Genomic DNA, 144,179 nt, shown 5'->3' with positions numbered 1-144,179 from the left:
GAAGTAGCCCTAAGCAGTGACTGGCGAGAAACACTTTCATTGAAAGGGGTTGCCAAGCTTCCAAAAATTACGAATCTCCAGAAATCTCAGCAAATACTTTTTCACCCAAACTGGATGATACTTTCAGGTAATGATCAGTACACTAAGGCGACTTGGTTCCCCAAATTTCGTTCTTCTATGTTGAAGCATTCGTTTCCAGTAACAGTTTGAATTTTTAGGTTTCACTCTGTTTTCTCCTATATTGATAGATGTATTTGGAACTCTAAGTCGAACACGGTTTGTGCTAGCTTCAAGAAACTTGACACAATAAATTAGTTTCACGTTCTATCTCTATGTTTTGTTTCCTCTTGATGTAGCCCTAAGCAGTGACTGGCGAGAAACACTTTCATGGAAAGGGGTTGCCAAGCTTCCAAAATTTACGAATCTCCAGAATTCTCAGCAAATACTTTTTCACCCAAACTGGATGATACTTTCAGGTAATCATCAGTACACTAAGGCGACTTGGTTCCCCAAATTTCGTTCTTCTACGTTGAATCGTTCGTTTCCAGTAACAGTTTGAATTTTTAGGTTTCACTCTGTTTACTCCTATTTTGATAGATGTATTTGGAACTCTAAATCCAACACGGTTTGTGCTAGCTTCTTGAAACTTGACACAATAATGTAGTTTCACGTTCTATCTCTATGTTTTGTTTCCTCTTCATGTAGCCCTAAGCAGTGACTGGCGAGAAACACTTTCATGGAAAGGGGTTGCCAAGCTTCCAAAAATTACGAATCTCCAGAAACCTCAGCAAATACTTTTTCACCCAAACTGGATACTTTCAGGTAATGATCAGTACACTAAGCTCACTTGATTCACCAAATTTCGTTCTTCTACGTTGAAGCGTTCGTTTCCAGTAACAGTTTGAATTTTTAGGTTTCACTCTGTTTACTCCTATATTGATAGATGTATTTGGAACTCTATCCAACACGGTTTGTGCTAGCTTCTTGAAACTTGACACAATAAAGTAGTTTCACGTTCTATCTCTATGTTTTGTTTCCTCTTGATGTAGCCCTAAGCAGTGACTGGCGAGAAACACTTTCATGGAAAGGGGTTGCCAAGCTTCCAAAAATTACGAATCTCCAGAAATCTCAGCAAATACTTTTTCACCCAAACTGGATGATAATTTCAGGTAATGATCAGTACACTAAGGCGACTTGGTTCCCCAAAGTTAGTTCTTCTATGTTGAACCATTCGTTTCCAGTAACAGTTTGCATTTTTAGGTTTCACTCTGCTTTCTCCTATACTGATAGATGTATTTGGAACTCTAAATCCAACACGGTTTGTGCTAGCTTCTTGAAACTTGACACAATAAAGTAGTTTTACGTTCTATCTCTATGTTTTGTTTCCTCTTGATGTAGCCCTAAACAGTGACTGGCAAGAAACACTTTCATGGAAAGGGGTTGCCAAGCTTCTAAAAATTACGAATCTCCAGAAATCTCAGCAAATATTTTTTCACCCAAACTGGATGATACTTTCAGGTAATGATCAGTACACTAAGGCGACTTGGTTCCCAAAATTTCGTTCTTCTATGTTGAAGCATTCGTTTCCAGTAACAGTTTGAATTTTTAGGTTTCACTCCATTTTCTCCTATATTGATAGATGTATTTGGAACTCTAATTCCAACACGGTTTGTGCTAGCTTCTTGAAACTTGACACAATAAAGTAGTTTTACGTTCTATCTCTATGTTTTGTTTCCTCTTGATGTAGCCCTAAGCAGTGACTGGCGAGAAACACTTTCATGGAAAGGGGTTGCCAAGCTTCTAAAAATTACGAATCTCCAGAAATCTCAGCAAATATTTTTTCACCCAAACTTGATGATACTTTCAGGTAATGTTCAGTACACTAAGGCGACTTGGTTCCCCAAATTTCGTTCTTCTATGTTGAAGCGTTCGTTTCCAGTAACAGTTTGAATTTTTAGGTTTCACTCCGTTTACTCCTATATTGATAGATGTATTTGGAACTCTAAATCCAACACGGTTTGTGCTAGCTTCTTGAAACATGACAGAATAAAGTAGTTTCACGTTCTATCTCTATGTTTTGTTTCCTCTTGATGTAGCCCTAAGCAGTGACTAGCGAGAAACACTATTTCATGGAAAGGGGTTGCCAAGCTTCCAAAAATTACGAATCTCCAGAAATCTCAGCAAATACTTTTTCACCCAAACTGGTTGATACTTTCAGGTAATGATGAGGACACTAAGGCGACTTGGTTCCCCAAATTTAGTTCTTCTATGTTGAAGCATTCGTTTCCAGTAACAGTTTGAATTTTTAGGTTTCACTCTGTTTTCTCCTATATTGATAGATGTATTTGGAACTCTAATTCCAACACGGTTTCTGCTAGCTTCTTGAAACTTGACACAATAAAGTAGTTTCACGTTCTCTCTCTATGTTTTGTTTCCTCTTGATGTAGCCCTATGCAGTGACTGGCGAGAAACACTTTGATGGAAAGGGGTTGCCAAGCTTCCAAAAATTACGTATCTCCAGAAATCACAGCAAATATTTTTTCACCCAAACTGGATGATACTTTCCGGTAATGATCAGTACACTAAGGCGACTTGGTTCCCCAATGTTAGTTCTTCTATGTTGAACCATTCGTTTCCAGTAACAGTTTGCATTTTTAGGTTTCACTCTGCTTTCTCCTATACTGATAGATGTATTTGGAACTCTAAATCCAACACGGTTTGTGCTAGCTTCTTGAAACTTGACACAATAAAGTAGTTTTACGTTCTATCTCTATGTTTTGTTTCCTCTTGATGTAGCCCTAAACAGTGACTGGCAAGAAACACTTTCATGGAAAGGGGTTGCCAAGCTTCTAAAAATTACGAATCTCCAGAAATCTCAGCAAATATTTTTTCACCCAAACTGGATGATACTTTCAGGTAATGATCAGTACACTAAGGCGACTTGGTTCCCAAAATTTCGTTCTTCTATGTTGAAGCATTCGTTTCCAGTAACAGTTTGAATTTTTAGGTTTCACTCCATTTTCTCCTATATTGATAGATGTATTTGGAACTCTAATTCCAACACGGTTTGTGCTAGCTTCTTGAAACTTGACACAATAAAGTAGTTTTACGTTCTATCTCTATGTTTTGTTTCCTCTTGATGTAGCCCTAAGCAGTGACTGGCGAGAAACACTTTCATGGAAAGGGGTTGCCAAGCTTCTAAAAATTACGAATCTCCAGAAATCTCAGCAAATATTTTTTCACCCAAACTTGATGATACTTTCAGGTAATGTTCAGTACACTAAGGCGACTTGGTTCCCCAAATTTCGTTCTTCTATGTTGAAGCGTTCGTTTCCAGTAACAGTTTGAATTTTTAGGTTTCACTCCGTTTACTCCTATATTGATAGATGTATTTGGAACTCTAAATCCAACACGGTTTGTGCTAGCTTCTTGAAACATGACAGAATAAAGTAGTTTCACGTTCTATCTCTATGTTTTGTTTCCTCTTGATGTAGCCCTAAGCAGTGACTAGCGAGAAACACTATTTCATGGAAAGGGGTTGCCAAGCTTCCAAAAATTACGAATCTCCAGAAATCTCAGCAAATACTTTTTCACCCAAACTGGTTGATACTTTCAGGTAATGATGAGGACACTAAGGCGACTTGGTTCCCCAAATTTAGTTCTTCTATGTTGAAGCATTCGTTTCCAGTAACAGTTTGAATTTTTAGGTTTCACTCTGTTTTCTCCTATATTGATAGATGTATTTGGAACTCTAATTCCAACACGGTTTCTGCTAGCTTCTTGAAACTTGACACAATAAAGTAGTTTCACGTTCTCTCTCTATGTTTTGTTTCCTCTTGATGTAGCCCTATGCAGTGACTGGCGAGAAACACTTTGATGGAAAGGGGTTGCCAAGCTTCCAAAAATTACGTATCTCCAGAAATCACAGCAAATATTTTTTCACCCAAACTGGATGATACTTTCCGGTAATGATCAGTACACTAAGGCGACTTGGTTCCCCAAAGTTAGTTCTTCTATGTTGAACCATTCGTTTCCAGTAACAGTTTGCATTTTTAGGTTTCACTCTGCTTTCTCCTATACTGATAGATGTATTTGGAACTCTAAATCCAACACGGTTTGTGCTAGCTTCTTGAAACTTGACACAATAAAGTAGTTTTACGTTCTATCTCTATGTTTTGTTTCCTCTTGATGTAGCCCTAAACAGTGACTGGCAAGAAACACTTTCATGGAAAGGGGTTGCCAAGCTTCTAAAAATTACGAATCTCCAGAAATCTCAGCAAATATTTTTTCACCCAAACTGGATGATACTTTCAGGTAATGATCAGTACACTAAGGCGACTTGGTTCCCAAAATTTCGTTCTTCTATGTTGAAGCATTCGTTTCCAGTAACAGTTTGAATTTTTAGGTTTCACTCCGTTTTCTCCTATATTGATAGATGTATTTGGAACTCTAATTCCAACACGGTTTGTGCTAGCTTCTTGAAACTTGACACAATAAAGTAGTTTTACGTTCTATCTCTATGTTTTGTTTCCTCTTGATGTAGCCCTAAGCAGTGACTGGCGAGAAACACTTTCATGGAAAGGGGTTGCCAAGCTTCTAAAAATTACGAATCTCCAGAAATCTCAGCAAATATTTTTTCACCCAAACTGGATGATACTTTCAGTTAACGATCAGTACACTAAGGCGACTTGGTTCCCCAAATTTCGTTCTTCTATGTTGAAGCGTTCGTTTCCAGTAACAGTTTGAATTTTTAGGTTTCACTCCGTTTACTCCTATATTGATAGATGTATTTGGAACTCTAAATCCAACACGGTTTGTGCTAGCTTCTTGAAACATGACACAATAAATTAGTTTCACGTTCTATCTCTATGTTTTGTTTCCTCTTGATGTAGCCCTAAGCAGTGACTAGCGAGAAACACTTTCATGGAAAGGGGTTGCCAAGCTTCCAAAAATTACGAATCTCCAGAAATCTCAGCAAATACTTTTTCACCCAAACTGGTTGATACTTTCAGGTAATGATCAGGACACTAAGGTGACTTGGTTCCCCAAATTTAGTTCTTCTATGTTGAAGCATTCGTTTCCAGTAACAGTTTGAATTTTTAGGTTTCACTCTGTTTTCTCCTATATTGATAGATGTATTTGGAACTCTAATTCCAACACGGTTTCTGCTAGCTTCTTGAAACTTGACACAATAAAGTAGTTTTACATTCTATCTCTATATTTTGTTTCCTCTTGATGTAGCCCTAAACAGTGACTGGCGAGAAACACTTTCATGGAAAGGGGTTGCCAAGCTTCTAAAAATTACGAATCTCCAGAAATCACAGCAAATATTTTTTCACCCAAACTGGATGATACTTTCAGGTAATGATCAGTACACTAAGGCGACTTGGTTCCCCAAATTTCGTTCTTCTATGTTGAAGCGTTCGTTTCCAGTAACAGTTTGAATTTTTAGGTTTCACTCTGTTTACTCCTATTTTGATAGATGTATTTGGAACTCTAAATCCAACACGGTTTGTCCTAGCTTCTTGATACTTGACACAATAAATTAGTTTCACGTTCAATCTCTATGTTTTGTTTCCTCTTGATGTAGCCCTAAGCAGTGACTGGCGAGAAACACTTTCATGGAAAGGGGTTGCCAAGCTTCCAAAAATTACGAATCTCCAGAAATCTCAGCAAATACTTTTTCACCCAAACTGCATGATACTTTCAGGTAATGATCAGTACACTAAGCCTTCAGGATCCCCACATTTCGTTCTTCTACGTTGAAGCGTTCGTTTCCAGTAACAGTTTGAATTTTTAGGTTTCACTCTGTTTTCTCCTATATTGATAGATGTATTTGGAACTCTAAATCCAACACGGTTTGTGCTAGCTTCTTGAAACTTGACACAATAAAGTAGTTTCACGTTCTATCTCTATGTTTTCTTTCCTCTTGATGTAGCCCTAAGCAGTGACTGGCGAGAAACACTTTCATGGAAAGGGGTTGCCAAGCTTCCAAAAATTACGAATCTCCAGAAATCTCAGTAAAATATTTTTTCACCCAAACTGGATGATACTTTCAGGTAATGATCAGTACACTAAGGCGACTTGGTTTCCCAAATTTTGTTCTTCTACGTTGAAGCGTTCGTTTCCAGTAACAGTTTGAATTTTTAGGTTTCACTCTGTTTTCTCCTATATTGATAGAAGTATTTGGAACTCTAAATCCAACACGGTTTGTGCTAGCTTCTTGAAACTTGACACAATAAAGTAGTTTCACGTTCTATCTCTATGTTTTCTTTCCTCTTGAAGTAGCCCTAAGCAGTGACTGGCGAGAAACACTTTCATTGAAAGGGGTTGCCAAGCTTCCAAAAATTACGAATCTCCAGAAATCTCAGCAAATACTTTTTCACCCAAACTGGATGATACTTTCAGGTAATGATCAGTACACTAAGGCGACTTGGTTCCCCAAATTTCGTTCTTCTATGTTGAAGCATTCGTTTCCAGTAACAGTTTGAATTTTTAGGTTTCACTCTGTTTTCTCCTATATTGATAGATGTATTTGGAACTCTAAGTCGAACACGGTTTGTGCTAGCTTCAAGAAACTTGACACAATAAATTAGTTTCACGTTCTATCTCTATGTTTTGTTTCCTCTTGATGTAGCCCTAAGCAGTGACTGGCGAGAAACACTTTCATGGAAAGGGGTTGCCATGCTTCCAAAATTTACGAATCTCCAGAATTCTCAGCAAATACTTTTTCACCCAAACTGGATGATACTTTCAGGTAATCATCAGTACACTAAGGCGACTTGGTTCCCCAAATTTCGTTCTTCTACGTTGAATCGTTCGTTTCCAGTAACAGTTTGAATTTTTAGGTTTCACTCTGTTTACTCCTATTTTGATAGATGTATTTGGAACTCTAAATCCAACACGGTTTGTGCTAGCTTCTTGAAACTTGACACAATAAAGTAGTTTCACGTTCTATCTCTATGTTTTGTTTCCTCTTCATGTAGCCCTAAGCAGTGACTGGCGAGAAACACTTTCATGGAAAGGGGTTGCCAAGCTTCCAAAAATTACGAATCTCCAGAAACCTCAGCAAATACTTTTTCACCCAAACTGGATACTTTCAGGTAATGATCAGTACACTAAGCTCACTTGATTCACCAAATTTCGTTCTTCTACGTTGAAGCGTTCGTTTCCAGTAACAGTTTGAATTTTTAGGTTTCACTGTGTTTACTCCTATATTGATAGATGTATTTGGAACTCTATCCAACACGGTTTGTGCTAGCTTCTTGAAACTTGACACAATAAGGTAGTTTCACATTCTATCTCTATGTTTTGTTTCCTCTTGATGTAGCCCTAAGCAGTGACTGGCGAGAAACACTTTCATGGAAAGGGGTTGCCAAGCTTCCAAAAATTACGAATCTCCAGAAATCTCAGCAAATACTTTTTCACCCAAACTGGATGATACTTTCAGGTAATGATCAGTACACTAAGGCGACTTGGTTCCCCAAATTTCGTTCTTCTATGTTGAAGCTTTCGTTTCCAGTAACAGTTTGAATTTTTAGGTTTCACTCTGTTTACTCCTATATTGATAGATGTATTTGGAACTCTAAATCCAACACGGTTTGTGCTAGCTTCTTGAAACTTGACACAGTACAGTAGTTTCACGTTCTATCTCTATGTTTTGTTTCCTCTTGCTGTAGCCCTAAGCAGTGACTGGCGAGAAACACTTTCATGGAAAGGGGTTGCCAAGCTTCCAAAAATTACGAATCTCCAGAAATCTCAGCAAATACTTTTTCACCCAATCTGGATGATACTTTCAGGTAATGATCAGTACACTAAGGCGACTTGGTTCCCCAAATTTCGTTCTTCTACGTTGAATCGTTCGTTTCCAGTAACAGTTTGAATTTTTAGGTTTCACTCTGTTTTCTCCTATTTTGATAGATGTATTTGGAACTCTAAATCCAACACGGTTTGTGCTAGCTTCTTGAAACTTGACACAATAAATTTGTTTCACGTTCTATCTCTATGTTTTGTTTCCTCTTGATGTAGCCCTAAGCAGTGACTGGCGAGAAACACTTTCGTGGAAAGGGGTTGCCAAGCTTCCAAAAATTACGAATCTCCAGAAATCTCAGCAAATACTTTTTCACCCAAACTGGATACATTCAGGTAATGATCAGTACACTAAGCTCACTTGATTCACCAAATTTCGTTCTTCTACGTTGAAGCGTTCGTTTCCAGTAACAGTTTGAATTTTTAGGTTTCACTCTGTTTACTCCTATATTGATAGATGTATTTGGAACTCTATCCAACACGGTTTGTGCTAGCTTCTTGAAACTTGACACAATAAAGTAGTTTCACGTTCTATCTCTATGTTTTGTTTCCTCTTGATCTAGCCCTAAGAAGTGACTGGCGAGAAACACTTTCATGGAAAGGGGTTGCCAAGCTTCCAAAAATTACGAATCTCCAGAAATCTCAGCAAATACTTTTTCACCCAAACTGGATGATACTTTCAGGTAATGATCAGTACCCTAAGGCAACTTGGTTCCCCAAATTTCGATCTTCTATGTTGAAGCGTTCGTTTCCAGTAACAGTTTGAATTTTTAGGTTTCACTCTGTTTACTCCTATATTGATAGAGGTATTTGGAACTCTAAATCCAACACGGTTTGTGCTAGCTTCTTGAAACTTGACACAATAAATTAGTTTCACGTTCTATCTCTATGTTTTGTTTCCTCTTGATGTAGCCCTAAGCAGTGACTGGCGAGAAACACTTTCATGGAAAGGGGTTGCCAAGCTTCCAAAAATTATGAATCTCCAGAAATCTCAGCAAATATTTTTTCACCCGAACTGGATGATAATTTCAGGTAATGATCAGTACACTAAGGCGACTTGGTTCCCCAAATTTTGTTCTTCTATGTTGAAGCATTTGTTTCCAGTAACAGTTTGAATTTTTAGGTTTCACTCTGTTTTCTCCTATATTGATAGATGTGTTTGGAACTCTAAATCCAACACGGTTTGTGCTAGCTCCTTGAAACTTGACACAATAAAGTAGTTTCACGTTCTATCTCTATGTTTTGTTTCCTCTTGATGTAGCCCTAAGCAGTGACTGGCGAGAAACACTTTCATGGAAAGGGGTTGCCAAGCTTCCAAAAATTACGAATCTCCAGAAATCTCAGCATATACTTTTTCACCCAAACTGGATGATACTTTCAGGTAATGATCAGTACACTAAGGCAACTTGGTTCCCCAAATTTCGTTCTTCTATGTTGAAGCGTTCGTTTCCAGTAACAGTTTGAATTTTTAGGTTTCACTCTGTTTACTCCTATATTGATAGATGTATTTGGAACTCTAAATCCAACACGGTTTGTGCTAGCTTCTTGAAACTTGACACAATAAATTAGTTTCACGTTCTATCTCTATGTTTTGTTTCCTCTTGATGTAGCCCTAAGCAGTGACTGGCGAGAAACACTTTCATGGAAAGGGGTTGCCAAGCTTCCAAAAATTACGAATCTCCAGAAATCTCAGCAAATACTTTTTCACCCAAACTGGATGATACTTTCAGGTAATGATCAGTACACTAAGGAGACTTGGTTCCCCAAATTTCGTTCTTCTACGTTGAATCGTTCGTTTCCAGTAACAGTTTGAATTTTTAGGTTTCACTCTGTTTACTCCTATTTTGATAGAGGTATTTGGAACTCTAAATCCAACATGGTTTGTGCTAGCTTCTTGAAACTTGACACAATAAAGTAGTTTCACGTTCTATCTCTATGTTTTGTTTCCTCTTCATGTAGCCCTAAGCAGTGACTGGCGAGAAACACTTTCATGGAAAGGGGTTGCCAAGCTTCCAAAAATTAAGAATCTCCAGAAATCTCAGCAAATACTTTTTCACCCAAACTGGTACTTTCAGGTAATGTTCAGTACACTAAGCTCACTTGATTCACCAAATTTCGTTCTTCTACGTTGAAGCGTTCGTTTCCAGTAACAGTTTGAATTTTTAGGTTTCTCTCTGTTTACTCCTATATTGATAGATGTATTTGGAACTCTATCCAACACGGTTTGTGCTAGCTTCTTGAAACTTGACACAATAAAGTAGTTTCACGTTCTATCTCTATGTTTTGTTTCCTCTTGAAGTAGCCCTAATCAGTGACTGGCGAGAAACACTTTCATGGAAAGGGGTTGCCAAGCTTCCAAAAATTACGAATCTCCAGAAATCTCAGCAAATACTTTTTCACCCAAACTGGATGATACTTTCAGGTAATGATCAGTACACTAAGGCGACTTGGTTCCCCAAATTTCGTTCTTCTAAGTTGAAGCATTCGTTTCCAGTAACAGTTTGAATTTTTAGGTTTCACTCTGTTTTCTCCTATATTGATAGAAGTATTTGGAACTCTAAGTCGAACACGGTTTGTGCTAGCTTCTAGAAACTTGACACAATAAAATAGTTTCACGTTCTATCTCTATGTTTTGTTTCCTCTTGATGTAGCCCTAAGCAGTCACTGGCGAGAAACACTTTCATGGAAAGGGGTTGCCAAGCTTCCAAAAATTACGAATCTCCAGAAATCTCAGCAAATACTTTTTCACCCAAACTGGATGATACTTTCAGGTAATGATCAGTACCCTAAGGCAACTTGGTTCCCCAAATTTCGTTCTTCTATGTTGAAGCGTTCGTTTCCAGTAACAGTTTGAATTTTTAGGTTTCACTCTGTTTACTCCTATATTGATAGAGGTATTTGGAACTCTAAATCCAACACGGTTTGTGCTAGCTTCTTGAAACTTGACACAATAAATTAGTTTCACGTTCTATCTCTATGTTTTGTTTCCTCTTGATGTAGCCCTAAGCAGTGACTGGCGAGAAACACTTTCATGGAAAGGGGTTGCCAAGCTTCCAAAAATTACGAATCTCCAGAAATCTCAGCAAATATTTTTTCACCCAAACTGGATGATAATTTCAGGTAATGATCAGTACACTAAGGCGACTTGGTTCCCCAAATTTTGTTCTTCTATGTTGAAGCATTCGTTTCCAGTAACAGTTTGAATTTTTAGGTTTCACTTTGTTTTCTCCTATATTGATAGATGTATTTGGAACTCTAAATCCAACACGGTTTGTGCTAGCTCCTTGAAACTTGACACAATAAAGAAGTTTCACGTTCTATCTCTATGTTTTGTTTCCTCTTGATGTAGCCCTAAGCAGTGACTGGCGAGAAACACTTTCATGGAAAGGGGTTGCCAAGCTTCCAAAAATTACGAATCTCCAGAAATCTCAGCAAATACTTTTTCACCCAAACTGGATGATACTTTCAGGTAATGATCAGTACACTAAGGCAACTTGGTTCCCCAAATTTCGTTCTTCTATGTTGAAGCGTTCGTTTCCAGTAACAGTTTGAATTTTTAGGATTCACTCTGTTTACTCCTATATTGACAGATGTATTTGGAACTCTAAATCCAACACGGTTTGTGCTAGCTTCTTGAAACTTGACACAATAAATTAGTTTCATGTTCTATCTCTATGTTTTGTTTCCTCTTGATGTAGCCCTAAGCAGTGACTGGCGAGAAACACTTTCATGGAAAGGGGTTGCCAAGCTTCCAAAAATTACGAATCTCCAGAAATCTCAGCAAATACTTTTTCACCCAAACTGGATGATACTTTCAGGTAATGATCAGTACACTAAGGCGACTTGGTTCCCCAAATTTCGTTCTTCTACGTTGAATCGTTCGTTTCCAGTAACAGTTTGAATTTTTAGGTTTCAAGCTGTTTACTCCTATATTGATAGATGTATTTGGAACTCTAAATCCAACACGGTTTGTGCTAGCTTCTTGAAACTTGACACAATAAATTAGTTTCACGTTCTATCTCTATGTTTTGTTTCCTCTTGATGTAGCCCTAAGCAGTGACTGGCGAGAAACACTTTCATGGAAAGGGGTTGCCAAGCTTCCAAAAATTACGAATCTCCAGAAATCTCAGCAAATACTTTTTCACCCAAACTGGATGATACTTTCAGGTAATGATCAGTACACTAAGGCGACTTGGTTCCCCAAATTTCGTTCTTCTATGTTGAAGCGTTCGTTTCCAGTAACAGTTTGAATTTTTAGGTTTCACTCTGTTTACTCCTATATTGATAGATGTATTTGGAACTCTAAATCCAACACGGTTTGTGCTAGCTTCTTGAAACTTGACACAATAAATTAGTTTCACGTTCTATCTCTATGTTTTGTTTCCTCTTGATGTAGCCCTAAGCAGTGACTGGCGAGAAACACTTTCATGGAAAGGGGTTGCCAAGCTTCCAAAAATTACGAATCTCCAGAAATCTCAGCAAATACTTTTTCACCGAAACTGGATGATACTTTCAGGTAATGATCAGTACACTAAGGCGACTTGGTTTCCCACATTTCGTTCTTCTATGTTGAAGCGTTCGTTTCCAGTAACAGTTTGAATTTTTAGGTTTCACTCTGTTTACTCGTATATTGATAGATGTATTTGGAACTCTAAATCCAACACGGTTTGTGCTAGCTTCTTGAAACTTGACACAGTACAGTAGTTTCACGTTCTATTTCTTTGTTTTGTTTCCTCTTGATGTAGCCCTAAGCAGTGACTGGCGAGAAACACTTTCATGGAAAGGCGTTGCCAAGCTTCCAAAAATTACGAATCTCCAGAAATCTCAGCAAATACTTTTTCACCCAAACTGGATGATACTTTCAGGTAATGATCTGTACACTAAGCCCACTTGCTTCACCAAATTTCGTTCTTCTACGTTGAAGCGTTCGTTTCCAGTAACAGTTTGAATTTTTAGGTTTCACTCTGTTTTCTTCTATACTGATAGATGTATTTGGAACTCTAAATCCAACACGGTTTGTGCTAGCTTCTTGAAACTTGACACTATAAAGTAGTTTCACATTCTATCTCTATGCTTTGTTTCCTCTTGATGTAGCCCTAAGCAGTGACTGGCGAGAAACACTTTCATGGAAAGGGGTTGCCAAGCTTCCAAAAATTACGAATCTCCAGAAATCTCAGCAAATACTTTTTCACCCAAACTGGATGATACTTTCAGGTAATGATCAGTACACTAAGGCGACTTGGTTCCCCACATTTCGTTCTGCTACGTTGAAGCGTTCGTTTCCAGTAACAGTTTGAATTTTTAGGTTTCACTCTGTTTACTCCTATATTGATAGATGTATTTGGAACTCTAAATCCAACACGGTTTATGCTAGCTTCTTGAAACTTGACACAATAAAGTAGTTTCACGTTCTTTCTCTATGTTTTGTTTCCTCTTGATGTAGCCCTAAGCAGTGACTGGCGAGAAACACTTTCATGGAAAGGGGTTGCCAAGCTTCCAAAAATTACGAATCTCCAGAAATCTCAGCAAATACTTTTTCACCCAAACTGGATGATACTTTCAGGTAATGATCAGTACACTAAGGCGACTTGGTTCCCCAAATTTCGTTCTTCTATGTTGAAGCGTTCGTTTCCAGTAACAGTTTGAATTTTTAGGTTTCACTCTGTTTACTCCTATATTGATAGATGTATTTGGAACTCTAAATCCAACACGGTTTGTGCTAGCTTCTTGAAACTTGACACAATAAATTAGTTTCACGTTCTATCTCTATGTTTTGTTTCCTCTTGATGTAGCCCTAAGCAGTGACTGGCGAGAAACACTTTCATGGAAAGGGGTTGCCAAGCTTCCAAAAATTACGAATCTCCAGAAATCTCAGCAAATACTTTTTCACCGAAACTGGATGATACTTTCAGGTAATGATCAGTACACTAAGGCGACTTGGTTTCCCACATTTCGTTCTTCTATGTTGAAGCGTTCGTTTCCAGTAACAGTTTGAATTTTTAGGTTTCACTCTGTTTACTCGTATATTGATAGATGTATTTGGAACTCTAAATCCAACACGGTTTGTGCTAGCTTCTTGAAACTTGACACAGTACAGTAGTTTCACGTTCTATTTCTTTGTTTTGTTTCCTCTTGATGTAGCCCTAAGCAGTGACTGGCGAGAAACACTTTCATGGAAAGGCGTTGCCAAGCTTCCAAAAATTACGAATCTCCAGAAATCTCAGCAAATACTTTTTCACCCAAACTGGATGATACTTTCAGGTAATGATCTGTACACTAAGCCCACTTGCTTCACCAAATTTCGTTCTTCTACGTTGAAGCGTTCGTTTCCAGTAACAGTTTGAATTTTTAGGTTTCACTCTGTTTTCTTCTATACTGATAGATGTATTTGGAACTCTAAATCCAACACGGTTTGTGCTAGCTTCTTGAAACTTGACACTATAAAGTAGTTTCACATTCTATCTCTATGCTTTGTTTCCTCTTGATGTAGCCCTAAGCAGTGACTGGCGAGAAACACTTTCATGGAAAGGGGTTGCCAAGCTTCCAAAAATTACGAATCTCCAGAAATCTCAGCAAATACTTTTTCACCCAAACTGGATGATACTTTCAGGTAATGATCAGTACACTAAGGCGACTTGGTTCCCCACATTTCGTTCTGCTACGTTGAAGCGTTCGTTTCCAGTAACAGTTTGAATTTTTAGGTTTCACTCTGTTTACTCCTATATTGATAGATGTATTTGGAACTCTAAATCCAACACGGTTTATGCTAGCTTCTTGAAACTTGACACAATAAAGTAGTTTCACGTTCTTTCTCTATGTTTTGTTTCCTCTTGATGTAGCCCTAAGCAGTGACTGGCGAGAAACACTTTCATGGAAAGGGGTTGCCAAGCTTCCAAAAATTACGAATCTCCAGAAATCTCAGCAAATACTTTTTCACCCAAACTGGATGATACTTTCAGGTAATGATCAGTACCCTAAGGCAACTTGGTTCCCCAAATTTCGTTCTTCTATGTTGAAGCGTTCGTTTCCAGTAACAGTTTGAATTTTTAGGTTTCACTCTGTTTACTCCTATATTGATAGATGTATTTGGAACTCTAAATCCAACACGGTTTATGCTAGCTTCTTGAAACTTGACACAATAAAGTAGTTTCACGTTCTTTCTCTATGTTTTGTTTCCTCTTGATGTAGCCCTAAGCAGTGACTGGCGAGAAACACTTTCATGGAAAGGGGTTGCCAAGCTTCCAAAAATTACGAATCTCCAGAAATCTCAGCAAATACTTTTTCACCCAAACTGGATGATACTTTCAGGTAATGATCAGTACACTAAGGCAACTTGGTTCCCCACATTTCGTTCTGCTACGTTGAAGCGTTCGTTTCCAGTAACAGTTTGAATTTTTAGGTTTCACTCTGTTTACTCCTATTTTGATAGATGTATTTGGAACTCTAAATTCAACACGGTTTGTGCTAGCTTCTTGAAACTTGACACAATAAATTAGTTTCACGTTCTATCTCTATGTTTTGTTTCCTCTTGATGTAGCCCTAAGCAGTGACTGGCGAGAAACACTTTCATGGAAAGGGGTTGCCAAGCTTCCAAAAATTACGAATCTCCAGAAATCTCAGCAAACACTTTTTCACCCAAACTGGATGATACTTTCAGGTAATGATCAGTACACTAAGGCGACTTGGTTTCCCACATTTCGTTCTTCTATGTTGAAGCGTTCGTTTCCAGTAACAGTTTGAATTTTTAGGTTTCACTCTGTTTACTCGTATATTGATAGATGTATTTGGAACTCTAAATCCAACACGGTTTGTGCTAGCTTCTTGAAACTTGACACAGTACAGTAGTTTCACGTTCTATTTCTATGTTTGGTTTCCTCTTGATGTAGCCCTAAGCAGTGACTGGCGAGAAACACTTTCATGGAAAGGCGTTGCCAAGCTTCCAAAAATTACGAATCTCCAGAAATCTCAGAAAATACTTTTTCACCCAAACTGGATGATACTTTCAGGTAATGATCTGTACACTAAGCCCACTTGCTTTACCAAATTTCGTTCTTCTACGTTGAAGCGTTCGTTTCCAGTAACAGTTTGAATTTTTAGGTTTCACTCTGTTTACTCCTATATTGATAGATGTATTTGGAACTCTAAATCCAACACGGTTTATGCTAGCTTCTTGAAACTTGACACAATAAAGTAGTTTCACGTTCTTTCTCTATGTTTTGTTTCCTCTTGATGTAGCCCTAAGCAGTGACTGGCGAGAAACACTTTCATGGAAAGGGGTTGCCAAGCTTCCAAAAATTACGAATCTCCAGAAATCTCAGCAAATACTTTTTCACCCAAACTGGATGACACTTTCAGGTAAGGATCAGTACACTAAGGCGACTTGGTTCCCAACATTTCATTCTTCTACGTTGAAGCGTTCGTTTCCAGTAACAGTTTGAATTTTTAGGTTTCACTCTGTTTTCTCCTATATTGATAGATGTATTTGGAACTCTAAATCCAACACGGTTTGTGCTAGCTTCTTGAAACTTGACACAATAAAGTAGTTTCACGTTCTATCTCTATGTTTTGTTTCCTCTTGATGTAGCCCTAAGCAGTGACTGGCGAGAAACACTTTCATGGAAAGGGGTTGCCAAGCTTCCAAAAATTACGAATCTCCAGAAATCTCAGCAAATACTTTTTCACCCAAACTGGATGATACTTTCAGGTAATGATCAGTACACTAAGGCGACTTGGTTTCCCAAATTTCGTTCTTCTATGTTGAAGCGTTCGTTTCCAGTAACAGTTTGAATTTTTAGGTTTCACTCTGTTTACTCGTATATTGATAGATGTATTTGGAACTCTAAATCCAACACGGTTTGTGCTAGCTTCTTGAAACTTGACACAGTACAGTAGTTTCACGTTCTATCTCTATGTTTTGTTTCCTCTTGATGTAGCCCTAAGCAGTGACTGGCGAGAAACACTTTCATGGAAAGGGGTTGCCAAGCTTCCAAAAATTACGAATCTCCAGAAATCTCAGCGAATACTTTTTCACCCAAACTGGATGACACTTTCAGGTAAGGATCAGTACACTAAGGCGACTTGGTTCCCCACATTTCATTCTTCTACGTTGAAGCGTTCGTTTCCAGTAACAGTTTGAATTTTTAGGTTTCACTCTGTTTTCTCCTATATTGATAGATGTATTTGGATCTCTAAATCCAACACGGTTTGTGCTAGCTTCTTGAAACTTGACACAATAAAGTAGTTTCACGTTCTATCTCTATGTATTGTTTCCTCTTGATGTAGCCCTAAGCAGTGACTGGCGAGAAACACTTTCATGGAAAGGGGTTGCCAAGCTTCCAAAAATTACGAATCTCCAGAAATCTCAGCAAATACTTTTTCACCCAAACTGGATGATACTTTGAGGTAATGATCAGTACACTAAGCCCACTTGCTTCACCAAATTTCGTTCTTCTACGTTGAAGCGTTCGTTTCCAGTAACAGTTTGAATTTTTAGGTTTCACTCTGTTTTCTCCTATATTGATAGATGTATTTGGAACTCTAAATCCAACACGGTTTGTGCTAGCTTCTTGAAACTTGACACAATAAAGTAGTTTCACGTTCTATCTCTATGCATTGTTTCCTCTTGATGTAGCCCTAAGCAGTGACTGGCGAGAAAAACTTTCATGGAAAGGGGTTGCCAAGCTTCCAAAAATTACGAATCTCCAGAAATCTCAGCAAATACTTTTTCACCCAAACTGGATGATACTTTCAGGTAATGATCAGTACACTAAGGCGACTTGGTTTACCACATTTCGTTCTTCTACGTTGAAGCGTTCGTTTCCAGTAACAGTTTGAATTTTTAGGTTTCACTCTGTTTACTCCTATATTGATAGATGTATTTGGAACTCTAAATCCAACACGGTTTATGCTAGCTTCTTGAAACTTGACACAGTACAGTAGTTTCACGTTCTATCTCTATGTATTGTTTCCTCTTGATGTAGCCCTAAGCAGTGACACGCGAGAAACACTTTCATGAAAAGGGGTTGCCAAGCTTCCAAAAATTACGAATCTCCAGAAATCTCAGCAAATACTTTTTCACCCAAACTGGATGATACTTTCAGGTAATGATCAGTACACTAAGGCGACTTGGTTCCCCACATTTCGTTCTGCTACGTTGAAGCGTTCGTTTCCAGTAACAGTTTGAATTTTTAGGTTTCACTCTGTTTTCTCCTATATTGATAGATGTATTTGGAACTCTAAATCCAACACGGTTTGTGCTAGCTTCGTGAAACTTGACACAATAAAGTAGTTTCACGTTCTATCTCTATGTTTTGTTTCCTCTTGATGTAGCCCTAAGCAGTGACTGGCGAGAAACACTTTCATGGAAAGGGGTTGCCAAGCTTCCAAAAATTACGAATCTCCAGAAATCTCAGCAAATACTTTTTCACCCAAACTGGATGATACTTTCAGGTAATGATCAGTACACTAAGGCGACTTGGTTTCCCAAATTTCGTCCTTCTATGTTGAAGCGTTCGTTTCCAGTAACAGTTTGAATTTTTAGGTTTCACTCTGTTTACTCCTATATTGATAGATGTATTTGGAACTCTAAATCCAACACGGTTTGTGCTAGCTTCTTGAAACTTGACACAGTACAGTAGTTTCACGTTCTATCTCTATGTATTGTTTCCTCTTGATGTAGCCCTAAGCAATGACTGGCGAGAAACACTTTCATGGAAAGGGGTTGCCAAGCTTCCAAAAATTACGAATCTCCAGAAATCTCAGCAAATACTTTTTCACCCAAACTGGATGATACTTTCAGGTAATGATCAGTACACTAAGGCGACTTGGTTTCCCAAATTTCGTTCTTCTATGTTGAAGCGTTCGTTTCCAGTAACAGTTTGAATTTTTAGGTTTCACTCTGTTTACTCCTATATTGATAGATGTATTTGGAACTCTAAATCCAACACGGTTTATGCTAGCTTCTTGAAACTTGACACAGTACAGTAGTTTCACGTTCTATCTCTATGCATTGTTTCCTCTTGATGTAGCCCTAAGCAGTGACTGGCGAGAAACACTTTCATGGAAAGGGGTTGCCAAGCTTCCGAAAATTACGAATCTCCAGAAATCTCAGCAAATACTTTTTCACCCAAACTGGATGATACTTTCAGGTAATGATCAGTACACTAAGGCGACTTGGTTTCCCAAATTTCGTTCTTCTATTTTGAAGCGTTCGTTTCCAGTAACAGTTTGAATTTTTAGGTTTCACTCTGTTTACTCCTATATTGATAGATGTATTTGGAACTCTAAATCCAACACGGTTTATGCTAGCTTCTTGAAACTTGACACAGTACAGTAGTTTCAAGTTCTATCTCTATGTATTGTTTCCTCTTGATGTAGCCCTAAGCAGTGACTGGCGAGAAACACTTTCATGGAAAGGGGTTGCCAAGCTTCCAAAAATTACGAATCTCCAGAAATCTCAGCAAATACTTTTTCACCCAAACTGGATGATACATTCAGGTAATGATCAGTACACTAAGGCTACTTGGTTCCCCACATTTCGTTCTTCTACGTTGAAGCGTTCGTTTCCAGTAACAGTTTGAATTTTTAGGTTTCACTCTGTTTTCTCCTATATTGATAGTTGTATTTGGAACTCTAAATCCAACACGGTTTGTGCTAGCTTCTTGAAACTTGACACAATAAAGTAGTTTCACGTTCTATCTCTATGTTTTGTTTCCTCTTGATGTAGCCCTAAGCAGTGACACGCGAGAAACACTTTCATGAAAAGGGGTTGCCAAGCTTCCAAAAATTACGAATCTCCAGAAATCTCAGCAAATACTTTTTCACCCAAACTGGATGATACTTTCAGGTAATGATCAGTACACTAAGGCGACTTGGTTTCCCAAATTTCGTTCTTCTATGTTGAAGCGTTCGTTTCCAGTAACAGTTTGAATTTTTAGGTTTCACTCTGTTTACTCCTATATTGATAGATGTATTTGGAACTCTAAATCCAACACGGTTTGTGCTAGCTTCTTGAAACTTGACACAATAAATTAGTTTCACGTTCTATCTCTATGTTTTGTTTCCTCTTGATGTAGCCCTAAGCAGTGACTGGCGAGAAACACTTTCATGGAAAGGGCTTGCCAAGCTTCCAAAAATTACGAATCTCCAGAAATCTCAGCAAATACTTTTTCACCCAAACTGGATGATACTTTCAGATAATGATCAGTACACTAAGGCGACTTGGTTCCCCAAATTTCGTTCTTCTATGTTGAAGCGTTCGTTTCCAGTAACAGTTTGAATTTTTAGGTTTCACTCTGTTTTCTCCTATATTGATACATGGATTTGGAACTCTAATTCCAACACGGTTTATGCTAGCTTCTTGAAACTTGACACAATAAAGTAGTTTCACGTTCTATCTCTATGTTTTCTTTCCTCTTGATGTAGCCCTAAGCAGTGACTGGCGAGAAACACTTTCATGGAAAGGGGTTGCCAAGCTTCCAAATATTACGAATCTCCAGAAATCTCAGCAAATACTTTTTCACCCAAACTGGATGATACATTCAGGTAATGATCAGTGCACTAAGGCGACTTGGTTCCCCACATTTCGTTCTTCTACGTTGAAGCGTTCGTTTCCAGTAACAGTTTGAATTTTTAGGTTTCACTCTGTTTACTCCTATATTGATAGATGTATTTGGAACTCTAAATCCAACACGGTTTGTGCTAGCTTCGTGAAACTTGACACAATAAAGTAGTTTCACGTTCTATCTCTATGTATTGTTTCCTCTTGATGTAGCCCTAAGCAGTGACTGGCGAGAAACACTTTCATGGAAAGGGGTTGCCAAGCTTCCAAAAATTACGAATCTCCAGAAATCTCAGCAAATACTTTTTCACCCAAACTGGATGATACTTTCAGGTAATGATCAGTACACTAAGGCGACTTGGTTCCCCACATTTCGTTCTTCTACGTTGAAGCGTTCGTTTCCAGTAACAGTTTGAATTTTTAGGTTTCACTCTGTTTTCTCCTATATTGATAGATGTATTTGGAACTCTAAATCCAACACGGTTTGTGCTAGCTTCTTGAAACTGGACACAATAAAGTAGTTTCACGTTCTATCTCTATGTTTTGTTTCCTCTTGATGTAGCCCTAAGCAGTGACACGCGAGAAACACTTTCATGGAAAGGGGTTGCCAAGCTTCCAAAAATTACGAATCTCCAGAAATCTCAGCAAATACTTTTTCACCCAAACTGGATGATACTTTCAGGTAATGATCAGTACACTAAGGCGACTTGGTTTCCCAAATTTCGTTCTTCTATGTTGAAGCGTTCGTTTCCAGTAACAGTTTGAATTTTTAGGTTTCACTCTGTTTACTCCTATATTGATAGATGTATTTGGAACTCTAAATCCAACACGGTTTGTGCTAGCTTCTTGAAACTTGACACAATAAATTAGTTTCACGTTCTATCTCTATGTTTTGTTTCCTCTTAATGTAGCCCTAAGCAGTGACTGGCGAGAAACACTTTCATGGAAAGGGGTTGCCAAGCTTCCAAAAATTACGAATCTCCAGAAATCTCAGCAAATACTTTTTCACCCAAACTGGATGATACTTTCAGGTAATGATCAGTACACCAAGGCGACTTGGTTTCCCAAATTTCGTTCTTCCATGTTGAAGCGTTCGTTTCCAGTAACAGTTTGAATTTTTAGGTTTCACTCTGTTTACTCCTATATTGATAGATGTATTTGGAACTCTAAATCCAACACGGTTTGTGCTAGCTTCGTGAAACTTGACAAAATAAAGTAGTCTCACGTTCTATCTCTATTTTTGTTTCCTCTTGATGTAGCCCTAAGCAGTGACTGGCGAGAAACACTTTCATGGAAAGGGGTTGCCAAGCTTCCGAAAATTACGAATCTCCAGAAATCTCAGCAAATACTTTTTCACCCAAACTGGATGATACTTTCAGGTAATGATCAGTACACTAAGGCGACTTGGTTCTCCAAATTTCGTTCTTCTACGTTGAAGCGTTCGTTTCCAGTAACAGTTTGAATTTTTAGGTTTCACTCTGTTTACTCCTATATTGAAAGATGTATTTGGAACTCTAAATCCAACACGGTTTATGCTAGCTTCTTGAAACTTGACACAGTACAGTAGTTTCACGTTCTATCTCTATGTATTGTTTCCTCTTGATGTAGCCCTAAGCAGTGACTGGCGAGAAACACTTTCATGGAAAGGGGTTGCCAAGCTTCCAAAAATTACGAATCTCCAGAAATCTCAGCAAATACTTTTTCACCCAAACTGGATGATACTTTCAGGTAATGATCAGTACACTAAGGCGACTTGGTTCCCCACATTTCGTTCTGCTACGTTGAAGCGTTCGTTTCCAGTAACAGTTTGAATTTTTAGGTTTCACTCTGTTTACTCCTATATTGATAGATGTATTTGGAACTCTAAATCCAACACGGTTTGTGCTAGCTTCGTGAAACTTGACACAATAAAGTAGTCTCACGTTCTATCTCTATTTTTTGTTTCCTCTTGATGTAGCCCTAAGCAGTGACTGGCGAGAAACACTTTCATGGAAAGGGGTTGCCAAGCTTCCAAAAATTACGAATCTCCAGAAATCTCAGCAAATACTTTTTCACCCAAACTGGATGATACTTTCAGGTAATGATCAGTACACTAAGGCGACTTGGTTTCCCACATTTCGTTCTTGTATATTGAAGCGTTCGTTTCCAGTAACAGTTTGAATTTTTAGGTTTCACTCTGTTTACTCCTATATTGATAGATGTATTTGGAACTCTAAATCCAACACGGTTTGTGCTAGCTTCTTGAAACTTGACACAATAAAGTAGTTTCACGTTCTATCTCTATGTTTTGTTTCCTCTTGATGTAGCCCTAAGCAGTGACACGCGAGAAACACTTTCATGGAAAGGGGTTGCCAAGCTTCCAAAAATTACGAATCTCCAGAAATCTCAGCAAATACTTTTTCACCCAAACTGGATGATACTTTCAGGTAATGATCAGTACACTAAGGCGACTTGGTTTCCCAAATTTCGTTCTTCTATGTTGAAGCGTTCGTTTCCACTAACAGTTTGAATTTTTAGGTTTCACTCTGTTTACTCCTATATTGATAGATGTATTTGGAACTCTAAATCCAACACGGTTTGTGCTAGCTTCTTGAAACTTGACACAATAAATTAGTTTCACGTTCTATCTCTATGTTTTGTTTCCTCTTAATGTAGCCCTAAGCAGTGACTGGCGAGAAACACTTTCATGGAAAGGGGTTGCCAAGCTTCCAAAAATTACGAATCTCCAGAAATCTCAGCAAATACTTTTTCACCCAAACTGGATGATACTTTCAGGTAATGATCAGTACACCAAGGCGACTTGGTTTCCCACATTTCGTTCTTCTATTTTGAAGCGTTCGTTTCCAGTAACAGTTTGAATTTTTAGGTTTCACTCTGTTTACTCCTATATTGATAGATGTATTTGGAACTCTAAATCCAACACGGTTTGTGCTAGCTTCGTGAAACTTGACAAAATAAAGTAGTCTCACGTTCTATCTCTATTTTTTTTTCCTCTTGATGTAGCCCTAAGCAGTGACTGGCGAGAAACACTTTCATGGAAAGGGGTTGCCAAGCTTCCAAAAATTACGAATCTCCAGAAATCTCAGCAAATACTTTTTCACCCAAACTGGATGATACTTTCAGGTAATGATCAGTACACTAAGGCGACTTGGTTTCCCAAATTTCGTTCTTCTATGTTGAAGCGTTCGTTTCCAGTAACAGTTTGAATTTTTAGGTTTCACGCTGTTTACTCCTATATTGATAGATGTATTTGGAACTCTAAATCCAACACGGCTTATGCTAGCTTCTTGAAACTTGACACAGTACAGTAGTTTCACGTTCTATCTCTATGTATTGTTTCCTCTTGATGTAGCCCTAAGCAGTGACTGGCGAGAAACACTTTCATGGAAAGGGGTTGCCAAGCTTCCAAAAATTACGAATCTCCAGAAATCTCAGCAAATACTTTTTCACCCAAACTGGATGATACATTCAGGTAATGATCAGTACACTAAGGCGACTTGGTTCCCCACATTTCGTTCTTCTACGTTGAAGCGTTCGTTTCCAGTAACAGTTTGAATTTTTAGGTTTCACTCTGTTTTCTCCTATATTGATAGATGTATTTGGAACTCTAAATCCAACACGGTTTGTGCTAGCTTCTTGAAACTTGACACAATAAAGTAGTTTCACGTTCTATCTCTATGTTTTGTTTCCTCTTGATGTAGCCCTAAGCAGTGACACGCGAGAAACACTTTCATGGAAAGGGGTTGCCAAGCTTCCAAAAATTACGAATCTCCAGAAATCTCAGCAAATACTTTTTCACCCAAACTGGATGATACTTTCAGGTAATGATCAGTACACTAAGGCGACTTGGTTCCCCAAATTTCGTTCTTCTATTTTGAAGCGTTCGTTTCCAGTAACAGTTTGAATTTTTAGGTTTCACTCTGTTTTCTCCTATATTGATAGATGTATTTGGAACTCTAAATCCAACACGGTTTGTGCTAGCTTCTTGAAACTTGACACAATAAAGTAGTTTCACGTTCTATCTCTATGTTTTGTTTCCTCTTGATGTAGCCCTAAGCAGTGACTGGCGAGAAACACTTTCATGGAAAGGGGTTGCCAAGCTTCCAAAAATTACGAATCTCCAGAAATCTCAGAAAATACTTTTTCACCCAAACTGGATGATACTTTCAGGTAATGATCAGTACACTAAGGCGACTTGGTTCTCCAAATTTCGTTCTTCTACGTTGAAGCGTTCGTTTCCAGTAACAGTTTGAATTTTTAGGTTTCACTCTGTTTACTCCTATATTGATAGATGTATTTGGAACTCTAAATCCAACACGGTTTATGCTAGCTTCTTGAAACTTGACACAGTACAGTAGTTTCACGTTCTATCTCTATGTATTGTTTCCTCTTGATGTAGCCCTAAGCAGTGACTGGCGAGAAACACTTTCATGGAAAGGGATTGCCAAGCTTCCAAAAATTAGGAATCTCCAGAAATCTCAGCAAATACTTTTTCACCCAAACTGGATGATACTTTCAGGTAATGATCAGTACACTAAGGCGACTTGGTTACCCAAATTTCGTTCTTGTATATTGAAGCGTTCGTTTCCAGTAACAGTTTGAATTTTTAGGTTTCACTCTGTTTACTCCTATATTGATAGATGTATTTGGAACTCTAAATCCAACACGGTTTGTGCTAGCTTCTTGAAACTTGACACAATAAAGTAGTTTCACGTTCTATCTCTATGTTTTGTTTCCTCTTGATGTAGCCCTAAGCAGTGACACGCGAGAAACACTTTCATGGAAAGGGGTTGCCAAGCTTCCAAAAATTACGAATCTCCAGAAATCTCAGCAAATACTTTTTCACCCTAACTGGATGATACTTTCAGGTAATGATCAGTACACTAAGGCGACTTGGTTTCCCAAATTTCGTTCTTCTATGTTGAAGCGTTCGTTTCCAGTAACAGTTTGAATTTTTAGGTTTCACTCTGTTTACTCCTATATTGATAGATGTATTTGGAACTCTAAATCCAACACGGTTTGTGCTAGCTTCTTGAAACTTGACACAATAAATTAGTTTCACGTTCTATCTCTATGTTTTGTTTCCTCTTAATGTAGCCCTAAGCAGTGACTGGCGAGAAACACTTTCATGGAAAGGGGTTGCCAAGCTTCCAAAAATTACGAATCTCCAGAAATCTCAGCAAATACTTTTTCACCCAAACTGGATGATACTTTCAGGTAATGATCAGTACACTAAGGCGACTTGGTTTCCCAAATTTCGTTCTTCTATTTTGAAGCGTTCGTTTCCAGGAACAGTTTGAATTTTTAGGTTTCACTCTCTTTACTCCTATATTGATAGATGTATTTGGAACTCTAAATCCAACACGGTTTATGCTAGCTTCTTGAAACTTGACACAGTACAGTAGTTTCACGTTCTATCTCTATGTATTGTTTCCTCTTGATGTAGCCCTAAGCAGTGACTGGCGAGAAACACTTTCATGGAAAGGGGTTGCCAAGCTTCCAAAAATTACGAATCTCCAGAAATCTCAGCAAATACTTTTTCACCCAAACTGGATGATACTTTCAGGTAATGATCAGTACACTAAGGTGACTTGGTTTCCCAAATTTCGTTCTTGTATGTTGAAGCGTTCGTTTCCAGTAACAGTTTGAATTTTTAGGTTTCACTCTGTTTACTCCTATATTGATAGATGTATTTGGAACTCTAAATCCAACACGGTTTGTGCTAGCTTCTTGAAACTTGACACAATAAAATAGTTTCACATTCTATCTCTATGTTTTGTTTCCTCTTGATGTAGCCCTAAGCAGTGACTGGCGAGAAACACTTTCATGGAAAGGGGTTGCCAAGCTTCCAAAAATTACGAATCTCCAGAAATCTCAGCAAATACTTTTTCACCCAAACTGGATGATACTTTCAGGTAATGATCAGTACACTAAGGCGACTTGGTTTCCCAAATTTCGTTCTTCTATGTTGAAGCGTTCGTTTCCAGTAACAGTTTGAATTTTTAGGTTTCACGCTGTTTACTCCTATATTGATAGATGTATTTGGAACTCTAAATCCAACACGGTTTATGCTAGCTTCTTGAAACTTGACACAGTACAGTAGTTTCACGTTCTATCTCTATATATTGTTTCCTCTTGATGTAGCCCTAAGCAGTGACTGGCGAGAAACACTTTCATGGAAAGGGGTTGCCAAGCTTCCGAAAATTACGAATCTCCAGAAATCTCAGCAAATACTTTTTCACCCAAACTGGATGATACATTCAGGTAATGATCAGTACACTAAGGCGACTTGGTTCCCCACATTTCGTTCTTCTACTTTGAAGCGTTCGTTTCCAGTAACAGTTTGAATTTTTAGGTTTCACTCTGTTTACTCCTATATTGATAGATGTATTTGGAACTCTAAATCAAACACGGTTTGTGCTAGCTTCGTGAAACTTGACACAATAAAGTAGTCTCACGTTCTATCTCTATTTTTTGTTTCCTCTTGATGTAGCCCTAAGCAGTGACTGGCGAGAAACACTTTCATGGAAAGGGGTTGCCAAGCTTCCAAAAATTACGAATCTCCAGAAATCTCAGCAAATACTTTTTCACCCAAACTGGATGATACTTTCAGGTAATGATCAGTACACTAAGGCGACTTGGTTTCCCACATTTCGTTCTTGTATATTGAAGCGTTCGTTTCCAGTAACAGTTTGAATTTTTAGGTTTCACTCTGTTTACTCCTATATTGATAGATGTATTTGGAACTCTAAATCCAACACGGTTTGTGCTAGCTTCTTGAAACTTGACACAATAAAGTAGTTTCACGTTCTATCTCTATGTTTTGTTTCCTCTTGATGTAGCCCTAAGCAGTGACACACGAGAAACACTTTCATGGAAAGGGGTTGCCAAGCTTCCAAAAATTACGAATCTCCAGAAATCTCAGCAAATACTTTTTCACCCAAACTGGATGATACTTTCAGGTAATGATCAGTACACTAAGGCGACTTGGTTTCCCAAATTTCGTTCTTCTATGTTGAAGCGTTCGTTTCCACTAACAGTTTGAATTTTTAGGTTTCACTCTGTTTACTCCTATATTGATAGATGTATTTGGAACTCTAAATCCAACACGGTTTGTGCTAGCTTCTTGAAACTTGACACAATAAATTAGTTTCACGTTCTATCTCTATGTTTTGTTTCCTCTTAATGTAGCCCTAAGCAGTGACTGGCGAGAAACACTTTCATGGAAAGGGGTTGCCAAGCTTCCAAAAATTACGAATCTCCAGAAATCTCAGCAAATACTTTTTCACCCAAACTGGATGATACTTTCAGGTAATGATCAGTACACTAAGGCGACTTGGTTTCCCAAATTTCGTTCTTCTATGTTGAAGCGTTCGTTTCCAGTAACAGTTTGAATTTTTAGGTTTCACGCTGTTTACTCCTATATTGATAGATGTATTTGGAACTCTAAATCCAACACGGTTTATGCTAGCTTCTTGAAACTTGACACAGTACAGTAGTTTCACGTTCTATCTCTATGTATTGTTTCCTCTTGATATAGCCCTAAGCAGTGACTGGCGAGAAACACTTTCATGGAAAGGGGTTGCCAAGCTTCCAAAAATTACGAATCTCCAGAAATCTCAGCAAATACTTTTTCACCCAAACTGGATGATACATTCAGGTAATGATCAGTACACTAAGGCGACTTGGTTCCCCACATTTCGTTCTTCTACGTTGAAGCGTTCGTTTCCAGTAACAGTTTGAATTTTTAGGTTTCACTCTGTTTTCTCCTATGTTGATAGATGTATTTGGAACTCTAAATCCTACACGGTTTGTGCTAGCTTCGTGAAACTTGACACAATAAAGTAGTTTCACGTTCTATCTCTATGTTTTGTTTCCTCTTGATGTAGCCCTAAGCAGTGACTGGCGAGAAACACTTTCATGGAAAGGGGTTGCCAAGCTTCCAAAAATTACGAATCTCCAGAAATCTCAGCAAATACTTTTTCACCCAAACTGGATGATACTTTCAGGTAATGATCAGTACACTAAGGCGACTTGGTTCCCCACATTTCGTTCTTCTACGTTGAAGCATTCGTTTCCAGTAACAGTTTGAATTTTTAGGTTTCACTCTGTTTTCTCCTATATTGATAGATGTATTTGGAACTCTAAATCCAACACGGTTTGTGCTAGCTTCTTGAAACTTGACACAATAAAGTAGTTTCACGTTCTATCTCTATGTTTTGTTTCCTCTTGATGTAGCCCTAAGCAGTGACTGGCGAGAAACACTTTCATGGAAAGGGGTTGCCAAGCTTCCAAAAATTACGAATCTCCAGAAATCTCAGCAAATACTTTTTCACCCAAACTGGATGATACTTTCAGGTAATGATCAGTACACTAAGGCGACTTGGTTTCCCAAATTTCGTTCTTCTATGTTGAAGCGTTCGTTTCCAGTAACAGTTTGAATTTTTAGGTTTCACGCTGTTTACTCCTATATTGATAGATGTATTTGGAACTCTAAATCCAACACATTTTATGCTAGCTTCTTGAAACTTGACACAGTACAGTAGTTTCACGTTCTATCTCTATGTATTGTTTCCTCTTGATGTAGCCCTAAGCAGTGACGGGCGAGAAACACTTTCATGGAAAGGGGTTGCCAAGCTTCTAAAAATTACGAATCTCCAGAAATCTCAGCAAATACTTTTTCACCCAAACTGGATGATACTTTCAGGTAATGATCAGTACACTAAGGCGATTTGGTTCCCCACATTTCGTTCTTCTACGTTGAAGTGTTTGTTTCCAGTAACAGTTTGAATTTTTAGGTTTCACTCTGTTTTCTCCTATATTGATAGATGTATTTGGAACTCTAAATCCAACACGGTTTGTGCTAGCTTCGTGAAACTTGACAAAATAAAGTAGTTTCACGTTCTATCTCTATGTATTGTTTCCTCTTGATGTAGCCCTAAGCAGTGACTGGCGAGAAACACTTTCATGGAAAGGGGTTGCCAAGCTTCCAAAAATTACGAATCTCCAGAAATCTCAGCAAATACTTTTTCACCCAAACTGGATGATACTTTCAGGTAATGATTAGTACACTAAGGCGACTTGGTTTCCCAAATTTCGTTCTTCTATGTTGAAGCGTTCGTTTCCAGTAACAGTTTGAATTTTTAGGTTTCACGCTGTTTACTCCTATATTGATAGATGTATTTGGAACTCTAAATCCAACACGGTTTGTGCTAGCTTCTTGAAACTTGACACAATAAAGTAGTTTCACGTTCTATCTCTATGTTTTGTTTCCTCTTGATGTAGCCCTAAGCAGTGACACGCGAGAAACACTTTCATGGAAAGGGGTTGCCAAGCTTCCAAAAATTACGAATCTCCAGAAATCTCAGCAAATACTTTTTCACCCAAACTGGATGATACTTTCAGGTAATGATCAGTACACTAAGGCGACTTGGTTTCCCAAATTTCGTTCTTCTATGTTGAAGCGTTCGTTTCCAGTAACAGTTTGAATTTTTAGGTTTCACTCTGTTTTCTCCTATATTGATAGATGTACTTGGAACTCTAAATCCAACACGGTTTGTGCTAGCTTCTTGAAACTTGACACAATAAATTAGTTTCACATTCTATCTCTATGTTTTGTTTCCTCTTGATGTAGCCCTAAGCAGTGACTGGCGAGAAACACTTTCATGGAAAGGGGTTGCCAAGCTTCCAAAAATTACGAATCTCCAGAAATCTCAGCAAATACTTTTTCACCCAAACTGGATGATACTTTCAGGTAATGATCAGTACACTAAGGCGACTTGGTTTCCCAAATTTCGTTCCTCTATGTTGAAGCGTTCGTTTCCAGTAACAGTTTGAATTTTTAGGTTTCACGCTGTTTACTCCTATATTGATAGATGTATTTGGAACTCTAAATCCAACACGGTTTGTGCTAGCTTCTTGAAACTTGACACAGTACAGTAGTTTCACGTTCTGTCTCTATGTATTGTTTCCTCTTGATGTAGCCCTAAGCAGTGACTGGCGAGAAACACTTTCATGGAAAGGGGTTGCCAAGCTTCCAAAAATTACGAATCTCCAGAAATCTCAGCAAATACTTTTTCACCCAAACTGGATGATACTTTCAGGTAATGGTCAGTACACTAAGGCGACTTGGTTCCCCACATTTCGTTCTTCTACGTTGAAGCGTTCGTTTCCAGTAACAGTTTGAATTTTTAGGTTTCACTCTGTTTTCTCCTATATTGATAGATGTATTTGGAACTCTAAATCCAACACGGTTTGTGCTAGCTTCGTGAAACTTGACACAATAAAGTAGTTTCACGTTCTATCTCAATGTTTTGTTTCCTCTTGATGTAGCCCTAAGCAGTGACTGGCGAGAAACACTTTCATGGAAAGGGGTTGCCAAGCTTCCAAAAATTATGAATCTCCAGAAATCTCAGCAAATACTTTTTCACCCAAACTGGATGATACTTTCAGGTAATGATCAGTACACTAAGGCGACTTGGTTTCCCAAATTTCGTCCTTCTATGTTGAAGCGTTCGTTTCCAGTAACAGTTTGAATTTTTAGGTTTCACTCTGTTTACTCCTATATTGATAGATGTATTTGGAACTCTAAATCCAACACGGTTTGTGCTAGCTTCTTGAAACTTGACACAGTACAGTAGTTTCACGTTCTATCTCTATGTATTGTTTCCTCTTGATGTAGCCCTAAGCAGTGACTGGCGAGAAACACTTTCATGGAAAGGGGTTGCCAAGCTTCCAAAAACTACGAATCTCCAGAAATCTCAGCAAATACTTTTTCACCCAAACTGCATGATACTTTCAGGTAATGATCAGTACACTAAGGGACTTGGTTTCCCAAATTTCGTTCTTCTATGTTGAAGCGTTCGTTTCCAGTAACAGTTTGAATTTTTAGGTTTCACGCTGTTTACTCCTATATTGATAGATGTATTTGGAACTCTAAATCCAACACGGTTTATGCTAGCTTCTTGAAACTTGACACAGTACAGTAGTTTCATGTTCTATCTCTATGTATTGTTTCCTCTTGATGTAGCCCTAAGCAGTGACTGGCGAGAAACACTTTCATGGAAAGGGGTTGCCAAGCTTCCAAAAATTACGAATCTCCAGAAATCTCAGCAAATACTTTTTCACCCAAACTGGATGACACTTTCAGGTAATGATCAGTACACTAAGGCGACTTGGTTCCCCACATTTCGTTCTTCTACGTTGAAGCGTTCGTTTCCAGTAACAGTTTGAATTTTTAGGTTTCACGCTGTTTACTCCTATATTGATAGATGTATTTGGAACTCTAAATCCAACACATTTTATGCTAGCTTCTTGAAAATTGACACAGTACAGTAGTTTCACGTTCTATCTCTATGTTTTGTTTCCTCTTAATGTAGCCCTAAGCAGTGACTGGCGAGAAACACTTTCATGGAAAGGGGTTGCCAAGCTTCCAAAAATTACGAATCTCCAGAAATCTCAGCAAATACTTTTTCACCCAAACTGGATGATACTTTCAGGTAATGATCAGTACACTAAGGCGACTTGGTTTCCCAAATTTCGTTCTTCTATGTTGAAGCGTTCGTTTCCAGTAACAGTTTGAATTTTTAGGTTTCACGCTGTTTACTCCTATATTGATAGATGTATTTGGAACTCTAAATCCAACACGGTTTGTGCTAGCTTCTTGAAACTTGACACAATAAAGTAGTTTCACGTTCTATCTCTATGTTTTGTTTCCTCTTGATGTAGCCCTAAGCAGTGACACGCGAGAAACACTTTCATGGAAAGGGGTTGCCAAGCTTCCAAAAATTACGAATCTCCAGAAATCTCAGCAAATACTTTTTCACCCAAACTGGATGATACTTTCAGGTAATGATCAGTACACTAAGGCGACTTGGTTTCCCAAATTTCGTTCTTCTATGTTGAAGCATTCGTTTCCAGTAACAGTTTGAATTTTTAGGTTTCACTCTGTTTACTCCTATATTGATAGATGTATTTTGAACTCTAAATCCAACACGGTTTGTGCTAGCTTCTTGAAACTTGACACAATAAATTAGTTTCACGTTCTATCTCTATGTTTTGTTTCCTCTTGATGTAGCCCTAAGCAGTGACTGGCGAGAAACACTTTCATGGAAAGGGGTTGCCAAGCTTCCAAAAATTACGAATCTCCAGAAATCTCAGCAAATACTTTTTCACCCAAACTGGATGATACTTTCAGGTAATGATCAGTACACTAAGGCGACTTGGTTTCCCAAATTTCGTTCTTCTATGTTGAAGCGTTCGTTTCCAGTAACAGTTTGAATTTTTAGGTTTCACTCTGTTTACTCCTATATTGATAGATGTATTTTGAACTCTAAATCCAACACGGTTTGTGCTAGCTTCTTGAAACTTGACACAATAAATTAGTTTCACGTTCTATCTCTATGTTTTGTTTCCTCTTGATGTAGCCCTAAGCAGTGACTGGCGAGAAACACTTTCATGGAAAGGGGTTGCCAAGCTTCCAAAAATTACGAATCTCCAGAAATCTCAGCAAATACTTTTTCACCCAAACTGGATGATACTTTCAGGTAATGATCAGTACACTAAGGCGACTTGGTTTCCCAAATTTCGTTCTTCTATTTTGAAGCGTTCGTTTCCAGTAACAGTTTGAATTTTTAGGTTTCACTCTGTTTACTCCTATATTGATAGATGTATTTGGAACTCTAAATCCAACACGGTTTATGCTAGCTTCTTGAAACTTGACACAGTACAGTAGTTTCACGTTCTATCTCTATGTATTGTTTCCTCTTGATGTAGCCCTAAGCAGTGACTGGCGAGAAACACTTTCATGGAAAGGGGTTGCCAAGCTTCCAAAAATTACGAATCTCCAGAAATCTCAGCAAATACTTTTTCACCCAAACTGGATGATACTTTCAGGTAATGATCAGTACACTAAGGCGACTTGGTTCCCCACATTTCGTTCTGCTACGTTGAAGCGTTCGTTTCCAGTAACAGTTTGAATTTTTAGGTTTCACTCTGTTTTCTCCTATATTGATAGATGTATTTGGAACTCTAAATCCAACACGGTTTGTGCTAGCTTCGTGAAACTTGACACAATAAAGTAGTTTCACGTTCTATCTCTATGTTTTGTTTCCTCTTGATGTAGCCCTAAGCAGTGACTGGCGAGAAACACTTTCATGGAAAGGGGTTGCCAAGCTTCCAAAAATTACGAATCTCCAGAAATCTCAGCAAATACTTTTTCACCCAAACTGGATGATACTTTCAGGTAATGATCAGTACACTAAGGCGACTTGGTTTCCCAAATTTCGTCCTTCTATGTTGAAGCGTTCGTTTCCAGTAACAGTTTGAATTTTTAGGTTTCACTCTGTTTACTCCTATATTGATAGATGTATTTGGAACTCTAAATCCAACACGGTTTGTGCTAGCTTCTTGAAACTTGACACAGTACAGTAGTTTCACGTTCTATCTCTATGTATTGTTTCCTCTTGATGTAGCCCTAAGCAGTGACTGGCGAGAAACACTTTCATGGAAAGGGGTTGCCAAGCTTCCAAAAATTACGAATCTCCAGAAATCTAAGCAAATATTTTTTCACCCAAACTGGATGATACTTTCAGGTAATGATCAGTACACTAAGGCGACTTGGTTTCCCAAATTTCGTTCTTCTATGTTGAAGCGTTCGTTTCCAGTAACAGTTTGAATTTTTAGGTTTCACTCTGTTTACTCCTATATTGATAGATGTATTTGGAACTCTAAATCCAACACGGTTTATGCTAGCTTCTTGAAACTTGACACAGTACAGTAGTTTCACGTTCTATCTCTATGTATTGTTTCCTCTTGATGTAGCCCTAAGCAGTGACTGGCGAGAAACACTTTCATGGAAAGGGGTTGCCAAGCTTACAAAAATTACGAATCTCCAGAAATCTCAGCAAATACTTTTTCACCCAAACTGGATGATACGTTCAGGTAATGATCAGTATACTAAGGCGACTTGGTTCCCCAAATTTCGTTCTTCTATGTTGAAGCATTCGTTTCCAGTAACAGTTTGAATTTTTAGGTTTCACTCTGTTTTCTCCTATATTGATACATGGATTTGGAACTCTAATTACAACACGGTTTCTGCTAGCTTCTTGAAACTTGACACAATAAAGTAGTTTTACATTCTATCTCTATGTTTTGTTTCCTCTTGATGTAGCCCTTAGCAGTGACTGGGGAGAAACACTTTCATGGAAAGGGGTTGCCAAGCCTCCAAAAATTACGAATCTCCAGAAATCTCAGCAAATATTTTTTCACCCAAACTGGATGATACTTTCAGGTAATGATCAGTACACTAAGGCGACTTGGTTTCCCAAATTTCGTTCTTCTATGTTGAAGCGTTCGTTTCCTGTAACAGTTTGAATTTTTAGGTTTCACTCTGTTTACTCCTATATTGATAGATGTATTTGGAACTCTAAATCCAACACGGTTTGTGCTAGCTTCTTGAAACTTGACACAGTACAGTAGTTTCACGTTCTATCTCTATGTTTTGTTTCCTCTTGATGTAGCCCTAAGCAGTGACTGGCGAGAAACACTTTCATGGAAAGGGGTTGCCAAGCTTCCAAAAATTATGAATCTCCAGAAATCTCAGCAAATACTTTTTCACCCAAACTGGATGATACTTTCAGGTAATGATCAGTACACTAAGGGACTTGGTTTCCCAAATTTCGTTCTTCTATGTTGAAGCGTTCGTTTCCAGTAACAGTTTGAATTTTTAGGTTTCACGCTGTTTACTCCTATATTGATAGATGTATTTGGAACTCTAAATCCAACACGGTTTGTGCTAGCTTCTTGAAACTTGACACAATAAAGTAGTTTCACGTTCTATCTCTATGTTTTGTTTCCTCTTGATGTAGCCCTAAGCAGTGACTGGCGAGAAACACTTTCATGGAAAGGGGTTGCCAAGCTTCCAAAAATTACGAATCTCCAGAAATCTCAGCAAATACTTTTTCACCCAAACTGGATGATACTTTCAGTAATGATCAGTACACTAAGGCGACTTGGTTTCCCAAATTTCGTTCTTCTATGTTGAAGCGATCATTTCCAGTAACAGTTTGAATTTTTAGGTTTCACTCTGTTTTCTCCTATATTGATAGATGTATTTGGAACTCTAAATCCAACACGGTTTGTGCTAGCTTCTTGAATCTTGACACAATAAATTAGTTTCACGTTCTATCTCTATGTTTTGTTTCCTCTTGATGTAGCACTAAGCAGTGACTGGCGAGATACACTTTCATGGAAAGGGGTTGCCAAGCTTCCAAAAATTACGAATCTCCAGAAATCTCAGCAAATACTTTTTCACCCAAACTGGATGATACTTTCAGGTAATGATCAGTACACTAAGGCGACTTGGTTTCCCAAATTTCGTTCTTCTATGTTGAAGCGTTTGTTTCCAGTAACAGTTTGAATTTTTAGGTTTCACTCTGTTTAATCCTATATTGATAGATGTATTTGGAACTCTAAATCCAACACGGTTTATGCTAGCTTCTTGAAACTTGACACAGTACAGTAGTTTCACGTTCTATCTCTATGTATTGTTTCCTCTTGATGTAGCCCTAAGCAGTGACTGGCGAGAAACACTTTCATGGAAAGGGGTTGCCAAGCTTCCAAAAATTACGAATCTCCAGAAATCTCAGCAAATACTTTTTCACCCAAACTGGATGATACTTTCAGGTAATGATCAGTACACTAAGGCGACTTGGTTCCCCACATATCGTTCTGCTACGTTGAAGCGTTCGTTTCCAGTAACAGTTTGAATTTTTAGGTTTCACTCTGTTTTCTCCTATATTGATAGATGTATTTGGAACTCTAAATCCAACACGGTTTGTGCTAGCTTCTTGAAACTTGACACAATAAAGTAGTTTCACGTTCTATCTCTATGTTTTGTTTCCTCTTGCTGTAGCCCTAAGCAGTGACTGGCGAGAAACACTTTCATGGAAAGGGGTTGCCAAGCTTCCAAAAATTACGAATCTCCAGAAATCTCAGCATATATTTTTTCACCCAAACTGGATGATACTTTCAGGTAATGATCAGTACACCAAGGCGACTTGGTTTCCCAAATTTCGTTCTTCTATGTTGAAGCGTTCGTTCCCAGTAACAGTTTGAATTTTTAGGTTTCATGCTGTTTACTCCTATATTGATAGATGTATTTGGAACTCTAAATCCAACACGGTTTATGCTAGCTTCTTGAAACTTGACACAGTACAGTAGTTTCACGTTCTATCTCTATGTATTGTTTCCTCTTGATGTAGCCCTAAGCAGTGACTGGCGAGAAACACTTTCATGGAAAGGGGTTGCCAAGCTTCCAAAAATTACGAATCTCCAGAAATCTCAGCAAATACTTTTTCACCCAAACTGGATGAAACTTTCAGGTAATGATCAGTACACTAAGGCGACTTGGTTCCCCACATTTCGTTCTTCTACGTTGAAGCGTTCGTTTCCAGTAACAGTTTGAATTTTTAGGTTTCACTCTGTTTTCTCCTATATTGATAGATGTATTTGGAACTCTAAATCCAACACGGTTTGTGCTAGCTTCTTGAAACTTGACACAATAAAGTAGTTTCACGTTCTATCTCTATGTTTTGTTTCCTCTTGATGTAGCCCTAAGCAGTGACTGGCGAGAAACACTTTCATGGAAAGGGGTTGCCAAGCTTCCAAAAATTACGAATCTCCAGAAATCTCAGCAAATACTTTTTCACCCAAACTGGATGATACTTTCAGGTAATGATCAGTACACTAAGGCGACTTGGTTCCCCACATTTCGTTCTGCTACGTTGAAGCGTTCGTTTCCAGTAACAGTTTGAATTTTTAGGTTTCACTCTGTTTTCTCCTATATTGATAGATGTATTTGGAACTCTAAATCCAACACGGTTTGTGCTAGCTTCTTGAAACTTGACACAATAAAGTAGTTTCACGTTCTATCTCTATGTTTTGTTTCCTCTTGATGTAGCCCTAAGCAGTGACTGGCGAGAATCACTTTCATGGAAAGGGGTTGCCAAGCTTCCAAAAATTACGAATCTCCAGAAATCTCAGGAAATACTTTTTCACCCAAACTGGGTGATACTTTCAGGTAATGATCAGTACACTAAGGCGACTTGGTTTCCCAAATTTTGTTCTTCTATGTTGAAGCGTTCGTTTCCAGTAACAGTTTGAATTTTTAGGTTTCACTCTGTTTAATCCTATATTGATAGATGTATTTGGAACTCTAAATCCAACACGGTTTATGCTAGCTTCTTGAAACTTGACACAGTACAGTAGTTTCACGTTCTATCACTATGTATTGTTTCCTCTTGATGTAGCCCTAAGCAGTGACTGGCGAGAAACACTTTCATGGAAAGGGGTTGCCAAGCTTCCAAAAATTACGAATCTCCAGAAATCTCAGCAAATACTTTTTCACCCAAACTGGATGATACTTTCAGGTAATGATCAGTACACTAAGGCGACTTGGTTCCCCACATTTCGTTCTGCTACGTTGAAGCGTTCGTTTCCAGTAACAGTTTGAATTTTTAGGTTTCACTCTGTTTTCTCCTATATTGATAGATGTATTTGGAACTCTAAATCCAACACGGTTTGTGCTAGCTTCGTGAAACTTGACACAATAAAGTAGTTTCACGTTCTATCTCTATGTTTTGTTTCCTCTTGATGTAGCCCTAAGCAGTGACTGGCGAGAAACACTTTCATGGAAAGGGGTTGCCAAGCTTCCAAAAATTACGAATCTCCAGAAATCTCAGCAAATACTTTTTCACCCAAACTGGATGATACTTTCAGGTAATGATCAGTACAATAAGGCGACTTGGTTTCCCAAATTTCGTTCTTCTATGTTGAAGCGTTCGTTTCCAGTAACAGTTTGAATTTTTAGGTTTCACTCTGTTTACTCCTATATTGAGAGATGTATTTGGAACTCTAAATCCAACACGGTTTATGCTAGCTTCTTGAAACTTGACACAGTACAGTAGTTTCACGTTCTATCTCTATGTATTGTTTCCTCTTGATGTAGCCCTAAGCAGTGACTGGCGAGAAACACTTTCATGGAAAGGGGTTGCCAAGCTTCCAAAAATTACGAATCTCCAGAAATCTCAGCAAATACTTTTTCACCCAAACTGGATGATACTTTCAGGTAATGATCAGTATACTAAGGCGACTTGGTTCCCCAAATTTCGTTCTTCTATGTTGAAGCATTCGTTTCCAGTAACAGTTTGAATTTTTAGGTTTCACTCTGTTTTCTCCTATATTGATACATGGATTTGGAACTCTAATTCCAACACGGTTTGGGCTAGCTTCTTGAAACTTGACACAATAAAGTAGTTTTACGTTCTATCTCTATGTTTTCTTTCCTCTTGATGTAGCCCTAAGCAGTGACTGGCGAGAAACACTTTCATGGAAAGGGGTTGCCAAGCCTCCAAAAATTACGAATCTCCAGAAATCTCAGCAAATATTTTTTCACCCAAACTGGATGATACTTTCAGGTAATGATCAGTACACTAAGGCGACTTGGTTTCCCAAATTTCGTTCTTCTATGTTGAAGCGTTCGTTTCCAGTAACAGTTTGAATTTTTAGGTTTCACTCTGTTTACTCCTATATTGATAGATGTATTTGGAACTCTAAATCCAACACGGTTTGTGCTAGCTTCTTGAAACTTGACACAGTACAGTAGTTTCACGTTCTATCTCTATGTTTTGTTTCCTCTTGATGTAGCCCTAAGCAGTGACTGGCGAGAAACACTTTCATGGAAAGGGGTTGCCAAGCTTCCAAAAATTATGAATCTCCAGAAATCTCAGCAAATACTTTTTCACCCAAACTGGATGATACTTTCAGGTAATGATCAGTACACTAAGGGACTTGGTTTCCCAAATTTCGTTCTTCTATGTTGAAGCGTTCGTTTCCAGTAACAGTTTGAATTTTTAGGTTTCACGCTGTTTACTCCTATATTGATAGATGTATTTGGAACTCTAAATCCAACACGGTTTATGCTAGCTTCTTGAAACTTGACACAGTACAGTAGTTTCATGTTCTATCTCTATGTATTGTTTCCTCTTGATGTAGCCCTAAGCAGTGACTGGCGAGAAACACTTTCATGGAAAGGGGTTGCCAAGCTTCCAAAAATTACGAATCTCCAGAAATCTCAGCAAATACTTTTTCACCCAAACTGGATGATACTTTCAGGTAATGATCAGTACACTAAGGCGACTTGGTTCCCCACATTTCGTTCTTCTACGTTGAAGCGTTCGTTTCCAGTAACAGTTTGAATTTTTAGGTTTCACTCTGTTTTCTCCTATATTGATAGATGTATTTGGAACTCTAAATCCAACACGGTTTGTGCTAGCTTCTTGAAACTTGACACAATAAAGTAGTTTCTCGTTCTATCTCTATGTTTTGTTTCCTCTTGATGTAGCCATAAGCAGTGACTGGCGAGAAACACTTTCATGGAAAGGGGTTGCCAAGCTTCCAAAAATTACGAATCTCCAGAAATCTCAGCAAATACTTTTTCACCCAAACTGGATGATACTTTCAGGTAATGATCAGTACACTAAGGCGACTTGGTTTCCCAAATTTCGTTCTTCTATGTTGAAGCGTTCGTTTCCAGTAACAGTTTGAATTTTTAGGTTTCACGCTGTTTACTCCTATATTGATAGATGTATTTGGAACTCTAAATCCAACACATTTTATGCTAGCTTCTTGAAACTTGACACAGTACAGTAGTTTCACGTTCTATCTCTATGTATTGTTTCCTCTTGATGTAGCCCTAAGCAGTGACTGGCGAGAAACACTTTCATGGAAAGGGGTTGCCAAGCTTCTAAAAATTACGAATCTCCAGAAATCTCAGCAAATACTTTTTCACCCAAACTGGATGATACTTTCAGGTAATGATCAGTACACTAAGGCGACTTGGTTCCCCACATTTCGTTCTTCTACGTTGAAGTGTTTGTTTCCAGTAACAGTTTGAATTTTTAGGTTTCACTCTGTTTTCTCCTATATTGATAGAAGTATTTGGAACTCTAAATCCAACACGGTTTGTGCTAGCTTCGTGAAACTTGACAAAATAAAGTAGTTTCACGTTCTATCTCTATGTATTGTTTCCTCTTGATGTAGCCCTAAGCAGTGACTGGCGAGAAACACTTTCATGGAAAGGGGTTGCCAAGCTTCCAAAAATTACGAATCTCCAGAAATCTCAGCAAATACTTTTTCACCCAAACTGGATGATACTTTCAGGTAATGATCAGTACACTAAGGCGACTTGGTTCCCCACATTTCGTTCTGCTACGTTGAAGCGTTCGTTTCCAGTAACAGTTTGAATTTTTAGGTTTCACTCTGTTTTCTCCTATATTGATAGATGTATTTGGAACTCTAAATCCAACACGGTTTGTGCTAGCTTCGTGAAACTTGACACAATAAAGTAGTTTCACGTTCTATCTCTATGTTTTGTTTCCTCTTGATGTAGCCCTAAGCAGTGACTGGCGAGAAACACTTTCATGGAAAGGGGTTGCCAAGCTTCCAAAAATTACGAATCTCCAGAAATCTCAGCAAATACTTTTTCACCCAAACTGGATGATACTTTCAGGTAATGATCAGTACAATAAGGCGACTTGGTTTCCCAAATTTCGTTCTTCTATGTTGAAGCGTTCGTTTCCAGTAACAGTTTGAATTTTTAGGTTTCACTCTGTTTACTCCTATATTGAGAGATGTATTTGGAACTCTAAATCCAACACGGTTTATGCTAGCTTCTTGAAACTTGACACAGTACAGTAGTTTCACGTTCTATCTCTATGTATTGTTTCCTCTTGATGTAGCCCTAAGCAGTGACTGGCGAGAAACACTTTCATGGAAAGGGGTTGCCAAGCTTCCAAAAATTACGAATCTCCAGAAATCTCAGCAAATACTTTTTCACCCAAACTGGATGATACTTTCAGGTAATGATCAGTATACTAAGGCGACTTGGTTCCCCAAATTTCGTTCTTCTATGTTGAAGCATTCGTTTCCAGTAACAGTTTGAATTTTTAGGTTTCACTCTGTTTTCTCCTATATTGATACATGGATTTGGAACTCTAATTCCAACACGGTTTGGGCTAGCTTCTTGAAACTTGACACAATAAAGTAGTTTTACGTTCTATCTCTATGTTTTCTTTCCTCTTGATGTAGCCCTAAGCAGTGACTGGCGAGAAACACTTTCATGGAAAGGGGTTGCCAAGCCTCCAAAAATTACGAATCTCCAGAAATCTCAGCAAATATTTTTTCACCCAAACTGGATGATACTTTCAGGTAATGATCAGTACACTAAGGCGACTTGGTTTCCCAAATTTCGTTCTTCTATGTTGAAGCGTTCGTTTCCAGTAACAGTTTGAATTTTTAGGTTTCACTCTGTTTACTCCTATATTGATAGATGTATTTGGAACTCTAAATCCAACACGGTTTGTGCTAGCTTCTTGAAACTTGACACAGTACAGTAGTTTCACGTTCTATCTCTATGTTTTGTTTCCTCTTGATGTAGCCCTAAGCAGTGACTGGCGAGAAACACTTTCATGGAAAGGGGTTGCCAAGCTTCCAAAAATTATGAATCTCCAGAAATCTCAGCAAATACTTTTTCACCCAAACTGGATGATACTTTCAGGTAATGATCAGTACACTAAGGGACTTGGTTTCCCAAATTTCGTTCTTCTATGTTGAAGCGTTCGTTTCCAGTAACAGTTTGAATTTTTAGGTTTCACGCTGTTTACTCCTATATTGATAGATGTATTTGGAACTCTAAATCCAACACGGTTTATGCTAGCTTCTTGAAACTTGACACAGTACAGTAGTTTCATGTTCTATCTCTATGTATTGTTTCCTCTTGATGTAGCCCTAAGCAGTGACTGGCGAGAAACACTTTCATGGAAAGGGGTTGCCAAGCTTCCAAAAATTACGAATCTCCAGAAATCTCAGCAAATACTTTTTCACCCAAACTGGATGATACTTTCAGGTAATGATCAGTACACTAAGGCGACTTGGTTCCCCACATTTCGTTCTTCTACGTTGAAGCGTTCGTTTCCAGTAACAGTTTGAATTTTTAGGTTTCACTCTGTTTTCTCCTATATTGATAGATGTATTTGGAACTCTAAATCCAACACGGTTTGTGCTAGCTTCTTGAAACTTGACACAATAAAGTAGTTTCTCGTTCTATCTCTATGTTTTGTTTCCTCTTGATGTAGCCATAAGCAGTGACTGGCGAGAAACACTTTCATGGAAAGGGGTTGCCAAGCTTCCAAAAATTACGAATCTCCAGAAATCTCAGCAAATACTTTTTCACCCAAACTGGATGATACTTTCAGGTAATGATCAGTACACTAAGGCGACTTGGTTTCCCAAATTTCGTTCTTCTATGTTGAAGCGTTCGTTTCCAGTAACAGTTTGAATTTTTAGGTTTCACGCTGTTTACTCCTATATTGATAGATGTATTTGGAACTCTAAATCCAACACATTTTATGCTAGCTTCTTGAAACTTGACACAGTACAGTAGTTTCACGTTCTATCTCTATGTATTGTTTCCTCTTGATGTAGCCCTAAGCAGTGACTGGCGAGAAACACTTTCATGGAAAGGGGTTGCCAAGCTTCTAAAAATTACGAATCTCCAGAAATCTCAGCAAATACTTTTTCACCCAAACTGGATGATACTTTCAGGTAATGATCAGTACACTAAGGCGACTTGGTTCCCCACATTTCGTTCTTCTACGTTGAAGTGTTTGTTTCCAGTAACAGTTTGAATTTTTAGGTTTCACTCTGTTTTCTCCTATATTGATAGAAGTATTTGGAACTCTAAATCCAACACGGTTTGTGCTAGCTTCGTGAAACTTGACAAAATAAAGTAGTTTCACGTTCTATCTCTATGTATTGTTTCCTCTTGATGTAGCCCTAAGCAGTGACTGGCGAGAAACACTTTCATGGAAAGGGGTTGCCAAGCTTCCAAAAATTACGAATCTCCAGAAATCTCAGCAAATACTTTTCCACCCAAACTGGATGATACTTTCAGGTAATGATCAGTACACTAAGGGGACTTGGTTTCCCAAATTTCGTTCTTCTATGTTGAAGCGTTCGTTTCCAGTAACAGTTTGAATTTTTAGGTTTCACGCTGTTTACTCCTATATTGATAGATGTATTTGGAACTCTAAATCCAATACGGTTTGTGCTAGCTTCTTGAAACTTCACACAATAAAGTAGTTTCACGTTCTATCTCTATGTTTTTTTTTCCTCTTGATGTAGCCCTAAGCAGTGACACGCGAGAAACACTTTCATGGAAAGGGGTTGCCAAGCTTCCAAAAATTACGAATCTCCAGAAATCTCAGCAAATACTTTTTCACCCAAACTGGATGATACTTTCAGGTAATGATCAGTACACTAAGGCGACTTGGTTTCCCAAATTTCGTTCTTCTATGTTGAAGCGTTCGTTTCCAGTAACAGTTTGAATTATTAGGTTTCACTCTGTTTACTCCTATATTGATAGATGTATTTTGAACTCTAAATCCAACACGGTTTGTGCTAGCTTCTTGAAACTTGACACAATAAATTAGTTTCACTTTCTATCTCTATGTTTTGTTTCCTCTTGATGTAGCCCTAAGCAGTGACTGGCGAGAAACACTTTCATGGAAAGGGGTTGCCAAGCTTCCAAAAATTACGAATCTCCAGAAATCTCAGCAAATAGTTTTTCACCCAAACTGGATGATACTTTCAGGTAATGATCAGTACACTAAGGCGACTTGGTTTCCCAAATTTCGTTCTTCTATTTTGAAGCGTTCGTTTCCAGTAACAGTTTGAATTTTTAGGTTTCACTCTGTTTTCTCCTATATTGATAGATGTATTTGGAACTCTAAATCCAACACGGTTTGTGCTAGCTTCTTGAAACTTGACACAATAAAGTAGTTTCACGTTCTATCTCTATGTTTTGTTTCCTCTTGATGTAGCCCTAAGCAGTGACTGGCGAGAAACACTTTCATGGAAAGTGGTTGCCAAGCTTCCAAAAATTACGAATCTCCAGAAATCTCAGCAAATACTTTTTCACCCAAACTGGATGATACTTTCAGGTAATGATCAGTACACTAAGGCGACTTGGTTTCCCAAATTTCGTTCTTCTATGTTGAAGCGATCATTTCCAGTAACAGTTTGAATTTTTAGGTTTCACTCTGTTTTCTCCTATATTGATAGATGTATTTGGAACTCTAAATCCAACACGGTTTGTGCTAGCTTCTTGAATCTTGACACAATAAATTAGTTTCACGTTCTATCTCTATGTTTTGTTTCCTCTTGATGTTGCACTAAGCAGTGACTGGCGAGATACACTTTCATGGAAAGGGGTTGCCAAGCTTCCAAAAATTACGAATCTCCAGAAATCTCAGCAAATACTTTTTCACCCAAACTGGATGATACTTTCAGGTAATGATCAGTACACTAAGGCGACTTGGTTTCCCAAATTTCGTTCTTCTATGTTGAAGCGTTTGTTTCCAGTAACAGTTTGAATTTTTAGGTTTCACTCTGTTTAATCCTATATTGATAGATGTATTTGGAACTCTAAATCCAACACGGTTTATGCTAGCTTCTTGAAACTTGACACAGTACAGTAGTTTCACGTTCTATCTCTATGTATTGTTTCCTCTTGATGTAGCCCTAAGCAGTGACTGGCGAGAAACACTTTCATGGAAAGGGGTTGCCAAGCTTCCAAAAATTACGAATCTCCAGAAATCTCAGCAAATACTTTTTCACCCAAACTGGATGATACTTTCAGGTAATGATCAGTACACTAAGGCGACTTGGTTCCCCACATATCGTTCTGCTACGTTGAAGCGTTCGTTTCCAGTAACAGTTTGAATTTTTAGGTTTCACTCTGTTTTCTCCTATATTGATAGATGTATTTGGAACTCTAAATCCAACACGGTTTGTGCTAGCTTCTTGAAACTTGACACAATAAAGTAGTTTCACGTTCTATCTCTATGTTTTGTTTCCTCTTGCTGTAGCCCTAAGCAGTGACTGGCGAGAAACACTTTCATGGAAAGGGGTTGCCAAGCTTCCAAAAATTACGAATCTCCAGAAATCTCAGCATATATTTTTTCACCCAAACTGGATGATACTTTCAGGTAATGATCAGTACACCAAGTCGACTTGGTTTCCCAAATTTCGTTCTTCTATGTTGAAGCGTTCGTTCCCAGTAACAGTTTGAATTTTTAGGTTTCACGCTGTTTACTCCTATATTGATAGATGTATTTGGAACTCTAAATCCAACACGGTTTATGCTAGCTTCTTGAAACTTGACACAGTAGAGTAGTTTCACGTTCTATCTCTATGTATTGTTTCCTCTTGATGTAGCCCTAAGCAGTGACTGGCGAGAAACACTTTCATGGAAAGGGGTTGCCAAGCTTCCAAAAATTACGAATCTCCAGAAATCTCAGCAAATACTTTTTCACCCAAACTGGATGATACTTTCAGGTAATGATCAGTACACTAAGGCGACTTGGTTCCCCACATTTCGTTCTGCTACGTTGAAGCGTTCGTTTCCAGTAACAGTTTGAATTTTTAGGTTTCACTCTGTTTTCTCCTATATTGATAGATGTATTTGGAACTCTAAATCCAACACGGTTTGTGCTAGCTTCTTGAAACTTGACACAATAAAGTAGTTTCACGTTCTATCTCTATGTTTTGTTTCCTCTTGATGTAGCCCTAAGCAGTGACTGGCGAGAAACACTTTCATGGAAAGGGGTTGCCAAGCTTCCAAAAATTACGAATCTCCAGAAATCTCAGGAAATACTTTTTCACCCAAACTGGGTGATACTTTCAGGTAATGATCAGTACACTAAGGCGACTTGGTTTCCCAAATTTTGTTCTTCTATGTTGAAGCGTTCGTTTCCAGTAACAGTTTGAATTTTTAGGTTTCACTCTGTTTAATCCTATATTGATAGATGTATTTGGAACTCTAAATCCAACACGGTTTATGCTAGCTTCTTGAAACTTGACACAGTACAGTAGTTTCACGTTCTATCTCTATGTATTGTTTCCTCTTGATGTAGCCCTAAGCAGTGACTGGCGAGAAACACTTTCATGGAAAGGGGTTGCCAAGCTTCCAAAAATTACGAATCTCCAGAAATCTCAGCAAATACTTTTTCACCCAAACTGGATGAAACTTTCAGGTAATGATCAGTACACTAAGGCGACTTGGTTCCCCACATTTCGTTCTTCTACGTTGAAGCGTTCGTTTCCAGTAACAGTTTGAATTTTTAGGTTTCACTCTGTTTTCTCCTATATTGATAGATGTATTTGGAACTCTAAATCCAACACGGTTTGTGCTAGCTTCTTGAAACTTGACACAATAAAGTAGTTTCACGTTCTATCTCTATGTTTTGTTTCCTCTTGATGTAGCCCTAAGCAGTGACTGGCGAGAAACACTTTCATGGAAAGGGGTTGCCAAGCTTCCAAAAATTACGAATCTCCAGAAATCTCAGCAAATACTTTTTCACCCAAACTGGATGATACTTTCAGGTAATGATCAGTACACTAAGGCGACTTGGTTCCCCACATTTCGTTCTGCTACGTTGAAGCGTTCGTTTCCAGTAACAGTTTGAATTTTTAGGTTTCACTCTGTTTTCTCCTATATTGATAGATGTATTTGGAACTCTAAATCCAACACGGTTTGTGCTAGCTTCTTGAAACTTGACACAATAAAGTAGTTTCACGTTCTATCTCTATGTTTTGTTTCCTCTTGATGTAGCCCTAAGCAGTGACTGGCGAGAATCACTTTCATGGAAAGGGGTTGCCAAGCTTCCAAAAATTACGAATCTCCAGAAATCTCAGGAAATACTTTTTCACCCAAACTGGGTGATACTTTCAGGTAATGATCAGTACACTAACGCGACTTGGTTTCCCAAATTTTGTTCTTCTATGTTGAAGCGTTCGTTTCCAGTAACAGTTTGAATTTTTAGGTTTCACTCTGTTTAATCCTATATTGATAGATGTATTTGGAACTCTAAATCCAACACGGTTTATGCTAGCTTCTTGAAACTTGACACAGTACAGTAGTTTCACGTTCTATCACTATGTATTGTTTCCTCTTGATGTAGCCCTAAGCAGTGACTGGCGAGAAACACTTTCATGGAAAGGGGTTGCCAAGCTTCCAAAAATTACGAATCTCCAGAAATCTCAGCAAATACTTTTTCACCCAAACTGGATGATACTTTCAGGTAATGATCAGTACACTAAGGCGACTTGGTTCCCCACATTTCGTTCTGCTACGTTGAAGCGTTCGTTTCCAGTAACAGTTTGAATTTTTAGGTTTCACTCTGTTTTCTCCTATATTGATAGATGTATTTGGAACTCTAAATCCAACACGGTTTGTGCTAGCTTCGTGAAACTTGACACAATAAAGTAGTTTCACGTTCTATCTCTATGTTTTGTTTCCTCTTGATGTAGCCCTAAGCAGTGACTGGCGAGAAACACTTTCATGGAAAGGGGTTGCCAAGCTTCCAAAAATTACGAATCTCCAGAAATCTCAGCAAATACTTTTTCACCCAAACTGGATGATACTTTCAGGTAATGATCAGTACAATAAGGCGACTTGGTTTCCCAAATTTCGTTCTTCTATGTTGAAGCGTTCGTTTCCAGTAACAGTTTGAATTTTTAGGTTTCACTCTGTTTACTCCTATATTGAGAGATGTATTTGGAACTCTAAATCCAACACGGTTTATGCTAGCTTCTTGAAACTTGACACAGTACAGTAGTTTCACGTTCTATCTCTATGTATTGTTTCCTCTTGATGTAGCCCTAAGCAGTGACTGGCGAGAAACACTTTCATGGAAAGGGGTTGCCAAGCTTCCAAAAATTACGAATCTCCAGAAATCTCAGCAAATACTTTTTCACCCAAACTGGATGATACTTTCAGGTAATGATCAGTATACTAAGGCGACTTGGTTCCCCAAATTTCGTTCTTCTATGTTGAAGCATTCGTTTCCAGTAACAGTTTGAATTTTTAGGTTTCACTCTGTTTTCTCCTATATTGATACATGGATTTGGAACTCTAATTCCAACACGGTTTGGGCTAGCTTCTTGAAACTTGACACAATAAAGTAGTTTTACGTTCTATCTCTATGTTTTCTTTCCTCTTGATGTAGCCCTAAGCAGTGACTGGCGAGAAACACTTTCATGGAAAGGGGTTGCCAAGCCTCCAAAAATTACGAATCTCCAGAAATCTCAGCAAATATTTTTTCACCCAAACTGGATGATACTTTCAGGTAATGATCAGTACACTAAGGCGACTTGGTTTCCCAAATTTCGTTCTTCTATGTTGAAGCGTTCGTTTCCAGTAACAGTTTGAATTTTTAGGTTTCACTCTGTTTACTCCTATATTGATAGATGTATTTGGAACTCTAAATCCAACACGGTTTGTGCTAGCTTCTTGAAACTTGACACAGTACAGTAGTTTCACGTTCTATCTCTATGTTTTGTTTCCTCTTGATGTAGCCCTAAGCAGTGACTGGCGAGAAACACTTTCATGGAAAGGGGTTGCCAAGCTTCCAAAAATTACGAATCTCCAGAAATCTCAGCAAATACTTTTTCACCCAAACTGGATGATACTTTCAGGTAATGATCAGTACACTAAGGCGACTTGGTTCCCCACATTTCGTTCTTCTACGTTGAAGCGTTCGTTTCCAGTAACAGTTTGAATTTTTAGGTTTCACTCTGTTTTCTCCTATATTGATAGATGTATTTGGAACTCTAAATCCAACACGGTTTGTGCTAGCTTCTTGAAACTTGACACAATAAAGTAGTTTCTCGTTCTATCTCTATGTTTTGTTTCCTCTTGATGTAGCCATAAGCAGTGACTGGCGAGAAACACTTTCATGGAAAGGGGTTGCCAAGCTTCCAAAAATTACGAATCTCCAGAAATCTCAGCAAATACTTTTTCACCCAAACTGGATGATACTTTCAGGTAATGATCAGTACACTAAGGCGACTTGGTTTCCCAAATTTCGTTCTTCTATGTTGAAGCGTTCGTTTCCAGTAACAGTTTGAATTTTTAGGTTTCACGCTGTTTACTCCTATATTGATAGATGTATTTGGAACTCTAAATCCAACACATTTTATGCTAGCTTCTTGAAACTTGACACAGTACAGTAGTTTCACGTTCTATCTCTATGTATTGTTTCCTCTTGATGTAGCCCTAAGCAGTGACTGGCGAGAAACACTTTCATGGAAAGGGGTTGCCAAGCTTCTAAAAATTACGAATCTCCAGAAATCTCAGCAAATACTTTTTCACCCAAACTGGATGATACTTTCAGGTAATGATCAGTACACTAAGGCGACTTGGTTCCCCACATTTCGTTCTTCTACGTTGAAGTGTTTGTTTCCAGTAACAGTTTGAATTTTTAGGTTTCACTCTGTTTTCTCCTATATTGATAGAAGTATTTGGAACTCTAAATCCAACACGGTTTGTGCTAGCTTCGTGAAACTTGACAAAATAAAGTAGTTTCACGTTCTATCTCTATGTATTGTTTCCTCTTGATGTAGCCCTAAGCAGTGACTGGCGAGAAACACTTTCATGGAAAGGGGTTGCCAAGCTTCCAAAAATTACGAATCTCCAGAAATCTCAGCAAATACTTTTTCACCCAAACTGGATGATACTTTCAGGTAATGATCAGTACACTAAGGGGACTTGGTTTCCCAAATTTCGTTCTTCTATGTTGAAGCGTTCGTTTCCAGTAACAGTTTGAATTTTTAGGTTTCACGCTGTTTACTCCTATATTGATAGATGTATTTGGAACTCTAAATCCAATACGGTTTGTGCTAGCTTCTTGAAACTTCACACAATAAAGTAGTTTCACGTTCTATCTCTATGTTTTGTTTCCTCTTGATGTAGCCCTAAGCAGTGACACGCGAGAAACACTTTCATGGAAAGGGGTTGCCAAGCTTCCAAAAATTACGAATCTCCAGAAATCTCAGCAAATACTTTTTCACCCAAACTGGATGATACTTTCAGGTAATGATCAGTACACTAAGGCGACTTGGTTTCCCAAATTTCGTTCTTCTATGTTGAAGCGTTCGTTTCCAGTAACAGTTTGAATTTTTAGGTTTCACTCTGTTTACTCCTATATTGATAGATGTATTTTGAACTCTAAATCCAACACGGTTTGTGCTAGCTTCTTGAAACTTGACACAATAAATTAGTTTCACTTTCTATCTCTATGTTTTGTTTCCTCTTGATGTAGCCCTAAGCAGTGACTGGCGAGAAACACTTTCATGGAAAGGGGTTGCCAAGCTTCCAAAAATTACGAATCTCCAGAAATCTCAGCAAATACTTTTTCACCCAAACTGGATGATACTTTCAGGTAATGATCAGTACACTAAGGCGACTTGGTTTCCCAAATTTCGTTCTTCTATTTTGAAGCGTTCGTTTCCAGTAACAGTTTGAATTTTTAGGTTTCACTCTGTTTACTCCTATATTGATAGATGTATTTGGAACTCTAAATCCAACACGGATTATGCTAGCTTCTTGAAACTTGACACAGTACAGTAGTTTCACGTTCTATCTCTATGTATTGTTTCCTCTTGATGTAGCCCTATGCAGTGACTGGCGAGAAACACTTTCATGGAAAGGGGTTGCCAAGCTTCCAAAAATTACGAATCTCCAGAAATCTCAGCAAATACTTTTTCACCCAAACTGGATGATACTTTCAGGTAATGATCAGTACACTAAGGCGACTTGGTTCCCCACATTTCGTTCTTCTACGTTGAAGCGTTCGTTTCCAGTAACAGTTTGAATTTTTAGGTTTCACTCTGTTTTCTCCTATATTGATAGATGTATTTGGAACTCTAAATCCAACACGGTTTGTGCTAGCTTCGTGAAACTTGACACAATAAAGTAGTTTCACGTTCTATCTCTATGTTTTGTTTCCTCTTGATGTAGCCCTAAGCAGTGACTGGCGAGAAACACTTTCATGGAAAGGGGTTGCCAAGCTTCCAAAAATTACGAATCTCCAGAAATCTCAGCAAATACTTTTTCACCCAAACTGGATGATACTTTCAGGTAATGATCAGTACACTAAGGCGACTTGGTTTCCCAAATTTCGTCCTTCTATATTGAAGCGTTCGTTTCCAGTAACAGTTTGAATTTTTAGGTTTCACTCTGTTTACTCCTATATTGATAGATGTATTTGGAACTCTAAATCCAACACGGTTTGTGCTAGCTTCTTGAAACTTGACACAGTACAGTAGTTTCACGTTCTATCTCTATGTATTGTTTCCTCTTGATGTAGCCCTAAGCAGTGACTGGCGAGAAACACTTTCATGGAAAGGGGTTGCCAAGCTTCCAAAAACTACGAATCTCCAGAAATCTCAGCAAATACTTTTTCACCCAAACTGGATGATACTTTCAGGTAATGATCAGTACACTAAGGCGACTTGGTTTCCCAAATTTCGTTCTTCTATGTTGAAGCGTTCGTTTCCAGTAACAGTTTGAATTTTTAGGGTTCACTCTGTTTACTCCTATATTGATAGATGTATTTGGAACTCTAAATCCAACACGCTTTATGCTAGCTTCTTGAAACTTGACACAGTACAGTAGTTTCACGTTCTATCTCTATGTATTGTTTCCTCTTGATGTAGCCCTAAGCAGTGACTGGCGAGAAACACTTTCATGGAAAGGGGTTGCCAAGCTTCCAAAAATTACGAATCTCCAGAAATCTCAGCAAATACTTTTTCACCCAAACTGGATGATACTTTCAGGTAATGATCAGTATACTAAGGCGACTTGGTTCCCCAAATTTCGTTCTTCTATGTTGAAGCATTCGTTTCCAGTAACAGTTTGAATTTTTAGGTTTCACGCTGTTTACTCCTATATTGATAGATGTATTTGGAACTCTAAATCCAATACGGTTTGTGCTAGCTTCTTGAAACTTGACACAATAAAGTAGTTTCACGTTCTATCTCTATGTTTTGTTTCCTCTTGATGTAGCCCTAAGCAGTGACACGCGAGAAACACTTTCATGGAAAGGGGTTGCCAAGCTTCCAAAAATTACGAATCTCCAGAAATCTCAGCAAATACTTTTTCACCCAAACTGGATGATACTTTCAGGTAATGATCAGTACACTAAGGCGACTTGGTTTCCCAAATTTCGTTCTTCTATGTTGAAGCGTTCGTTTCCAGTAACAGTTTGAATTTTTAGGTTTCACTCTGTTTACTCCTATATTGATAGATGTATTTTGAACTCTAAATCCAACACGGTTTGTGCTAGCTTCTTGAAACTTGACACAATAAATTAGTTTCACTTTCTATCTCTATGTTTTGTTTCCTCTTGATGTAGCCCTAAGCAGTGACTGGCGAGAAACACTTTCATGGAAAGGGGTTGCCAAGCTTCCAAAAATTACGAATCTCCAGAAATCTCAGCAAATACTTTTTCACCCAAACTGGATGATACTTTCAGGTAATGATCAGTACACTAAGGCGACTTGGTTTCCCAAATTTCGTTCTTCTATTTTGAAGCGTTCGTTTCCAGTAACAGTTTGAATTTTTAGGTTTCACTCTGTTTACTCCTATATTGATAGATGTATTTGGAACTCTAAATCCAACACGGATTATGCTAGCTTCTTGAAACTTGACACAGTACAGTAGTTTCACGTTCTATCTCTATGTATTGTTTCCTCTTGATGTAGCCCTAAGCAGTGACTGGCGAGAAACACTTTCATGGAAAGGGGTTGCCAAGCTTCCAAAAATTACGAATCTCCAGAAATCTCAGCAAATACTTTTTCACCCAAACTGGATGATACTTTCAGGTAATGATCAGTACACTAAGGCGACTTGGTTCCCCACATTTCGTTCTTCTACGTTGAAGCGTTCGTTTCCAGTAACAGTTTGAATTTTTAGGTTTCACTCTGTTTTCTCCTATATTGATAGATGTATTTGGAACTCTAAATCCAACACGGTTTGTGCTAGCTTCGTGAAACTTGACACAATAAAGTAGTTTCACGTTCTATCTCTATGTTTTGTTTCCTCTTGATGTAGCCCTAAGCAGTGACTGGCGAGAAACACTTTCATGGAAAGGGGTTGCCAAGCTTCCAAAAATTACGAATCTCCAGAAATCTCAGCAAATACTTTTTCACCCAAACTGGATGATACTTTCAGGTAATGATCAGTACACTAAGGCGACTTGGTTTCCCAAATTTCGTCCTTCTATGTTGAAGCGTTCGTTTCCAGTAACAGTTTGAATTTTTAGGTTTCACTCTGTTTACTCCTATATTGATAGATGTATTTGGAACTCTAAATCCAACACGGTTTGTGCTAGCTTCTTGAAATTTGACACAGTACAGTAGTTTCACGTTCTATCTCTATGTATTGTTTCCTCTTGATGTAGCCCTAAGCAGTGACTGGCGAGAAACACTTTCATGGAAAGGGGTTGCCAAGCTTCCAAAAACTACGAATCTCCAGAAATCTCAGCAAATACTTTTTCACCCAAACTGGATGATACTTTCAGGTAATGATCAGTACACTAAGGCGACTTGGTTTCCCAAATTTCGTTCTTCTATGTTGAAGCGTTCGTTTCCAGTAACAGTTTGAATTTTTAGGTTTCACTCTGTTTTCTCCTATATTGATAGATGTATTTGGAACTCTAAATCCAACACGGTTTGTGCTAGCTTCTTGAATCTTGACACAATAAATTAGTTTCACGTTCTATCTCTATGTTTTGTTTCCTCTTGATGTAGCACTAAGCAGTGACTGGCGAGATACACTTTCATGGAAAGGGGTTGCCAAGCTTCCAAAAATTACGAATCTCCAGAAATCTCAGCAAATACTTTTTCACCCAAACTGGATGATACTTTCAGGTAATGATCAGTACACTAAGGTGACTTGGTTTCCCAAATTTCGTTCTTCTATGTTGAAGCGTTTGTTTCCAGTAACAGTTTGAATTTTTAGGTTTCACTCTGTTTAATCCTATATTGATAGATGTATTTGGAACTCTAAATCCAACACGGTTTATGCTAGCTTCTTGAAACTTGACACAGTACAGTAGTTTCACGTTCTATCTCTATGTATTGTTTCCTCTTGATGTAGCCCTAAGCAGTGACTGGCGAGAAACACTTTCATGGAAAGGGGTTGCCAAGCTTCCAAAAATTACGAATCTCCAGAAATCTCAGCAAATACTTTTTCACCCAAACTGGATGATACTTTCAGGTAATGATCAGTACACTAAGGCGACTTGGTTCCCCACATATCGTTCTGCTACGTTGAAGCGTTCGTTTCCAGTAACAGTTTGAATTTTTAGGTTTCACTCTGTTTTCTCCTATATTGATAGATGTATTTGGAACTCTAAATCCAACACGGTTTGTGCTAGCTTCTTGAAACTTGACACAATAAAGTAGTTTCACGTTCTATCTCTATGTTTTGTTTCCTCTTGCTGTAGCCCTAAGCAGTGACTGGCGAGAAACACTTTCATGGAAAGGGGTTGCCAAGCTTCCAAAAATTACGAATCTCCAGAAATCTCAGCATATATTTTTTCACCCAAACTGGATGATACTTTCAGGTAATGATCAGTACACCAAGGCGACTTGGTTTCCCAAATTTCGTTCTTCTATGTTGAAGCGTTCGTTCCCAGTAACAGTTTGAATTTTTAGGTTTCACGCTGTTTACTCCTATATTGATAGATGTATTTGGAACTCTAAATCCAACACGGTTTATGCTAGCTTCTTGAAACTTGACACAGTAGAGTAGTTTCACGTTCTATCTCTATGTATTGTTTCCTCTTGATGTAGCCCTAAGCAGTGACTGGCGAGAAACACTTTCATGGAAAGGGGTTGCCAAGCTTCCAAAAATTACGAATCTCCAGAAATCTCAGCAAATACTTTTTCACCCAAACTGGATGATACTTTCAGGTAATGATCAGTATACTAAGGCGACTTGGTTCCCCAAATTTCGTTCTTCTATGTTGAAGCATTCGTTTCCAGTAACAGTTTGAATTTTTAGGTTTCACTCTGTTTTCTCCTATATTGATACATGGATTTGGAACTCTAATTCCAACACGGTTTGTGCTAGCTTCTTGAAACTTGACACAATAAAGTAGTTTTACGTTCTATCTCTATGTTTTGTTTCCTCTTGATGTAGCCCTAAGCAGTGACTGGCGAGAAACACTTTCATGGAAAGGGGTTGCCAAGCCTCCAAAAATTACGAATCTCCAGAAATCTCAGCAAATATTTTTTCACCCAAACTGGATGATACTTTCAGGTAATGATCAGTACACTAAGGCGACTTGGTTTCCCAAATTTCGTTCTTCTATGTTGAAGCATTCGTTTCCAGTAACAGTTTGAATTTTTAGGTTTCACTCTGTTTACTCCTATATTGATAGATGTATTTGGAACTCTAAATCCAACACGGTTTGTGCTAGCTTCTTGAAAATTGACACAGTACAGTAGTTTCACGTTCTATCTCTATGTTTTGTTTCCTCTTGATGTAGCCCTAAGCAGTGACTGGCGAGAAACACTTTCATGGAAAGGGGTTGCCAAGCTTCCAAAAATTATGAATCTCCAGAAATCTCAGCAAATACTTTTTCACCCAAACTGGATGATACTTTCAGGTAATGATCAGTACACTAAGGCGACTTGGTTTCCCAAATTTCGTTCTTCTATGTTGAAGCGTTCGTTTCCAGTAACAGTTTGAATTTTTAGGTTTCACGCTGTTTACTCCTATATTGATAGATGTATTTGGAACTCTAAATCCAACACGGTTTATGCTAGCTTCTTGAAACTTGACACAGTACAGTAGTTTCATGTTCTATCTCTATGTATTGTTTCCTCTTGATGTAGCCCTAAGCAGTGACTGGCGAGAAACACTTTCATGGAAAGGGGTTGCCAAGCTTCCAAAAATTACGAATCTCCAGAAATCTCAGCAAATACTTTTTCACCCAAACTGGATGATACTTTCAGGTAATGATCAGTACACTAAGGCGACTTGGTTCCCCACATTTCGTTCTTCTACGTTGAAGCGTTCGTTTCCAGTAACAGTTTGAATTTTTAGGTTTCACTCTGTTTTCTCCTCTATTGATAGATGTATTTGGAACTCTAAATCCAACACGGTTTGTGCTAGCTTCTTGAAACTTGACACAATAAAGTAGTTTCACGTTCTATCTCTATGTTTTGTTTCCTCTTGATGTAGCCCTAAGCAGTGACTGGCGAGAAACACTTTCATGGAAAGGGGTTGCCAAGCTTCCAAAAATTACGAATCTCCAGAAATCTCAGCAAATACTTTTTCACCCAAACTGGATGATACTTTCAGGTAATGATCAGTACACTAAGGCGACTTGGTTCCCCACATTTCGTTCTTCTACGTTGAAGCGTTCGTTTCCAGTAACAGTTTGAATTTTTAGGTTTCACGCTGTTTACTCCTATATTGATAGATGTATTTGGAACTCTAAATCCAACACATTTTATGCTAGCTTCTTGAAACTTGACACAGTACAGTAGTTTCACGTTCTATCTCTATGTATTGTTTCCTCTTGATGTAGCCCTAAGCAGTGACTGGCGAGAAACACTTTCATGGAAAGGGGTTGCCAAGCTTCCAAAAATTACGAATCTCCAGAAATCTCAGCAAATACTTTTTCACCCAAACTGGATGATACTTTCAGGTAATGATCAGTACACTAAGGCGACTTGGTTCCCCAAATTTCGTTCTTCTATGTTGAAGCGTTCGTTTCCAGTAACAGTTTGAATTTTTAGGTTTCACGCTGTTTACTCCTATATTGATAGATGTATTTGGAACTCTAAATCCAACACGGTTTGTGCTAGCTTCTTGAAACTTGACACAATAAAGTAGTTTCACGTTCTATCTCTATGTTTTGTTTCCTCTTGATGTAGCCCTAAGCAGTGACACGCGAGAAACACTTTCATGGAAAGGGGTTGCCAAGCTTCCAAAAATTACGAATCTCCAGAAATCTCAGCAAATACTTTTTCACCCAAACTGGATGATACTTTCAGGTAATGATCAGTACACTAAGGCGACTTGGTTTCCCAAATTTCGTTCTTCTATGTTGAAGCGTTCGTTTCCAGTAACAGTTTGAATTTTTAGGTTTCACTCTGTTTACTCCTATATTGATAGATGTATTTTGAACTCTAAATCCAACACGGTTTGTGCTAGCTTCTTGAAACTTGACACAATAAATTAGTTTCACGTTCTATCTCTATGTTTTGTTTCCTCTTGATGTAGCCCTAAGCAGTGACTGGCGAGAAACACTTTCATGGAAAGGGGTTGCCAAGCTTCCAAAAATTACGAATCTCCAGAAATCTCAGCAAATACTTTTTCACCCAAACTGGATGATACTTTCAGGTAATGATCAGTACACTAAGGCGACTTGGTTTCCCAAATTTCGTTCTATTTTGAAGCGTTCGTTTCCAGTAACAGTTTGAATTTTTAGGTTTCACTCTGTTTACTCCTATATTGATAGATGTATTTGGAACTCTAAATCCAACACGGTTTATGCTAGCTTCTTGAAACTTGACACAGTACAGTAGTTTCACGTTCTATCTCTATGTATTGTTTCCTCTTGATGTAGCCCTAAGCAGTGGCTGGCGAGAAACACTTTCATGGAAAGGGGTTGCGAAGCTTCCAAAAATTACGAATCTCCAGAAATCTCAGCAAATACTTTTTCACCCAAACTGGATGATACTTTCAGGTAATGATCAGTACACTAAGGCGACTTGGTTCCCCACATTTCGTTCTGCTACGTTGAAGCGTTCGTTTCCAGTAACAGTTTGAATTTTTAGGTTTCACTCTGTTTTCTCCTATATTGATAGATGTATTTGGAACTCTAAATCCAACACGGTTTGTGCTAGCTTCGTGAAACTTGACACAATAAAGTAGTTTCACGTTCTATCTCTATGTATTGTTTCCTCTTGATGTAGCCCTAAGCAGTGACTGGCGAGAAACACTTTCATGGAAAGGGGTTGCGAAGCTTCCAAAAATTACGAATCTCCAGAAATCTCAGCAAATACTTTTTCACCCAAACTGGATGATACTTTCAGGTAATGATCAGTACACTAAGGCGACTTGGTTCCCCACATTTCGTTCTGCTACGTTGAAGCGTTCGTTTCCAGTAACAGTTTGAATTTTTAGGTTTCACTCTGTTTTCTCCTATATTGATAGATGTATTTGGAACTCTAAATCCAACACGGTTTGTGCTAGCTTCGTGAAACTTGACACAATAAAGTAGTTTCACGTTCTATCTCTATGTTTTGTTTCCTCTTGATGTAGCCCTAAGCAGTGACTGGCGATAAACACTTTCATGGAAAGGGGTTGCCAAGCTTCCAAAAATTACGAATCTCCAGAAATCTCAGCAAATACTTTTTCACCCAAACTGGATGATACTTTCAGGTAATGATCAGTACACTAAGGCGACTTGGTTTCCCAAATTTCGTCCTTCTATGTTGAAGCGTTCGTTTCCAGTAACAGTTTGAATTTTTAGGTTTCACTCTGTTTACTCCTATATTGATAGATGTATTTGGAACTCTAAATCCAACACGGTTTGTGCTAGCTTCTTGAAACTTGACACAGTACAGTAGTTTCACTTTCTCTCTCTATGTATTGTTTTCTCTTGATGTAGCCCTAAGCAGTGACTGGCGAGGAACACTTTCATGGAAAGGGGTTGCCAAGCTTCCAAAAATTACGAATCTCCAGAAATCTCAGCAAATACTTTTTCACCCAAACTGGATGATACTTTCAGGTAATGATCAGAACACTAAGGCGACTTGGTTTCCCAAATTTCGTTCTTCTATGTTGAAGCGTTCGTTTCCAGTAACAGTTTGAATTTTTAGGTTTCACTCTGTTTACTCCTATATTGATAGATGTATTTGGAACTCTAAATCCAACACGGTTTATGCTAGCTTCTTGAAACTTGACACAGTACAGTAGTTTCAGGTTCTATCTCTATGTATTGTTTCCTCTTGATGTAGCCCTAAGCAGTGACTGGCGAGAAACACTTTCATGGAAAGGGGTTGCCAAGCTTCCAAAAATTACGAATCTCCAGAAATCTCAGCAAATACTTTTTCACCCAAACTGGATGATACGTTCAGGTAATGATCAGTATACTAAGGCGACTTGGTTCCCCAAATTTCGTTCTTCTATGTTGAAGCATTCGTTTCCAGTAACAGTTTGAATTTTTAGGTTTCACTCTGTTTTCTCCTATATTGATACATGGATTTGGAACTCTAATTCCAACACGGTTTCTGCTAGCTTCTTGAAACTTGACACAATAAAGTAGTTTTACATTCTATCTCTATGTTTTGTTTCCTCTTGATGTAGCCCTTAGCAGTGACTGGCGAGAAACACTTTCATGGAAAGGGGTTGCCAAGCCTCCAAAAATTACGAATCTCCAGAAATCTCAGCAAATATTTTTTCACCCAAACTGGATGATACTTTCAGGTAATGATCAGTACACTAAGGCGACTTGGTTTCCCAAATTTCGTTCTTCTATGTTGAAGCGTTCGTTTCCAGTAACAGTTTGAATTTTTAGGTTTCACTCTGTTTACTCCTATATTGATAGATGTATTTGGAACTCTAAATCCAACACGGTTTGTGCTAGCTTCTTGAAACTTGACACAGTACAGTAGTTTCACGTTCTATCTCTATGTTTTGTTTCCTCTTGATGTAGCCCTAAGCAGTGACTGGCGAGAAACACTTTCATGGAAAGGGGTTGCCAAGCTTCCAAAAATTACGAATCTCCAGAAATCTCAGCAAATACTTTTTCACCCAAACTGGATGATACTTTCAGGTAATGGTCAGTACACTAAGGCGACTTGGTTCCCCACATTTCATTCTTCTACGTTGAAGTGTTCGTTTCCAGTAACAGTTTGAATTTTTAGGTTTCACTCTGTTTTCTCCTATATTGATAGATGTATTTGGAACTCTAAATCCAACACGGTTTGTGCTACTTTCTTGAAACTTGACACAATAAAGTAGTTTCACGTTCTATCTCTATGTTTTGTTTCCTCTTGCTGTAGCCCTAAGCAGTGACTGGCGAGAAACACTTTCATGGAAAGGGGTTGCCAAGCTTCCAAAAATTACGAATCTCCAGAAATCTCAGCAAATACTTTTTCACCCAAACTGGATGATACTTTCAGGTAATGATCAGTACACTAAGGCGACTTGGTTTCCCAAATTTCGTTCTTCTATGTTGAAGCGTTCATTTCCAGTAACAGTTTGAATTTTTAGGTTTCACTCTGTTTACTCCTATATTGATAGATGTATTTGGAACTCTAAATCCAACACGGTTTGTGCTAGCTTCTTGAATCTTGACACAATAAATTAGTTTCACGTTCTATCTCTATGTTTTGTTTCCTCTTGATGTAGCACTAAGCAGTGACTGGCGAGATACACTTTCATGGAAAGGGGTTGCCAAGCTTCCAAAAATTACGAATCTCCAGAAATCTCAGCAAATACTTTTTCACCCAAACTGGATGATACTTTCAGGTAATGGTCAGTACACTAAGGCGACTTGGTTCCCCACATTTCATTCTTCTACGTTGAAGTGTTCGTTTCCAGTAACAGTTTGAATTTTTAGGTTTCACTCTGTTTACTCCTATATTGATAGATGTATTTGGAACTCTAAATCCAACACGGTTTATGCTAGCTTCTTGGAACTTGACACAGTACAGTAGTTTCATGTTCTATCTCTATGTTTTGTTTCCTCTTGATGTAGCCCTAAGCAGTGACTGGCGAGAAACACTTTCATGGAAAGGGGTTGCCAAGCTTCCAAAAATTACGAATCTCCAGAAATCTCAGCAAATACTTTTTCACCCAAACTGGATGATACTTTCAGGTAATGATCAGTACACTAAGGTAACTTGGTTCCCCACATTTCGTTCTTCTACGTTGAAGAGTTCGTTTCCAGTAACAGTTTGAATTTTTAGGTTTCACTCTGTTTTTTCCTATATTGATAGATGTATTTGGAACTCTAAATCCAACACGGTTTGTGCTAGCTTCTTGAAACTTGACACAATAAAGTAGTTTCACGTTCTATCTCTATGTTTTGTTTCCTCTTGATGTAGCCCTAAGCAGTGACTGGCGAGAAACACTTTCATGGAAAGGGGTTGCCAAGCTTCCAAAAATTACGAATCTCCAGAAATCTCAGCAAATACTTTTTCACCCAAACTGGATGATACTTTCAGGTAATGATCAGTACACTAAGGCGACTTGGTTTCCCAAATTTCGTTCTTCTATGTTGAAGCGTTCGTTCCCAGTAACAGTTTGAATTTTTAGGTTTCACGCTGTTTACTCCTATATTGATAGATGTATTTGGAACTCTAAATCCAACACGGTTTATGCTAGCTTCTTGAAACTTGACACGTACAGTAGTTTCACGTTCTATCTCTATGTATTGTTTCCTCTTGATGTAGCCCTAAGCAGTGACTGGCGAGAAACACTTTCATGGAAAGGGGTTGCCAAGCTTCCAAAAATTACGAATCTCCAGAAATCTAAGCAAATACTTTTTCATCCAAACTGGATGATACTTTCAGGTAATGATCAGTACACTAAGGCGACTTGGTTCCCCACATTTCGTTCTGCTACGTTGAAGCGTTCGTTTCCAGTAACAGTTTGAATTTTTAGGTTTCACTCTGTTTTCTCCTATATTGATAGATGTATTTGGAACTCTAAATCCAACACGGTTTGTGCTAGCTTCTTGAAACTTGACACAATAAAGTAGTTTCACGTTCTATCTCTATGTTTTTTTTCCTCTTGATGTAGCCCTAAGCAGTGACTGGCGAGAAACACTTTCATGGAAAGGGGTTGCCAAGCTTCCAAAAATTACGAATCTCCAGAAATCTCAGGAAATACTTTTTCACCCAAACTGGGTGATACTTTCAGGTAATGATCAGTACACTAAGGCGACTTGGTTTCCCAAATTTCGTTCTTCTATGTTGAAGCGTTCGTTTCCAGTAACAGTTTGAATTTTTAGGTTTCACTCTGTTTAATCCTATATTGATAGATGTATTTGGAACTCTAAATCCAACACGGTTTATGCTAGCTTCTTGAAACTTGACACAGTACAGTAGTTTCACGTTCTATCTCTATGTATTGTTTCCTCTTGATGTAGCCCTAAGCAGTGACTGGCGAGAAACACTTTCATGGAAAGGGGTTGCCAAGCTTCCAAAAATTACGAATCTCCAGAAATCTCAGCAAATACTTTTTCACCCAAACTGGATGATACTTTCAGGTAATGATCAGTACACTAAGGTGACTTGGTTCCCCAAATTTCGTTCTTCTATGTTGAAGCATTCGTTTCCAGTAACAGTTTGAATTTTTAGGTTTCACTCTGTTTTCTCCTATATTGATACATGTATTTGGAACTCTAATTCCAACACGGTTTGTGCTAGCTTCTTGAAACTTGACACAATAAAGTAGTTTCACGTTCTATCTCTATGTTTTGTTTCCTCTTGCTGTAGCCCTAAGCAGTGACTGGTGAGAAACACTTTCATGGAAAGGGGTTGCCAAGCTTCCAAAAATTACGAATCTCCAGAAATCTCAGCAAATATTTTTTCACCCAAACTGGATGATACTTTCAGGTAATGATCAGTACACTAAGGCGACTTGGTTCCCCACATTTCGTTCTTCTACGTTGAAGCGTTCGTTTCCAGTAACAGTTTGAATTTTTAGGTTTCACTCTGTTTTCTCCTATATTGATAGATGTATTTGGAACTCTAAATCCAACACGGTTTGTGCTAGCTTCTTGAAACTTGACACAATAAAGTAGTTTCACGTTCTATCTCTATGTTTTTTTTCCTCTTGATGTAGCCCTAAGCAGTGACTGGCGAGAAACACTTTCATGGAAAGGGGTTGCCAAGCTTCCAAAAATTACGAATCTCCAGAAATCTCAGCAAATACTTTTTCACCCAAACTGGATGATACTTTCAGGTAATGATCAGTACACTAAGGCAACTTGGTTCCCCACATTTCGTTCTTCTACGTTGAAGCGTTCGTTTCCAGTAACAGTTTGGATTTTTAGGTTTCACTCTGTTTTCTCCTATATTGATAGATGTTTTTGGAACTCTAAATCCAACACGGTTTGTGCTAGCTTCTTGAAACTTGACACAATAAAGTAGTTTCACGTTCTATCTCTATGTTTTGTTTCCTCTTGATATAGCCCTAAGCAGTGACTGGCGAGAAACACTTTCATGGAAAGGGGTTGCGAAGCTTCCAAAAATAACGAATCTCCAGAAATCTCAGCAAATACTTTTTCACCCAAACTGGATGATACTTTCAGGTAATGATCAGTACACTAAGGCGACTTGGTTTCCCAAATTTCGTTCTTCTATGTTGAAGCGTTCGTTTCCAGTAACAGTTTGAATTTTTAGGTTTCACGCTGTTTACTCCTATATTGATAGATGTTTTTGGAACTCTAAATCCAACACGGTTTATGCTAGCTTCTTGAAACTTGACACAGTACAGTAGTTTCACGTTCTATCTCTATGTATTGTTTCCTCTTGATGTAGCCCTAAGCAGTGACTGGCGAGGAACACTTTTGTGGAAAGGGGTTGCCAAGCTTCCAAAAATTACGAATCTCCAGAAATCTCAGCAAATACTTTTTCACCCAAACTGGATGATACTTTCAGGTAATGATCAGTACACTAAGGCGACTTGGTTCCCCACATTTCGTTCTTCTATGTTGAAGCGTTCGTTTCCAGTAACAGTTTGAATTTTTAGGTTTCACTCTGTTTTCTCCTATATTGATAGATGTATTTGGAACTCTAAATCCAACACGGTTTGTGCTAGCTTCTTGAAACTTGACACAATAAAGTAGTTTCACGTTCTATCTCTATGTTTTGTTTCCTCTTGATATAGCCCTAAGCAGTGACTGGCGAGAAACACTTTCATGGAAAGGGGTTGCCAAGCTTCCAAAAATTACGAATCTCCAGAAATCTCAGCAAATACTTTTTCACCCAAACTGGATGATACTTTCAGGTAATGATCAGTACACTAAGGCGACTTGGTTCCCCAAATTTCGTTCTTCTATGTTGAAGCATTCGTTTCCAGTAACAGTTTGAATTTTTAGGTTTCACTCTGTTTTCTCCTATATTGATAGATGTATTTGGAACTCTAAATCCAACACGGTTTGTGCTAGCTTATGAAACTTGACACAATAAAGTAGTTTCACGTTCTATCTCTATGTTTTGTTTCCTTTTGCTGTATCCCTAAGCAGTGACTGGCGAGAAACACTTTCATGGAAAGGGGTTGCCAAGCTTCCAAAAATTACGAATCTCCAGAAATCTCAGCAAATACTTTTTCACCCAAAGTGGATGATAATTTCAGGTAATGATCAGTACACTAAGGCGACTTGGTTCCCCACATTTCGTTCTTCTACGTTGAAGCGTTCGTTTCCAGTACCAGTTTGAATTTTTAGGTTTCACTCTGTTTTCTCCTATATTGATAGATGTATTTGGAACTCTAAATCCAACACGGTTTGTGCGAGCTTCCTGAAACTTGAGACAATAAAGTAGTTTCACGTTCTATCTCTATGTTTTGTTTCCTCTTGATGTAGCCCTAAGCAGTGACTGGCGAGAAACACTTTCATGGAAAGGGGTTGCGAAGCTTCCAAAAATAACGAATCTCCAGAAATCTCAGCAAATACTTTTTCACCCAAACTGGATGATACTTTCAGGTAATGATCAGTACACTAAGCCCAATTGCTTCACCAAATTTCGTCCTTCTATGTTGAAGCGTTCGTTTCCAGTAACAGTTTGAATTTTTAGGTTTCACGCTGTTTACTACTATATTGATAGATGTATTTGGAACTCTAAATCCAACACGGTTTATGCTAGCTTCTTGAAACTTGACACAGTACAGTAGTTTCACGTTCTATCTCTATGTATTGTTTCCTCTTGATGTAGCCCTAAGCAGTGACTGGCGAGAAACACTTTCATGGAAAGGGGTTGCCAAGCTTCCAAAAATTACGAATCTCCAGAAATCTCAGCAAATACTTTTTCACCCAAACTGGATGATACTTTCAGGTAATGATCAGTACACTATGGCGACTTGGTTCCCCAAATTTCGTTCTTCTATGTTGAAGCATTCGTTTCCAGTAACAGTTTGAATTTTTAGGTTTCACTCTGCTTTCTCCTATATTGATACATGTATTTGGAACTCTAATTCCAACACGGTTTCGGCTAGCTTCTTGAAACTTGACACAATAAAGTAGTTTCACGTTCTATCTCTATTTTTTGTTTCCTCTTGATGTAGCCCTAAGCAGTGACTGGCGAGAAACACTTTCATGGAAAGGGGTTGCCAAGCTTCCAAAAATTACGAATCTCCAGAAATCTCAGCAAATATTTTTTCACCCAAACTGGATGATACTTTCAGGTAATGATCAGTACACTAAGGCGACTTGGTTTCCCAAATTTCGTTCTTCTATGTTGAAGCGTTCGTTTCCAGTAACAGTTTGAATTTTTAGGTTTCACTCTCTTTACTCCTATATTGATAGATTTATTTGGAACTCTAAATCCAACACGGTTTGTGCTAGCTTCTTGAAACTTGACACAGTACAGTAGTTTCACGTTCTATCTCTATGTTTTGTTTCCTCTTGATGTAGCACTAAGCAGTGACTGGCGAGAAACACTTACATGGAAAGGGGTTGCCAAGCTTCCAAAAATTACGAATCTCCAGAAATCTCAGCAAATACTTTTTCACCCAAACTGGATGATACTTTCAGGTAATGATCAGTACACTAAGGCAACTTGGTTCCCCACATTTCGTTCTTCTACGTTGAAGCGTTCGTTTCCAGTAACAGTTTGAATTTTTAGGTTTCACTCTGCTTTCTCCTATATTGATAGATGTTTTTGGAACTCTAAATGCAACATGGTTTGTGCTAGCTTCTTGAAACTTGACACAATAAAGTAGTTTCACGTTCTATCTCTATGTTTTGTTTACTCTTGATGTAGCCCTAAGCAGTGACTGGCGAGAAACACTTTCATGGAAAGGGGTTGCCAAGCTTCCAAAAATTACGAATCTCCAGAAATCTCAGCAAATACTTTTTCACCCAAACTGGATGATACTTTCAGGTAATGATCAGTACACTAAGCCCAATTGCTTCACCAAATTTCGTTCTTCTATGTTGAAGCGTTCGTTTCCAGTAACAGTTTGAATTTTTAGGTTTCACGCTGTTTACTCCTATATTGATAGATGTATTTGGAACTCTAAATCCAACACGGTTTGTGCTAGCTTCTTGAAACTTGACACAATAAAGTAGTTTCACGTTCTATCTCTATGTTTTGTTTCCTCTTGATGTAGCCCTAAGCAGTGACTGGCGAGAAACACTTTCATGGAAAGGGGTTGCGAAGCTTCCAAAAATAACGAATCTCCAGAAATCTCAGCAAATACTTTTTCACCCAAACTGGATGATACTTTCAGGTAATGATCAGTACACTAAGGCGACTTGGTTTCCCAAATTTCGTTCTTCTATGTTGAAGCGTTCGTTTCCAGTAAGAGTTTGAATTTTTAGGTTTCACGCTGTTTACTCCTATATTGATAGATGTTTTTGGAACTCTAAATCCAACACGGTTTATGCTAGCTTCTTGAAACTTGACACAGTACAGTAGTTTCACGTTCTATCTCTATGTATTGTTTCCTCTTGATGTAGCCCTAAGCAGTGACTGGCGAGGAACACTTTTGTGGAAAGGGGTTGCCAAGCTTCCAAAAATTACGAATCTCCAGAAATCTCAGCAAATACTTTTTCACCCAAACTGGATGATACTTTCAGGTAATGATCAGTACACTAAGGCGACTTGGTTCCCCACATTTCGTTCTTCTATGTTGAAGCGTTCGTTTCCAGTAACAGTTTGAATTTTTAGGTTTCACTCTGTTTTCTCCTATATTGATAGATGTATTTGGAACTCTAAATCCAACACGGTTTGTGCTAGCTTCTTGAAACTTGACACAATAAAGTAGTTTCACGTTCTATCTCTATGTTTTGTTTCCTCTTGATGTAGCCCTAAGCAGTGACTGGCGAGAAACACTTTCATGGAAAGGGGTTGCCAAGCTTCCAAAAATTACGAATCTCCAGAAATCTCAGCAAATACTTTTTCACCCAAACTGGATGATACTTTCAGGTAATGATCAGTACACTAAGGCGACTTGGTTCCCCAAATTTCGTTCTTCTATGTTGAAGCATTCGTTTCCAGTAACAGTTTGAATTTTTAGGTTTCACTCTGTTTTCTCCTATATTGATAGATGTATTTGGAACTCTAAATCCAACACGGTTTGTGCTAGCTTATGAAACTTGACACAATAAAGTAGTTTCACGTTCTATCTCTATGTTTTGTTTCCTTTTGCTGTATCCCTAAGCAGTGACTGGCGAGAAACACTTTCATGGAAAGGGGTTGCCAAGCTTCCAAAAATTACGAATCTCCAGAAATCTCAGCAAATACTTTTTCACCCAAACTGGATGATAATTTCAGGTAATGATCAGTACACTAAGGCGACTTGGTTCCCCACATTTCGTTCTTCTACGTTGAAGCGTTCGTTTCCAGTACCAGTTTGAATTTTTAGGTTTCACTCTGTTTTCTCCTATATTGATAGATGTATTTGGAACTCTAAATCCAACACGGTTTGTGCGAGCTTCCTGAAACTTGACACAATAAAGTAGTTTCACGTTCTATCTCTATGTTTTGTTTCCTCTTGATGTAGCCCTAAGCAGTGACTGGCGAGAAACACTTTCATGGAAAGGGGTTGCGAAGCTTCCAAAAATAACGAATCTCCAGAAATCTCAGCAAATACTTTTTCACCCAAACTGGATGATACTTTCAGGTAATGATCAGTACACTAAGCCCAATTGCTTCACCAAATTTCGTCCTTCTATGTTGAAGCGTTCGTTTCCAGTAACAGTTTGAATTTTTAGGTTTCACGCTGTTTACTCCTATATTGATAGATGTATTTGGAACTCTAAATCCAACACGGTTTATGCTAGCTTCTTGAAACTTGACACAGTACAGTAGTTTCACGTTCTATCTCTATGTATTGTTTCCTCTTGATGTAGCCCTAAGCAGTGACTGGCGAGAAACACTTTCATGGAAAGGGGTTGCCAAGCTTCCAAAAATTACGAATCTCCAGAAATCTCAGCAAATACTTTTTCACCCAAACTGGATGATACTTTCAGGTAATGATCAGTACACTAAGGCGACTTGGTTCCCCACATTTCGTTCTTCTATGTTGAAGCATTCGTTTCCAGTAACAGTTTGAATTTTTAGGTTTCACTCTCTTTACTCCTATATTGATAGATTTATTTGGAACTCTAAATCCAACACGGTTTGTGCTAGCTTCTTGAAACTTGACACAGTACAGTAGTTTCACGTTCTATCTCTATGTTTTGTTTCCTCTTGATGTAGCACTAAGCAGTGACTGGCGAGAAACACTTACATGGAAAGGGGTTGCCAAGCTTCCAAAAATTACGAATCTCCAGAAATCTCAGCAAATACTTTTTCACCCAAACTGGATGATACTTTCAGGTAATGATCAGTACACTAAGGCAACTTGGTTCCCCACATTTCGTTCTTCTACGTTGAAGCGTTCGTTTCCAGTAACAGTTTGAATTTTTAGGTTTCACTCTGCTTTCTCCTATATTGATAGATGTTTTTGGAACTCTAAATGCAACATGGTTTGTGCTAGCTTCTTGAAACTTGACACAATAAAGTAGTTTCACGTTCTATCTCTATGTTTTGTTTACTCTTGATGTAGCCCTAAGCAGTGACTGGCGAGAAACACTTTCATGGAAAGGGGTTGCCAAGCTTCCAAAAATTACGAATCTCCAGAAATCTCAGCAAATACTTTTTCACCCAAACTGGATGATACTTTCAGGTAATGATCAGTACACTAAGGCGACTTGGTTCCCCACATTTCGTTCTTCTACGTTGAAGCGTTCGTTTCCAGTAACAGTTTGAATTTTTAGGTTTCACTCTGTTTTCTCCTATATTGATAGATGTATTTGGAACTCTAAATCCAACACGGTTTGTGCTAGCTTCTTGAAACTTGACACAATAAAGTAGTTTCACGTTCTATCTCTATGTTTTGTTTCCTCTTGATGTAGCCCTAAGCAGTGACTGGCGAGAAACACTTTCATGGAAAGGGGTTGCCAAGCTTCCAAAAATTACGAATCTCCAGAAATCTCAGCAAATACTTTTTCACCCAAACTGGATGATAATTTCAGGTAATGATCAGTACACTAAGGCGACTTGGTTCCCCACATTTCGTTCTTCTACGTTGAAGCGTTCGTTTCCAGTACCAGTTTGAATTTTTAGGTTTCACTCTGTTTTCTCCTATATTGATAGATGTATTTGGAACTCTAAATCCAACACGGTTTGTGCGAGCTTCTTGAAACTTGACACAATAAAGTAGTTTCACGTTCTATCTCTATGTTTTGTTTCCTCTTGATGTAGCCCTAAGCAGTGACTGGCGAGAAACACTTTCATGGAAAGGGGTTGCGAAGCTTCCAAAAATAACGAATCTCCAGAAATCTCAGCAAGTACTTTTTCACCCAAACTGGATGATACTTTCAGGTAATGATCAGTACACTAAGCCCAATTGCTTCACCAAATTTCGTTCTTCTATGTTGAAGCGTTCGTTTCCAGTAACAGTTTGAATTTTTAGGTTTCACGCTGTTTACTCCTATATTGATAGATGTATTTGGAACTCTAAATCCAACACGGTTTATGCTAGCTTCTTGAAACTTGACACAGTACAGTAGTTTCACGTTCTATCTCTATGTATTGTTTCCTCTTGATGTAGCCCTAAGCAGTGACTGGCGAGAAACACTTTCATGGAAAGGGGTTGCCAAGCTTCCAAAAATTACGAATCTCCAGAAATCTCAGCAAATACTTTTTCACCCAAACTGGATGATACTTTCAGGTAATGATCAGTACACTAAGGCGACTTGGTTTCCCAAATTTCGTTCTTCTATGTTGAAGCATTCGTTTCCAGTAACAGTTTGAATTTTTAGGTTTCACTCTGTTTTCTCCTATATTGATAGATGTATTTGGAACTCTAAATCCAACACGGTTTGTGCTAGCTTCTTGAAACTTGACACAATAAAGTAGTTTCACGTTCTATCTCTATGTTTTGTTTCCTCTTGATGTAGCCCTAAGCAGTGACTGGCGAGAAACACTTTCATGGAAAGGGGTTGCCAAGCTTCCAAAAATTACGAATCTCCAGAAATCTCAGCAAATACTTTTTCACCCAAACTGGATGATACTTTCAGGTAATGATCAGTACACTAAGGCGACTTGGTTCCCCAAATTTCGTTCTTCTATGTTGAAGCATTCGTTTCCAGTAACAGTTTGAATTTTTAGGTTTCACTCTGTTTTCTCCTATATTGATACATGTATTTGGAACTCTAATTCCAACACGGTTTCTGCTAGCTTCTTGAAACTTGACACAATAAAGTAGTTTCACGTTCTATCTCTATTTTTTGTTTCCTCTTGATGTAGCCCTAAGCAGTGACTGGCGAGAAACACTTTCATGGAAAGGGGTTGCCAAGCTTCCAAAAATTACGAATCTCCAGAAATCTCAGCCAATATTTTTTCACCCAAACTGGATGATACTTTCAGGTAATGATCAGTACACTAAGGCGACTTGGTTTCCCAAATTTCGTTCTTCTATGTTGAAGCGTTCGTTTCCAGAAACAGTTTGAATTTTTAGGTTTCACTCTCTTTACTCCTATATTGATAGATGTATTTGGAACTCTAAATCCAACACGGTTTGTGCTAGCTTCTTGAAACTTGACACAGTACAGTAGTTTCACGTTCTATCTCTATGTTTTGTTTCCTCTTGATGTACCACTAAGCAGTGACTGGCGAGAAACACTTTCATGGAAAGGGGTTGCCAAGCTTCCAAAAATTACGAATCTCCAGAAATCTCAGCAAATACTTTTTCACCCAAACTGGATGATACTTTCAGGTAATGATCAGTACACTAAGGCGACTTGGTTCCCCACATTTCGTTCTTCTATGTTGAAGCGTTCGTTTCCAGTAACAGTTTCAATTTTTAGGTTTCACTCTGTTTTCTCCTATATTGATAGATGTATTTGGAACTCTAAATCCAACAAGGTTTGTGCTAGCTTCTTGAAACTTGACACAATAAAGTAGTTTCACGTTCTATCTCTATGTTTTGTTTCCTCTTGCTGTAGCCCTAAGCAGTGACTGGCGAGAAACACTTTCATGGAAAGGGGTTGCCAACCTTCCAAAAATTACGAATCTCCAGAAATCTCAGCAAATACTTTTTCACCCAAACTGGATGATAATTTCAGGTAATGATCAGTACACTAAGGCGACTTGGTTCCCCACATTTCGTTCTTCTACGTTGAAGCGTTCGTTTCCAGTACCAGTATGAATTTTTAGGTTTCACTCTGTTTTCTCCTATATTGATAGATGTATTTGGAACTCTAAATCCAACACGGTTTGTGCGAGCTTCTTGAAACTTGACACAATAAAGTAGTTTCACGTTCTATCTCTATGTTTTGTTTCCTCTTGATGTAGCCCTAAGCAGTGACTGGCGAGAAACACTTTCATGGAAAGGGGTTGCGAAGCTTCCAAAAATAACGAATCTCCAGAAATCTCAGCAAATACTTTTTCACCAAAACTGGATGATACTTTCAGGTAATGATCAGTACACTAAGGCGACTTGGTTCCCCAAATTTCGTTCTTCTATGTTGAAGCATTCGTTTCCAGTAACAGTTTGAATTTTTAGGTTTCACTCTGTTTTCTCCTATATTGATACATGTATTTGGAACTCTAATTCCAACACGGTTTCTGCTAGCTTCTTGAAACTTGACACAATAAAGGAGTTTCCCGTTCTATCTCTATTTTTTGTTTCCTCTTGATGTAGCCCTAAGCAGTGACTGGCGAGAAACACTTTCATGGAAAGGGGTTGCCAAGCTTCCAAAAATTACGAATCTCCAGAAATCTCAGCAAATACTTTTTCACCCAAACTGGATGATACTTTCAGGTAATGATCAGTACACTAAGGCGACTTGGTTCCCCAAATTTCGTTCTTCTATGTTGAAGCATTCGTTTCCAGTAACAGTTTGAATTTTTAGGTTTCACTCTGTTTTCTCCTATATTGATACATGTATTTGGAACTCTAATTCCAACACGGTTTCTGCTAGCTTCTTGAAACTTGACACAATAAAGTAGTTTCACGTTCTATCTCTATTTTTTGTTTCCTCTTGATGTAGCCCTAAGCAGTGACTGGCGAGAAACTCTTTCATGGAAAGGGGTTGCCAAGCTTCCAAAAATTACGAATCTCCAGAAATCTCAGCAAATATTTTTTCACCCAAACTGGATGATACTTTCAGGTAATGATCAGTACACTAAGGCGACTTGGTTTCCCAAATTTCGTTCTTCTATGTTGAAGCGTTCTTTTCCAGTAACAGTTTGAATTTTTAGGTTTCACTCTGTTTACTCCTATATTGATAGATGTATTTGGAACTCTGAATCCAACACGGTTTGTGCTAGCTTCTTGAAACTTGACACAATAAATTAGTTTCACGTTCTATCTCTATGTTTTGTTTCCTCTTGATGTAGCCCTAAGCAGAGACTGGCGAGAAACACTTTCATGGAAAGGGGTTGCCAAGCTTCCAAAAATTACGAATCTCCAGAAATCTCAGCAAATACTTTTTCACCCAAACTGGATGATACTTTCAGGTAATGATCAGTACACTAAGGTGACTTGGTTCCCCACATTTCGTTCTTCTACGTTGAAGCGTTCGTTTCCAGTAACAGTTTGAATTTTTAGGTTTCACTCTGTTTTCTCCTATATTGATAGATGTATTTGGAACTCTAAATCCAACACGGTTTGTGCTAGCTTCTTGAAACTTGACACAATAAAGTAGTTTCACGTTCTATCTCTATGTTTTGTTTCCTCTTGATGTAGCCCTAAGCAGTGACTGGCGAGAAACACTTTCATGGAAAGGGGTTGCCAAGCTTCCAAAAATTACGAATCTCCAGAATTCTCAGCAAATATTTTTTCACCCAAACTGGATGATACTTTCAGGTAATGATCAGTACACTAAGGCGACTTGGTTTCCCAAATTTCGTTCTTTTATGTTGAAGCGTTCGTTTCCAGTAACAGTTTGAATTTTTAGGTTTCACTCTGTTTACTCCTATATTGATAGATGTATTTGGAACTCTAAATCCAACACGGTTTGTGCTAGCTTCTTGAAACTTGACACAATAAAGTAGTTTCACGTTCTATCTCTATGTTTTGTTTCCTCTTGCTGTAGCCCTAAGCAGTGACTGGCGAGAAACACTTTCATGGAAAGGGGTTGCCAAGCTTCCAAAAATTACGAATCTCCAGAAATCTCAGCAAATACTTTTTCACCCAAACTGGATGATAATTTCAGGTAATGATCAGTACACTAAGGCGACTTGGTTCCCCACATTTCGTTCTTCTACGTTGAAGCGTTCGTTTCCAGTACCAGTTTGAATTTTTAGGTTTCACTCTGTTTTCTCTTATATTGATAGATGTATTTGGAACTCTAAATCCAACACGGTTTGTGCGACCTTCTTGAAACTTGACACAATAAAGTAGTTTCACGTTCTATCTCTATATTTTGTTTCCTCTTGATGTAGCCCTAAGCAGTGACTGGCGAGAAACACTTTCATGGAAAGGGGTTGCGAAGCTTCCAAAAATAACGAATCTCCAGAAATCTCAGCAAATACTTTTTCACCCAAACTGGATGATACTTTCAGGTAATGATAAGTACACTAAGCCCAATTGCTTCACCAAATTTCGTTCTTCTATGTTGAAGCGTTCAATTCCAGTAACAGTTTGAATTTTTACGTTTCACGCTGTTTACTCTAAACTATATTGATAGATGTATTTGGAACTCTAAATCCAACACGGTTTATGCTAGCTTCTTGAAACTTGACACAGTACAGTAGTTTCACGTTCTATCTCTATGTATTGTTTCCTCTTGATGTAGCCCTAAGCAGTGACTGGCGAGAAACACTTTCATGGAAAGGGGTTGCCAAGCTTCCAAAAATTACGAATCTCCAGAAATCTCAGCAAATACTTTTTTACCCAAACTGGATGATACTTTCAGGTAATGATCAGTACACTAAGGCGACTTGGTTCCCCAAATTTCGTTCTTCTATGTTGAAGCATTCGTTTCCAGTAACAGTTTGAATTTTTAGGTTTCACTCTGTTTTCTCCTATATTGATACATGTATTTGGAACTCTAATTCCAACACGGTTTCTGCTAGCTTCTTGAAACTTGACACAATAAAGTAGTTTCACGTTCTATCTCTATTTTTTGTTTCCTCTTGATGTAGCCCTAAGCAGTGACTGGCGAGAAACACTTTCATGGAAAGGGGTTGCCAAGCTTCCAAAAATTACGAATCTCCAGAAATCTCAGCAAATACTTTTTCACCAAAACTGGATGATACTTTCAGGTAATGATCAGTAAACTAAGGCGACTTGGTTCCCCAAATTTCGTTCTTCTATGTTGAAGCATTCGTTTCCAGTAACAGTTTGAATTTTTAGGTTTCACTCTGTTTTCTCCTATATTGATACATGTATTTGGAACTCTAATTCCAACACGGTTTCTGCTAGCTTCTTGAAACTTGACACAGTAAAGTAGTTTCACGTTCTATCTCTATGTATTGTTTCCTCTTGATGTAGCCCTAAGCAGTGACTGGCGAGAAACACTTTCATGGAAAGGGGTTGCCAAGCTTCCAAAAATTACGAATCTCCAGAAATCTCAGCAAATATTTTTTCACCCAAACTGGATGATACTTTCAGGTAATGATCAGTACACTAAGGCGACTTGGTTTCCCAAATTTCGTTCTTCTATGTTGAAGCGTTCGTTTCCAGTAACAGTTTGAATTTTTAGGTTTCACTCTCTTTACTCCTATATTGATAGATGTATTTGGAACTCTAAATCCAACACGGTTTGTGCTAGCTTCTTGAAACTTGACACAGTACAGTAGTTTCACGTTCTATCTCTATGTTTTGTTTCCTCTTGATGTAGCACTAAGCAGTGACTGGCGAGAAACACTTTCATGGAAAGGGGTTGCCAAGCTTCCAAAAATTACGAATCTCCAGAAATCTCAGCAAATACTTTTTCACCCAAACTGGATGATACTTTCAGGTAATGATCAGTACACTAAGGCGACTTGGTTCCCCACATTTCGTTCTTCTACGTTGAAGCGTTCGTTTCCAGTAACAGTTTGAATTTTTAGGTTTCACTCTGTTTTCTCCTATATTGATAGATGTATTTGGAACTCTAAATCCAACACGGTTTGTGCTAGCTTCTTGAAACTTGACACAATAAAGTAGTTTCACGTTCTATCTCTATGTTTTGTTTCCTCTTGCTGTAGCCCTAAGCAGTGACTGGCGAGAAACACTTTCATGGAAAGGGGTTGCCAAGCTTCCAAAAATTACGAATCTCCAGAAATCTCAGCAAATACTTTTTCACCCAAACTGGATGATAATTTCAGGTAATGATCAGTACACTAAGGCGACTTGGTTCCCCACATTTCGTTCTTCTACGTTGAAGCGTTCGTTTCCAGTACCAGTATGAATTTTTAGGTTTCACTCTGTTTTCTCCTATATTGATAGATGTATTTGGAACTCTAAATCCAACACGGTTTGTGCGAGCTTCTTGAAACTTGACACAATAAAGTAGTTTCACGTTCTATTTCTATGTTTTGTTTCCTCTTGATGTAGCCCTAAGCAGTGACTGGCGAGAAACACTTTCATGGAAAGGGGTTGCGAAGCTTCCAAAAATAACGAATCTCCAGAAATCTCAGCAAATACTTTTTCACCCAAACTGGATGATACTTTCAGGTAATGATCAGTACACTAAGCCCAATTGCTTCACCAAATTTCGTTCTTCTATGTTGAAGCGTTCGTTTCCAGTAACAGTTTGAATTTTTAGGTTTCACGCTGTTTACTCCTATATTGATAGATGTATTTGGAACTCTAAATCCAACACGGTTTATGCTAGCTTCTTGAAACTTGACACAGTAAAGTAGTTTCACGTTCTATCTCTATTTATGTTTCCTCTTGATGTAGCCCTAAGCAGTGACTGGCGAGAAACACTTTCATGGAAAGGGGGTGCCAAGCTTCCAAAAATTACGAATCTCCAGAAATCTCAGCAAATACTTTTTCACCCAAACTGGATGATACTTTCAGGTAATGATCAGTACACTAAGGCGACTTGGTTCCCCAAATTTCGTTCTTCTATGTTGAAGCATTCGTTTCCAGTAACAGTTTGAATTTTTAGGTTTCACTCTGTTTTCTCCTATATTGATACATGTATTTGGAACTCTAATTCCAACACGGTTTCTGCTAGCTTCTTGAAACTTGACACAATAAAGTAGTTTCACGTTCTATCTCTATGTTTTGTTTCCTCTTGATGTAGCCCTAAGCAGTGACTGGCGAGAAACACTTTCATGGAAAGGGGTTGCCAAGCTTCCAATAATTACGAATCTCCAGAAATCTCAGCAAATACTTTTTCACCCAAACTGGATGATACTTTCAGGTAATGATCAGTACACTAAGGCGACTTGGTTTCCCAAATTTCGTTCTTCTATGTTGAAGCGTTCGTTTCCAGTAACAGTTTGAATTTTTAGGTTTCACTCTGTTTACTCCTATATTGATAGATGTATTTGGAACTCTGAATCCAACACGGTTTGTGCTAGCTTCTTGAAACTTGACACAATAAATTAGTTTCACGTTCTATCTCTATGTTTTGTTTCCTCTTGATGTAGCCCTAAGCAGTGACTGGCGAGAAACACTTTCATGGAAAGGGGTTGCCAAGCTTCCAAAAATTACGAATCTCCAGAAATCTCAGCAAATACTTTTTCACCCAAACTGGATGATACTTTCAGGTAATGATCAGTACACTAAGGCGACTTGGTTCCCCACATTTCGTTCTTCTACGTTGAAGCGTTCGTTTCCAGTAACAGTTTGAATTTTTAGGTTTCACTCTGTTTTCTCCTATATTGATAGATGTATTTGGAACTCTAAATCCAACACGGTTTGTGCTAGCTTCTTGAAACTTGACACAATAAAGTAGTTTCACGTTCTATCTCTATGTTTTGTTTCCTCTTGATGTAGCCCTAAGCAGTGACTGGCGAGAAACACTTTCATGGAAAGGGGTTTGCAAGCTTCCAAAAATTACGAATCTCCAGAATTCTCAGCAAATATTTTTTCACCCAAACTGGATGATACTTTCAGGTAATGATCAGTACACTAAGGCGACTTGGTTCCCCACATTTCGTTCTTCTATGTTGAAGCGTTCGTTTCCAGTAACAGTTTGAATTTTTAGGTTTCACTCTGTTTACTCCTATATTGATAGATGTATTTGGAACTGTAAATCCAACACGGTTTGTGCTAGCTTCTTGAAACTTGACACAATAAAGTAGTTTCACGTTCTATCTCTATGTTTTGTTTCCTCTTGCTGTAGCCCTAAGCAGTGACTGGCGAGAAACACTTTCATGGAAAGGGGTTGCCAAGCTTCCAAAAATTACGAATCTCCAGAAATCTCAGCAAATACTTTTTCACCCAAACTGGATGATAATTTCAGGTAATGATCAGTACACTAAGGCGACTTGGTTCCCCACATTTCGTTCTTCTACGTTGAAGCGTTCGTTTCCAGTACCAGTATGAATTTTTAGGTTTCACTCTGTTTTCTCCTATATTGATAGATGTATTTGGAACTCTAAATCCAACACGGTTTGTGCGAGCTTCTTGAAACTTGACACAATAAAGTAGTTTCACGTTCTATCTCTATATTTTGTTTCCTCTTGATGTAGCCCTAAGCAGTGACTGGCGAGAAACACTTTCATGGAAAGGGGTTGCGAAGCTTCCAAAAATAACGAATCTCCAGAAATCTCAGCAAATACTTTTTCACCCAAACTGGATGATACTTTCAGGTAATGATCAGTACACTAAGCCCAATTGCTTCACCAAATTTCGTTCTTCTATGTTGAAGCGTTCGTTTCCAGTAACAGTTTGAATTTTTAGGTTTCACGCTGTTTACTCCTATATTGATAGATGTATTTGGAACTCTAAATCCAACACGGTTTATGCTAGCTTCTTGAAACTTGACACAGTACAGTAGTTTCACGTTCTATCTCTATGTATTGTTTCCTCTTGATGTAGCCCTAAGCAGTGACTGGCGAGAAACACTTTCATGGAAAGGGGTTGCCAAGCTTCCAAAAATTACGAATCTCCAGAAATCTCAGCAAATACTTTTTCACCCAAACTGGATGATACTTTCAGGTAATGATCAGTACACTAAGGCGACTTGGTTCCCCAAATTTCGTTCTTCTATGTTGAAGCATTCGTTTCCAGTAACAGTTTGAATTTTTAGGTTTCACTCTGTTTTCTCCTATATTGATACATGTATTTGGAACTCTAATTCCAACACGGTTTCTGCTAGCTTCTTGAAACTTGACACAATAAAGTAGTTTCACGTTCTATCTCTATTTTTTGTTTCCTCTTGATGTAGCCCTAAGCAGTGACTGGCGAGAAACACTTTCATGGAAAGGGGTTGCCAAGCTTCCAAAAATTACGAATCTCAGGAAATCTCAGCAAATACTTTTTCACCAAAACTGGATGATACTTTCAGGTAATGATCAGTACACTAAGGCGACTTGGTTCCCCAAATTTCGTTCTTCTATGTTGAAGCATTCGTTTCCAGTAACAGTTTGAATTTTTAGGTTTCACTCTGTTTTCTCCTATATTGATACATGTATTTGGAACTCTAATTCCAACACGGTTTCTGCTAGCTTCTTGAAACTTGACACAATAAAGTAGTTTCACGTTCTATCTCTATTTTTTGTTTCCTCTTGATGTAGCCCTAAGCAGTGACTGGCGAGAAACACTTTCATGGAAAGGGGTTGCCAAGCTTCCAAAAATTACGAATCTCCAGAAATCTCAGCAAATATTTTTTCACCCAAACTGGATGATACTTTCAGGTAATGATCAGTACACTAAGGCGACTTGGTTTCCCAAATTTCGTTCTTCTATGTTGAAGCGTTCGTTTCCAGTAACAGTTTGAATTTTTAGGTTTCACTCTCTTTACTCCTATATTGATAGATGTATTTGGAACTCTAAATCCAACACGGTTTGTGCTAGCTTCTTGAAACTTGACACAGTACAGTAGTTTCACGTTCTATCTCTATGTTTTGTTTCCTCTTGATGTAGCACTAAGCAGTGACTGGCGAGAAACACTTTCATGGAAAGGGGTTGCCAAGCTTCCAAAAATTACGAATCTCCAGAAATCTCAGCAAATACTTTTTCACCCAAACTGGATGATACTTTCAGGTAATGATCAGTACACTAAGGCAACTTGGTTCCCCACATTTCGTTCTTCTACGTTGAAGCGTTCGTTTCCAGTAACAGTTTGAATTTTTATGTTTCACTCTGCTTTCTCCTATATTGATAGATGTTTTTGGAACTCTAAATCCAACACGGTTTGTGCTAGCTTCTTGAAACTTGACAAAATAAAGTAGTTTCACGTTCTATCTCTATGTTTTGTTTCCTCTTGATGTAGCCCTAAGCAGTGACTGGCGAGAAACACTTTCATGGAAAGGGGTTGCCAAGCTTCCAATAATTACGAATCTCCAGAAATCTCAGCAAATACTTTTTCACCCAAACTGGATGATACTTTCAGGTAATGATCAGTACACTAAGGCGACTTGGTTTCCCAAATTTCGTTCTTCTATGTTGAAGCGTTCGTTTCCAGTAACAGTTTGAATTTTTAGGTTTCACTCTGTTTACTCCTATATTGATAGATGTATTTGGAACTCTGAATCCAACACGGTTTGTGCTAGCTTCTTGAAACTTGACACAATAAATTAGTTTCACGTTCTATCTCTATGTTTTGTTTCCTCTTGATGTAGCCCTAAGCCGTGACTGGCGAGAAACACTTTCATGGAAAGGGGTTGCCAAGCTTCCAAAAATTACGAATCTCCAGAAATCTCAGCAAATACTTTTTCACCCAAACTGGATGATACTTTCAGGTAATGATCAGTACACTAAGGCGACTTGGTTCTCCAAATTTCGTTCTTCTATGTTGAAGCATTCGTTTCCAGTAACAGTTTGAATTTTTAGGTTTCACTCTGTTTTCTCCTATATTGATACATGTATTTGGAACTCTAATTCCAACACGGTTTCTGCTAGCTTCTTGAAACTTGACACAATAAAGTAGTTTCACGTTCTATCTCTATTTTTTGTTTCCTCTTGATGTAGCCCTAAGCAGTGACTGGCGAGAAACACTTTCATGGAAAGGGGTTGCCAAGCTTCCAAAAATTACGAATCTCCAGAAATCTCAGCAAATACTTTTTCACCAAAACTGGATGATACTTTCAGGTAATGATCAGTACACTAAGGCGACTTGGTTCCCCAAATTTCGTTCTTCTATGTTGAAGCATTCGTTTCCAGTAACAGTTTGAATTTTTAGGTTTCACTCTGTTTTCTCCTATATTGATACATGTATTTGGAACTCTAATTCCAACACGGTTTCTGCTAGCTTCTTGAAACTTGACACAATAAAGTAGTTTCACGTTCTATCTCTATTTTTTGTTTCCTCTTGATGTAGCCCTAAGCAGTGACTGGCGAGAAACACTTTCATGGAAAGGGGTTGCCAAGCTTCCAAAAATTACGAATCTCCAGAAATCTCAGCAAATATTTTTTCACCCAAACTGGATGATACTTTCAGGTAATGATCAGTACACTAAGGCGACTTGGTTTCCCAAATTTCGTTCTTCTATGTTGAAGCGTTCGTTTCCAGTAACAGTTTGAATTTTTAGGTTTCACTCTCTTTACTCCTATATTGATAGATGTATTTGGAACTCTAAATCCAACACGGTTTGTGCTAGCTTCTTGAAACTTGACACAGTACAGTAGTTTCAGGTTCTATATATATGTTTTGTTTCCTCTTGATGTAGCACTAAGCAGTGACTGGCGAGAAACACTTTCATGGAAAGGGGTTGCCAAGCTTCCAAAAATTACGAATCTCCAGAAATCTCAGCAAATACTTTTTCACCCAAACTGGATGATACTTTCAGGTAATGATCAGTACACTAAGGCAACTTGGTTCCCCACATTTCGTTCTTCTACGTTGAAGCGTTCGTTTCCAGTAACAGTTTGAATTTTTATGTTTCACTCTGCTTTCTCCTATATTGATAGATGTTTTTGGAACTCTAAATCCAACACGGTTTGTGCTAGCTTCTTGAAACTTGACACAATAAAGTAGTTTCACGTTCTATCTCTATGTTTTGTTTCCTCTTGATGTAGCCCTAAGCAGTGACTGGCGAGAAACACTTTCATGGAAAGGGGTTGCCAAGCTTCCAATAATTACGAATCTCCAGAAATCTCAGCAAATACTTTTTCACCCAAACTGGATGATACTTTCAGGTAATGATCAGTACACTAAGGCGACTTGGTTTCCCAAATTTCGTTCTTCTATGTTGAAGCGTTCGTTTCCAGTAACAGTTTGAATTTTTAGGTTTCACTCTGTTTACTCCTATATTGATAGATGTATTTGGAACTCTGAATCCAACACGGTTTGTGCTAGCTTCTTGAAACTTGACACAATAAATTAGTTTCACGTTCTATCTCTATGTTTTGTTTCCTCTTGATGTAGCCCTAAGCCGTGACTGGCGAGAAACACTTTCATGGAAAGGGGTTGCCAAGCTTCCAAAAATTACGAATCTCCAGAAATCTCAGCAAATACTTTTTCACCCAAACTGGATGATACTTTCAGGTAATGATCAGTACACTAAGGCGACTTGGTTCCCCACATTTCGTTCTTCTATGTTGAAGCGTTCGTTTCCAGTAACAGTTTGAATTTTTAGGTTTCACTCTGTTTACTCCTATATTGATAGATGTATTTGGAACTCTAAATCCAACACGGTTTGTGCTAGCTTCTTGAAACTTGACACAGTACAGTAGTTTCACGTTCTATCTCTATGTTTTGTTTCTTCTTGATGTAGCCCTAAGCAGTGACTGGCGAGAAACACTTTCATGGAAAGGGGTTGCCAAGCTTCCAAAAATTACGAATCTCCAGAAATCTCAGCAAATACTTTTTCACCCAAACTGGATGATACTTTCAGGTAATGATCAGTACACTAAGGCGACTTGGTTTCCCAAATTTCGTTCTTCTATGTTGAAGCGTTCGTTTCCAGTAAGAGTTTGAATTTTTAGGTTTCACGCTGTTTACTCCTATATTGATAGATATTTTTGGAACTCTAAATCCAACACGGTTTATGCTAGCTTCTTGAAACTTGACACAGTACAGTAGTTTCACGTTCTATCTCTATGTATTGTTTCCTCTTGATGTAGCCCTAAGCAGTGACTGGCGAGAAACACTTTCATGGAAAGGGGTTGCCAAGCTTCCAAAAATTACGAATCTCCAGAAATCTCAGCAAATACTTTTTCACCCAAACTGGATGATACTTTCAGGTAATGATCAGTACACTAAGGCGACTTGGTTCCCCACATTTCGTTCTTCTACGTTGAAGCGTTCGTTTCCAGTAACAGTTTGAATTTTTAGGTTTCACTCTGTTTTCTCCTATATTGATAGATGTATTTGGAACTCTAAATCCAACACGGTTTGTGCTAGCTTCTTGAAACTTGACACAATAAAGTAGTTTCACGTTCTATCTCTATGTTTTGTTTCCTCTTGATGTAGCCCTAAGCAGTGACTGGCGAGAAACACTTTCATGGAAAGGGGTTGCCAAGCTTCCAAAAATTACGAATCTCCAGAAATCTCAGCAAATACTTTTTCACCCAAACTGGATGATAATTTCAGGTAATGATCAGTACACTAAGGCGACTTGGTTCCCCACATTTCGTTCTTCTACGTTGAAGCGTTCGTTTCCAGTACCAGTTTGAATTTTTCGGTTTCACTCTGTTTTCTCCTATATTGATAGATGTATTTGGAACTCTAAATCCAACACGGTTTGTGCGAGCTTCTTGAAACTTGACACAATAAAGTAGTTTCACGTTCTATCTCTATGTTTTGTTTCCTCTTGATGTAGCCCTAAGCAGTGACTGGCGAGAAACACTTTCATGGAAAGGGGTTGCGAAGCTTCCAAAAATAACGAATCTCCAGAAATCTCAGCAAATACTTTTTCACCCAAACTGGATGAGACTTTCAGGTAATGATCAGTACACTAAGCCCAATTGCTTCACCAAATTTCGTTCTTCTATGTTGAAGCGTTCGTTTCCAGTAACAGTTTGAATTTTTAGGTTTCACGCTGTTTACTCATATATTGATAGATGTATTTGGAACTCTATATCCAACACGGTTTATGCTAGCTTCTTGAAACTTGACACAGTACAGTAGTTTCACGTTCTATCTCTATGTATTGTTTCCTCTTGATGTAGCCCTAAGCAGTGACTGGCGAGAAACACTTTCATGGAAAGGGGTTGCCAAGCTTCCAAAAATTACGAATCTCCAGAAATCTCAGCAAATACTTTTTCACCCAAACTGGATGATACTTTCAGGTAATGATCAGTACACTAAGGCGACTTGGTTCCCCAAATTTCGTTCTTCTATGTTGAAGCATTCGTTTCCAGTAACAGTTTGAATTTTTAGGTTTCACTCTGTTTTCTCCTATATTGATACATTTATTTGGAACTCTAATTCCAACACGGTTTCTGCTAGCTTCTTGAAACTTGACACAATAAAGTAGTTTCACGTTCTATCTCTATTTTTTGTTTCCTCTTGATGTAGCCCTAAGCAGTGACTGGCGAGAAACACTTTCATGGAAAGGGGTTGCCAAGCTTCCAAAAATTACGAATCTCCAGAAATCTCAGCAAATACTTTTTCACCCAAACTGGATGATACTTTCAGGTAATGATCAGTACACTAAGGCGACTTGGTTCCCCAAATTTCGTTCTTCTATGTTGAAGCATTCGTTTCCAGTAACAGTTTGAATTTTTAGGTTTCACTCTGTTTTCTCCTATATTGATACATGTATTTGGAACTCTAATTCCAACACGGTTTCTGCTAGCTTCTTGAAACTTGACACAATAAAGTAGTTTCACGTTCTATCTCTATTTTTTGTTTCCTCTTGATGTAGCCCTAAGCAGTGACTGGCGAGAAACACTTTCATGGAAAGGGGTTGCCAAGCTTCCAAAAATTACGAATCTCCAGAAATCTCAGCAAATATTTTTTCACCCAAACTGGATGATACTTTCAGGTAATGATCAGTACACTAAGGCGACTTGGTTTCCCAAATTTCGTTCTTCTATGTTGAAGCGTTCGTTTCCAGTAACAGTTTGAATTTTTAGGTTTCACTCTCTTTACTCCTATATTGATAGATGTATTTGGAACTCTAAATCCAACACGGTTTGTGCTAGCTTCTTGAAACTTGACACAGTACAGTAGTTTCACGTTCTATCTCTATGTTTTTTTTCCTCTTGATGTAGCACTAAGCAGTGACTGGCGAGAAACATTTTCATGGAAAGGGGTTGCCAAGCTTCCAAAAATTACGAATCTCCAGAAATCTCAGCAAATACTTTTTCACCCAAACTGGATGATACTTTCAGGTAATGATCAGTACACTAAGGCGACTTGGTTCCCCACATTTCGTTCTTCTACGTTGAAGCGTTCGTTTCCAGTAACAGTTTGAATTTTTAGGTTTCACTCTGTTTTCTCCTATATTGATAGATGTATTTGGAACTCTAAATCCAACACGGTTTGTGCTAGCTTCTTGAAACTTGACACAATAAAGTAGTTTCACGTTCTATCTCTATGTTTTGTTTCCTCTTGATGTAGCCCTAAGCAGTGACTGGCGAGAAACACTTTCATGGAAAGGGGTTGCCAAGCTTCCAAAAATTACGAATCTCCAGAATTCTCAGCAAATATTTTTTCACCCAAACTGGATGATACTTTCAGGTAATGATCAGTACACTAAGGCGACTTGGTTTCCCAAATTTCGTTCTTCTATGTTGAAGCGTTCGTTTCCAGTACCAGTTTGAATTTTTAGGTTTCACTCTGTTTTCTCCTATATTGATAGATGTATTTGGAACTCTAAATCCAACACGGTTTGTGCTAGCTTCTTGAAACTTGACACAATAAAGTAGTTTCACGTTCTATCTCTATGTTTTGTTTCCTCTTACTGTAGCCCTAAGCAGTGACTGGCGAGAAACACTTTCATGGAAAGGGGTTGCCAAGCTTCCAAAAATTACGAATCTCCAGAAATCTCAGCAAATACTTTTTCACCCAAACTGGATGATAATTTCAGGTAATGATCAGTACACTAAGGCGACTTGGTTCCGCACATTTCGTTCTTCTACGTTGAAGCGTTCGTTTCCAGTACCAGTTTGAATTTTTAGGTTTCACTCTGTTTTCTCTTATATTGATAGATGTATTTGGAACTCTAAATCCAACACGGTTTGTGCGAGCTTCTTGAAACTTGACACAATAAAGTAGTTTCACGTTCTATCTCTATGTTTTGTTTCCTCTTGATGTAGCCCTAAGCAGTGACTGGCGAGAAACACTTTCATGGAAAGGGGTTGCGAAGCTTCCAAAAATAACGAATCTCCAGAAATCTCAGCAAATACTTTTTCACCCAAACTGGATGATACTTTCAGGTAATGATCAGTACACTAAGGCGACTTGGTTTCCCAAATTTCGTTCTTCTACGTTGAAGCGTTCGTTTCCAGTAACAGTTTGAATTTTTAGGTTTCACGCTGTTTACTCCTATATTGATAGATGTATTTGGAACTCTAAATCCAACACGGTTTATGCTAGCTTCTTGATACTTGACACAGTACAGTAGTTTCACGTTCTATCTCTATGTATTGTTTCCTCTTGATGTAGCCCTAAGCAGTGACTGGCGAGAAACACTTTCATGGAAAGGGGTTGCCAAGCTTCCAAAAATTACGAATCTCCAGAAATCTCAGCAAATACTTTTTCACCCAAACTGGATGATACTTTCAGGTAATGATCAGTACACTAAGGCGACTTGGTTCCCCACATTTCGTTCTTCTACGTTGAAGCGTTCGTTTCCAGTAACAGTTTGAATTTTTAGGTTTCACTCTGTTTTCTCCTATATTGATAGATGTATTTGGAACTCTAAATCCAACACGGTTTGTGCTAGCTTCTTGAAACTTGACACAATAAAGTACTTTCACGTTCTATCTCTATGTTTTGTTTCCTCTTGATGTAGCCCTAAGCAGTGACTGGCGAGAAACACTTTCATGGAAAGGGGTTGCGAAGCTTCCAAAAATAACGAATCTCCAGAAATCTCAGCAAATACTTTTTCACCCAAACTGGATGATACTTTCAGGTAATGATCAGTACACTAAGCCCAATTGCTTCACCAAATTTCGTTCTTCTATGTTGAAGCGTTCGTTTCCATTAACAGTTTGAATTTTTAGGTTTCACGCTGTTTACTCCTATATTGATAGATGTATTTGGAACTCTAAATCCAACACGGTTTATGCTAGCTTCTTGAAACTTGACACAGTACAGTAGTTTCACGTTCTATCTCTATGTATTGTTTCCTCTTGATGTAGCCCTAAGCAGTGACTGGCGAGAAACACTTTCATGGAAAGGGGTTGCCAAGCTTCCAAAAATTACGAATCTCCAGAAATCTCAGCAAATACTTTTTCACCCAAACTGGATGATACTTTCAGGTAATGATCAGTACACTAAGGCGACTTGGTTCCCAACATTTCGTTCTTCTACGTTGAAGCGTTCGTTTCCAGTAACAGTTTGAATTTTTAGGTTTCACTCTGTTTTCTCTTATATTGATAGATGTATTTGGAACTCTAAATCCAACACGGTTTGTGCGAGCTTCTTGAAACTTGACACAATAAAGTAGTTTCACGTTCTATCTCTATGTTTTGTTTCCACTTGATGTAGCCCTAAGCAGTGACTGGCGAGGAACACTTTCATGGAAAGGGGTTGCCAAGCTTCCAAAAATTACGAATCTCCAGAAATCTCAGCAAATACTTTTTCACCCAAACTGGATGATACTTTCAGGTAATGATCAGTACACTAAGCCCAATTGCTTCACCAAATTTCGTCCTTCTATGTTGAAGCGTTCGTTTCCAGTAACAGTTTGAATTTTTAGGTTTCACTCTGTTTACTCCTATATTGATAGATGTATTTGGAACTCTATCCAACACGGTTTGTGCTAGCTTCTTGAAAATTGACACAATAAAGTAGTTTCACGTTCTATCTCTATGTTTTGTTTCCTCTTGATGTAGCCCTAAGCAGTGACTGGCGAGAAACACTTTCATGGAAAGGGGTTGCCAAGCTTCCAAAAATTACGAATCTCCAGAAATCTCAGCAAATACTTTTTCACCCAAACTGGATGATACTTTCAGGTAATGATCAGTACACTAAGGCGACTTGGTTCCCCAAATTTCGTTCTTCTATGTTGAAGCATTCGTTTCCAGTAACAGTTTGAATTTTTAGGTTTCACTCTGTTTTCTCCTATATTGATACATGTATTTGGAACTCTAATTCCAACACGGTTTCTGCTAGCTTCTTGAAACTTGACACAATAAAGTAGTTTCACGTTCTATCTCTATGTTTTGTTTCCTCTTGATGTAGCCCTAAGCAGTGACTGGCGAGAAACACTTTCATGGAAAGGGGTTGCCAAGCTTCCAAAAATTACGAATCTCCAGAAATCTCAGCAAATACTTTTTCACCCAAACTGGATGATACTTTCAAGTAATGATCAGTACACTAAGGCGACTTGGTTCCCCACATTTCGTTCTTCTACGTTGAAGCGTTCGTTTCCAGTAACAGTTTGAATTTTTAGGTTTCACTCTGTTTTCTCCTATATTGATAGATGTATTTGGAACTCTAAATCCAACACGGTTTGTGCTAGCTTCTTGAAACTTGACACAATAAAGTACTTTCACGTTCTATCTCTATGTTTTGTTTCCTCTTGATGTAGCCCTAAGCAGTTACTGGCGAGAAACACTTTCATGGAAAGGGGTTGCCAAGCTTCCAAAAATTACGAATCTCCAGAAATCTCAGCAAATACTTTTTCACCCAAACTGGATGATACTTTCAGGTAATGATCAGTACACTAAGGCGACTTGGTTCCCCACATTTCGTTCTTCTACGTTGAAGCGTTCGTTTCCAGTAACAGTTTGAATTTTTAGGTTTCACTCTGTTTACTCCTATATTGATAGATGTATTTGGAACTCTATCCAACACGGTTTGTGCTAGCTTCTTGAAAATTGACAAAATAAAGTAGTTTCACGTTCTATCTCTATGTTTTGTTTCCTCTTGATGTAGCCCTAAGCAGTGACTGGCGAGAAACACTTTCATGGAAAGGGGTTGCCAAGCTTCCAAAAATTACGAATCTCCAGAAATCTCAGCAAATACTTTTTCACCCAAACTGGATGATACTTTCAGGTAATGATCAGTACACTAAGGCGACTTGGTTTCCCAAATTTCGTTCTTCTATGTTGAAGCGTTCGTTTCCAGTAAGAGTTTGAATTTTTAGGTTTCACGCTGTTTACTCCTATATTGATAGATGTATTTGGAACTCTAAATCCAACACGGTATGATAGCTTCTTGAAACTTGACACAGTACAGTAGTTTCACGTTCTATCTCTATGTATTGTTTCCTCTTGATGTAGCCCTAAGCAGTGACTGGCGAGAAACACTTTCATGGAAAGGGGTTGCCAAGCTTCCAAAAATAACGAATCTCCAGAAATCTCAGCAAATACTTTTTCACCCAAACTGGATGATACTTTCAGGTAATGATCAGTACACTAAGCCCAATTGCTTCACCAAATTTCGTCCTTCTATGTTGAAGCGTTCGTTTCCAGTAACAGTTTGAATTTTTAGGTTTCACTCTGTTTACTCCTATATTGATAGATGTATTTGGAACTCTGAATCCAACACGGTTTGTGCTAGCTTCTTGAAACTTGACACAATAAATTAGTTTCACGTTCTATCTCTATGTTTTGTTTCCTCTTGATGTAGCCCTAAGCAGTGACTGGCGAGAAACACTTTCATGGAAAGGGGTTGCCAAGCTTCCAAAAATTACGAATCTCCAGAAATCTCAGCAAATACTTTTTCACCCAAACTGGATGATACTTTCAGGTAATGATCAGTACACTAAGGCGACTTGGTTCCCCACATTTCGTTCTGCTACGTTGAAGCGTTCGTTTCCAGTAACAGTTTGAATTTTTAGGTTTCACTCTGTTTTCTCCTATATTGATAGATGTATTTGGAACTCTAAATCCAACACGGTTTGTGCTAGCTTCTTGAAACTTGACACAATAAAGTAGTTTCACGTTCTATCTCTATGTTTTGTTTCCTCTTGCTGTAGCCCTAAGCAGTTACTGGCGAGAAACACTTTCATGGAAAGGGGTTGCCAAGCTTCCAAAAATTACGAATCTCCAGAAATCTCAGCAAATACTTTTTCACCCAAACTGGATGATACTTTCAGGTAATGATCAGTACACTAAGGCAACTTGGTTCCCCACATTTCGTTCTTCTACGTTGAAGCGTTCGTTTCCAGTAACAGTTTGAATTTTTAGGTTTCACTCTGTTTACTCCTATATTGATAGATGTATTTGGAACTCTATCCAACACGGTTTGTGCTAGCTTCTTGAAAATTGACAAAATAAAGTAGTTTCACGTTCTATCTCTATGTTTTGTTTCCTCTTGATGTAGCCCTAAGCAGTGACTGGCGAGAAACACTTTCATGGAAAGGGGTTGCCAAGCTTCCAAAAATTACGAATCTCCAGAAATCTCAGCAAATACTTTTTCACCCAAACTGGATGATACTTTCAGGTAATGATCACTACACTAAGGCGACTTGGTTTCCCAAATTTCGTTCTTCTATGTTGAAGCGTTCGTTTCCAGTAAGAGTTTGAATTTTTAGGTTTCACGCTGTTTACTCCTATATTGATAGATGTATTTGGAACTCTAAATCCAACACGGTATGCTAGCTTCTTGAAACTTGACACAGTACAGTAGTTTCACGTTCTATCTCTATGTATTGTTTCCTCTTGATGTAGCCCTAAGCAGTGACTGGCGAGAAACACTTTCATGGAAAGGGGTTGCCAAGCTTCCAAAAATAACGAATCTCCAGAAATCTCAGCAAATACTTTTTCACCCAAACTGGATGATACTTTCAGGTAATTATCAGTACACTAAGCCCAATTGCTTCACCAAATTTCGTCCTTCTATGTTGAAGCGTTCGTTTCCAGTAACAGTTTGAATTTTTAGGTTTCACTCTGTTTACTCCTATATTGATAGATGTATTTGGAACTCTGAATCCAACACGGTTTGTGCTAGCTTCTTGAAACTTGACACAATAAATTAGTTTCACGTTCTATCTCTATGTTTTGTTTCCTCTTGATGTAGCCCTAAGCAGTGACTGGCGAGAAACACTTTCATGGAAAGGGGTTGCCAAGCTTCCAAAAATTACGAATCTCCAGAAATCTCAGCAAATACTTTTTCACCCAAACTGGATGATACTTTCAGGTAATGATCAGTACACTAAGGCGACTTGGTTCCCCACATTTCGTTCTTCTACGTTGAAGCGTTCGTTTCCAGTAACAGTTTGAATTTTTAGGTTTCACTCTGTTTTCTCCTATATTGATAGATGTATTTGGAACTCTAAATCCAACACGGTTTGTGCTAGCTTCTTGAAACTTGACACAATAAAGTAGTTTCACGTTCTATCTCTATGTTTTGTTTCCTCTTGCTGTAGCCCTAAGCAGTTACTGGCGAGAAACACTTTCATGGAAAGGGGTTGCCAAGCTTCCAAAAATTACGAATCTCCAGAAATCTCAGCAAATACTTTTTCACCCAAACTGGATGATACTTTCAGGTAATGATCAGTACACTAAGGCGACTTGGTTTCCCAAATTTCGTTCTTCTATGTTGAAGCGTTCGTTTCCAGTAAGAGTTTGAATTTTTAGGTTTCACGCTGTTTACTCCTATATTGATAGATGTTTTTGGAACTCTAAATCCAACACGGTTTATGCTAGCTTCTTGAAACTTGACACAGTACAGTAGTTTCACGTTCTATCTCTATGTATTGTTTCCTCTTGATGTAGCCCTAAGCAGTGACTGGCGAGAAACACTTTCATGGAAAGGGGTTGCCAAGCTTCCAAAAATTACGAATCTCCAGAAATCTCAGCAAATACTTTTTCACCCAAACTGGATGATACTTTCAGGTATTGATCAGTACACTAAGCCCAATTGCTTCACCAAATTTCGTTCTTCTATGTTGAAGCGTTCGTTTCCAGTAACAGTTTGAATTTTTAGGTTTCACTCTGTTTACTCCTATATTGATAGATGTATTTGGAACTCTGAATCCAACACGGTTTGTGCTAGCTTCTTGAAACTTGACACAATAAATTAGTTTCACGTTCTATCTCTATGTTTTGTTTCCTCTTGATGTAGCCCTAAGCAGTGACTGGCGAGAAACACTTTCATGGAAAGGGGTTGCCAAGCTTCCAAAAATTACGAATCTCCAGAAATCTCAGCAAATACTTTTTCACCCAAACTGGATGATACTTTCAGGTAATGATCAGTACACTAAGGCGACTTGGTTCCCCACATTTCGTTCTTCTACGTTGAAGCGTTCGTTTCCAGTAACAGTTTGAATTTTTAGGTTTCACTCTGTTTTCTCCTATATTGATAGATGTATTTGGAACTCTATCCAACACGGTTTGTGCTAGCTTCTTGAAAATTGACAAAATAAAGTAGTTTCACGTTCTATCTCTATGTTTTGTTTCCTCTTGATGTAGCCCTAAGCAGTGACTGGCGAGAAACACTTTCATGGAAAGGGGTTGCCAAGCTTCCAAAAATTACGAATCTCCAGAAATCTCAGCAAATACTTTTTCACCCAAACTGGATGATACTTTCAGGTAATGATCAGTACACTAAGGCGACTTGGTTTCCCAAATTTCGTTCTTCTATGTTGAAGCGTTCGTTTCCAGTAAGAGTTTGAATTTTTAGGTTTCACGCTGTTTACTCCTATATTGATAGATGTTTTTGGAACTCTAAATCCAACACGGTTTATGCTAGCTTCTTGAAACTTGACACAGTACAGTAGTTTCACGTTCTATCTCTATGTATTGTTTCCTCTTGATGTAGCCCTAAGCAGTGACTGGCGAGAAACACTTTCATGGAAAGGTGTTGCCAAGCTTCCAAAAATTACGAATCTCCAGTAATCTCAGCAAATACTTTTTCACCCAAACTGGATGATACTTTCAGGTAATGATCAGTACACTAAGCCCAATTGCTTCACCAAATTTCGTTCTTCTATGTTGAAGCGTTCGTTTCCAGTAACAGTTTGAATTTTTAGGTTTCACGCTGTTTACTCCTATATTGATAGATGTATTTGGAACTCTAAATCCAACACGGTTTATGCTAGCTTCTTGAAACTTGACACAGTACAGTAGTTTCACGTTCTATCTCTATATATTGTTTCCTCTTGATGTAGCCCTAAGCAGTGACTGGCGAGAAACACTTTCATGGAAAGGGGTTGCCAAGCTTCCAAAAATTACGAATCTCCAGAAATCTCAGCAAATACTTTTTCACCCAAACTGGATGATACTTTCAGGTAATGATCAGTACACTAAGGCGACTTGGTTCCCCACATTTCGTTCTTCTACGTTGAAGCGTTCGTTTCCAGTAACAGTTTGAATTTTTAGGTTTCACGCTGTTTACTCCTATATTGATAGATGTATTTGGAACTCTAAATCCAACACGGTTTATGCTAGCTTCTTGAAACTTGACACAGTACAGTAGTTTCACGTTCTATCTCTATGTATTGTTTCCTCTTGATGTAGCCCTAAGCAGTGACTGGCGAGAAACACTTTCATGGAAAGGGGTTGCGAAGCTTCCAAAAATTACGAATCTCCAGAAATCTCAGCAAATACTTTTTCACCCAAACTGGATGATACTTTCAGGTAATGATCAGTACACTAAGGCGACTTGGTTCCCCAAATTTCGTTCTTCTATGTTGAAGCATTCGTTTCCAGTAACAGTTTGAATTTTTAGGTTTCACTCTGTTTTCTCCTATATTGATACATGTATTTGGACCTCTAATTCCAACACGGTTTCTGCTAGTTTCTTGAAACTTGACACAATAAAGTAGTTTCACGTTCTATCTCTATTTTTTGTTTCCTCTTGATGTAGCCCTAAGCAGTGACTGGCGAGAAACACTTTCATGGAAAGGGGTTGCCAAGCTTCCAAAAATTACGAATCTCCAGAAATCTCAGCAAATACTTTTTCACCCAAACTGGATGATACTTTCAGGTAATGATCAGTACACTAAGGCGACTTGGTTCCCCAAATTTCGTTCTTCTATGTTGAAGCATTCGTTTCCAGTAACAGTTTGAATTTTTAGGTTTCACTCTGTTTTCTCCTATATTGATACATGTATTTGGAACTCTAAATCCAACACGGTTTGTGCTAGCTTCTTGAAACTTGACACAGTACAGTAGTTTCACGTTCTATCTCTATGTATTGTTTCCTCTTGATGTAGCCCTAAGCAGTGACTGGCGAGAAACACTTTCATGGAAAGGGGTTGCCAAGCTTCCAAAAATTACGAATCTCCAGAAATCTCAGCAAATACTTTTTCACCCAAACTGGATGATACTTTCAGGTAATGATCAGTACACTAAGGCAACTTGGTTCCCCACATTTCGTTCTTCTACGTTGAAGCGTTCGTTTCCAGTAACAGTTTGAATTTTTAGGTTTCACTCTGCTTTCTCCTATATTGATAGATGTTTTTGGAACTCTAAATCCAACACGGTTTGTGCTAGCTTCTTGAAACTTGACACAATAAAGTAGTTTCACGTTCTATCTCTATGTTTTGTTTCCTCTTGATGTAGCCCTAAGCAGTGACTGGCGAGAAACACTTTCATGGAAAGGGGTTGCCAAGCTTCCAATAATTACGAATCTCCAGAAATCTCAGCAAATACTTTTTCACCCAAACTGGATGATACTTTCAGGTAATGATCAGTACACTAAGCCCAATTGCTTCACCAAATTTCGTCCTTCTATGTTGAAGCGTTCGTTTCCAGTAACAGTTTGAATTTTTAGGTTTCACTCTGTTTACTCCTATATTGATAGATGTATTTGGAACTCTGAATCCAACACGGTTTGTGCTAGCTTCTTGAAACTTGACACAATAAATTAGTTTCACGTTCTATCTCTATGTTTTGTTTCCTCTTGATGTAGCCCTAAGCAGTGACTGGCGAGAAACACTTTCATGGAAAGGGGTTGCCAAGCTTCCAAAAATTACGAATCTCCAGAAATCTCAGCAAATACTTTTTCACCCAAACTGGATGATACTTTCAGGTAATGATCAGTACACTAAGGCGACTTGGTTCCCCACATTTCGTTCTTCTACGTTGAAGCGTTCGTTTCCAGTAACAGTTTGAATTTTTAGGTTTCACTCTGTTTTCTCCTATATTGATACATGTATTTGGAACTCTAAATCCAACACGGTTTGTGCTAGCTTCTTGAAACTTGACACAATAAAGTACTTTCACGTTCTATCTCTATGTTTTGTTTCCTCTTGATGTAGCCCTAAGCAGTTACTGGCGAGAAACACTTGCATGGAAAGGGGTTGCCAAGCTTCCAAAAATTACGAATCTCCAGAAATCTCAGCAAATACTTTTTCACCCAAACTGGATGATACTTTCAGGTAATGATCAGTACACTAAGGCGACTTCGTTCCCCACATTTCGTTCTTCTACGTTGAAGCGTTCGTTTCCAGTAACAGTTTGAATTTTTAGGTTTCACTCTGTTTTCTCCTATATTGATAGATGTATTTGGAACTCTAAATCCAACACGGTTTGTGCTAGCTTCTTGAAACTTGACACAATAAAGTACTTTCACGTTCTATCTCTATGTTTTGTTTCCTCTTGATGTAGCCCTAAGCAGTTACTGGCGAGAAACACTTGCATGGAAAGGGGTTGCCAAGCTTCCAAAAATTACGAATCTCCAGAAATCTCAGCAAATACTTTTTCACCCAAACTGGATGATACTTTCAGGTAATGATCAGTACACTAAGGCGACTTGGTTCCCCACATTTCGTTCTTCTACGTTGAAGCGTTCGTTTCCAGTAACAGTTTGAATTTTTAGGTTTCACTCTGTTTACTCCTATATTGATAGATGTATTTGGAACTCTATCCAACACGGTTTGTGCTAGCTTCTTGAAAATTGACAAAATAAAGTAGTTTCACGTTCTATCTCTATGTTTTGTTTCCTCTTGATGTAGCCCTAAGCAGTGACTGGCGAGAAACACTTTCATGGAAAGGGGTTGCCAAGCTTCCAAAAATTACGAATCTCCAGAAATCTCAGCAAATACTTTTTCACCCAAACTGGATGATACTTTCAGGTAATGATCAGTACACTAAGGCGACTTGGTTCCCCACATTTCGTTCTTCTACGTTGAAGCGTTCGTTTCCAGTAACAGTTTGAATTTTTAGGTTTCACTCTGTTTTCTCCTATATTGATAGATGTATTTGGAACTCTAAATCCAACACGGTTTGTGCTAGCTTCTTGAAACTTGACACAATAAAGTAGTTTCACGTTCTATCTCTATGTTTTGTTTCCTCTTGCTATACCCCTAAGCAGTAACTGGCGAGAAACACTTTCATGGAAAGGGGTTGCCAAGCTTCCAAAAATTACGAATCTCCAGAAATCTCAGCAAATACTTTTTCACCCAAACTGGATGATACTTTCAGGTAATGATCAGTACACTAAGGCGACTTGGTTCCCCACATTTCGTTCTTCTACGTTGAAGCGTTCGTTTCCAGTAACAGTTTGAATTTTTAGGTTTCACTCTGTTTACTCCTATATTGATAGATGTATTTGGAACTCTATCCAACACGGTTTGTGCTAGCTTCTTGAAAATTGACAAAATAAAGTAGTTTCACGTTCTATCTCTATGTTTTGTTTCCTCTTGATGTAGCCCTAAGCAGTGACTGGCGAGAAACACTTTCATGGAAAGGGGTTGCCAAGCTTCCAAAAATTACGAATCTCCAGAAATCTCAGCAAATACTTTTTCACCCAAACTGGATGATACTTTCAGGTAATGATCAGTACACTAAGGCGACTTGGTTTCCCAAATTTCGTTCTTCTATGTTGAAGCGTTCGTTTCCAGTAACAGTTTGAATTTTTAGGTTTCACGCTGTTTACTCCTATATTGATAGATGTTTTTGGAACTCTAAATCCAACACGGTTTATGCTAGCTTCTTGAAACTTGACACAGTACAGTAGTTTCACGTTCTATCTCTATGTATTGTTTCCTCTTGATGTAGCCCTAAGCAGTGACTGGCGAGAAACACTTTCATGGAAAGGGGTTGCCAAGCTTCCAAAAATTACGAATCTCCAGAAATCTCAGCAAATACTTTTTCACCCAAACTGGATGATACTTTCAGGTAATGATCAGTACACTAAGGCGACTTGGTTCCCCAAATTTCGTTCTTCTATGTTGAAGCATTCGTTTCCAGTAACAGTTTGAATTTTTAGGTTTCACTCTGTTTTCTCCTATATTGATACATGTATTTGGAACTCTAATTCCAACACGGTTTCTGCTAGCTTCTTGAAACTTGACACAATAAAGTAGTTTCACGTTCTGTCTCTATTTTTTGTTTCCTCTTGATGTAGCCCTAAGCAGTGACTGGCGAGAAACACTTTCATGGAAAGGGGTTGCCAAGCTTCCAAAAATTACGAATCTCCAGAAATCTCAGCAAATACTTTTTCACCCAAACTGGATGATACTTTCAGGTAATGATCAGTACACTAAGGCGACTTGGTTCCCCAAATTTCGTTCTTCTATGTTGAAGCATTCGTTTCCAGTAACAGTTTGAATTTTTAGGTTTCACTCTGTTTTCTCCTATATTGATACATGTATTTGGAACTCTAATTCCAACACGGTTTCTGCTAGCTTCTTGAAACTTGACACAATAAAGTAGTTTCACGTTCTATCTCTATTTTTTGTTTCCTCTTGATGTAGCCCTAAGCAGTGACTGGCGAGAAACACTTTCATGGAAAGGGGTTGCCAAGCTTCCAAAAATTACGAATCTCCAAAAATCTCAGCAAATATTTTTTCACCCAAACTGGATGATACTTTCAGGTAATGATCAGTACACTAAGGGGACTTGGTTTCCCAAATTTCGTTCTTCTATGTTGAAGCGTTCGGTTCGTTTCCAGTAACAGTTTGAATTTTTAGGTTTCACTCTCTTTACTCCTATATTGATAGATGTATTTGGAACTCTAAATCCAACACGGTTTGTGCTAGCTTCTTGAAACTTGACACAGTACAGTAGTTTCACGTTCTATCTCTACGTTTTGTTTCCTCTTGATGTAGCACTAAGCAGTGACTGGCGAGAAACACTTTCATGGAAAGGGGTTGCCAAGCTTCCAAAAATTACGAATCTCCAGAAATCTCAGCAAATAATTTTTCACCCAAACTGGATGATACTTTCAGGTAATGATCAGTACACTAAGGCAACTTGGTTCCCCACATTTCGTTCTTCTACGTTGAAGCGTTCGTTTCCAGTAACAGTTTGAATTTTTAGGTTTCACTCTGCTTTCTCCTATATTGATAGATGTTTTTGGAACTCTAAATCCAACACGGTTTGTGCTAGCTTCTTGAAACTTGACACAATAAAGTACTTTCACGTTCTATCTCTATGTATTGTTTCCTCTTGATGTAGCCCTAAGCAGTGACTGGCGAGAAACACTTTCATGGAAAGGGGTTGCCAAGCTTCCAAAAATTACGAATCTCCAGAAATCTCAGCAAATACTTTTTCACCCAAACTGGATGATACTTTCAGGTAATGATCAGTACACTAAGCCCAATTGCTTCACCAAATTTCGTTCTTCTATGTTGAAGCGTTCGTTTCCAGTAACAGTTTGAATTTTTAGGTTTCACGCTGTTTACTCCTATATTGATAGATGTATTTGGAACTCTAAATCCAACACGGTTTATGCTAGCTTCTTGAAACTTGACACAGTACAGTAGTTTCACGTTCTATCTCTATGTATTGTTTCCTCTTGATGTAGCCCTAAGCAGTGACTGGCGAGAAACACTTTCATGGAAAGGGGTTGCCAAGCTTCCAAAAATTACGAATCTCCAGAAATCTCAGCAAATACTTTTTCACCCAAACTGGATGATACTTTCAGGTAATGATCAGTACACTAAGGCGACTTGGTTCCCCAAATTTCGTTCTTCTATGTTGAAGCATTCGTTTCCAGTAACAGTTTGAATTTTTAGGTTTCACTCTGTTTTCTCCTATATTGATACATGTATTTGGAACTCTAATTCCAACACGGTTTCTGCTAGCTTCTTGAAACTTGACACAATAAAGTAGTTTCACGTTCTATCTCTATTTTTTGTTTCCTCTTGATGTAGCCCTAAGCAGTGACTGGCGAGAAACACTTTCATGGAAAGGGGTTGCCAAGCTTCCAAAAATTACGAATCTCCAGAAATCTCAGCAAATACTTTTTCACCCAAACTGGATGATACTTTCAGGTAATGATCAGTACACTAAGGCGACTTGGTTCCCCAAATTTCGTTCTTCTATGTTGAAGCATTCGTTTCCAGTAACAGTTTGAATTTTTAGGTTTCACTCTGTTTTCTCCTATATTGATACATGTATTTGGAACTCTAATTCCAACACGGTTTCTGCTAGCTTCTTGAAACTTGACACAATAAAGTAGTTTCACGTTCTATCTCTATTTTTTGTTTCCTCTTGATGTAGCCCTAAGCAGTGACTGGCGAGAAACACTTTCATGGAAAGGGGTTGCCAAGCTTCCAAAAATTACGAATCTCCAGAAATCTCAGCAAATATTTTTTCACCCAAACTGGATGATACTTTCAGGTAATGATCAGTACACTAAGGGGACTTGGTTTCCCAAATTTCGTTCTTCTATGTTGAAGCGTTCGGTTCGTTTCCAGTAACAGTTTGAATTTTTAGGTTTCACTCTCTTTACTCCTATATTGATAGACGTATTTGGAAGTCTAAATCCAACACGGTTTGTGCTAGCTTCTTGAAACTTGACACAGTACAGTAGTTTCACGTTCTATCTCTACGTTTTGTTTCCTCTTGATGTAGCACTAAGCAGTGACTGGCGAGAAACACTTTCATGGAACGGGGTTGCCAAGCTTCCAAAAATTACGAATCTCCAGAAATCTCAGCAAATAATTTTTCACCCAAACTGGATGATACTTTCAGGTAATGATCAGTACACTAAGGCAACTTGGTTCCCCACATTTCGTTCTTCTACGTTGAAGCGTTCGTTTCCAGTAACAGTTTGAATTTTTAGGTTTCACTCTGCTTTCTCCTATATTGATAGATGTTTTTGGAACTCTAAATCCAACACGGTTTGTGCTAGCTTCTTGAAACTTGAGACAATAAAGTACTTTCACGTTCTATCTCTATGTATTGTTTCCTCTTGATGTAGCCCTAAGCAGTGACTGGCGAGAAACACTTTCATGGAAAGGGGTTGCCAAGCTTCCAAAAATTACGAATCTCCAGAAATCTCAGCAAATACTTTTTCACCCAAACTGGATGATACTTTCAGGTAATGATCAGTACACTAAGCCCAATTGCTTCACCAAATTTCGTTCTTCTATGTTGAAGCGTTCGTTTCCAGTAACAGTTTGAATTTTTAGGTTTCACGCTGTTTACTCCTATATTGATAGATGTATTTGGAACTCTAAATCCAACACGGTTTATGCTAGCTTCTTGAAACTTGACACAGTACAGTAGTTTCACGTTCTATCTCTATGTATTGTTTCCTCTTGATGTAGCCCTAAGCAGTGACTGGCGAGAAACACTTTCATGGAAAGGGGTTGCCAAGCTTCCAAAAATTACGAATCTCCAGAAATCTCAGCAAATACTTTTTCACCCAAACTGGATGATACTTTCAGGTAATGATCAGTACACTAAGGCGACTTGGTTCCCCAAATTTCGTTCTTCTATGTTGAAGCATTCGTTTCCAGTAACAGTTTGAATTTTTAGGTTTCACTCTGTTTTCTCCTATATTGATACATGTATTTGGAACTCTAATTCCAACACGGTTTCTGCTAGCTTCTTGAAACTTGACACAATAAAGTAGTTTCACGTTCTATCTCTATTTTTTGTTTCCTCTTGATGTAGCCCTAAGCAGTGACTGGCGAGAAACACTTTCATGGAAAGGGGTTGCCAAGCTTCCAAAAATTACGAATCTCCAGAAATCTCAGCAAATATTTTTTCACCCAAACTGGATGATACTTTCAGGTAATGATCAGTACACTAAGGCGACTTGGTTTCCCACATTTCGTTCTTCTATGTTGAAGCGTTCGTTTCCAGTAACAGTTTGAATTTTTAGGTTTCACTCTGCTTTCTCCTATATTGATACATGTTTTTGGAACTCTAAATCCAACACGGTTTGTGCTAGCTTCTTGAAACTTGACACAATAAAGTAGTTTCACGTTCTATCTCTATGTTTTGTTTCCTCTTGATGTAGCCCTAAGCAGTGACTGGCGAGAAACACTTTCATGGAAAGGGGTTGCCAAGCTTCCAATAATTACGAATCTCCAGATATCTCAGCAAATACTTTTTCACCCAAACTGGATGATACTTTCAGGTAATGATCAGTACACTAAGCCCAATTGCTTCACCAAATTTCGTCCTTCTATGTTGAAGCGTTCGTTTCCAGTAACAGTTTGAATTTTTAGGTTTCACTCTGTTTACTCCTATATTGATAGATGTATTTGGAACTCTGAATCCAACACGGTTTGTGCTAGCTTCTTGAAACTTGACACAATAAATTAGTTTCACGTTCTATCTCTATGTTTTGTTTCCTCTTGATGTAGCCCTAAGCAGTGACTGGCGAGAAACACTTTCATGGAAAGGGGTTGCCAAGCTTCCAAAAATTACGAATCTCCAGAAATCTCAGCAAATACTTTTTCACCCAAACTGGATGATACTTTCAGGTAATGATCAGTACACTAAGGCGACTTGGTTCCCCACATTTCGTTCTTCTACGTTGAAGCGTTCGTTTCCAGTAACAGTTTGAATTTTTAGGTTTCACTCTGTTTTCTCCGAATTTGATAGATGTATTTGGAACTCTAATTCCAACACGGTTTGTGCTAGCTTCTTGAAACTGGACACAATAAAGTACTTTCACGTTCTATCTCTATGTTTTGTTTCCTCTTGATGTAGCCCTAAGCAGTGACTGGCGAGAAACACTTTCATGGAAAGGGGTTGCGAAGCTTCCAAAAATTACGAATCTCCAGAAATCTCAGCAAATACTTTTTCACCCAAACTGGATGATACTTTCAGGTAATGATCAGTACACTAAGGCGACTTGGTTCCCCACATTTCGTTCTTCTACGTTGAAGCGTTCGTTTCCAGTAACAGTTTGAATTTTTAGGTTTCACTCTGTTTACTCCTATATTGATAGATGTATTTGGAACTCTATCCAACACGGTTTGTGCTAGCTTCTTGAAAATTGACAAAATAAAGTAGTTTCACGTTCTATCTCTATGTTTTGTTTCCTCTTGATGTAGCCCTAAGCAGTGACTGGCGAGAAACACTTTCATGGAAAGGGGTTGCCAAGCTTCCAAAAATTACGAATCTCCAGAAATCTCAGCAAATACTTTTTCACCCAAACTGGATGATACTTTCAGGTAATGATCAGTACACTAAGGCGACTTGGTTTCCCAAATTTCGTTCTTCTATGTTAAAGCGTTCGTCTCCAGTAACACTTTGAATTTTTAGGTTTCACGCTGTTTACTCCTATATTGATAGATGTATTTGGAACTCTAAATCCAACACGGTTTATGCTAGCTTCTTGAAACTTGACACAGTACAGTAGTTTCACGTTCTATCTCTATGTATTGTTTCCTCTTGATGTAGCCCTAAGCAGTGACTGGCGAGAAACACTTTCATGGAAAGGGGTTGCCAAGCTTCCAAAAATTACGAATCTCCAGAAATCTCAGCAAATACTTTTTCACCCAAACTGGATGATACTTTCAGGTAATGATCAGTACACTAAGGCGACTTGGTTCCCCACATTTCGTTCTTCTACGTTGAAGCGTTCGTTTCCAGTAACAGTTTGAATTTTTAGGTTTCACTCTGTTTTCTCCTATATTGATAGATGTATTTGGAACTCTAATTCCAACACGGTTTCTGCTAGCTTCTTGAAACTTGACACAATAAAGTAGTTTCATGTTCTATCTCTATTTTTTGTTTCCTCTTGATGTAGCCCTAAGCAGTGACTGGCGAGAAACACTTTCATGGAAAGGGGTTGCCAAGCTTCCAAAAATTACGAATCTCCAGAAATCTCAGCAAATATTTTTTCACCCAAACTGGATGATACTTTCAGGTAATGATCAGTACACTAAGGCGACTTGGTTTCCCAAATTTCGTTCTTCTATGTTGAAGCGTTCGTTTCCAGTAACAGTTTGAATTTTTAGGTTTCACTCTCTTTACTCCTATATTGATAGATGTATTTGGAACTCTAAATCCAACACGGTTTGTGCTAGCTTCTTGAAACTTGACACAGTACAGTAGTTTCACGTTCTATCTCTATGTTTTGTTTCCTCTTGATGTAGCACTAAGCAGTGACTGGCGAGAAACACTTTCATGGAAAGGGGTTGCCAAGCTTCCAAAAATTACGAATCTCCAGAAATCTCAGCAAATACTTTTTCACCCAAACTGGATGATACTTTCAGGTAATGATCAGTACACTAAGGCAACTTGGTTCCCCCCATTTCGTTCTTCTACGTTGAAGCGTTCGTTTCCAGTAACAGTTTGAATTTTTAGGTTTCACTCTGCTTTCTCCTATATTGATAGATGTTTTTGGAACTCTAATTCCAACACGGTTTCTGCTAGCTTCTTGAAACTTGACACAATAAAGTAGTTTCACGTTCTATCTCTATGTATTGTTTCCTCTTGATGTAGCCCTAAGCAGTGACTGGCGAGAAACACTTTCATGGAAAGGGGTTGCCAAGCTTCCAAAAATTACGAATCTCCAGAAATCTCAGCAAATACTTTTTCACCCAAACTGGATGATACTTTCAGGTAATGATCAGTACACTAAGGCGACTTGGTTCCCCAAATTTCGTTCTTCTATGTTGAAGCATTCGTTTCCAGTAACAGTTTGAATTTTTAGGTTTCACTCTGTTTTCTCCTATATTGATACATGTATTTGGAACTCTAATTCCAACACGGTTTCTGCTAGCTTCTTGAAACTTGACACAATAAAGTAGTTTCACGTTCTATCTCTATTTTTTGTTTCCTCTTGATGTAGCCCTAAGCAGTGACTGGCGAGAAACACTTTCATGGAAAGGGGTTGCCAAGCTTCCAAAAATTACGAATCTCCAGAAATCTCAGCAAATACTTTTTCACACAAACTGGATGATACTTTCAGGTAATGATCAGTACACTAAGGCGACTTGGTTCCCCAAATTTCGTTCTTCTATGTTGAAGCATTCGTTTCCAGTAACAGTTTGAATTTTTAGGTTTCACTCTGTTTTCTCCTATATTGATACATGTATTTGGAACTCTAAATCCAACACGGTTTATGCTAGCTTCTTGAAACTTGACACAGTACAGTAGTTTCACGTTCTATCTCTATGTATTGTTTCCTCTTGATGTAGCCCTAAGCAGTGACTGGCGAGAAACACTTTCATGGAAAGGGGTTGCCAAGCTTCCAAAAATTACGAATCTCCAGAAATCTCAGCAAATATTTTTTCACCCAAACTGGATGATACTTTCAGGTAATGATCAGTACAGTAAGGCGACTTGGTTTCCCAAATTTCGTTCTTCTATGTTGAAGCGTTCGTTTCCAGTAACAGTTTGAATTTTTAGGTTTCACTCTGCTTTCTCCTATAATGATAGATGTTTTTGGAACTCTAAATCCAACACGGTTTGTGCTAGCTTCTTGAAACTTGACACAATAAAGTAGTTTCACGTTCTATCTCTATGTTTTGTTTCCTCTTGATGTAGCCCTAAGCAGTGACTGGCGAGAAACACTTTCATGGAAAGGGGTTGCCAAGCTTCCAATAATTACGAATCTCCAGATATCTCAGCAAATACTTTTTCACCCAAACTGGATGATACTTTCAGGTAATGATCAGTACACTAAGCCCAATTGCTTCACCAAATTTCGTCCTTCTATGTTGAAGCGTTCGTTTCCAGTAACAGTTTGAATTTTTAGGTTTCACTCTGTTTACTCCTATATTGATAGATGTATTTGGAACTCTGAATCCAACACGGTTTGTGCTAGCTTCTTGAAACTTGACACAATAAATTAGTTTCACGTTCTATCTCTATGTTTTGTTTCCTCTTGATGTAGCCCTAAGCAGTGACTGGCGAGAAACACTTTCATGGAAAGGGGTTGCCAAGCTTCCAAAAATTACGAATCTCCAGAAATCTCAGCAAATACTTTTTCACCCAAACTGGATGATACTTTCAGGTAATGATCAGTACACTAAGGCGACTTAGTTCCCCACATTTCGTTCTTCTACGTTGAAGCGTTCGTTTCCAGTAACAGTTTGAATTTTTAGGTTTCACTCTGTTTTCTCCTATATTGATAGATGTATTTGGAACTCTAAATCCAACACTGTTTGTGCTAGCTTCTTGAAACTTGACACAATAAAGTACTTTCACGTTCTATCTCTATGTTTTGTTTCCTCTTGATGTAGCCCTAAGCAGTTACTGGCGAGAAACACTTGCATGGAAAGGGGTTGCCAAGCTTCCAAAAATTACGAATCTCCAGAAATCTCAGCAAATACTTTTTCACCCAAACTGGATGATACTTTCAGGTAATGATCAGTACACTAAGGCGACTTGGTTCCCCACATTTCGTTCTTCTACGTTGAAGCGTTCGTTTCCAGTAACAGTTTGAATTTTTAGGTTTCACTCTGTTTACTCCTATATTGATAGATGTATTTGGAACTCTATCCAACACGGTTTGTGCTAGCTTCTTGAAAATTGACAAAATAAAGTAGTTTCACGTTCTATCTCTATGTTTTGTTTCCTCTTGATGTAGCCCTAAGCAGTGACTGGCGAGAAACACTTTCATGGAAAGGGGTTGCCAAGCTTCCAAAAATTACGAATCTCCAGAAATCTCAGCAAATACTTTTTCACCCAAACTGGATGATACTTTCAGGTAATGATCAGTACACTAAGGCGACTTGGTTTCCCAAATTTCGTTCTTCTATGTTGAAGCGTTCGTTTCCAGTAACAGTTTGAATTTTTAGGTTTCACTCTGTTTACTCCTATATTGATAGATATATTTGGAACTCTAAATCCAACACGGTTTATGCTAGCTTCTTGAAACTTGACACAGTACAGTAGTTTCACGTTCTATCTCTATGTATTGTTTCCTCTTGATGTAGCCCTAAGCAGTGACTGGCGAGAAACACTTGCATGGAAAGGGGTTGCCAAGCTTCCAAAAATTACGAATCTCCAGAAATCTCAGCAAATACTTTTTCACCCAAACTGGATGATACTTTCAGGTAATGATCAGTACACTAAGGCGACTTGGTTCCCCACATTTCGTTCTTCTACGTTGAAGCGTTCGTTTCCAGTAACAGTTTGAATTTTTAGGTTTCACTCTGTTTTCTCCTATATTGATAGATGTATTTGGAACTCTAAATCCAACACGGTTTGTGCTAGCTTCTTGAAACTTGACACAATAAAGTACTTTCACGTTCTATCTCTATGTTTTGTTTCCTCTTGATGTAGCCCTAAGCAGTTACTGGCGAGAAACACTTTCATGGAAAGGGGTTGCCAAGCTTCCAAAAATTACGAATCTCCAGAAATCTCAGCAAATACTTTTTCACCCAAACTGGATGATACTTTCAGGTAATGATCAGTACACTAAGGCGACTTAGTTCCCCACATTTCGTTCTTCTGCGTTGAAGCGTTCGTTTCCAGTAACAGTTTGAATTTTTAGGTTTCACTCTGTTTACTCCTATATTGATAGATGTATTTGGAACTCTATCCAACACGGTTTGTGCTAGCTTCTTGAAAATTGACAAAATAAAGTAGTTTCACGTTCTATCTCTATGTTTTGTTTCCTCTTGATGTAGCCCTAAGCAGTGACTGGCGAGAAACACTTTCATGGAAAGGGGTTGCCAAGCTTCCAAAAATTACGAATCTCCAGAAATCTCAGCAAATACTTTTTCACCCAAACTGGATGATACTTTCAGGTAATGATCAGTACACTAAGGCGACTTGGTTTCCCAAATTTCGTTCTTCTATGTTGAAGCGTTCGTTTCCAGTAAGAGTTTGAATTTTTAGGTTTCACGCTGTTTACTCCTATATTGATAGATGTATTTGGAACTCTAAATCCAACACGGTATGCTAGCTTCTTGAAACTTGACACAGTACAGTAGTTTCACGTTCTATCTCTATGTATTGTTTCCTCTTGATGTAGCCCTAAGCAGTGACTGGCGAGAAACACTTTCATGGAAAGGGGTTGCCAAGCTTCCAAAAATAACGAATCTCCAGAAATCTCAGCAAATACTTTTTCACCCAAACTGGATGATACTTTCAGGTAATGATCAGTACACTAAGCCCAATTGCTTCACCAAATTTCGTCCTTCTATGTTGAAGCGTTCGTTTCCAGTAACAGTTTGAATTTTTAGGTTTCACGCTGTTTACTCCTATATTGATAGATGTATTTGGAACTCTGAATCCAACACGGTTTGTGCTAGCTTCTTGAAACTTGACACAATAAATTAGTTTCACGTTCTATCTCTATGTTTTGTTTCCTCTTGATGTAGCCCTAAGCAGTGACTGGCGAGAAACACTTTCATGGAAAGGGGTTGCCAAGCTTCCAAAAATTACGAATCTCCAGAAATCTCAGCAAATACTTTTTCACCCAAACTTGATGATACTTTCAGGTAATGATCAGTACACTAAGGCGACTTGGTTCCCCACATTACGTTCTTCTACGTTGAAGCGTTCGTTTCCAGTAACAGTTTGAATTTTTAGGTTTCACTCTGTTTTCTCCTATATTGATAGATGTATTTGGAACTCTAAATCCAACACGGTTTGTGCTAGCTTCTTGAAACTTGACACAATAAAGTACTTTCACGTTCTATCTCTATGTTTTGTTTCCTCTTGATGTAGCCCTAAGCAGTTACTGGCGAGAAACACTTGCATGGAAAGGGGTTGCCAAGCTTCCAAAAATTACGAATCTCCAGAAATCTCAGCAAATACTTTTTCACCCAAACTGGATGATACTTTCAGGTAATGATCAGTACACTAAGGCGACTTGGTTTCCCAAATTTCGTTCTTCTATGTTGAAGCGTTCGTTTCCAGTAACAGTTTGAATTTTTAGGTTTCACTCTGTTTACTCCTATATTGATAGATGTATTTGGAACTCTATCCAACACGGTTTGTGCTAGCTTCTTGAAACTTGACACAATAAAGTAGTTTCACGTTCTATCTCTATGTTTTGTTTCCTCTTGATGTAGCCCTAAGCAGTGACTGGCGAGAAACACTTTCATGGAAAGGGGTTGCCAAGCTTCCAAAAATTACGAATCTCCAGAAATCTCAGCAAATACTTTTTCACCCAAACTGGATGATACTTTCAGGTAATGATCAGTACACTAAGGCGACTTGGTTTCCCAAATTTCGTTCCTCTATGTTGAAGCGTTCATTTCCAGTAACAGTTTGAATTTTTAGGTTTCACGCTGTTTACTCCTATATTGATAGATGTATTTGGAACTCTAAATCCAACACGGTTTATGCTAGCTTCTTGAACCTTGACACAGTACAGTAGTTTCACGTTCTATCTCTATGTGTTGTTTCCTCTTGATGTAGCCCTAAGCAGTGACTGGCGAGAAACACTTTCAAGGAAAGGGTTTGCCAAGCTTCCAAAAATTACGAATCTCCAGAAATCTCAGCAAATACTTTTTCACCAAAACTGGATGATACTTTCAGGTAATGATCAGTACACTTAGGCGACTTGGTTCCCCACATTTTGTTCTTCTACGTTTAAGCGTTCGTTTCCAGTAACAGTTTGAATTTTTAGGTTTCACGCTGTTTACTCCTATATTGATAGATGTATTTGGAACTCTAAATCCAACACGGTTTATGCTAGCTTCTTGAAACTTGACACAGTACAGTAGTTTCACGTTCTATCTCTATGTATTGTTTCCTCTTGATGTAGCCCTAAGCAGTGACTGGCGAGAAACACTTTCATGGAAAGGGGTTGCCAAGCTTCCAAAAATTACGAATCTCCAGAAATCTCAGCAAATACTTTTTCACCCAAACTGGATGATACTTTCAGGTAATGATCAGTACACTAAGGCAACTTGGTTCCCCACATTTCGTTCTTCTACGTTGAAGCGTTCGTTTCCAGTAACAGTTTGAATTTTTAGGTTTCACTCTGTTTTCTCCTATATTGATAGATGTATTTGGAACTCTAAATCCAACACGGTTTGTGCTAGCTTCTTGAAACTTGACACAATAAAGTACTTTCACGTTCTATCTCTATGTTTTGTTTCCTCTTGATGTAGCCCTAAGCAGTGACTGGCGAGAAACACTTTCATGGAAAGGGGTTGCCAAGCTTCCAAAAATTACGAATCTCCAGAAATCTCAGCAAATACTTTTTCACCCAAACTGGATGATACTTTCAGGTAATGATCAGTACACTAAGGCGACTTAGTTCCCCACATTTCGTTCTTCTGCGTTGAAGCGTTCGTTTCCAGTAACAGTTTGAATTTTTAGGTTTCACTCTGTTTACTCCTATATTGATAGATGTATTTGGAACTCTATCCAACACGGTTTGTGCTAGCTTCTTGAAAATTGACAAAATAAAGTAGTTTCACGTTCTATCTCTATGTTTTGTTTCCTCTTGATGTAGCCCTAAGCAGTGACTGGCGAGAAACACTTTCATGGAAAGGGGTTGCCAAGCTTCCAAAAATTACGAATCTCCAGAAATCTCAGCAAATACTTTTTCACCCAAACTGGATGATACTTTCAGGTAATGATCAGTACACTAAGGCGACTTGGTTTGCCAAATTTCGTTCTTCTATGTTGAAGCGTTCGTTTCCAGTAACAGTTTGAATTTTTAGGTTTCACGCTGTTTACTCCTATATTGATAGATGTATTTGGAACTCTAAATCCAACACGGTATGCTAGCTTCTTGAAACTTGACACAGTACAGTAGTTTCACGTTCTATCTCTATGTATTGTTTCCTCTTGATGTAGCCCTAAGCAGTGACTGGCGAGAAACACTTTCATGGAAAGGGGTTGCCAAGCTTCCAAAAATAACGAATCTCCAGAAATCTCAGCAAATACTTTTTCACCCAAACTGGATGATACTTTCAGGTAATGATCAGTACACTAAGCCCAATTGCTTCACCAAATTTCGTCCTTCTATGTTGAAGCGTTCGTTTCCAGTAACAGTTTGAATTTTTAGGTTTCACGCTGTTTACTCCTATATTGATAGATGTATTTGGAACTCTGAATCCAACACGGTTTGTGCTAGCTTCTTGAAACTTGACACAATAAATTAGTTTCACGTTCTATCTCTATGTTTTGTTTCCTCTTGATGTAGCCCTAAGCAGTGACTGGCGAGAAACACTTTCATGGAAAGGGGTTGCCAAGCTTCCAAAAATTACGAATCTCCAGAAATCTCAGCAAATACTTTTTCACCCAAACTGGATGATACTTTCAGGTAATGATCAGTACACTAAGGCGACTTGGTTCCCTACATTACGTTCTTCTACGTTGAAGCGTTCGTTTCCAGTAACAGTTTGAATTTTTAGGTTTCACTCTGTTTTCTCCTATATTGATAGATGTATTTGGAACTCTAAATCCAACACGGTTTGTGCTAGCTTCTTGAAACTTGACACAATAAAGTAGTTTCACGTTCTATCTCTATGTTTTGTTTCCTCTTGATGTAGCCCTAAGCAGTGACTGGCGAGAAACACTTTCATGGAAAGGGGTTGCCAAGCTTCCAAAAATTACGAATCTCCAGAAATCTCAGCAAATACTTTTTCACCCAAACTGGATGATACTTTCAGGTAATGATCAGTACACTAAGGCGAATTGGTTTCCCAAATTTCGTTCCTCTATGTTGAAGCGTTCGTTTCCAGTAACAGTTTGAATTTTTAGGTTTCACGCTGTTTACTCCTATATTGATAGATGTATTTGGAACTCTAAATCCAACACGGTTTATGCTAGCTTCTTGAACCTTGACACAGTACAGTAGTTTCACGTTCTATCTCTATGTATTGTTTCCTCTTGATGTAGCCCTAAGCAGTGACTGGCGAGAAACACTTTCATGGAAAGGGTTTGCCAAGCTTCCAAAAATTACGAATCTCCAGAAATCTCAGCAAATACTTTTTCACCAAAACTGGATGATACTTTCAGGTAATGATCAGTACACTAAGGCGACTTGGTTCCCCACATTTCGTTCTTCTACGTTGAAGCGTTCGTTTCCAGTAAGAGTTTGAATTTTTAGGTTTCACTCTGTTTTCTCCTATATTGATAGATGTATTTGGAACTCTAAATCCAACACGGTTTGTGCTAGCTTCTTGAAACTTGACACAATAAAGTAGTTTCACGTTCTATCTCTATGTTTTGTTTCCTCTTGCTGTAGCCCTAAGCAGTGACTGGCGAGAAACACTTTCATGGAAAGGGGTTGCCAAGCTTCCAAAAATTACGAATCTCCAGAAATCTCAGCAAATATTTTTTCACCCAAACTGGATGATACTTTCAGGTAATGATCAGTACACTTAGGCGACTTGGTTCCCCACATTTTGTTCTTCTACGTTTAAGCGTTCGTTTCCAGTAACAGTTTGAATTTTTAGGTTTCACGCTGTTTACTCCTATATTGATAGATGTATTTGGAACTCTAAATCCAACACGGTTTATGCTAGCTTCTTGAAACTTGACACAGTACAGTAGTTTCACGTTCTATCTCTATGTATTGTTTCCTCTTGATGTAGCCCTAAGCAGTGACTGGCGAGAAACACTTTCATGGAAAGGGGTTGCCAAGCTTCCAAAAATTACGAATCTCCAGAAATCTCAGCAAATACTTTTTCACCCAAACTGGATGATACTTTCAGGTAATGATCAGTACACTAAGGCGACTTGGTTCCCCACATTTCGTTCTTCTACGTTGAAGCGTTCGTTTCCAGTAACAGTTTGAATTTTTAGGTTTCACTCTGTTTTCTCCTATATTGATAGATGTATTTGGAACTCTAAATCCAACACGGTTTGTGCTAGCTTCTTGAAACTTGACACAATAAAGTACTTTCACGTTCTATCTCTATGTTTTGTTTCCTCTTGATGTAGCCCTAAGCAGTTACTGGCGAGAAACACTTGCATGGAAAGGGGTTGCCAAGCTTCCAAAAATTACGAATCTCCAGAAATCTCAGCAAATACTTTTTCACCCAAACTGGATGATACTTTCAGGTAATGATCAGTACACTAAGGCGACTTGGTTCCCCACATTTCGTTCTTCTACGTTGAAGCGTTCGTTTCCAGTAACAGTTTGAATTTTTAGGTTTCACTCTGTTTACTCCTATATTGATAGATGTATTTGGAACTCTATCCAACACGGTTTGTGCTAGCTTCTTGAAAATTGACAAAATAAAGTAGTTTCACGTTCTATCTCTATGTTTTGTTTCCTCTTGATGTAGCCCTAAGCAGTGACTGGCGAGAAACACTTGCATGGAAAGGGGTTGCCAAGCTTCCAAAAATTACGAATCTCCAGAAATCTCAGCAAATACTTTTTCACCCAAACTGGATGATACTTTCAGGTAATGATCAGTACACTAAGGCGACTTGGTTTCCCAAATTTCGTTCTTCTATGTTGAAGCGTTCGTTTCCAGTAAGAGTTTGAATTTTTAGGTTTCACTCTGTTTTCTCCTATATTGATAGATGTATTTGGAACTCTAAATCCAACACGGTTATGCTAGCTTCTTGAAACTTGACACAGTACAGTAGTTTCACGTTCTATCTCTATGTATTGTTTCCTCTTGATGTAGCCCTAAGCAGTGACACGCGAGAAACACTTTCATGGAAAGGGGTTGCCAAGCTTCCAAATATTACGAATCTCCAGAAATCTCAGCAAATACTTTTTCACCCAAACTGGATGATACTTTCAGGTAATGATCAGTACACTAAGGCGACTTGGTTCCCCACATTTCGTTCTTCTACGTTGAAGCGTTCGTTTCCAGTAACAGTTTGAATTTTTAGGTTTCACTCTGTTTTCTCCTATATTGATAGATGTATTTGGAACTCTAAATCCAACACGGTTTGTGCTAGCTTCTTGAAACTTGACACAATAAAGTAGTTTCACGTTCTATCTCTATGTTTTGTTTCCTCTTGATGTAGCCCTAAGCAGTTACTGGCGAGAAACACTTTCATGGAAAGGGGTTGCCAAGCTTCCAAAAATTACGAATCTCCAGAAATCTCAGCAAATACTTTTTCACCCAAACTGGATGATACTTTCAGGTAATGATCAGTACACTAAGGCGACTTGGTTCCCCACATTTCGTTCTTCTGCGTTGAAGCGTTCGTTTCCAGTAACAGTTTGAATTTTTAGGTTTCACTCTGTTTACTCCTATATTGATAGATGTATTTGGAACTCTATCCAACACGGTTTGTGCTAGCTTCTTGAAAATTGACAAAATAAAGTAGTTTCACGTTCTATCTCTATGTTTTGTTTCCTCTTGATGTAGCCCTAAGCAGTGACTGGCGAGAAACACTTTCATGGAAAGGGGTTGCCAAGCTTCCAAAAATTACGAATCTCCAGAAATCTCAGCAAATACTTTTTCACCCAAACTGGATGATACTTTCAGGTAATGATCAGTACACTAAGGCGACTTGATTTCCCAAATTTCGTTCTTCTATGTTGAAGCGTTCGTTTCCAGTAACAGTTTGAATTTTTAGGTTTCACGCTGTTTACTCCTATATTGATAGATGTATTTGGAACTCTAAATCCAACACGGTATGCTAGCTTCTTGAAACTTGACACAGTACAGTAGTTTCACGTTCTATCTCTATGTATTGTTTCCTCTTGATGTAGCCCTAAGCAGTGACTGGCGAGAAACACTTTCATGGAAAGGGGTTGCCAAGCTTCCAAAAATAACGAATCTCCAGAAATCTCAGCAAATACTTTTTCACCCAAACTGGATGATACTTTCAGGTAATGATCAGTACACTAAGCCCAATTGCTTCACCAAATTTCGTCCTTCTATGTTGAAGCGTTCGTTTCCAGTAACAGTTTGAATTTTTAGGTTTCACTCTGTTTACTCCTATATTGATAGATGTATTTGGAACTCTGAATCCAACATGGTTTGTGCTAGCTTCTTGAAACTTGACACAATAAATTAGTTTCACGTTCTATCTCTATGTTTTGTTTCCTCTTGATGTAGCCCTAAGCAGTGACTGGCGAGAAACACTTTCATGGAAAGGGGTTGCCAAGCTTCCAAAAATTACGAATCTCCAGAAATCTCAGCAAATACTTTTTCACCCAAACTGGATGATACTTTCAGGTAATGATCAGTACACTAAGGCGACTTGGTTCCCCACATTACGTTCTTCTACGTTGAAGCGTTCGTTTCCAGTAACAGTTTGAATTTTTAGGTTTCACTCTGTTTTCTCCTATATTGATAGATGTATTTGGAACTCTAAATCCAACACGGTTTGTGCTAGCTTCTTGAAACTTGACACAATAAAGTACTTTCACGTTCTATCTGTATGTTTTGTTTCCTCTTGATGTAGCCCTAAGCAGTTACTGGCGAGAAACACTTGCATGGAAAGGGGTTGCCAAGCTTCCAAAAATTACGAATCTCCAGAAATCTCAGCAAATACTTTTTCACCCAAACTGGATGATACTTTCAGGTAACGATCAGTACACTAAGGCGACTTGGTTTCCCAAATTTCGTTCTTCTATGTTGAAGCGTTCGTTTCCAGTAACAGTTTGAATTTTTAGGTTTCACGCTGTTTACTCCTATATTGATAGATGTATTTGGAACTCTAAATCCAACACGGTATGCTAGCTTCTTGAAACTTGACACAGTACAGAAGTTTCACGTTCTATCTCTATGTACTGTTTCCTCTTGATGTAGCCCTAAGCAGTGACTGGCGAGAAACACTTTCATGGAAAGGGGTTGCCAAGCTTCCAAAAATTACGAATCTCCAGAAATCTCAGCAAATACTTTTTCACCCAAACTGGATGATACTTTCAGGTAATGATCAGTACACTAAGGCGACTTGGTTTCCCAAATTTCGTTCTTCTATGTTGAAGCGTTCGTTTCCAGTAACAGTTTGAATTTTTAGGTTTCACGCTGTTTACTCCTATATTGATAGATGTATTTGGAACTCTAAATCCAACACGGTATGCTAGCTTCTTGAAACTTGACACAGTACAGAAGTTTCACGTTCTATCTCTATGTATTGTTTCCTCTTGATGTAGCCCTAAGCAGTGACTGGCGAGAAACACTTTCATGGAAAGGGGTTGCCAAGCTTCCAAAAATTACGAATCTCCAGAAATCTCAGCAAATACTTTTTCACCCAAACTGGATGATACTTTCAGGTAATGATCAGTACACTAAGGCGACTTGGTTTCCCAAATTTCGTTCTTCTATGTTGAAGCGTTCGTTTCCAGTAACAGTTTGAATTTTTAGGTTTCACTCTGTTTACTCCTATATTGATAGATGTATTTGGAACTCTATCCAACACGGTTTGTGCTAGCTTCTTGAAACTTGACAGAATAAAGTAGTTTCACGTTCTATCTCTATGTTTTGTTTCCTCTTGATGTAGCCCTAAGCAGTGACTGGCGAGAAACACTTTCATGGAAAGGGGTTGCCAAGCTTCCAAAAATTACGAATCTCCAGAAATCTCAGCAAATACTTTTTCACCCAAACTGGATGATACTTTCAGGTAATGATCAGTACACTAAGGCGACTTGGTTCCCCACATTACGTTCTTCTACGTTGAAGCGTTCGTTTCCAGTAACAGTTTGAATTTTTAGGTTTCACTCTGTTTTCTCCTATATTGATAGATGTATTTGGAACTCTAAATCCAACACGGTTTGTGCTAGCTTCTTGAAACTTGACACAATAAAGTACTTTCACGTTCTATCTGTATGTTTTGTTTCCTCTTGATGTAGCCCTAAGCAGTTACTGGCGAGAAACACTTGCATGGAAAGGGGTTGCCAAGCTTCCAAAAATTACGAATCTCCAGAAATCTCAGCAAATACTTTTTCACCCAAACTGGATGATACTTTCAGGTAATGATCAGTACACTAAGGCGACTTGGTTTCCCAAATTTCGTTCTTCTATGTTGAAGCGTTCGTTTCCAGTAACAGTTTGAATTTTTAGGTTTCACTCTGTTTACTCCTATATTGATAGATGTATTTGGAACTCTATCCAACACGGTTTGTGCTAGCTTCTTGAAACTTGACAGAATAAAGTAGTTTCACGTTCTATCTCTATGTTTTGTTTCCTCTTGATGTAGCCCTAAGCCGTGACTGGCGAGAAACACTTTCATGAAAAGGGGTTGCCAAGCTTCCAAAAATTACGAATCTCCAGAAATCTCAGCAAATACTTTTTCACCCAAACTGGATGATACTTTCAGGTAATGATCAGTACACTAAGGCGACTTGGTTTCCCAAATTTCGTTCTTCTATGTTGAAGCGTTCGTTTCCAGTAACAGTTTGAATTTTTAGGTTTCACGCTGTTTACTCCTATATTGATAGATGTATTTGGAACTCTAAATCCAACACGGTATGCTAGCTTCTTGAAACTTGACACAGTACAGAAGTTTCACGTTCTATCTCTATGTATTGTTTCCTCTTGATGTAGCCCTAAGCAGTGACTGGCGAGAAACACTTTCATGGAAAGGGGTTGCCAAGCTTCCAAAAATTACGAATCTCCAGAAATCTCAGCAAATACTTTTTCACCCAAACTGGATGATACTTTCAGGTAATGATCAGTACACTAAGGCGACTTGGTTTCCCAAATTTCGTTCTTCTATGTTGAAGCGTTCGTTTCCAGTAACAGTTTGAATTTTTAGGTTTCACTCTGTTTACTCCTATATTGATAGATGTATTTGGAACTCTATCCAACACGGTTTGTGCTAGCTTCTTGAAACTTGACAGAATAAAGTAGTTTCACGTTCTATCTCTATGTTTTGTTTCCTCTTGATGTAGCCCTAAGCAGTGACTGGCGAGAAACACTTTCATGGAAAGGGGTTGCCAAGCTTCCAAAAATTACGAATCTCCAGAAATCTCAGCAAATACTTTTTCACCCAAACTGGATGATACTTTCAGGTAATGATCAGTACACTAAGGCGACTTGGTTTCCCAAATTTCGTTCTTCTATGTTGAAGTGTTCGTTTCCAGTAACAGTTTGAATTTTTAGGTTTCACGCTGTTTACTCCTATATTGATAGATGTATTTGGAACTCTAAATCCAACACGGTATGCTAGCTTCTTGAAACTTGACACAGTACAGTAGTTTCACGTTCTATCTCTATGTATTGTTTCCTCTTGATGTAGCCCTAAGCAGTGACTGGCGAGAAACACTTTCATGGAAAGGGGTTGCCAAGCTTCCAAAAATAACGAATCTCCAGAAATCTCAGCAAATACTTTTTCACCCAAACTGGATGATACTTTCAGGTAATGATCAGTACACTAAGCCCAATTGCTTCACCAAATTTCGTCCTTCTATGTTGAAGCGTTCGTTTCCAGTAACAGTTTGAATTTTTAGGTTTCACTCTGTTTACTCCTATATTGATAGATGTATTTGGAACTCTGAATCCAACACGGTTTGTGCTAGCTTCTTGAAACTTGACACAATAAATTAGTTTCACGTTCTATCTCTATGTTTTGTTTCCTCTTGATGTAGCCCTAAGCAGTGACTGGCGAGAAACACTTTCATGGAAAGGGGTTGCCAAGCTTCCAAAAATTACGAATCTCCAGAAATCTCAGCAAATACTTTTTCACCAAAACTGGATGATACTTTCAGGTAATGATCAGTACACTAAGGCGACTTGGTTCCCCACATTACGTTCTTCTACGTTGAAGCGTTCGTTTCCAGTAACAGTTTGAATTTTTAGGTTTCACTCTGTTTTCTCCTATATTGATAGATGTATTTGGAACTCTAAATCCAACACGGTTTGTGCTAGCTTCTTGAAACTTGACACAATAAAGTACTTTCACGTTCTATCTCTATGTTTTGTTTCCTCTTGATGTAGCCCTAAGCAGTTACTGGCGAGAAACACTTGCATGGAAAGGGGTTGCCAAGCTTCCAAAAATTACGAATCTCCAGAAATCTCAGCAAATACTTTTTCACCCAAACTGGATGATACTTTCAGGTAATGATCAGTACACTAAGGCGACTTGGTTTCCCAAATTTCGTTCTTCTATGTTGAAGCGTTCGTTTCCAGTAACAGTTTGAATTTTTAGGTTTCACTCTGTTTACTCCTATATTGATAGATGTATTTGGAACTCTATCCAACACGGTTTGTGCTAGCTTCTTGAAACTTGACACAATAAAGTAGTTTCACGTTCTATCTCTATGTTTTGTTTCCTCTTGATGTAGCCCTAAGCAGTGACTGGCGAGAAACACTTTCATGGAAAGGGGTTGCCAAGCTTCCAAAAATTACGAATCTCCAGAAATCTCAGCAAATACTTTTTCACACAAACTGGATGATACTTTCAGGTAATGATCAGTACACTAAGGCGACTTGGTTTCCCAAATTTCGTTCCTCTATGTTGAAGCGTTCGTTTCCAGTAACAGTTTGAATTTTTAGGTTTCACGCTGTTTACTCCTATATTGATAGATGTATTTGGAACTCTAAATCCAACACGGTTTATGCTAGCTTCTTGAACCTTGACACAGTACAGTAGTTTCACGTTCTATCTCTATGTATTGTTTCCTCTTGATGTAGCCCTAAGCAGTGACTGGCGAGAAACACTTTCATGGAAAGGGGTTGCCAAGCTTCCAAAAATTACGAATCTCCAGAAATCTCAGCAAATACTTTTTCACCAAAACTGGATGATACTTTCAGGTAATGATCAGTACACTAAGGCGACTTGGTTCCCCACATTTCGTTCTTCTACGTTGAAGCGTTCGTTTCCAGTAAGAGTTTGAATTTTTAGGTTTCACTCTGTTTTCTCCTATATTGATAGATGTATTTGGAACTCTAAATCCAACACGGTTTGTGCTAGCTTCTTGAAACTTGACACAATAAAGTAGTTTCACGTTCTATCTCTATGTTTTGTTTCCTCTTGCTGTAGCCCTAAGCAGTGACTGGCGAGAAACACTTTCATGGAAAGGGGTTGCCAAGCTTCCAAAAATTACGAATCTCCAGAAATCTCAGCAAATATTTTTTCACCCAAACTGGATGATACTTTCAGGTAATGATCAGTACACTTAGGCGACTTGGTTCCCCACATTTTGTTCTTCTACGTTTAAGCGTTCGTTTCCAGTAACAGTTTGAATTTTTAGGTTTCACGCTGTTTACTCCTATATTGATAGATGTATTTGGAACTCTAAATCCAACACGGTTTATGCTAGCTTCTTGAAACTTGACACAGTACAGTAGTTTCACGTTCTATCTCTATGTATTGTTTCCTCTTGATGTAGCCCTAAGCAGTGACTGGCGAGAAACACTTTCATGGAAAGGGGTTGCCAAGCTTCCAAAAATTACGAATCTCCAGAAATCTCAGCAAATACTTTTTCACCCAAACTGGATGATACTTTCAGGTAATGATCAGTACACTAAGGCGACTTGGTTCCCCACATTTCGTTCTTCTACGTTGAAGCGTTCGTTTCCAGTAACAGTTTGAATTTTTAGGTTTCACTCTGTTTTCTCCTATATTGATAGATGTATTTGGAACTCTAAATCCAACACGGTTTGTGCTAGCTTCTTGAAACTTGACACAGTACAGTAGTTTCACGTTCTATCTCTATGTTTTGTTTCCTCTTGATGTAGCCCTAAGCAGTGACTGGGAGAAACACTTTCATGGAAAGGGGTTGCCAAGCTTCCAAAAATTACGAATCTCCAGAAATCTCAGCAAATACTTTTTCACCCAAACTGGATGATACTTTCAGGTAATGATCAGTACACTAAGGCGACTTGGTTCCCCACATTTCGTTCTTCTACGTTGAAGCGTGGTTTCCAGTAACAGTTTGAATTTTTAGGTTTCACTCTGTTTACTCCTATATTGATAGATGTATTTGGAACTCTATCCAACACGGTTTGTGCTAGCTTCTTGAAAATTGACAAAATAAAGTAGTTTCACGTTCTATCTCTATGTTTTGTTTCCTCTTGTTGTAGCCCTAAGCAGTGACTGGCGAGAAACACTTTCATGGAAAGGGGTTGCCAAGCTTCCAAAAATTACGAATCTCCAGAAATCTCAGCAAATACTTTTTCACCCAAACTGGATGATACTTTCAGGTAATGATCAGTACACTAAGGCGACTTGGTTTCCCAAATTTCGTTCTTCTATGTTGAAGTGTTCGTTTCCAGTAACAGTTTGAATTTTTAGGTTTCACGCTGTTTACTCCTATATTGATAGATGTATTTGGAACTCTAAATCCAACACGGTATGCTAGCTTCTTGAAACTTGACACAGTACAGTAGTTTCACGTTCTATCTCTATGTATTGTTTCCTCTTGATGTAGCCCTAAGCAGTGACTGGCGAGAAACACTTTCATGGAAAGGGGTTGCCAAGCTTCCAAAAATAACGAATCTCCAGAAATCTCAGCAAATACTTTTTCACCCAAACTGGATGATACTTTCAGGTAATGATCAGTACACTAAGCCCAATTGCTTCACCAAATTTCGTCCTTCTATGTTGAAGCGTTCGTTTCCATTAACAGTTTGAATTTTTAGGTTTCACTCTGTTTACTCCTATATTGATAGATGTATTTGGAACTCTGAATCCAACACGGTTTGTGCTAGCTTCTTGAAACTTGACACAATAAATTAGTTTCACGTTCTATCTCTATGTTTTGTTTCCTCTTGATGTAGCCCTAAGCAGTGACTGGCGAGAAACACTTTCATGGAAAGGGGTTGCCAAGCTTCCAAAAATTACGAATCTCCAGAAATCTCAGCAAATACTTTTTCACCAAAACTGGATGATACTTTCAGGTAATGATCAGTACACTAAGGCGACTTGGTTCCCCACATTACGTTCTTCTACGTTGAAGCGTTCGTTTCCAGTAACAGTTTGAATTTTTAGGTTTCACTCTGTTTTCTCCTATATTGATAGATGTATTTGGAACTCTAAATCCAACACGGTTTGTGCTAGCTTCTTGAAACTTGACACAATAAAGTACTTTCACGTTCTATCTCTATGTTTTGTTTCCTCTTGATGTAGCCCTAAGCAGTTACTGGCGAGAAACACTTGCATGGAAAGGGGTTGCCAAGCTTCCAAAAATTACGAATCTCCAGAAATCTCAGCAAATACTTTTTCACCCAAACTGGATGATACTTTCAGGTAATGATCAGTACACTAAGGCGACTTGGTTTCCCAAATTTCGTTCTTCTATGTTGAAGCGTTCGTTTCCAGTAACAGTTTGAATTTTTAGGTTTCACTCTGTTTACTCCTATATTGATAGATGTATTTGGAACTCTATCCAACACGGTTTGTGCTAGCTTCTTGAAACTTGACACAATAAAGTAGTTTCACGTTCTATCTCTATGTTTTGTTTCCTCTTGATGTAGCCCTAAGCAGTGACTGGCGAGAAACACTTTCATGGAAAGGGGTTGCCAAGCTTCCAAAAATTACGAATCTCCAGAAATCTCAGCAAATACTTTTTCACACAAACTGGATGATACTTTCAGGTAATGATCAGTACACTAAGGCGACTTGGTTTCCCAAATTTCGTTCCTCTATGTTGAAGCGTTCGTTTCCAGTAACAGTTTGAATTTTTAGGTTTCACGCTGTTTACTCCTATATTGATAGATGTATTTGGAACTCTAAATCCAACACGGTTTATGCTAGCTTCTTGAACCTTGACACAGTACAGTAGTTTCACGTTCTATCTCTATGTATTGTTTCCTCTTGATGTAGCCCTAAGCAGTGACTGGCGAGAAACACTTTCATGGAAAGGGGTTGCCAAGCTTCCAAAAATTACGAATCTCCAGAAATCTCAGCAAATACTTTTTCACCAAAACTGGATGATACTTTCAGGTAATGATCAGTACACTAAGGCGACTTGGTTCCCCACATTTCGTTCTTCTACGTTGAAGCGTTCGTTTCCAGTAAGAGTTTGAATTTTTAGGTTTCACTCTGTTTTCTCCTATATTGATAGATGTATTTGGAACTCTAAATCCAACACGGTTTGTGCTAGCTTCTTGAAACTTGACACAATAAAGTAGTTTCACGTTCTATCTCTATGTTTTGTTTCCTCTTGCTGTAGCCCTAAGCAGTGACTGGCGAGAAACACTTTCATGGAAAGGGGTTGCCAAGCTTCCAAAAATTACGAATCTCCAGAAATCTCAGCAAATATTTTTTCACCCAAACTGGATGATACTTTCAGGTAATGATCAGTACACTTAGGCGACTTGGTTCCCCACATTTTGTTCTTCTACGTTTAAGCGTTCGTTTCCAGTAACAGTTTGAATTTTTAGGTTTCACGCTGTTTACTCCTATATTGATAGATGTATTTGGAACTCTAAATCCAACACGGTTTATGCTAGCTTCTTGAAACTTGACACAGTACAGTAGTTTCACGTTCTATCTCTATGTATTGTTTCCTCTTGATGTAGCCCTAAGCAGTGACTGGCGAGAAACACTTTCATGGAAAGGGGTTGCCAAGCTTCCAAAAATTACGAATCTCCAGAAATCTCAGCAAATACTTTTTCACCCAAACTGGATGATACTTTCAGGTAATGATCAGTACACTAAGGCGACTTGGTTCCCCACATTTCGTTCTTCTACGTTGAAGCGTTCGTTTCCAGTAACAGTTTGAATTTTTAGGTTTCACTCTGTTTTCTCCTATATTGATAGATGTATTTGGAACTCTAAATCCAACACGGTTTGTGCTAGCTCCTTGAAACTTGACACAATAAAGTACTTTCACGTTCTATCTCTATGTTTTGTTTCCTCTTGATGTAGCCCTAAGCAGTTACTGGCGAGAAACACTTGCATGGAAAGGGGTTGCCAAGCTTCCAAAAATTACGAATCTCCAGAAATCTCAGCAAATACTTTTTCACCCAAACTGGATGATACTTTCAGGTAATGATCAGTACACTAAGGCGACTTGGTTCCCCACATTTCGTTCTTCTACGTTGAAGCGTGGTTTCCAGTAACAGTTTGAATTTTTAGGTTTCACTCTGTTTACTCCTATATTGATAGATGTATTTGGAACTCTATCCAACACGGTTTGTGCTAGCTTCTTGAAAATTGACAAAATAAAGTAGTTTCACGTTCTATCTCTATGTTTTGTTTCCTCTTGATGTAGCCCTAAGCCGTGACTGGCGAGAAACACTTTCATGGAAAGGGGTTGCCAAGCTTCCAAAAATTACGAATCTCCAGAAATCTCAGCAAATACTTTTTCACCCAAACTGGATGATACTTTCAGGTAATGATCAGTACACTAAGGCGACTTGGTTTCCCAAATTTCGTTCTTCTATGTTGAAGCGTTCGTTTCCAGTAACAGTTTGAATTTTTAGGTTTCACGCTGTTTACTCCTATATTGATAGATGTATTTGGAACTCTAAATCCAACACGGTTATGCTAGCTTCTTGAAACTTGACACAGTGCACTAGTTTCACGTTCTATCTCTATGTATTGTTTCCTCTTGATGTAGCCCTAAGCAGTGACTGGCGAGAAACACTTTCATGGAAAGGGGTTGCCAAGCTTCCAAAAATTACGAATCTCCAGAAATCTCAGCAAATACTTTTTCACCCAAACTGGATGATACTTTCAGGTAATGATCAGTACACTAAGGCGACTTGGTTCCCCACATTTCGTTCTTCTACGTTGAAGCGTTCGTTTCCAGTAACAGTTTGAATTTTTAGGTTTCACTCTGTTTTCTCCTATATTGATAGATGTATTTGGAACTCTAAATCCAACACGGTTTGTGCTAGCTTCTTGAAACTTGACACAATAAAGTACTTTCACGTTCTATCTCTATGTTTTGTTTCCTCTTGATGTAGCCCTAAGCAGTTACTGGCGAGAAACACTTTCATGGAAAGGGGTTGCCAAGCTTCCAAAAATTACGAATCTCCAGAAATCTCAGCAAATACATTTTCACCCAAACTGGATGATAATTTCAGGTAATGATCAGTACACTAAGGCGACTTGGTTCCCCACATTTCGTTCTTCTGCGTTGAAGCGTTCGTTTCCAGTAACAGTTTGAATTTTTAGGTTTCACGCTGTTTACTCCTATATTGATAGATGTATTTGGAACTCTAAATCCAACACGGTATGCTAGCTTCTTGAAACTTGACACAGTACAGTAGTTTCACGTTCTATCTCTATGTATTGTTTCCTCTTGATGTAGCCCTAAGCAGTGACTGGCGAGAAACACTTTCATGGAAAGGGGTTGCCAAGCTTCCAAAAATAACGAATCTCCAGAAATCTCAGCAAATACTTTTTCACCCAAACTGGATGATACTTTCAGGTAATGATCAGTACACTAAGCCCAATTGCTTCACCAAATTTCGTCCTTCTATGTTGAAGCGTTCGTTTCCAGTAACAGTTTGAATTTTTAGGTTTCACTCTGTTTACTCCTATATTGATAGATGTATTTGGAACTCTGAATCCAACACGGTTTGTGCTAGCTTCTTGAAACTTGACACAATAAATTAGTTTCACGTTCTATCTCTATGTTTTGTTTCCTCTTGATGTAGCCCTAAGCAGTGACTGGCGAGAAACACTTTCATGGAAAGGGGTTGCCAAGCTTCCAAAAATTAAGAATCTCCAGAAATCTCAGCAAATACTTTTTCACCCAAACTGGATGATACTTTCAGGTAATGATCAGTACACTAAGGCGACTTGGTTCCCCACATTACGTTCTTCTACGTTGAAGCGTTCGTTTCCAGTAACAGTTTGAATTTTTAGGTTTCACTCTGTTTTCTCCTATATTGATAGATGTATTTGGAACTCTAAATCCAACACGGTTTGTGCTAGCTTCTTGAAACTTGACACAATAAAGTACTTTCACGTTCTATCTCTATGTTTTGTTTCCTCTTGATGTAGCCCTAAGCAGTTACTGGCGAGAAACACTTGCATGGAAAGGGGTTGCCAAGCTTCCAAAAATTACGAATCTCCAGAAATCTCAGCAAATACTTTTTCACCCAAACTGGATGATACTTTCAGGTAATGATCAGTACACTAAGGCGACTTGGTTTCCCAAATTTCGTTCTTCTATGTTGAAGCGTTCGTTTCCAGTAACAGTTTGAATTTTTAGGTTTCACTCTGTTTACTCCTATATTGATAGATGTATTTGGAACTCTATCCAACACGGTTTGTGCTAGCTTCTTGAAACTTGACAGAATAAAGTAGTTTTACGTTCTATCTCTATGTTTTGTTTCCTCTTGATGTAGCCCTAAGCAGTGACTGGCGAGAAACACTTTCATGGAAAGGGGTTGCCAAGCTTCCAAAAATTACGAATCTCCAGAAATCTCAGCAAATACTTTTTCACCCAAACTGGATGATACTTTCAGGTAATGATCAGTACACTAAGGCGACTTGGTTTCCCAAATTTCGTTCTTCTATGTTGAAGCGTTCGTTTCCAGTAACAGTTTGAATTTTTAGGTTTCACGCTGTTTACTCCTATATTGATAGATGTATTTGGAACTCTAAATCCAACACGGTTTATGCTAGCTTCTTGAACCTTGACACAGTACAGTAGTTTCACGTTCTATCTCTATGTATTGTTTCCTCTTGATGTAGCCCTAAGCAGTGACTGGCGAGAAACACTTTCATGGAAAGGGTTTGCCAAGCTTCCAAAAATTACGAATCTCCAGAAATCTCAGCAAATACTTTTTCACCAAAACTGGATGATACTTTCAGGTAATGATCAGTACACTGAGGCGACTTGGTTCCCCACATTTCGTTCTTCTACGTTGAAGCGTTCGTTTCCAGTAAGAGTTTGAATTTTTAGGTTTCACTCTGTTTTCTCCTATATTGATAGATGTATTTGGAACTCTAAATCCAACACGGTTTGTGCTAGCTTCTTGAAACTTGACACAATAAAGTAGTTTCACGTTCTATCTCTATGTTTTGTTTCCTCTTGCTGTAGCCCTAAGCAGTGACTGGCGAGAAACACTTTCATGGAAAGGGGTTGCCAAGCTTCCAAAAATTACGAATCTCCAGAAATCTCAGCAAATATTTTTTCACCCAAACTGGATGATACTTTCAGGTAATGATCAGTACACTTAGGCGACTTGGTTCCCCACATTTCGTTCTTCTACGTTTAAGCGTTCGTTTCCAGTAACAGTTTGAATTTTTAGGTTTCACGCTGTTTACTCCTATATTGATAGATGTATTTGGAACTCTAAATCCAACACGGTTTATGCTAGCTTCTTGAAACTTGACACAGTACAGTAGTTTCACGTTCTATCTCTATGTATTGTTTCCTCTTGATGTAGCCCTAAGCAGTGACTGGCGAGAAACACTTTCATGGAAAGGGGTTGCCAAGCTTCCAAAAATTACGAATCTCCAGAAATCTCAGCAAATACTTTTTCACCCAAACTGGATGATACTTTCAGGTAATGATCAGTACACTAAGGCGACTTGGTTTCCCAAATTTCCTTCTTCTATGTTGAAGCGTTCGTTTCCAGTAACAGTTTGAATTTTTAGGTTTCACGCTGTTTACTCCTATATTGATAGATGTATTTGGAACTCTAAATCCAACACGGTTTATGCTAGCTTCTTGAAACTTGACACAGTACAGTAGTTTCACGTTCTATCTCTATGTTTTGTTTCCTCTTGATGTAGACCTAAGCAGTGACTGGCGAGAAACACTTTCATGGAAAGGGGTTGCCAAGCTTCCAAAAATTACGAAACTCCAGAAATCTCAGCAAATACTTTTTCACCAAAACTGGATGATACTTTCAGGTAATGATCAGTACACTAAGGCGACTTGGTTCCCCACATTTCGTTCTTCTACGTTGAAGCGTTCGTTTCAAGTAACAGTTTGAATTTTTAGGTTTCACTCTGTTTTCTCCTATATTGTTAGATGTATTTGGAACTCTAAATCCAACACGGTTTGTGCTAGCTTCTTGAAACTTGACAAAATAAAATAGTTTCACGTTCTCTCTCTATGTTTTGTTTCCTCTTGCTGTAGCCCTAAGCAGTGACTGGCGAGAAACACTTTCATGGAAAGGGGTTGCCAAGCTTCCAAAAATTACGAATCTCCAGAAATCTCAGCAAATACTTTTTCACCCAAACTGGATGATACTTTCAGGTAATGATCAGTACACTAAGGCGACTTGGTTTCCCAAATTTCGTTCTTCTATGTTGAAGCGTTCGTTTCCAGTAACAGTTTGAATTTTTAGGTTTCACGCTGTTTACTCCTATATTGATAGATGTATTTGGAACTCTAAATCCAACACGGTATGCTAGCTTCTTGAAACTTGACACAGTACAGTAGTTTCACGTTCTATCTCTATGTATTGTTTCCTCTTGATGTAGCCCTAAGCAGTGACTGGCGAGAAACACTTTCATGGAAAGGGGTTGCCAAGCTTCCAAAAATAACGAATCTCCAGAAATCTCAGCAAATACTTTTTCACCCAAACTGGATGATACTTTCAGGTAATGATCAGTACACTAAGCCCAATTGCTTCACCAAATTTCGTCCTTCTATGATGAAGCGTTCGTTTCCAGTAACAGTTTGAATTTTTAGGTTTCACTCTGTTTACTCCTATATTGATAGATGTATTTGGAACTCTGAATCCAACACGGTTTGTGCTAGCTTCTTGAAACTTGACACAATAAAGTACTTTCACGTTCTATCTCTATGTTTTGTTTCCTCTTGATGTAGCCCTAAGCAGTTACTGGCGAGAAACACTTGCATGGAAAGGGGTTGCCAAGCTTCCAAAAATTACGAATCTCCAGAAATCTCAGCAAATACTTTTTCACCCAAACTGGATGATACTTTCAGGTAATGATCAGTACACTAAGGCGACTTGGTTTCCCAAATTTCGTTCTTCTATGTTGAAGCGTTCGTTTCCAGTAACAGTTTGAATTTTTAGGTTTCACTCTGTTTACTCCTATATTGATAGATGTATTTGGAACTCTATCCAACACGGTTTGTGCTAGCTTCTTGAAACTTGACACAATAAAGTAGTTTCACGTTCTATCTCTATGTTTTGTTTCCTCTTGATGTAGCCCTAAGCAGTGACTGGCGAGAAACACTTTCATGGAAAGGGGTTGCCAAGCTTCCAAAAATTACGAATCTCCAGAAATCTCAGCAAATACTTTTTCACACAAACTGGATGATACTTTCAGGTAATGATCAGTACACTAAGGCGACTTGGTTTCCCAAATTTCGTTCCTCTATGTTGAAGCGTTCGTTTCCAGTAACAGTTTGAATTTTTAGGTTTCACGCTGTTTACTCCTATATTGATAGATGTATTTGGAACTCTAAATCCAACACGGTTTATGCTAGCTTCTTGAACCTTGACACAGTACAGTAGTTTCACGTTCTATCTCTATGTATTGTTTCCTCTTGATGTAGCCCTAAGCAGTGACTGGCGAGAAACACTTTCATGGAAAGGGGTTGCCAAGCTTCCAAAAATTACGAATCTCCAGAAATCTCAGCAAATACTTTTTCACCAAAACTGGATGATACTTTCAGGTAATGATCAGTACACTAAGGCGACTTGGTTCCCCACATTTCGTTCTTCTACGTTGAAGCGTTCGTTTCCAGTAAGAGTTTGAATTTTTAGGTTTCACTCTGTTTTCTCCTATATTGATAGATGTATTTGGAACTCTAAATCCAACACGGTTTGTGCTAGCTTCTTGAAACTTGACACAATAAAGTAGTTTCACGTTCTATCTCTATGTTTTGTTTCCTCTTGCTGTAGCCCTAAGCAGTGACTGGCGAGAAACACTTTCATGGAAAGGGGTTGCCAAGCTTCCAAAAATTACGAATCTCCAGAAATCTCAGCAAATATTTTTTCACCCAAACTGGATGATACTTTCAGGTAATGATCAGTACACTTAGGCGACTTGGTTCCCCACATTTCGTTCTTCTACGTTTAAGCGTTCGTTTCCAGTAACAGTTTGAATTTTTAGGTTTCACGCTGTTTACTCCTATATTGATAGATGTATTTGGAACTCTAAATCCAACACGGTTTATGCTAGCTTCTTGAAACTTGACACAGTACAGTAGTTTCACGTTCTATCTCTATGTATTGTTTCCTCTTGATGTAGCCCTAAGCAGTGACTGGCGAGAAACACTTTCATGGAAAGGGGTTGCCAAGCTTCCAAAAATTACGAATCTCCAGAAATCTCAGCAAATACTTTTTCACCCAAACTGGATGATACTTTCAGGTAATGATCAGTACACTAAGGCGACTTGGTTCCCCACATTTCGTTCTTCTACGTTGAAGCGTTCGTTTCCATTAACAGTTTGAATTTTTAGGTTTCACTCTGTTTTCTCCTATATTGATAGATGTATTTGGAACTCTAAATCCAACACGGTTTGTGCTAGCTTCTTGAAACTTGACACAATAAAGTACTTTCACGTTCTATCTCTATGTTTTGTTTCCTCTTGATGTAGCCCTAAGCAGTTACTGGCGAGAAACTCTTTCATGGAAAGGGGTTGCCAAGCTTCCAAAAATTACGAATCTCCAGAAATCTCAGCAAATACATTTTCACCCAAACTGGATGATAATTTCAGGTAATGATCAGTACACTAAGGCGACTTGGTTCCCCACATTTCGTTCTTCTGCGTTGAAGCGTTCGTTTCCAGTAACAGTTTGAATTTTTAGGTTTCACGCTGTTTACTCCTATATTGATAGATGTATTTGGAACTCTAAATCCAACACGGTATGCTAGCTTCTTGAAACTTGACACAGTACAGTAGTTTCACGTTCTATCTCTATGTATTGTTTCCTCTTGATGTAGCCCTAAGCAGTGACTGGCGAGAAACACTTTCATGGAAAGGGGTTGCCAAGCTTCCAAAAATAACGAATCTCCAGAAATCTCAGCAAATACTTTTTCACCCAAACTGGATGATACTTTCAGGTAATGATCAGTACACTAAGCCCAATTGCTTCACCAAATTTCGTCCTTCTATGTTGAAGCGTTCGTTTCCAGTAACAGTTTGAATTTTTAGGTTTCACTCTGTTTACTCCTATATTGATAGATGTATTTGGAACTCTGAATCCAACACGGTTTGTGCTAGCTTCTTGAAACTTGACACAATAAATTAGTTTCACGTTCTATCTCTATGTTTTGTTTCCTCTTGATGTAGCCCTAAGCAGTGACTGGCGAGAAACACTTTCATGGAAAGGGGTTGCCAAGCTTCCAAAAATTACGAATCTCCAGAAATCTCAGCAAATACTTTTTCACCCAAACTGGATGATACTTTCAGGTAATGATCAGTACACTAAGGCGACTTGGTTTCCCAAATTTCGTTCTTCTATGTTGAAGCGTTCGTTTCCAGTAACAGTTTGAATTTTTAGGTTTCACTCTGTTTACTCCTATATGGATAGATGTATTTGGAACTCTATCCAACACGGTTTGTGCTAGCTTCTTGAAACTTGACAGAATAAAGTAGTTTTACGTTCTATCTCTATGTTTTGTTTCCTCTTGATGTAGCCCTAAGCAGTGACTGGCGAGAAACACTTTCATGGAAAGGGGTTGCCAAGCTTCCAAAAATTACGAATCTCCAGAAATCTCAGCAAATACTTTTTCACCCAAACTGGATGATACTTTCAGGTAATGATCAGTACACTAAGGCGACTTGGTTTCCCAAATTTCGTTCTTCTATGTTGAAGCGTTCGTTTCCAGTAACAGTTTGAATTTTTAGGTTTCACGCTGTTTACTCCTATATTGATAGATGTATTTGGAACTCTAAATCCAACACGGTTTATGCTAGCTTCTTGAACCTTGACACAGTACAGTAGTTTCACGTTCTATCTCTATGTATTGTTTCCTCTTGATGTAGCCCTAAGCAGTGACTGGCGAGAAACACTTTCATGGAAAGGGTTTGCCAAGCTTCCAAAAATTACGAATCTCCAGAAATCTCAGCAAATACTTTTTCACCAAAACTGGATGATACTTTCAGGTAATGATCAGTACACTGAGGCGACTTGGTTCCCCACATTTCGTTCTTCTACGTTGAAGCGTTCGTTTCCAGTAAGAGTTTGAATTTTTAGGTTTCACTCTGTTTTCTCCTATATTGATAGATGTATTTGGAACTCTAAATCCAACACGGTTTGTGCTAGCTTCTTGAAACTTGACACAATAAAGTAGTTTCACGTTCTATCTCTATGTTTTGTTTCCTCTTGCTGTAGCCCTAAGCAGTGACTGGCGAGAAACACTTTCATGGAAAGGGGTTGCCAAGCTTCCAAAAATTACGAATCTCCAGAAATCTCAGCAAATACTTTTTCACCCAAACTGGATGATACTTTCAGGTAATGATCAGTACACTAAGGCGACTTGGTTTCCCAAATTTCGTTCTTCTATGTTGAAGCGTTCGTTTCCAGTAACAGTTTGAATTTTTAGGTTTCACGCTGTTTACTCCTATATTGATAGATGTATTTGGAACTCTAAATCCAACACGGTTATGCTAGCTTCTTGAAACTTGACACAGTACAGTAGTTTCACGTTCTATCTCTATGTATTGTTTCCTCTTGATGTAGCCCTAAGCAGTGACTGGCGAGAAACACTTTCATGGAAAGGGGTTGCCAAGCTTCCAAAAATTACGAATCTCCAGAAATCTCAGCAAATACTTTTTCACCCAAACTGGATGATACTTTCAGGTAATGATCAGTACACTAAGGCGACTTGGTTCCCCACATTTCGTTCTTCTACGTTGAAGCGTTCGTTTCCAGTAACAGTTTGAATTTTTAGGTTTCACTCTGTTTTCTCCTATATTGATAGATGTATTTGGAACTCTAAATCCAACACGGTTTGTGCTAGCTTCTTGAAACTTGACACAATAAAGTACTTTCACGTTCTATCTCTATGTTTTGTTTCCTCTTGATGTAGCCCTAAGCAGTTACTGGCGAGAAACTCTTTCATGGAAAGGGGTTGCCAAGCTTCCAAAAATTACGAATCTCCAGAAATCTCAGCAAATACATTTTCACCCAAACTGGATGATAATTTCAGGTAATGATCAGTACACTAAGGCGACTTGGTTCCCCACATTTCGTTCTTCTGCGTTGAAGCGTTCGTTTCCAGTAACAGTTTGAATTTTTAGGTTTCACGCTGTTTACTCCTATATTGATAGATGTATTTGGAACTCTAAATCCAACACGGTATGCTAGCTTCTTGAAACTTGACACAGTACAGTAGTTTCACGTTCTATCTCTATGTATTGTTTCCTCTTGATGTAGCCCTAAGCAGTGACTGGCGAGAAACACTTTCATGGAAAGGGGTTGCCAAGCTTCCAAAAATAACGAATCTCCAGAAATCTCAGCAAATACTTTTTCACCCAAACTGGATGATACTTTCAGGTAATGATCAGTACACTAAGCCCAATTGCTTCACCAAATTTCGTCCTTCTATGTTGAAGCGTTCGTTTCCAGTAACAGTTTGAATTTTTAGGTTTCACTCTGTTTACTCCTATATTGATAGATGTATTTGGAACTCTGAATCCAACACGGTTTGTGCTAGCTTCTTGAAACTTGACACAATAAATTAGTTTCACGTTCTATCTCTATGTTTTGTTTCCTCTTGATGTAGCCCTAAGCAGTGACTGGCGAGAAACACTTTCATGGAAAGGGGTTGCCAAGCTTCCAAAAATTAAGAATCTCCAGAAATCTCAGCAAATACTTTTTCACCCAAACTGGATGATACTTTCAGGTAATGATCAGTACACTAAGGCGACTTGGTTCCCCACATTACGTTCTTCTACGTTGAAGCGTTCGTTTCCAGTAACAGTTTGAATTTTTAGGTTTCACTCTGTTTTCTCCTATATTGATAGATGTATTTGGAACTCTAAATCCAACACGGTTTGTGCTAGCTTCTTGAAACTTGACACAATAAAGTACTTTCACGTTCTATCTCTATGTTTTGTTTCCTCTTGATGTAGCCCTAAGCAGTTACTGGCGAGAAACACTTGCATGGAAAGGGGTTGCCAAGCTTCCAAAAATTACGAATCTCCAGAAATCTCAGCAAATACTTTTTCACCCAAACTGGATGATACTTTCAGGTAATGATCAGTACACTAAGGCGACTTGGTTTCCCAAATTTCGTTCTTCTATGTTGAAGCGTTCGTTTCCAGTAACAGTTTGAATTTTTAGGTTTCACTCTGTTTACTCCTATATTGATAGATGTATTTGGAACTCTATCCAACACGGTTTGTGCTAGCTTCTTGAAACTTGACAGAATAAAGTAGTTTTACGTTCTATCTCTATGTTTTGTTTCCTCTTGATGTAGCCCTAAGCAGTGACTGGCGAGAAACACTTTCATGGAAAGGGGTTGCCAAGCTTCCAAAAATTACGAATCTCCAGAAATCTCAGCAAATACTTTTTCACCCAAACTGGATGATACTTTCAGGTAATGATCAGTACACTAAGGCGACTTGGTTTCCCAAATTTCGTTCTTCTATGTTGAAGCGTTCGTTTCCAGTAACAGTTTGAATTTTTAGGTTTCACGCTGTTTACTCCTATATTGATAGATGTATTTGGAACTCTAAATCCAACACGGTTTATGCTAGCTTCTTGAACCTTGACACAGTACAGTAGTTTCACGTTCTATCTCTATGTATTGTTTCCTCTTGATGTAGCCCTAAGCAGTGACTGGCGAGAAACACTTTCATGGAAAGGGTTTGCCAAGCTTCCAAAAATTACGAATCTCCAGAAATCTCAGCAAATACTTTTTCACCAAAACTGGATGATACTTTCAGGTAATGATCAGTACACTGAGGCGACTTGGTTCCCCACATTTCGTTCTTCTACGTTGAAGCGTTCGTTTCCAGTAAGAGTTTGAATTTTTAGGTTTCACTCTGTTTTCTCCTATATTGATAGATGTATTTGGAACTCTAAATCCAACACGGTTTGTGCTAGCTTCTTGAAACTTGACACAATAAAGTAGTTTCACGTTCTATCTCTATGTTTTGTTTCCTCTTGCTGTAGCCCTAAGCAGTGACTGGCGAGAAACACTTTCATGGAAAGGGGTTGCCAAGCTTCCAAAAATTACGAATCTCCAGAAATCTCAGCAAATATTTTTTCACCCAAACTGGATGATACTTTCAGGTAATGATCAGTACACTTAGGCGACTTGGTTCCCCACATTTCGTTCTTCTACGTTTAAGCGTTCGTTTCCAGTAACAGTTTGAATTTTTAGGTTTCACGCTGTTTACTCCTATATTGATAGATGTATTTGGAACTCTAAATCCAACACGGTTTATGCTAGCTTCTTGAAACTTGACACAGTACAGTAGTTTCACGTTCTATCTCTATGTATTGTTTCCTCTTGATGTAGCCCTAAGCAGTGACTGGCGAGAAACACTTTCATGGAAAGGGGTTGCCAAGCTTCCAAAAATTACGAATCTCCAGAAATCTCAGCAAATACTTTTTCACCCAAACTGGATGATACTTTCAGGTAATGATCAGTACACTAAGGCGACTTGGTTTCCCAAATTTCCTTCTTCTATGTTGAAGCGTTCGTTTCCAGTAACAGTTTGAATTTTTAGGTTTCACGCTGTTTACTCCTATATTGATAGATGTATTTGGAACTCTAAATCCAACACGGTTTATGCTAGCTTCTTGAAACTTGACACAGTACAGTAGTTTCACGTTCTATCTCTATGTTTTGTTTCCTCTTGATGTAGACCTAAGCAGTGACTGGCGAGAAACACTTTCATGGAAAGGGGTTGCCAAGCTTCCAAAAATTACGAAACTCCAGAAATCTCAGCAAATACTTTTTCACCAAAACTGGATGATACTTTCAGGTAATGATCAGTACACTAAGGCGACTTGGTTCCCCACATTTCGTTCTTCTACGTTGAAGCGTTCGTTTCAAGTAACAGTTTGAATTTTTAGGTTTCACTCTGTTTTCTCCTATATTGATAGATGTATTTGGAACTCTAAATCCAACACGGTTTGTGCTAGCTTCTTGAAACTTGACAAAATAAAATAGTTTCACGTTCTCTCTCTATGTTTTGTTTCCTCTTGCTGTAGCCCTAAGCAGTGACTGGCGAGAAACACTTTCATGGAAAGGGGTTGCCAAGCTTCCAAAAATTACGAATCTCCAGAAATCTCAGCAAATACTTTTTCACCCAAACTGGATGATACTTTCAGGTAATGATCAGTACACTAAGGCGACTTGGTTTCCCAAATTTCGTTCTTCTATGTTGAAGCGTTCGTTTCCAGTAACAGTTTGAATTTTTAGGTTTCACGCTGTTTACTCCTATATTGATAGATGTATTTGGAACTCTAAATCCAACACGGTATGCTAGCTTCTTGAAACTTGACACAGTACAGTAGTTTCACGTTCTATCTCTATGTATTGTTTCCTCTTGATGTAGCCCTAAGCAGTGACTGGCGAGAAACACTTTCATGGAAAGGGGTTGCCAAGCTTCCAAAAATAACGAATCTCCAGAAATCTCAGCAAATACTTTTTCACCCAAACTGGATGATACTTTCAGGTAATGATCAGTACACTAAGCCCAATTGCTTCACCAAATTTCGTCCTTCTATGATGAAGCGTTCGTTTCCAGTAACAGTTTGAATTTTTAGGTTTCACTCTGTTTACTCCTATATTGATAGATGTATTTGGAACTCTGAATCCAACACGGTTTGTGCTAGCTTCTTGAAACTTGACACAATAAATTAGTTTCACGTTCTATCTCTATGTTTTGTTTCCTCTTGATGTAGCCCTAAGCAGTGACTGGCGAGAAACACTTTCATGGAAAGGGGTTGCCAAGCTTCCAAAAATTACGAATCTCCAGAAATCTCAGCAAATACTTTTTCACCCAAACTGGATGATACTTTCAGGTAATGATCAGTACACTAAGGCGACTTGGTTCCCCACATTACGTTCTTCTACGTTGAAGCGTTCGTTTCCAGTAACAGTTTGAATTTTTAGGTTTCACTCTGTTTTCTCCTATATTGATAGATGTATTTGGAACTCTAAATCCAACACGGTTTGTGCTAGCTTCTTGAAACTTGACACAATAAAGTACTTTCACGTTCTATCTCTATGTTTTGTTTCCTCTTGATGTAGCCCTAAGCAGTTACTGGCGAGAAACACTTGCATGGAAAGGGGTTGCCAAGCTTCCAAAAATTACGAATCTCCAGAAATCTCAGCAAATACTTTTTCACCCAAACTGGATGATACTTTCAGGTAATGATCAGTACACTAAGGCGACTTGGTTTCCCAAATTTCGTTCTTCTATGTTGAAGCGTTCGTTTCCAGTAACAGTTTGAATTTTTAGGTTTCACTCTGTTTACTCCTATATTGATAGATGTATTTGGAACTCTATCCAACACGGTTTGTGCTAGCTTCTTGAAACTTGACAGAATAAAGTAGTTTCACGTTCTATCTCTATGTATTGTTTCCTCTTGATGTAGCCCTAAGCAGTGACTGGCGAGAAACACTTTCATGGAAAGGGGTTGCCAAGCTTCCAAAAATTACGAATCTCCAGAAATCTCAGCAAATACTTTTTTACCAAAACTGGATGATACTTTCAGGTAATGATCAGTACACTAAGGCGACTTGGTTCCCCACATTTCGTTCTTCTACGTTGAAGCGTTCGTTTCCAGTAAGAGTTTGAATTTTTAGGTTTCACTCTGTTTTCTCCTATATTGATAGATGTATTTGGAACTCTAAATCCAACACGGTTTGTGCTAGCTTCTTGAAACTTGACACAATAAAGTAGTTTCACGTTCTATTTCTATGTTTTGTTTCCTCTTGCTGTAGCCCTAAGCAGTGACTGGCGAGAAACACTTTCATGGAAAGGGGTTGCCAAGCTTCCAAAAATTACGAATCTCCAGAAATCTCAGCAAATATTTTTTCACCCAAACTGGATGATACTTTCAGGTAATGATCAGTACACTTAGGCGACTTGGTTACCCACATTTCGTTCTTCTACGTTGAAGCGTTCGTTTCCAGTAACAGTTTGAATTTTTAGGTTTCAGTCTGTTTACTCCTATATTGATAGATGTATTTGGAACTCTAAATCCAACACGGTTTATGCTAGCTTCTTGAAACTTGACACAGTACAGTAGTTTCACGTTCTATCTCTATGTATTGTTTCCTCTTGATGTAGCCCTAAGCAGTGACTGGCGAGAAACACTTTCATGGAAAGGGGTTGCCAAGCTTCCAAAAATTACGAATCTCAAGAAATCTCAGCAAATACTTTTTCACCCAAACTGGATGATACTTTCAGGTAATGATCAGTACACTAAGGCGACTTGGTTTCCCAAATTTCGTTCTTCTATGTTGAAGCGTTCGTTTCCAGTAACAGTTTGAATTTTTAGGTTTCACGCTGTTTACTCCTATATTGATAGATGTATTTGGAACTCTAAATCCAACACGGTTTATGCTAGCTTCTTGAAACTTGACACAGTACAGTAGTTTCACGTTCTATCTCTATGTTTTGTTTCCTCTTGATGTAGACCTAAGCAGTGACTGGCGAGAAACACTTTCATGGAAAGGGGTTGCCAAGCTTCCAAAAATTACGAAACTCCAGAAATCTCAGCAAATACTTTTTCACCCAAACTGGATGATACTTTCAGGTAATGATCAGTACACTAAGGCGACTTGGTTCCCCACATTTTGTTCTTCTACGTTGAAGCGTTCGTTTCAAGTAACAGTTTGAATTTTTAGGTTTCACTCTGTTTTCTCCTATATTGATAGATGTATTTGGAACTCTAAATCCAACACGGTTTGTGCTAGCTTCTTGAAACTTGACAAAATAAAATAGTTTCACGTTCTCTCTCTATGCTTTGTTTCCTCTTGCTGTAGCCCTAAGCAGTGACTGGCAAGAAACACTTTCATGGAAAGGGGTTGCCAAGCTTCCAAAAATTACGAATCTCCAGAAATCTCAGCAAATACTTTTTCACCCAAACTGGATGATACTTTCAGGTAATGATCAGTACACTAAGGCGACTTGGTTTCCCAAGTTTCGTTCTTCTATGTTGAAGCGTTCGTTTCCAGTAACAGTTTGAATTTTTAGGTTTCACGCTGTTTACTCCTATATTGATAGATGTATTTGGAACTCTAAATCCAACACGGTTTATGCTAGCTTCTTGAAACTTGACACAGTACAGTAGTTTCACGTTCTATCTCTATGTTTTGTTTCCTCTTGATGTAGCCCTAAGCAGTGACTGGCGAGAAACACTTTCATGGAAAGGGTTGCCAAGCTTCCAAAAATTACGAATCTCCAGAAATCTCAGCAAATACTTCTTCACCCAAACTGGATGATACTTTCAGGTAATGATCAGTACACTAAGGCGACTTGGTTCCCCACATTTCGTTCTTCTACGTTGAAGCGTTCGTTTCCAGTAACAGTTTGAATTTTTAGGTTGCACTCTGTTTTCTCCTATATTGATAGATGTATTTGGAACTATAAATCCAACACGGTTTGTGCTAGCTTCTTGAAACTTGACACAATAAAGTAGTTTCACGTTCTATCTCTATGTTTTGTTTCCTCTTGATGTAGCCCTAAGCAGTGACTGGCGAGAAACACTTACATGGAAAGGGGTTGCCAAGCTTCCAAAAATTACGAATCTCCAGAAATCTCAGCAAATACTTTTTCACCCAAACTGGATGATACTTTTAGGTAATGATCAGTACACTAAGGCGACTTGGTTTCCCAAATTTCGTTCTTCTATGTTGAAGCGTTCGTTTCCAGTAACAGTTTGAATTTTTAGGTTTCACGCTGTTTACTCCTATATTGATAGATGTATTTGGAACTCTAAATCCAACACATTTTATGCTAGCTTCTTGAAACTTGACACAGTACAGTAGTTTCACGTTCTATCTCTATGTATTGTTTCCTCTTGCTGTAGCCCTAAGCAGTGACTGGCGAGAAACACTTTCATGGAAAGGGGTTGCCAAGCTTCCAAAAATTACGAATCTCCAGAAATCTCAGCAAATACTTTTTCACCCAAACTGGATGATACTTTCAGGTAATGATAAGTACACTAAGGCGACTTGGTTTCCCAAATTTCGTTCTTCTATGTTGAAACGTTCGTTTCCAGTAACAGTTTGAATTTTTAGGTTTCACTCTGTTTACTCCTATATTGATAGATGTATTTGGAACTCTAAATCCAACACGGTTTATGCTAGCTTCTTGAAACTTGACACAGTACAGTAGTTTCACGTTCTATCTCTATGTATTGTTTCCTCTTGATGTAGCCCTAAGCAGTGACTGGCGAGAAACACTTTCATGGAAAGGGGTTGCCAAGCTTCCAAATATTACGAATCTCCAGAAATCTCAGCAAATACTTTTTCACCCAAACTGGATGATACTTTCAGGTAATGATCAGTACACTAAGGCGACTTGGTTCCCCACATTTCGTTCTTCTACGTTGAAGCGTTCATTTCCAGTAACAGTTTGAATTTTTAGGTTGCACTCTGTTTTCTCCTATATTGATAGATGTATTTGGAACTCTAAATCCAACACGGTTTGTGCTAGCTTCTTGAAACTTGACACAGTAAATTAGTTTCACATTCTATCTCTATGTTTTGTTTCCTCTTGATGTAGCCCTAAGCAGTGACTGGCGAGAAACACTTTCATGGAAAGGGGTTGCCAAGCTTCCAAAAATTACGAATCTCCAGAAATCTCAGCAAATACTTTTTCACCCAAACTGGATGATACTTTCAGGTAATGATCAGTACACTAAGGCGACTTGGTTTCCCAAATTTCGTTCTTCTATGTTAAAGCGTTCGTTTCCAGTAACACTTTGAATTTTTAGGTTTCACGCTGTTTACTCCTATATTGATAGATGTATTTGGAACTCTAAATCCAACACATTTTATGCTAGCTTCTTGAAACTTGACACAGTACAGTAGTTTCACGTTCTATCTCTATGTATTGTTTCCTCTTGATGTAGCCCTAAGCAGTGACTGGCGAGAAACACTTTCATGGAAAGGGGTTGCCAAGCTTCCAAAAATTACGAATCTCCAGAAATCTCAGCAAATACTTTTTCACCCAAACTGGATGATACTTTCAGGTAATGATCAGTACACTAAGGCGACTTGGTTACCCACAATTCGTTCTTCTACGTTGAAGCGTTCGTTTCCAGTAACAGTTTGAATTTTTAGGTTTCACTCTGTTTACTCCTATATTGATAGATGTATTTGGAACTCTGAATCCAACACGGTTTGTGCTAGCTTCTTGAAACTTGACACAATAAATTAGTTTCACGTTCTATCTCTATGTTTTGTTTCCTCTTGTTGTAGCCCTAAGCAGTGACTGGCGAGAAACACTTTCATGGAAAGGGGTTGCCAAGCTTCCAAAAATTACGAATCTCCAGAAATCTCAGCAAATACTTTTTCACCCAAACTGGATGATACTTTCAGGTAATGATCAGTACACTAAGGCGACTTGGTTCCCCACATTACGTTCTTCTACGTTGAAGCGTTCGTTTCCAGTAACAGTTTGAATTTTTAGGTTTCACTCTGTTTTCTCCTATATTGATAGATGTATTTGGAACTCTAAATCCAACACGGTTTGTGCTAGCTTCTTGAAACTTGACACAATAAAGTACTTTCACGTTCTATCTCTATGTTTTGTTTCCTCTTGATGTAGCCCTAAGCAGTTACTGGCGAGAAACACTTGCATGGAAAGGGGTTGCCAAGCTTCCAAAAATTACGAATCTCCAGAAATCTCAGCAAATACTTTTTCACCCAAACTGGATGATACTTTCAGGTAATGATCAGTACACTAAGGCGACTTGGTTCCCCACATTTCGTTCTTCTACGTTGAAGCATTCGTTTCCAGTAACAGTTTGAATTTTTAGGTTTCACTCTGTTTACTCCTATATTGATAGATGTATTTGGAACTCTATCCAACACGGTTTGTGCTAGCTTCTTGAAAATTGACAAAATAAAGTAGTTTCACGTTCTCTCTCTATGTTTTGTTTCCTCTTGATGTAGCCCTAAGCAGTGACTGGCGAGAAACACTTTCATGGAAAGGGGTTGCCAAGCTTCCAAAAATTACGAATCTCCAGAAATCTCAGCAAATACTTTTTCACCCAAACTGGATGATACTTTCAGGTAATGATCAGTACACTAAGGCGACTTGGTTTCCCAAATTTCGTTCTTCTATGTTGAAGCGTTCGTTTCCAGTAACAGTTTGAATTTTTAGGTTTCACGCTGTTTACTCCTATATTGATAGATGTATTTGGAACTCTAAATCCAACACGGTTTATGCTAGCTTCTTGAAACTTGACACAGTACAGTAGTTTCACGTTCTATCTCTATGTATTGTTTCCTCTTGATGTAGCCCTAAGCAGTGACTGGCGAGGAACACTTTCATGGAAAGGGGGTGCCAAGCTTCCAAAAATAACGAATCTCCAGAAATCTCAGCAAATACTTTTTCACCCAATCTGGATGATACTTTCAGGTAATGATCAGTACACTAAGCCCAATTGCTTCACCAAATTTCGTTCTTCTATGTTGAAGCGTTCGTTTCCAGTAACAGTTTGAATTTTTAGGTTTCACTATGTTTACTCCTATATTGATAGATGTATTTGGAACTCTATCCAACACGGTTTGTGCTAGCTTCTTGAAACTTGACACAATAAAGTAGTTTCACGTTCTATCTCTATGTTTTGTTTCCTCTTGATGTAGCCCTAAGCAGTGACTGGCGAGAAACACTTTCATGGAAAGGGGTTGCCAAGCTTCCAAAAATTACGAATCTCCAGAAATCTCAGCAAATACTTTTTCACCCAAACTGGATGATACTTTCAGGTAATGATCAGTACACTAAGGCGACTTGGTTTCCCAAATTTTGTTCTTCTATGTTGAAGCGTTCGTTTCCAGTAACAGTTTGAATTTTTAGGTTTCACGCTGTTTACTCCTATATTGATAGATGTATTTGGAACTCTAAATCCAACACGGTTTATGCTAGCTTCTTGAACCTTGACACAGTACAGTAGTTTCACGTTCTATCTCTATGTATTGTTTCCTCTTGATGTAGCCCTAAGCAGTGACTGGCCTGAAACACTTTCATGGAAAGGGTTTGCCAAGCTTCCAAAAATTACGAATCTCCAGAAATCTCAGCAAATACTTTTTCACCAAAACTGGATGATACTTTCAGGTAATGATCAGTACACTAAGGCGACTTGGTTCCCCACATTTCGTTCTTCTACGTTGAAGCGTTCGTTTCCAGTAAGAGTTTGAATTTTTAGGTTTCACTCTGTTTTCTCCTATATTGATAGATGTATTTGGAACTCTAAATCCAACACGGTTTGTGCTAGCTTCTTGAAACTTGACACAATAAAGTAGTTTCACGTTCTATCTCTATGTTTTGTTTCCTCTTGCTGTAGCCCTAAGCAGTGACTGGCGAGAAACACTTTCATGGAAAGGGGTTGCCAAGCTTCCAAAAATTACGAATCTCCAGAAATCTCAGCAAATATTTTTTCACCCAAACTGGATGATACTTTCAGGTAATGATCAGTACACTTAGGCGACTTGGTTCCCCACATTTCGTTCTTCTACGTTTAAGCGTTCGTTTCCAGTAACAGTTTGAATTTTTAGGTTTCACGCTGTTTACTCCTATATTGATAGATGTATTTGGAACTCTAAATCCAACACGGTTTATGCTAGCTTCTTGAAACTTGACACAGTACAGTAGTTTCACGTTCTATCTCTATGTTTTGTTTCCTCTTGATGTAGCCCTAAGCAGTGACTGGCGAGAAACACTTTCATGGAAAGGGGTTGCGAAGCTTCCAAAAATAACGAATCTCCAGAAATCTCAGCAAATACTTTTTCACCCAAACTGGATGATACTTTCAGGTAATGATCAGTACACTAAGGCGACTTGGTTTCCCACATTTCGTTCTTCTACGTTGAAGCGTTCGTTTCCAGTAACAGTTTGAATTTTTAGGTTGCACTCTGTTTTCTCCTATATTGATAGATGTATTTGGAACTCTAAATCCAACACGGTTTGTGCTAGCTTCTTGAAACTTGACACAATAAAGTAGTTTCACGTTCTATCTCTATGTATTGTTTCCTCTTGATGTAGCCCTAAGCAGTGACTGGCGAGAAACACTTACATGGAAAGGGGTTGCCAAGCTTCCAAAAATTACGAATCTCCAGAAATCTCAGCAAATACTTTTTCACCCAAACTGGATGATACTTTCAGGTAATGATCAGTACACTAAGGCGACTTGGAACCCAAATTTCGTTCTTCTATGTTGAAGCATTCGTTTCCAGTAACAGTTTGAATTTTTAGGTTTCACTCTGTTTTCTCCTATATTGATACATGTATTTGGAACTCTAATTCCAACACGGTTTGTGCTAGCTTCTTGAAACTTGACACAATAAAGTAGTTTCACGTTCTATCTCTATGTTTTGTTTCCTCTTGATGTAGCCCTAAGCAGTGACTGGCGAGAAACACTTTCATGGAAAGGGGTTGCCAAGCTTCCAAAAATTACGAATTTCCAGAAATCTCAGCAAATATTTTTTCACCCAAACTGGATGATACTTTCAGGTAATGATCAGTACACTAAGGCGACTTGGTTTCCCAAATTTCGTTCTTCTATGTTGAAGCGTTCGTTTCCAGTAACAGTTTGAATTTTTAGGTTTCACTCTCTTTACTCCTATATTGATAGATGTATTTGGAACTCTAAATCCAACACGGTTTGTGCTAGCTTCTTGAAACTTGACACAGTACAGTAGTTTCACGTTCTATCTCTATGTTTTGTTTCCTCTTGATGTAGCACTAAGCAGTGACTGGCGAGAAACACTTTCATGGAAAGGGGTTGCCAAGCTTCCAAAAATTACGAATCTCCAGAAATCTCAGCAAATACTTTTTCACCCAAACTGGATGATACTTTCAGGTAATGATCAGTACACTAAGGCGACTTGGTTCCCCACATTTCGTTCTTCTACGTTGAAGCGTTCGTTTCCAGTAACAGTTTGAATTTTTAGGTTTCACTCTGTTTTCTCCTATATTGATAGATGTATTTGGAACTCTAAATCCAACACGGTTTGTGCTAGCTTCTTCAAACTTGACACAATAAAGTAGTTTCACGTTCTATCTCTATGTTTTGTTTCCTCTTGCTGTAGCCCTAAGCAGTGACTGGCGAGAAACACTTTCATGGAAAGGGGTTGCCAAGCTTCCAAAAATTACGAATCTCCAGAAATCTCAGCAAATACTTTTTCACCCAAACTGGATGATAATTTCAGGTAATGATCAGTACACTAAGGCGACTTGGTTCCCCACATTTCGTTCTTCTACGTTGAAGCGTTCGTTTCCAGTACCAGTTTGAATTTTTAGGTTTCACTCTGTTTTCTCCTATATTGATAGATGTATTTGGAACTCTAAATCCAACACGGTTTGTGCGACCTTCTTGAAACTTGACACAATAAAGTAGTTTCACGTTCTATCTCTATGTTTTGTTTCCTCTTGATGTAGCCCTAAGCAGTGACTGGCGAGAAACACTTTCATGGAAAGGGGTTGCGAAGCTTCCAAAAATAACGAATCTCCAGAAATCTCAGCAAATACTTTTTCACCCAAACTGGATGATACTTTCAGGTAATGATCAGTACACTAAGCCC

This window comes from Spermophilus citellus (assembly GCF_964194105.1).
Source record: "Spermophilus citellus genome assembly, chromosome: 8".
In the NCBI taxonomy this organism is placed as follows: domain Eukaryota; kingdom Metazoa; phylum Chordata; class Mammalia; order Rodentia; family Sciuridae; genus Spermophilus; species Spermophilus citellus.
Note: the sequence above shows the minus strand (reverse complement) of the source record.